General features: G+C 41.7%; 3 protein-coding genes across 3 annotated transcripts; all 3 read left to right on the top strand.

Moving 5' to 3' along the window:
- Positions 1–21,812: 21,812 nt before the first annotated feature.
- Positions 21,813–24,525, top strand: GALNT4 (polypeptide N-acetylgalactosaminyltransferase 4; the record flags this gene model as incomplete). Its single annotated transcript, XM_082489869.1, has 1 exon — positions 21,813–24,525. The coding sequence occupies one exon, from the start codon at positions 21,813–21,815 to the stop codon at positions 23,562–23,564; it is 1,752 nt and encodes a 583-aa protein (XP_082345995.1). The 3' UTR covers positions 23,565–24,525.
- A 4,522-nt stretch (positions 24,526–29,047) lies between these two features.
- On the top strand, positions 29,048–76,940 carry POC1B (POC1 centriolar protein B; the record flags this gene model as incomplete). Its single annotated transcript, XM_082490169.1, has 11 exons — positions 29,048–29,099; positions 30,176–30,347; positions 31,128–31,307; positions 32,584–32,691; positions 33,571–33,686; positions 34,065–34,198; positions 34,960–35,028; positions 39,465–39,617; positions 47,888–47,974; positions 74,473–74,655; positions 75,884–76,940. 11 exons carry the CDS (start codon positions 29,048–29,050, stop codon positions 75,986–75,988), a joined length of 1,359 nt encoding a protein of 452 aa, XP_082346295.1. The 3' UTR covers positions 75,989–76,940.
- A 39,377-nt stretch (positions 76,941–116,317) lies between these two features.
- Positions 116,318–120,948, top strand: DUSP6 (dual specificity phosphatase 6). The gene is made up of 3 exons (XM_082497265.1): positions 116,318–116,833; positions 117,517–117,954; positions 119,376–120,948. Exons 1-3 carry the CDS (start codon positions 116,431–116,433, stop codon positions 119,681–119,683), a joined length of 1,149 nt encoding a protein of 382 aa, XP_082353391.1. The 5' UTR covers positions 116,318–116,430; the 3' UTR covers positions 119,684–120,948.
- Positions 120,949–124,601: the final 3,653 nt, after the last annotated feature.

Raw genomic sequence — 124,601 nt, 5'->3', positions numbered from 1 at the left:
ATATCTTTCCCTTGTGGTGGGATACATGCATGCTTGGGCTTGTCCTTTAGTGGCTAATGTTCAACCTGTAGCACTGCATCCCACTGTCAACCACTCCTGAATTTACTCTTTTCCATTGTACTTAAATACACTGAAGTCTAGGCCAGAGGGTTCAAGGGGGGTTTGCACTTGACACTTTGTATAGTAATTTCTCCGACATGTTTCTAGCACTTCCCTTACATGGTAGCTCTTACCTAGAGGGATCAGCTCTTACCTAGAGGGATCAGTTTTTATGGAAGCCGTTTTCTTCCTACTACAAAAGTCAGATAAGCATTGGCTTAAAATGAGAAGAGTTTCTTTACCCATGAAGTACACTGCCATGTGAGAAAGTGTCTTCGTTTAACTTCATTAATGCCTCATAATTTGACTTCAGACTTGATTTTTCCCTTTCTTCTAGCTGTGATCATAACCGCATGTTATCTTTTTTGGAATAAAGTCTACACTTAAGCCTTTTGAGGGGGGTGGGAGGGTGAATGTAGGCTTTGTACATCAGTGGTCCCTTTTGATTTTGTTAACATCCATGCGCTGTTCGTACAGGAAATTTCCTTACAGAAATAAGGAAAAAGTTGTTTAAGAGGGGGGTATGCTTTCTTTGTGATCTCAAGAAATCATAATATGTTGCCTAGATTATGAAATGGTTATCACTAAGCTCATGAGGCCTTCATTGCCTTTCTGGTTGTAAGGTTTACTTGTCTTTCTTCTTGTAACTGAAATAAATAAAAGTGCTGTTCATCTCAGTCTGTATGGGGACTGATTTAAACCTGAAATGCATGCCAATTCTATAAAATAGCTCTTGCTGTGACTTTAAGCCCTTTCAAGAGGTCACGGTGTACATGGTGGTATGACCAAGCAATAGTAACCCAGAACTGCATTTCTGTTTGAAGTGGCTTAAAATTCAGTATCCTGGGAAGGATGTCCACTGCTTGTGTAGAAGACAAATGTCAGGAGACCTCATCTTGGCTTTGAGGGAGGGGTGAAAAATTCTCATGTGTAGGAGGACTCGGTTTTTCTCTATTGATCTTAACAGGAAGAGGAAAATGCTGCACTGCAGAGTAGTCTGGAGAGAATAATGGAAACAAATGCCAAACCAATGGGTAAATGCAGGGGTCTGCAGCAAGTGTAAGCAGCCAGAAAATAAGAACTAAAGCTGTCGGAGACTTTCTTAGAATAACAGGAAGTTTTCCAATGTGTTTCAAAGTAAGCAAGCAAATGTAATATTCATGAAAGGATAACTCGTGTATGGCTGACTGTATTGGGAAGTTATTCCAAAGGCCTGATAAGGTTTGTTTCTACTGCCAGCGGTGCCAGCCTCTGCAGAGCCCTAGGAGAATGCAGATCGTGTTCAGCCTTGCATAAATTAAAGTAGAATATCTTAATGTCCTTACTGCTTTTCTGATTCAAATCCTTGGTTCTAAGGAGCTCCTGCGTTTTTCCACCTCTACCCTCTCCCCAAGCAGTGCATATCTTCTGATCTTACAGATTTCAAGCCCTCACTGAAATACCTTAACTTTGTTGGATGAGCCTGGCCAGCATGGAGGGTCCAGCTCTGACTTACCTCCAGACTGAACTAGCCTGCTTATTCAGGGCCATGTCATGAGACATTCTGGGCCAGAATCAAGAGCTTTAGAGCTGTTCCTGCTTATCGTCTTCCCTGGACTGTGTACAGAACTACCTCACCACTTTCTTCAAGAGACTGCAGCATCCATCAAGGAGATATGGCTTACATGGGGTCTAAACCAAAAGCCTCCTACAGGTACCACTTGTCCTTTTTGTTCAAAGTGAGGTCTAGGACAAAGTTTTGCTTAGAAAACTATGGGATGGTCTTAAACACCTGAAAGAAGACAGCATGAAAAGGGTAGCTCACTAGAAAAGGGCAGCATTGTTCCAGTTGCAAAGCATAAAGCTAGAGTTGGGGCTTACACCACGAATCTGACAAAGGGAGTATTGCTCAGTAGAGGAAACAAATTGGACGTGGCTTTTATACTTTCATAATAAGTCAGCAGCATTAACAGGAGATTATACATTAGAAGAGTTTATACCCAAAACATGAACAGCTGTAAGGAAGCAAGCAGGTTTCTCCTGCCCTGTGTGGAGCAGACAGAGGACTTTGTTCTGTGTCCACATACAACTTTATGACCGCTTTGGGTCTTGTTGAGTGTTCCGGGTGTGTTCCTTTGAAAGGTAGATAAGGATGTCTAGCATTGCAGAAGATGGGCAGTAGCTACCTTCAGCCATATCTGATCTCCAAGGTATTGTGAATGTCTCCATAACTCTTCACTACTGTTATGTGCACCTGACATCTCCTGGCTTTCTAAAAATCTATTAAATTGTTAGGCCGAAAAAGGTTCCTTGGCTTGCCCCTACTGGAAGACAGTGGGAATTCAAGCTTGGAAAAGACGGCTAGCATGGGGATTTCTGGGAATTAACAGGTTTTGGTTGAGGGAAGTGTACATTCTGGAATACTGGAATATCACCTGGCATCTCAAATTCTGGCATAGTCACAAGTGTCAATCCAACTATGAAGCAGCCGTTGCTCACTGAAATGCAAGTATGCATTCCGTATCCCTTTGATTTATTGGAAAGAGTATTTAACAATACCCTGAACATATTCATCTGCTTTCCTAGGCTGCCTTTTTTACAGGGCACGAAGCTGAAGTATGCTGAAAGACCGTAAGTACCATCATACAGAAAACCTTCTATGGCTTCCTCCTTAGCAAAGGCACAATCTTGGCGTTGCTCTACGACAATTGCTAAGGTACAAAGTGAATACCAGCTTTTCCTGTTTAAAAGCTTTCAGAGTCTCCTGTAGGAGAATCATGCTTCAAAACTTTGTGTGAATAGCCCCCCAAAATTTCTGATTTAAGGTACTACACTAAAAAAACCCAAAACCACTCTACAGATAAACCCTAGAAGATACATCTGTTCTCTTTAAGAATTTCAGTTTTACAAATATAGGATTTAACTTGACATTTTCCCTCTCCCACAAGTTGGTTGTTCGGATGGCTGTAGGTACAAACCATCTTCAGTTGTGACCTAAGCTAGTCTCAAGATCTCCTCAAGGTAAGCCACTATTTGGCTGATGTTTGTGGGCAAATACAGAGCTTATTTTGAATACTGTGCTGGCAGCTACTGCATAGTGGTTTGTTCTGTGTGTTTTAGGAGAAGAACCTGCAAAACTATCAATTTAGAACATTTAGATCCTTGTCATAGAACCTGTCAAAGGATAAATGGCTCAGGCATAGATTACATGAAATAAGGAGCTCTTGGAATTGGTATTTTGGTAGGAAGCGATAGGTTTTGCTTTCTGACAGCACTGCTTTTAAAGACGGGAAGTTATGTCTTTACTCACTTGCCATGTATTTGTCATTAATATTCTGATCAGTGTAACAGTCTAATTCATTGAGAAGCATCCTTCAAAAAGCACTCTATTAATAAATTAGTGGTTTTATATAAAGAAATGCTCTGGAAAAGGTACTTTCTCTCATATTTTAATTTCCAAAAACATGAGTTATTGCTAGCTTTTTTCATTTTACCAAATCAGCTAGGTTCTGTACTAATAAATCTAGCAGAAGTATGGACTTGGCCTAAAACTTGGTATCTTCTCCCTTTCTCCTCTTCCCCTTTGCAGTCTGACAAGGACCACTGTAGGGAAACAGTGAAGGACAGATGGAGTACGCGGCGCAATTGTGGATTTGTCTCCTTTGTCATCCTTCTACCCTGTCTTATTCTTCTCTTCTGCCTTCTACGTCAAGATCTCACCCACTATGAGTAAACAGCCTGGAAAACTGCTGTGCACTGTGGCTGTTGGTGTTTCCAGTGACATGTCCTTAATGTGCTCTTTCTCCTTTTAATTGGTGTGAAGACCTGAAGAATTAGGTTGTAGACTAAGAATGAACAGTGAATGACCATAAGAATGAGAAGTAGAGAATGAACATTTAAGACCAAACGTATTTCCCAGGTCGTTCAACCCCTTACCTCACTGAACCCTTGATATTCTGTTGTACCTCTGCCTCTGCTTATATGAAAGCACCTTGGTATCTGGACAAGGTTCCAGCTCTACACATAGCGGGACTTTGGGGTCATGCTTGCAGATGTGCAGGTGCTGAGAATTAGGATAACACTTTTAAATCTAAGGCCTGGGCAGGAAACTTCAAAAACATTATGCCGTACAGTAGACTTCTGTCGGGTCCATCTTGACGACCCAATTCTACTAAAAAGTCCTAAGGGCAGGGCTTTGAAAATATGCATATGAGGACTTACTAGGGAATGTAGGATGGCAATGATATAAGGTACCTATATAATAAAACATCTGCTTACTTGAATGAGCGTAGTGATCCTGACCTGCAGACCCCTGTACGTGGAGGAGTGATAGATCCACAACACAGTCAACAGTAACAGGCTGTGCTGTGCTGCGAAGATCCCTTGGCGGCAGGTAGCAAACACCTGCTTAACAGCCCCTCTTCCTCCCCACCATCCAACCCCAATAACAAGCATTAAGCTTTTCAGATGTATAGGGGTCTAATTTGCCACAATTGTGCTTGTGTGATGGGTGGAATCAAAGGAGGGAGCCAGACTCTTCTCAGTGGTGCCCACTGACAGGACGAGGGGCAATGGGCACAAATCACAACATGTGAAATTCTGCCTCAACACAAGAAAACATTTTGTTTTACCGTGCTGGTGGTCAAATGGTGGACCAGGTTGTCCAGAGAGGTTATGAAGTCTCCAACCTTGGAGACAGTCAAAACCCAACTAGATGCAGCCCTGAACATCCTGTTGTAGCTGACCCTGCTCAAAGCAGGGGGTTGGAGTAGATGATCTGCAGACATCCCTGCCAACCTCGTCCATTCTGTAACCCTGAAATTCTTGAGCAGGTGTAATTCTGTAGGGTTTCCCCATTAGCCTCTTAAATATTATCTGTACGTGTAGATGAAATTCAACAAAGAAGTCAGTCACTGGAGTGATCAAACCTTGTCTTTCACTTATCTTAATCTGACATTTGCCTGCTCTAATGCTTACTGTAACAGCAGAACTTGGATCACTTCAGCTATAGTAAACCTTTTTGAATCGTGACTGACTGGGAAAGTCAAAAATTAATGTCTTAAATTGGCATCAACTTTAGCTATGTTCTGGAATCCTGATGTGCTAAGCAATTCTGGTGATAGCTGTTTTGGGCTTTGAAACGAAACTCATACTGTTGCTTTTCTAATGGGGGAAAAACGCTGTCCCTCTGTCTTAAAAAATAGGTGTTTTTCAAAGCGAGTTCTTTCTGTACATCTCGTCAAAAGAGCTCTCCTATGAGTTGCTCTAGACGACAGCACTGAAAGATGCTTAAAAAGTACTACCAAAAAAGTACCACTTAAAAAGTACTACTAAAATGATATGATTAAGCGTAAGCAACTCTACCTTGCTGGCTTTTTATCCAAAATGCTACAACTTTCAGGCTTTAAGTTACTGGATGCACGATGATATCCTATGCTTGCTGGCCTGTTAGGTATCCCAGAGGACTTCTTACAGGAGAGGGACTCCGGTTGTCTAAAATGTCACCAGTGGCTTTGATCTTTTTTGGAAAGATGGGGCCATTAGGTGCAGAAGAAAGGGGATAGCATATGTGCATTGAAGAAAACTTGCAGTTCCAGTTCCTCTGTAGAAATATCTTCTAGTAAATAGAAGCATGCATTTTTCTCTTCTTTATTCTAGCAGCTCTTTCTCATATCATCTTTTTACAAGTTGAAAATGGATTAAAATGAATTAAAAGTTTGGCCCATAGCTAATGTGAATAACACAAAGTTTGGCGCAAATAATGTTACTTACGTGTTTTTCCAGTTCTTAGAGTTGTTTCCAGTGAGCTGAACTTAAGCTAACATCTAATCTTGAAGTCTTCAGTGGTGATATTTTTAAATTGCAGAGATGGTCAGGAATGAAGTTAGTGGTTATGAATGAAAAGTTCCTTGTAGGAAGCTGCAGTTTAGCGCCTTTTTTTTTTTTTTTTTTAACTCCCAGTGAATCTCAGTAAAGGTCAGTGAAGCTTAAAGTGGACTTGAGCTTTTCTCATCTCCCATTAGGACAGAAACCTGCAGGAGAAATAACACAGAGCTTAGTTGTTACTTGTTCAATGCTGAACTGCACAGATTTTGTGTGGCTTCTAATCCCTGCCCCTTCCCCGCCTTCCTGAGTTTATCCCATTGCAGCACAACGCAGTTCTGCAGGCAGCTGTCTGGGAAGATATTCTGAGCTGTGAAAAGGGATACTGGGTTATATCAGTATTCAAATCCTCAAAATACCAGCTTATTCGATTATTCTTTTGTGGAGACGGGAGATTATTCAGCAGAAAATAACTCTGTAGCGAGGGAAGTTCACAGCCTTTTTGTCTTGGCGGGCATTAAAGAAATGATGCTTCATGAAATAATCTGAATTAAACTTCATGAAGTTCTACTGCTTTGAGCAGGAGTTTGCATTAGGTAACTTCCCGAGGCCCCTTCCAACCTGAGTTATCCTGTGATCCTATTTTTAATCTGTCTTCAATGGGTATCTGTTAAAATTTGCTTATGCCTTCTAATATTTGTCTTTTATACTGCAAGGCAGGCATGCTCAGCCACTTCAAAGGGAACAGTCTGTAACTCATAGGAAAGCCCACAGGTTTTAATGTGATCTCCAGAAAGCTCTGCTGCAGACCTGTGGAAAGCAGCTGCTCTGCAAGGAAGAAGATTTCTCACTCTGTTATTTGGCTCTTTCAAATCTTTCAAGTGTATAATGAACAAAAATTTTAGGGAAAATGAAAAGCTGAGTTATTTGCAGATTTGTGTGGTTTCACTGCCCTGCCCTCTATTTCCTGTGCATTTTTTTCTGGGTTTTTTTTGTGTTTAAGATCAGTTTCAGAACCAGAAAGTTGTCTTGCAGTCATATAAAGCTAGTTGTCATGGTTTAGGCCAAATCGGCTACTGGGGACCTGGGGGACCCCAGATGGGACCGACAGATGCTCCCCTCTACCCCTCTTCAAAGAGAGAGGCAGAGGAGGATAAAGAGACTTACGAGTTTAGAAGAAACTAAACTACTGTAATGAAATATTAACAATAAAATAAAAGGAAATAATGAAATATATACAAAACTGTATCAAGCTCCCGAGATGACAATCACAACACTGGCTGGCACTGGGGCAGTCCCAGGCTGGAATCAGTGACAGACGGGAACTGGATTCCAGATCTGCATTTAGGATGGGGATCACAGGCAGACAAACAAAGTCCTCCTCAGACGTCGGCCACTGAAGGAAGAGAGAGTGACCCTTTGATCCCTCAGCTTTTATACTGAGCATGAGGCAGATGGGATGGAATACCCCGTTGGTCAGTTTTGGGTCACCTGTCCTGTCCACTCCTCCCTGCAGGTGGGACCCCTCTATGCTTTTCCGCTTCCGACCCTCCATGGGGGCAAATAACCAAGTTAGCTGGCCTTAGCAATAAGTATAAGCAAGAGCCTCTCTGCATACCATGCCTGGGCATCAACTATAAACATAGGCCTTATCACTCTGAGGGCGAACAGTTTCTGTACAGTATGCAGTTAATTTCAGTAGTTAGACGAGGCCCAGCTAAGAAGCAAAGTTCCTGAACAAAATTGGTCCTGTTTTACCTCACACTAGGACATTCCACCCCTTATTCCATACCAGGACGTAATGAAAACTATATTATTGTTCTAACTGATCAGGAATAAAAAGGACCAAATAATATATTTTCAATCATAGAAGCCTATGATTTAAATGGAATTGAGAAGCTGCCTTTTCTCCTTACCTTAGTTCATAAAGTGGTAGTAATACAGGCTTTTATCTAATTGAGCAAAATACCTGTGAAATGAAATTAAACGCACTATCAGTTCTGCTGTTACATACAAATGCTCCCTCTTTTGCCTTGAGTTACAGAAAGACTTTGTTACACTTGGAGAACTTATTGTTATATCAGATTTGGAGTCTCTTTTTACTGGTTCTCAGGTAATTGCATATAAAACTTAAACTGCTAATGTAGGAAGCCTGACATTACAAAACTGCCATTCTAGTCTTAAAAAGTGCATAATAGGAAAAAGCTTCTGTCAAATATTCCACATATAAGCTGTATAGTGAAACTAGCTGGCTGACTGACCAAATGTTAAAGAAATGTGAGATGATTCAAATAGAAATTTGACATTCAAACTACTGAAAAAATAGCTGTTTCTGCAAAGCAGTTGTCATAGCCTTTTTTGTTGTTGTTGTTATAAATAACACATTGCTTCTGAAACTAAAACAGATTTTAAATAAGTATGTTTAGAAGATGTAGAGGAGTGCCTGCACCACTAAATCTTAATGTGGCTCTCTACCTTAAAGGTGCAGAAATAATTTGAATTTTCTTCTGTGGGGCCAATATATTGCAGCATGCTTCAATTCAAAGGTATTAATGTTTCAATAAAATATGAACTAAATTCTAAAGCAGATGGTTAAAAGTATTCTGAACTGACATTTTTAAAGAGCTTGGGATAGCAGGGGACCCCAGCCATTCTGCAGGCATGTCAATACTTGATTACAATTATTACAGCTTTACATACCACAGATTTCGCTCTTTTTTGAGAGGGCTGATATTCAGTACAAGCCTGAATATCAACTAAATGATCATGTGTCAGCTTGATACCAATCAACACGATCAGCGTTTTATATGTTTGAATGAAGAAGTGCTACAGGCTTTTTTATTTTATTTTTTTTGATCACTGGATGAGTAGCGTGAGCTGATAAAATACCACTTGAGAATACTACTTTATGTCAGCTTTCTTCGTTACTGTCCCCGAAGGCAATCAGCACCACCAACAGACCCCTCGGTGTTTGTTTTCCGGTCATGCTTCATCCCCTACAGCCTTTTTTTGCTGAAAGATACCCCTGTGTGCTATCATAAAGCCAGTTTGAAACGTTGCGCTTAGAATCAATCCAAGTTCAAGAGTTCAGCCGTAGATAGTTGTTATTTCCAAACAGACTATGTTCGGGATGTTGCCAAATCCAAGGGAAGCGCTCCTGTGGCTTTCTTGCCTTGTTTCAGTCTTGCAAGGCTTGATGGTTGTACTGTACCTTAGAGAGCAGGCCTTTGAGGAAACTTCATGGAGAAATACATTTAACCACTAACAACCCTGATAAAATTATACAGCTCAAGAGGTTTGCTTTTGGATGGCGGGGGGAGGGAGTGGGTAATATTATGATATAAAAGGGCTTAACCATTTCAAAGACTGGAATTTGAGGGGGAAGCGTTATTTTTCTGTTAATGCTTGTTGCTACTGATACTCTATCGTCTCCAAGCCTTTGAACAAGATTTGACGTGTGTCAAGGAGGACCTCCTGGTGCTGGGGATCTCTTGCTCTCCCAGTGGAAAGTGCGGACAAGCTGCAACCTGTTAAATATCTATACAGTCAGCCTCGTCCATTGTTATGCAAAACTCCCTGAGAATTGTACCTGGTCCTGAGCAAACTGCCCTGCCTGGTCTCAGGGGGATGCGATTGGGTTGCAACTGGGCCTTTCACGCTGCAGGATGGGAGCCCGTGGTGCTGGCTCAGGTTACCTCCTCCGCTCCTCTCCTCTCTCTTCCTGTGGTGTCCCCTCGGTTCTGCCATTTCACCAGCTTCCGCGACAGCATCGGTGAACCACACCGGAACCGCTTCTGGGTAAACTGCTCCTGCACGCTGGTGCTTGTTGGATGCTGGGGCTGTTCTCTGGAGGGCAAAACTCAAGCAGAAAGGTGCTCCTCTCTGCGGCTCCCACTGCCCCAGTAACCACAGGTGGAGGAAGCAACAGCTAAAATACCACGGATGAAGGAAGTTAGGTGGGAGTTGAAAGGGGAGAGAGCGGAAGTTGCTGAAAGCTTCAAGGGAAGCAAAGCAGGATAACGGGATAGGAGTGAGAGGAGCAAAATGAATGAATCTACAAGTTGAAAAGTGTTTATCTTAAAACAGGCTCCTCCAGCTCGAGGCATTAAATGTCAGGAGCGCTACAAACTATGCCCTCCATCAGTTCGTGCTTTTGCTTGAGTGCTTCGGTCATCTTTACTTCTTGTTTTGGTTTGGAGAAGAACGTGCTATGATCTGCGCTGTGAATCTGAATACCAAAATTTGACAACAACTATGGATCATTGTATGATTTGACATAAGTGATGATAGGTTGGAGGGAATGTAAAAAGACCAGAATACCAAATGCTTGAAGTAAACTGATGTAAGAAACTTAATCTAGTGCTTTTTATTTAAAAAGCCAAAATTAAATGTGGCTAACATAATTAAGTGATGCGTCACAGTAAAATGCGCCTATCTGCAAGTGTTCATATGCTTTTGGTGAAGACACAAGTTTCATGATCATATTCAATAATATGGCAGGAAAACTTCCCTGCAGCAAAAGTGATCTTGAAGGCAGCTCTTGTAGCAACCATGAAGGACTTTGTCCTGACAACAACTTGGAAATTCAAAGCATACCCTCTCTGTTCTATGGGTGCAAGAACAAGCTGTTGATACTAACAGCAGGTGTGTTCTTCAAAACAAAAAAAGCCTAGTTAAGGAGGAATTCTCTTAAAGTAGAGTCAAAGTAGCCAGCAAACAATTTCTAAGTAAGAATTAGTGCAAAAAAATGAAAGCAGTGCACAAAGGAAGTTAGGTGTTAGCATCTCTTGTGATCATTTTAGCATGGATTTAATATTTTTCTCCTTCAGAGAGACTGTGTGGTGTGAAAATATTTGTTAGGTTGCAGCCTCACAGCATACTGAAGGAAAACTGTGCCTGGGTTAGTTCCGAAGGGGCAGAAGCCACCAGAGCACGGTTCCTGTGCCATTCCTCCCACTGCATCTGCCAAAGCTGCATTGCCCAGATATCCCTTTGAAAGGGAAGGCACTTTCTGTTTTCTTTTCTGTAATGCTCAGGGATTACAGTGATACTGATGTGCTGCATATCTGATCTGCTGTGATGCACCATTGACCCTCCCCACAGCTGGGACCAGTCTCTGTAAAATCCCAGTAGACTGTGACTGAGATTCTGGGTATAGAGTGTCCATATGCAGCAGCCCTGCGATTAGAATTGTGCAAAATGACAAAAACAAGTGATATTTTGTGATCCAAGAGAAAGCCACAGGCAGCCTGAGCAGTGTTCTCGCAAACTTGTTTTAAGAAGAAAATTAGGGGCATTCTTCCCTGCTCCCTTTTGTGACGTCAAGCAGATCCCGCCACTTGCTTCTCTCCACTGTACAGTACATGGGTTGTTCAGCCATTCCAGAAGTCATCCCTCTCTGAAACAAAACCAGTCATTTTGCTGAGATCAGCATAAAAATTCATGGTATTAGAGAACCTGCAAGAAGTCTGAAAGCACGCTGACACGCACATCCAGCTACGCATGGATACAGCCTTCCTGCAGGAGAGGAAAGGGAGTTTAAAATAGAAGGTGTGGAGTGGGGAAAATATTTGCAGTTCAGACTTTCTACCCCCAAAATGACCCACTGTACACGCATGCCTCATCAGTGGAATAGGGCCCATTGGTTAGATTTTTATCATTTCATAAGCAGCGTTTGGCAAGATGTAACTACAGCACTTACTCTGAATTAGACCAGGGTCTAGCTGTCTCATTTATGGTGGCAGCTTTTATACTCGATGCAGGCATGCAAACAGGACAGTGTATTCTACAATAAAACTTCTGAGAGTCTGAAACTTCTAGTATCTCTGTCATCGTTCTGTGGGTGCATCAGCCACACAAGGAATGATCAAGACAAAACCTAAATGGTAGCAGCAGGAAGCATCTGTGGTACTGTGTCACATTGTGGGTTTGCCAACTCGTGCTGGAAAGCTCTTCCTGCCTAAGCAGACAGTGCTGCAACACCAAAAAACCAAAACTATACAAAACAACAACAATAACAAAAACCAAAACAAAATTAAAAAAAAACAACATACAGATGTAGGCTTTCCTTCTCCTGACAAAGAAGTCCCTGCCCTGCTCTGGTATAGCAATGATGAACACAGACCAATTAGCATTTAGAGTTGCCTATGAAGTGGCAAAAATGTAATCTGTAAGGTCTTTTGTCTCTCATGTGACACAGCCTTCTCTGTAACAATCCTGAATCTGAAGCAGCTGCCACTGCTGGTCAGAAACACCTTGCCTTACTCCTGTCCCTCTTGAAACTAACCTAAGGGAAGAGTGGAATTAAGTTCTCCTCGTTCTTTTATGTGTACTAACTTAAATCTAGTTCAGCCCTGGTAAAATAAACTGGTGGTTCAGTGCTTAGATACATGCCACAAAGGGGCAGCAGAGGAGAGAGCAATGACATTTCGAAGTCAGTGCCTGTCATCTCTGCACCAGTCATAAGATGCGGAGTCAAGGATCCTTTTTAGAGGATGCACGGGTGGTGTGGAGATGGGAGGCCAGCATCATCATGATATTGCTAAACAAATGCATATATCACAACCCTGTGCTAAGCACCTGAAGTCTCTGATGGGCCAGACCCTGGCCTTCAGCAAGCATTTAGAAGAAGAAACTAACGCCACAGACAAAATGTTGTATATGCACCAGGCTGTGCGGTTGAAGATATCCCTGCTCCACTGAGTGTGCTCTTCTGCTTCCTTCTCTATCTTGCTGGATGCCATGTTCCCCCTCCTTCGCCTCTATAAGCAGACTTGTTAAGCTGGACATCATAGTGGAGGACCCAGAAGATCAATCACTGACCTCTCCTTGTGATTTTTTAACAGCTACACGCTCCCTTCCTCCACTCGTGGCTGCATGTGTTCAGGCACCACTATGTTCCTTGTTTTCCAATAATAGTGGCATATTGTTTTTCCTCACTTGTTTCTGTAATAACACTTGTTATCATTTCTCATACTCTGTATCTGGCAGTTCTGGTCATTGGTTTCAAGCACTTGATTTAGTTTTTCTGTCGTACCTTGGCTCCTATTTGATACGTTCGTGTGTGTTTTCCCCTAGTCCTCCTTGGGCAAGTGCAGACAAGCAAGCTTATGAAAGACAGAAATACGGTATTTTCCATTTTCCCCTCCCATCAGCAGCAGAAAAAAAAATAGCATAGGAATCATGATGGTTGACCATGAGGTAGCAGCTGTATGCTGATGAAACTAGGAAAATTAATTGTCTAAGAGTGCAGTTTGACAACTTCTCTTACGCAACGTAGTGGCTAAATATTACTAAAACAGTACAGTCCCACACTCAGCAGCAAGCTCCAACCACTTAATATGTGCCACTTACCATTGATCTGATCCTGAGAAGAACCAATTCAATGCACTGAAGTGGCAGAACACTAAACCAACAATGAGTACCCACCACACTACTATTCACGATGGTTTAGCCTTCTAAACCACCTCATTCCTAGGTGAGATGACCACTCATGCCAACATGAAAAGAGGGAGTGATGATGCCCCCTTTGGCAGCAGCTAAACACTAGATTTATTTATGTCTGTTTTGGTACTGCAACTAAGTATAAATATGGTACAGGGATGCAAGAAAATTTGAAATTAACTCAGTAACTTGATTTTAGAAGCACCTGAAATAAGCTAGCCTTAAATTAGCATATTTAGATGTACTGTCAATGCACAAACCTTGACATACCTTACTGATACTGGACTGTCTGTTAAGCTTTGATCTGAGCTAGGAGACACAAGCCAAATTTAGAATTTATCAATATAAACAAGAGGTATTTAAAACGCCCCTGAGTTCTGACTCAGGCCTAAACCACACTGTGAATCCAGGTACTGCCTATCTACTTATATATACTATATACCATTATATACAAGGCAATGCAAGAAACACAGAAACAGCCATTCCCTTGTTCTTCCATATGACTCTGACCAGAAAAATCCCCAACAAACAGCTAGTGGAAAACAAAAGCTACAGATATACTCAAATACAATACTACTGGTGTGAATTCAACCAGCTAAGATAACAGAGGTGACTACTTCTGTCTTAAACTTAATGTAACATCAAGAAAAGTACAATAAGAAATGAGATCTGAACAAGGCATGACACAAACATTGGTCATATTTGAAATAATATCAGGATTATTGAACAGAAAATGTCATTAGCCAAGTGGGACTGTGTTATGCTCATTTATAGATAATTTTAGCAAGTGGCTTTACTTAAAAAACAACTCTTACAACTCTGAATTTTATTTCTACATAATTTGGGGGAGGGAGGGGGGAAGAGGGGGAAGTATTCCCTGGAGGCACACTAGTAATTTCTCAGAGCCCTGAAATCAGAATTGGGAGTCAGACATTAGTTCTGTTTCTAATTTTACTATAATCCCCCACAAAATTAGTTTCTTTTGAGTGCATATTTTCAGCAGCAGTCTTCCAATAGCCTTCACCACTGTATATGCTTCTATAGAAATGTGAAAGTGAGCAACTTCCTACCTGTAGAACAACTAACAGAACTAAAAAAAATACTTCACAATCTCTGAATAAAAAGCACCATATTAATGTATCTGATTATTTGTGCTATAGTATGCACATCTTGTAATTTTTCATTCAAACCCACTAGTTCCCCAAAGCCTCATAGTAACACCTATGCGTCCCTTTCTGCTTTGTTCCTTCAAATACAGGAAAAGCAACATCCTTGTCTTTGGTCTTCACTGGTGTACCATCATCTACTGGACCTCACTGATATACTCTGGATTATTACAGGGTCTTCAGTTCATGTTTCTGTCTCATACTCTGTTTGTCTATCTATGCACAAAGGAAAATTTGTATATTTTTCTGAGAGTTCCTAACATTTGAAATGTACTGATTGATTGTAATGGGAGGAGGTGAAAACAGGCGCTTCTCTACATTTTCTGTTCAAAGCTAATGCATACAGTAGTTTTCCTTTTGAAGAGCCAGAGTTAAGCATGATGTATTAAGATTTTGTCATGCCTTATATTCCCTGTTCAGTTTAATGGTTGAAAACCTCACCCATACAGTTTTAATGTAGTCTAATTTAAAACAAACCACATCAACTTATAAAATACCTGCTAATATGAATTATTCTATGTGCAAACACCAAGTTTCTCATTAACACCCAGCAAATAGATTTACTGCCACCTTTTATTCATAAATTTGTCAGCTAAGCCAGAATTCTGTTTCATGGAGTTGGGCTTCAATAAAAGCTAGGGTTTTTTCTAAAATGAAGTAAGCTGTGATATCAAGAGCTCATTTTTCTAGTTAAATTTCTTATTTTAATTTCTCTTGCTTCTGTTTATTCCATTCCCTAGTTCATTCTCTGTACGAGATTGTTTAGGTGAAGTGTTGCCTTCTGATACACACCTAAGCAGAGACTTCACCAAGCTAGGTATCTCCATACTACAGTTCACTGTTCACCAATTTTAATTGACTCACTCTTGCAGTTAATACCCGCATTATACTAAATGATGCTGTTGTTAAGCAGTACTAAATGGAAGATATTCTATAAACACCATTCTATATGGCATTAATAAATTTGTTCTAATCTTTGCTACATGGTACTAAATTCTTCCAAACTTGTTCTAACCCTCATGAACCCGGTAAGACACATGAATGGTTCTTGATTTTAAACACACGTTACCAAACAGTTTGCTAAAGTAACTTGATTCCAACGCACTGAATTTTGCAACATGACAGTGTCTCAGGTATTGTCTACAATGGCAAAGAGACATCACACCACATATCTATTTAGAAAACAACTGCTTTGCTTATTTTTAGAAAAGCTAGATGCAAGTGTATTGAACTAAAAATATATTTACCAACCTACCTATATTACTGGCAACACAGCAAACCTTACTGTTATTGATCATCCATTAAAACATTATTAAAAAAAAAAAAAAGACAAAGAGAAAGATGTTCTTTAAATTTGGAATTGCATGTGGTATCCAGCCAGGTAGTGGTGCCACTGCTATAAAACACCATAATGGGATTATCCCAGAAAATCCCATAGTCAAACCCATTCCATTATCAGAAAACAATCAGTGGCTGGAAACATTCTCAGATTCAAATAATGCACATAAATTATAGAGAGTATGAGTTATGATCTGACAAGAACAGTAAGAGAGGTTTCCATGCAGCTCAGTGCCTGCTTTAGCTGCATATTACTATGTCAGTATTTTAACTGTGTTGTTTGGGTACTTAGGGAGAAACATTAAGGAATTTAGTCCCTGCAGTCATTAGAAAGATATGTATCTTTTATACAAAAGCATCTAATTAAAAGGAACAAACAGAAAAACCCCTTTGGATAACACACCCACTTTTATACAAAGTCTAATGACTTTAAGACAAGTTATTTGGCAGAGTAATTGTCACTCTCAGCTTCTAATCCAGATGGTTATTTGGTTTAAAGTGCTGGTTTTAAATTATGCAGTTTTCCTTTACATGTTTCCCTCCAGGCACTTTAGGTTCTCTTATTTATCCTTCAGTACAAATACAATCTATACACTGAACAAGGGAAAATCTCCAATATCTATCAGAGCAGCAGCCCTCTGGTCATCTTTGTGGCCCTCCTCTGGACTCATTCCAACAGGTACATGTCCTTCTTATGCTGGGAGCTCCAGAGCTGGCAGTATTCCAGGTGGGGTCTCACGAGAGTGGAGTAGAGAGGCAGAACCACCTCTTTCAACCTCCTGGCCATGTTACTTTTGATGCAGCCCAGGGTATGGCTGGCTTTCTGAGCTGCGAGCACACATTGCCGGCTCATGTCCAGCTTTTCATCCACCATTATCCCCAGCTCCTTCTCAGCAGGGCTGCTCTCAATTAATTCATCCCCTGGCCTGTATTGACACTGGGGATTGCCCCAAGCCAGGTGCAGGACCTTGCACTTGGTCTTATTGAACTTCATGAGGTTTGCATGGGCCCACTCCTCAAGCCTGTCACCTGTCAAGGTTGCCAGGATGGCATCCCATCCTTGTATAACATCAATTGTACCACTCAGCTTGGTCTCATCCAAAAACTTGCTGAAGGTGCACTCAATCCCACCATGAAGATATTAAATAGTATTGGTCCCGAAACAGACCCTTGAGGGACACCACTCACTATTGGCTTCCATTTGGACACTGAGCCATTGACTGTAACTCTTTGGATGCAGCCATCCAGCAAATTCCTTATCTATCTAATAGTCCATCCATCAAATCCATATCACTCCAATTTAGAGGCAACAATGTTGTGGGGGACCGTATTAAAGGGTTTACAGAAGTTCAGGTAGATGACATCAGTTACCCTTCCACTGATGCAGTCACTCCATAATAGAAGGCCACTAGATTAGTCAGGCATGATTTGCCCTTGGTGAAGCCATGTTGGCTGTCTCTAATCACCTCCTCATCTTCCATATGTTTTGACATAACTTCCAGGAGGATCTGCTTCATGATCTTACACAGCATAGAGGTGAGGCTGACTGGTCAGTGGTTCCCTGGGTCTGGGTGTAATATTCCCTTTCCTCCAGTCACTGGGAACTTTGCCTGGCTGCCATGACTTTTCAAATATGATGGAGAATGGCTTAGCAACTACAGCTCCCAATTCCCTCACGACCCTGGGATGTTTCTTAGACTAAAAGTAAAATCATATATATTCCAAATCATCCTTGCATTTCAAATCTGTACATACTGACTTGATACCCTTTTCCATTTTCTTGCTGCTATTAGCAAACAGACTTTAACGGATTTTAATAAGAAAATTTCAATGAAACAAAAAAACCCCACACTACTCCACAAGTTACTTCACAGTCTTAATGTTTACTTTCATAACCATTTTGGTGTAGGAGGAAAAAAAAGGATGGATCAGAGGTCGGAAAGATGCTGGGGGCATAAGGTATAATGGTTCTACAACTGCAAGACAGCCTATAATTAAACGTTTGTGCCCCGAGACCACATTCTTCTCCTGCACGTAGGCGGATGAATAACCGACGCTACGCTGGCAAAGCATATCTCACACTCCCCTCTAGCGCCCACGGTGCACCGCTGCCTGCTTGTGTCCCCTGTCTCCCAACAGCCTGAGGGCCACAGGCCTCTCCGGGGGTCTGGACAGCTCTGCTGCTAACACAGCTGCTCCCAGTATGATTCCACGCAATTAAATTTGGGGTTCTTAGTTTTGTTTTAAAAGTAGGATGTGACATTGAAACTCTGTACTAACAGTAAGTTATAAAGTCCTCATTTTAGATACGATGGAACTTTAGGTGTGCTAGTATATTACATTTGCCTCGAGTGTATACATTGTATTACCTCAATTATTATGACATCATATGTGATCGGTGTAATTTATGTGTGCAATGCAACATACACGCATAGACCAAGTTTGTCTATGTGTCCTTGAGTTCTATGTGTACTTTTACTAAGTCCTTTCCTACAGTGACCATGCAGCCCGCTAAACCTTGAGTTACAATCTTAAAATGTTCTTCTGTACACATGACTTCTGTTTGGACATATACTACCTTAACTCAGTGCCTGAGGAAAAAAACTTGACAGCTGCTGAAACAACAGCCTACTGAGACATGACGCTTGGAAGACATTTTCTGACGCACCATTTATCATTGCCATCACAGTGCACAACAACTTAATGCAGTAGATTGCACTTGTATATCACAGACCAGTTATTCTCAACCTTAAAAAGACAATGCCGACTCGTAATTGTATTAAATTACTACAAGTTACAATAATCTCATTCTGAAAAGAAAATCTATGCATGCTAATGAGAAAAAATAATCAGCATAAAAACTATGACCTGCCAGCTTTATAACTACAGTCGCTATAGCTAATTATATGTCTGCAGCAAGGGAATACTTTGCTTCCTACAAGCATCTGGGAGTCTTCGAAACACTCTCAGGTGAGCAGGAGCGGCAAGGAACAGACTTTGTAAGCCCCACAATTTGAGAAAAGCTCTTCCAGCAACTTGTAGAAAGAGGGATGCCGCCCTCTTTCTCTCAGTAATCACAGTCCTTCCTTTGCTTTCTGCCTATCGCCTGGCAATTTATAATTCAGGAATTTTGTGGGCAGGTACAGATTCCAGTTTATTGCTAGCACCCCAAAAATGAGTAAAAGGTACCGAGCTGCTGGAAGTGTAGCAGCTGTGAAGAAGGCAAAAAGAAAATGATTCGGTATGACTGGGAACTGTCATTTAGCTCAGCTTGTAAATAAAATAACAGGTACTTCTGTCCACCGGGTTTTAAGGAGCTTCCATAACACATCTGAACCTGAGAACATAAGGTACCAGAAATACTGAGATACCGTAATGCACAATTACAGCAGCACAGAGCATAGTTTCTCTCATTCAAGAAGAAAAGGAAAGGAGAACACAGAATAACTTAAGGTAGTAAAATCTGCTTCCCAGAGGGATAGGATCTAAATGTAGCTTGGCTGTCTCCCTGCTGAGAGGTGTCATTCACAGCTGATAAACCCGAGAGAAAGAAGACAGTTGCAAAAACAGTTGAGAAATGGCTGGAAGAATTCAATAGTGGTGAAGAGACCAAGTGAATTTAATTTTAACTCATTAACTCCCTGTTCCTGCAACGTGGTAGAATGTGGGACATTTAAGTTTTACCACTACCAACTTTTTTAATGATACATTTTACTTTGTGATAACTAAATCATGGGAGCTAACATAAAGGGATGGGTCAGTGAGCTGTGTAGAAAAAAAAAAAACAGCACAACAAACCAATCCAAATCAAGAGCAAATAATGACATAAAACTGTAGCTTTAGGTTCAAGTAACAGTCAATGTGTCCTATCCCACCACTTTTTTTTTTTTTTTTTAAATTTTATGGTCTGAAGCTGTAGAGGCAATATATCAGCCTGCATAACATCAGTGTAAGGAGTGGCAAGCAGATTTTCATGGAAACTTTCTTATATACTTGTTGTGATAATCCTGCTTTTTTTCAGCCCTTTTAAAATTGTTACTTTAAATGTGCATTTCACGGTTAAACACAATTGATTTGGAACTGTCCTATAACTGACAAATCTTACACGTTGGCCTAATTACTGACCTGATTCTGCAGATCTAAGAGTTTAACGTCAGCTGAAACTCTGTAAAGTGCAGACCGGCTTTAAAAAAAAAAAAAAAAGGGGGGGGGGAGGGGGTGTAATTGCAGTATAAGTTACTTTTTCTCATCGCACGACAGCTCTATCACAGCCCTTTCGCTAATGGATGTCAACCCTCTTTTAACCGGCACAGCTATCGCAGCAGCTTTTTTTCAGTGAGATTGGTTCCCTCATGAAGCTGCATAAACATCCACAGCACTACTAACACCAGCATTTCTCTGTTGTGGCTTTGTTTGTTTGTTTGTTTGTTTTTTAGGAAAAAGAGGTAGTTGTACTTTAGAACATTAAGAAAGCCCAGGCGAAACACCCCGTTGCCACCCGCCTTGAGAACCAGCCCAGCGCTGGGGGTTTTCCCTCACAGGCTTGCGGGGAAAACTAGGTGTTGTTTTGTTTTGTTTTGTTTAAATAAAAATAATAACCCCCAGGCCAGGTTTCCCGCCTCCGGCCCCGCCCGCCGCAGCACCCACCGAACCGCCCCCCCCCCCCCCCCCCTCAGCGGCAGCTCAGCCCCTCCCCACCACCAGCCTTCCAACCGGCGGACACACCGGTAGACAGAGGAGACCGTAATTTGCCCTGTACCGAGCGGGGAAGCCGCTCCCCTCCGCCCCGCGGCCGCCGGGCCCAGCCGGCGACAACCCCCTCCCCGCGCACCGCTGAAGCGGCGGCGCCGCGGCCTTTGCGCCTTTAAAAGAGAGTCGAGCACCTACACAATCGATGAGGCGGCCCCGCCCCCCCCCCTCCTTCCAATGCCCGCGCGCGGCGGCCGGCGAATGGGCGGCGGGGAAAGACGCGCTGTTGGCGCCGCGGATGAATTCGGGGCTCGGCCGGCCGCGCCTGGAGCGCGGGGGGTTTGACGGGCCGCCGCGCCGTGCCGGCAGCTGCCGTTGCCGCGGCGCCCCGCTCCGCCCATGGCCTCCCCGCTGGTAAGGGCTTGGCGCCAGCCCCGGCGAGCTGCGGCCGGTGGCTGTCGCCCGGCGCCGAGGGCTGCGCGGCTACAGCCGCCGCCACCCGCCGGTGGGAGCGCTCAGGGTGCAGGGACCGTCCGCCGCCGTGTGCGGGACGTTAACGGCTCCTGAGGGGGGAATGGGGGGGGGGGAGGGGGGGTAGAGAGCCGCTCGCACCCGGCGGCTGACGGTGCGCACCCTCTCCCTCAGGAGGACCCCGTCCTGATCCGGCCTTTTCGAGGCCACAGAGCGGCCGTGACGGGCGTCGCCTTCAACGCGGACGGCGCGGGGCTGGGTGAGTGCGGAGGGCCGGCGGCGGGGCCGGGCGCCGTTTGCTTTGCGGGTGGGGCGGTTCGTCCCCTCCCTCCCTCTCTCCCTCCCTCCTTCCCCGGCAGCCGGCGGAGCCGCCGCGCTGTTCCGGGCGCAGGTCCGGGAGCGGAGGCGGGGCGGGCTCCCGCACCGGCCGGGCGGGCCGAGGAGTCTCTGCCCCTTCCTTAAGCGACAACTTTTTGAGCAAACCACAAGGCGGGAGGAGGGGTTTGTCCCGCGGCGAGACGCGGGGGGGGGGGAGGAGGAAGTAAGTAAGTGAGGGGAGCGCCGATGCCGGAGGGGCGGGGGGGACTGCTCCGTGCTCCGCTGCTGCCCCGCTCCCCCCCCCACGCCGTCCCCCGGGAAACCTCTGGGACCGCCACGGAGGGACTGGCCGCAAACTCGGCCGGCGGCCCGAGCCCGAAGCTGGGAGTGCCCGGAGCCCACTCCGTGCTGGGGGACGCGGGGGGCGGCGGCCAGCAGTAGTTCGGGGAGCTGCTCGCCGCTGGGCGCCGCTTTTAATCGGCTGCCATGAGGATCCGTCTGGCGAGAAGATGGACGTGGGTCCGCAAAAGCTGCGTGTTTCTCGGCTTCTTGATGATCGCTTACTTCGTGGTCGAGCTGTCGGTTTCGTCCTTCGGTGCCTCCCTCGCCGGGGAGAGCATCACCAAAGGGAAATGGGAGAGGCGCTTTTCTGACGGAGCAGAAGAGGCTGTGGATTTGGCTCGTCCAGTTTATGACAAATCCCCGCCTGATCCTTATGCCCCAGGAGAATGGGGTAAGCCCTCTCGTCTGCAGCTGAGTCCTGAGGAAAAGAAACAGGAAGAAGAGTTGATTGAAAAGTACGCAATAAATATCTATTTGAGTGATAAAATCTCTCTTCACCGGCACATTGAAGATAATCGACTGAATGGCTGTAAAACTAAATCTTACGACTACAGAAGACTGCCCACGACATCTGTTATAATTGCTTTTTACAATGAGGCCTGGTCAACGTTGCTGCGGACGATACATAGTGTTCTTGAAACATCACCTTCAGTGCTTCTAAAAGAAATTATACTGGTGGATGACTTGAGTGACAAAGTGTATTTGAAGGCTGAACTTGAAAAATATGTAAGCAGTCTGAAAAGAGTTCGTTTGATAAGAACTAACAAACGAGAAGGATTGGTTCGTGCACGCTTAATTGGCGCTACTTTTGCTACTGGTGATGTCCTCACATTTCTAGATTGTCACTGTGAATGTGTCTCTGGCTGGCTGGAACCACTGCTCGAGAGGATTGCTGAGAATGAGACTGTTATTGTTTGTCCTGTCATTGACACCATTGACTGGAAAACATTTGAATACTACATGCAAACAGCAGAACCCATGATCGGGGGGTTTGACTGGCGGCTGACATTCCAGTGGCACTCAGTACCTAAACATGAACGTCTCAGGCGCAAATCTGAAATCGACCCAATCAGATCCCCAACTATGGCTGGTGGCTTGTTCGCTGTCAGCAAGAAGTATTTTGAGTACCTGGGTACCTATGATACAGGGATGGATGTTTGGGGAGGGGAGAACTTAGAATTATCATTTAGGGTTTGGCAGTGTGGAGGCATGTTGGAAATTCATCCGTGCTCCCATGTAGGCCATGTGTTTCCAAAGCGTGCACCGTATGCTAGACCGAATTTCCTTCAGAACACAGCACGTGCTGCTGAGGTGTGGATGGATGAGTACAAAGAGCACTTTTACAACAGAAATCCTTCAGCAAGAAAAGAAAAGTATGGAGACATTTCTGAAAGAAAAACACTAAGAGAGCGTTTGAAATGCAAGAGTTTTAACTGGTATTTAAAAAACATATTTGCTGAGCTGCATGTACCAGAAGATCGTCCTGGCTGGCACGGTGCTATCCGCAGCACAGGAATAGCTTCAGAATGCCTTGACTACGTATTACCAGAACATAATCCTACTGGGGCTCACCTTTCTCTCTTTGGATGTCATGGTCAGGGAGGCAATCAATTTTTTGAATACACATCAAATAAGGAGATTAGGTTTAACTCTGTAACTGAGCTATGTGCTGAAGTCCCTGAGCATGAAGACTTCGTAGGTATGAGGAGCTGCCCAAAAGATGGATCTCCTATCCCAGAAATTATTATATGGCATTTCAAAGAAGATGGGACTATTTATCATCCTCATTCGGGAAAGTGCCTTACTGCTTATCGTACAACTGAGGGGCGTGCTGATGTGGAAATGAGAACTTGTAATGCTGCAGATAAAAATCAGATTTGGAAATTTGAGAAATAACTGCTGGTAGTACGAATCAAATGGACTGTGATCTCCAAGGTTTTTACATGCGTGAGCATCTAGCGACATGTGATTGTATACCTTGGGATGCCTCCAGATGTGTCTGTAGTGGTGTAGAAACTCTGTCTGTGTGGTGATCTGTATGGAAGGCAAAAGTAAATACTGGGGTTTAGTTTCTGAAACATTTCTAATACAGATCTAATGCCTTTTATTTTTGTAAAATTTTGATCTGTTATTTTCTTACTTTGGTCTGTCTTGATTATGGTAAAGCAAAGGCTTTTGAGTGGGTGGAGGAGATGGGATTTTTTTTTTTTTTTCTTAAAAAGATTAGACACATTAAACCTGCAAGATAATGTTACGTGAAAGTAAGGATACTTTACTTACAGAAAGATAGTTTACTTACAGAAGTAGAAGTTAAGGGTCTTGCAGTGGAATTAACTGACCTATGTTGCAGATACATTATAATATATGTATCTAACACCGTAAGTAATGCTGCAGTAGGATGTGATTGAGTTGATATTGATGTGGAAAGCTGACTCTTAAGCCTTGTAATCTTCTGCAGTTTTCTGGGAATTTGCATGCTCTTAAGGGTTTCAGGGTGACAACTAGCTATATTACATTGAAGAAAACCAAGGGTTTTTTTAGTAGATAGGCTTTGGCTCTGGTTTGCAGTCTTGTGCCTGTTATGGAAAACTTACCTCATGAGGGTTACTCAGGAGCTCTCAGGCATTTAGAGAAGATCATAGTCACAGTGGAACCAAGGACATGCTGGCGGTACCACGAATGGGAAGAAATAAGGATGGCTACAAGTAAGAACTCTATTTAAATGTAACTGAGAAGGAAAGAAAGTACAGAGTGGCATTAGCTACTGCTGTTTTGTAGCTATATATTTAATATTTCTGTTGCCTCTGTGTAAGCTTTTCCACATTAAGCCTGGCATCCTAGGGACACATAGCTTATATGACTATCCCATGCACCTTTTTTTTTTTTTTTTTTTTTTTTTTTTTTTTGTCTGTCAGTGGGATAGAGGAAAAATTGGGGCTGTTTTATTTAGCATCATGTATTTTGGCAACAGCTCGCATGCATAAGCCCTAGGTAGAATTTTGAAATAACGTACCATATGCTGCCGCTTCCTAGTCTCAATAGTAGCATGGGAGACCTCGGGTAAGGTTGGGAAACTGGAATTCCTGAAGTGAAGGGAATTGAAAAGGCAAAGGGCAGCTTGGAGGAAACCAAGATTTGTTGGTTAGGTGGTTGATAAAACAACTTATTTAGAAAGTTTTCTGTATCCTGTTATGCTGAGTTTTGAAGAATATTGGTTCTTGAATCGCGTCACTAATCTGTTTTGAGTGTGATTATAGACAGTAGATGTGACAGATGTATTGTGTACTTGAAAAAAATCTTGTGTTAAAATCTGTGCTTTTTAGCTTTATATGATTGAAGTTGAACACTTATCTTAATGTTTCAAGCATTCTGGCTTTTTTGATTACTTTCACCGAAGTAATAAATGTTCTTCAGTAGCCACAGCATAGTAATTCTTGACACGGGGCTGGTAGGTAGGAGCTTGAGCTATTGAGCAGTAAAAATCTGGATACTTGAGGAATGTAGTAGTTGTGTGTTTGCTGCAGGTGTTAGTAAGCAGAAGGGTTAAAAGGGAGCAAGTGACACCTGAAATAAGTGAAGACTTGCCAAAAATAAAGCAAGAGTAGATTAACATGTATTTTTGAATCATAGTCGTTTTAAGGAGTTGAGAGGCTTGGGTGGAAGCAGGCTAAGATAGAAGGGGAACAGAAGAAGAAAACTTGGAGCTGGGGATGTAGTGTTGAACTATGCTAAAAATGCTTGCCACTGTGTGGCATGGGTTGTTTTAAGTCTGTAACTTATTTTTAGGAGGTTACTTGCAATTGGATTTTTTTTTCCTTTTTTCCCCTAAGTTGATTTTTTTTTTTTTTTTTTTTAAAAGGGCACTTCTTTACTATATAAGGGAGACATTCCTGAAAAATTTCATTCTACTCTGCGGCAAGGAATTCTTTTGTGGACCTACAAGTTATGAACCATTTATCAAATTTTAAAAGGCAGCCAGACATTATGTACTGGGGCAATAAATTATATAAAGTATGTGCTTTTGTGGAAAGCTTGCTGTAGACTGTTACATCCACTAGAAATGACAGGAAAAAGGCCTGAGTTCTCCTACAGGGCAGAGCATAAGTTGTATGTGCAATGCATGTTTCCTCAGATGAAAGTAAATAAATGGTGTGAATATAGACTATGCAACTTTTATACAATTAACTTTTTTAGGACTTGGCGAAAATTAAATTTCATACAAAGAACTACCTTTGTGTTAAAACTGACATTCAAAGTGTTCCTTATCTTTGGAAGCAATAAGTCTAAGTGAATCTGCCTCTTAAAGTTTGAAAAGTTATTCTCTCTGTATGTACCTGAACCCTTTGTCCTTCTCCCCCCACTTCCCATCCTATTTTTGTGGTTATTTAAAAACTAAAAGAAAAAAGCAAAAGTAAATAACCTGGCCCTGAAACAAACAAACAAAATTCTTCCCAATGGGAATAAAAAAGTTGGGGGGGCATGGGCTAGAGAAGGAGGGAGAAAGAGAGAAGAAAAAAAAAAAAAATTGCCATTTCAAGTTCCACTAGTTTTGAACTGAGTTGCAGCAATTCTATGGAAATACTACAATCCAGTCGTTTTTCAGCGTGCACAGATTTCTGGAAAATCCAAAACTCCGAATGATTTTACATTCTGTTAGACTTTGAAAATTTGGGGAACGCTTGTATGTATTTTAAACTACTGATTTTAAGTGACTTAAAAGAAATTGAATGTAAACGTAACACTGAATAAATGTGGGAGGGCTTTGAGGTTTATTTTGAAAAAATAAAATCCAGAATGATAATTAAATGTTGGCTAGTGTGCTGACTCTTTTCAATTCTCTTCCACTTGTGTAAGTACCTACAATATACAGTAAAAACTGCCATGAACTTGAACTTCTGGGAGTTATGAAAAATTCCTTGTAACTTGTCCACTGTGCTTAGAATTCCAGATTGGTTCCCTTGACAAAAGTTCAATTAATAATTGTTTTCCTCCAAGTAGGAAATCTTGTGAATCACTATTAAGTGTGTTTGTATAGTGACGGTGCACCTTATCACACTGAGATTTGCAAGGTTCCTGTAAAGTGTGTGGATTTTGGGGTGGTGGTGTTTGAATATTTACACACACATCACATACACAGTCCTGTATTCCATCTGACCTACAATTCTTGCACTGAGTGAGTTAATTATATTGGAGATGCTTCAGCATTTGGGGGGGTGGGGTGGGGAAGGGTGAGCCAGTGGTGCATCTAGCTGTTAAAGCCTGGCTGAGTATGTCTCTTCTGATCTTTGCATGACTTTGTTATAGTCACTACTGTGGTATTCTGGGAAATAGTGCAATGGTAATTTCATATTGTCACAAATATGTGTATATACGAAAATGTATACCATCAATATTTACAACTTATAAGTTGAACTTGGTTTCATTGCAAATACCAAAAAAAATCTTTTTTGTGGCATATGTGAAGCCCGGATATCTGTTTAGAGAACTGCAACAAAGTAGTGTGTAAACTTGGTAGTTTACACACAAACAAAGTAGTGTGTAAAAGTCTTTATACTTTGGTGTTCAATTCTGTTATGATTCATCACCAGAAAAGCAAATTACCTAGAGATGCATCAGCTATACTTGGTCATGTACAGAAAGCACTGAAGGTTTAAGAAAAAAAAGGCATTGAGGGTATAAACTGGACTAAGTTGCATATTTGAGTCAGTTCAGTGTGAATTCTCAGCTTTCTTCTTTCTAATTATATTTTGCAGTTGATCAAATACTTCTGTTACTACAGCAAGGACAAATTTTTTCTTTCACCTCTAAACAAGGTTCTAGTTATGTGGTGTTTTCTCTGAGGATCATGCGCATGTTTGTGGTACAGCCCATCTTAAAAGAAAAATTGTTCTAGACCTTCTGTGTTTCTTTTGTTTCAGTTCCAGTACTTTAAATTAGCCTTGGAGATCTGTTGTGGACCATTTACTGGTCATCTGGTAATTGAAAGTCAGACTATAGGGTGCTGGTGTACTTAGCAAGTGCTGACAGAATGTAACACCTGGGTCTGGGGGCATCGCTGTAGGACCCCGTGTGTTATCTGTCCTGGAAGGTCCTTGCTCCCCTCCTTTTGAACACTTACGTGCATAGACAACGTGAACCTGAGGGGAGGATAAAGATAAAAGGATAAAGAAGCAATTCTTAAGATACTGTGCTTGAATAAATTGGAGAAGCATTGTTATAAACTAGGCAAAATCCCTTAAAATGGAATAAAAAGAAAAGCAGAGAAATGTATTTGATAATAGTAAACTATGCAGTAGAGTTTTCATGTATAAAACTGTTTTTAAGATTAGTATTGGTAATGGAAATTATTGCTGGTGTCACTGTTGCCCTATAGACTCTTGTATTTAGTGCCAGTGGTTAGCTAAGGTAGAACGTTTACCATAAAGCAAAATGCTTAGGTGTTGGCCGTAGGCACCAAAGTTGACTTCAGCCTGCTTGAAAAGGGAATAGCCTGGCTTGGCTGAGCCTTGGTACTGGTTTCCTTGGCAGGATGGGGGCTAAAGTTGAATGTAGATTCAGAGTTTTGTCTTAGAGTTTCCTTTTCTGGGTTTATGCCTCTCCTATACTGTTTGGATATAGACTCACATCAGCCTATGTGCCTTAAGAAAATGATTCTGCAACGAATCGCTTGGTTACTCCCCCTTTCCTGTGCAGGTCCTGAATCTCTGCCCTCTACCACCCCCGGGGTGGTGTCAGCTGGGCTGGAACTGCAGCATCAGAGGTAATAACAACCTTTGAGTGTCATGGTAATGAACAGATGGCTTCAAGAGAGAAACGTACTTCAGGATGGAGAGAGGATGCTGTGTGAGTGTAGGCAACAGGGAGTCTAGAGGGAGGGCAAGGAAGACACTTGTGGATGTCCTAGGGAAAGGAGAACTTCAGGTCACTGGTGTGTCTCATTAACCTTGGGATAATCCATCTGTGAGAGACCAAGCTACAAGAAACCAGGCTTTGAATTTATCGTATTGTTGTCTTTTAAAATATTACTTTCAGTTTTTAGAACTGAAAGCGAAGAGGACGGGTATTACATGACCTTCATGCAGTTCACAAGGTACCTCTTAGTGTTCCACAGGTAACTGGCAGTTTGTGCGTTATTTGTTTTAGAAACCATCAATTTTGTCTGTTCCATGTTTCCAACGTAGTGCCTTCAAATTCTGTTTTGGCTTACGTTTCACTTTTTCCTTTCTGTTTTATGCCACTCTAGGTCACCTTTTTCTGAATTAAAGGGAAAAAAGAAATAATTCAAGTACAATTAGAAAGAGCCTGCTGTAAAACAGAGTTTTGAAAAGTTGGGTGAGGGGAATATCCTGAACGACTTTGTCAAATTTAGGCCTGTTGATATGGGCATAGGGATAATCTGGTCCCACATCTTCTACCAGAAGCTAGTCTTTTGTGAGTAAAAACAATATCTCTGCTAAATTCCTAAGCAGAGTTTAGTATCTAATATTTTGTTTGAGGCTTGCCTTGATACACATGCCGATAAACAGACTTTTCTTTTGTGCTGTGTTGGTGCCTGGAAGAGGTTGGGAAGGGAAGAGCCGTCCTTTTCATGTCCTCTTCAACTTCCAGGAGGTCCCTGCTCTTCCTCTCCCTCCCTTTCTGTACAAGGGCTGGGAATCTTATAATTGAGGGGTGGCAGTGTGAATCCCTTGTTTTTATTTCTGACCTGCATGCTACCACTTAGCAGAGATGAAGATAATAGGGGTGTGGGAATATCACACTCTTCAGTTTAATTAAACTGCTTTTCAACTTTTGCTGCTTATAGCTTTTACCAGAGCGTGATCATTTTCAGGAAACTGTCTTCCTTCTCAAATATAGATAGTATGGTTCACCTATAAAGTGACTGCAAACAAAAAAATTGTTGGTCTGATAATAGAAAGAGACAACTTCACATTGTGTTTTGAACTAGACAAATGTTAGTATTAAAAAATAGGTACTTAAATAGGATTACAGAATTATCATATTTGGATAGTCACTTTAGTGTAGATATCTGAAATGTTAGAAATGATATCTTGAGTTTCAGTTGCCTGTCTTTTCAGAATTAAACGCTTGATGCTTGAAACAAATTGCATCTCGGAGATCAAAGTGAGATCACTGAAGAATGTCTCTTGCTCTTAGTATTTGATAATGCCAAATCTGGATTCATACTTAATGATGTGTGCATGACGTTCGGCTTTGGTTTTTTTGTTCTATATCTTTAAAGTACTTGTGAGCCAGTTTGCTTAATATCTGGGAGAGTTAAGAATTATCCTTTACTCCTCCCAGTCTTCTGGTGCCCTTCCAAAAGGTTGGTGTTGGCATTGCTGGCTGCCAGGCCTCTGCTCAGGCCAAGTATCCATTAAAACCCAATAACTGCTCCCTCCCCTTAATACCCACAAAGTTCACCGGTGAATCCAAATCCGTAGTCATTAGCTCTGATTTTTCTGACAACAGTGAGTGGGCTCATAATATCTTTTATTTCTTGCCAGCTACCTCCTCTTTGGATAGGTTTCTTATGGTGTGGAAGCTGAAGACACAATGCAGAGCTTACAAATTCGTAGGCCATGCGGAAGCGGTGACCAGCGTACAGTTCTCACCAGATGGGCAGCTCCTTGCTACAGCTTCTCATGATCGTACTGTCAGACTGTGGATTCCTTGCATGTCAGTATAACTGGGCGATGCTGCCTATGCGTTTCGTTAATGTGCAATGTGAATATTGAAGTCTTTACCCAAGAGAAGTTTCTCTTTCCTTCCCACATCCCTGACTGGGCTTTGACAGAAACAGAGATTGGGAGTGCAAGCAACACAGTTCTTTACTGTGTTGCTTTGTTCTTTACTGAATATTCTGTAGTTTCCAAAGAAAAATATAGCAATTCAGAAGTCATGATTTCATGTGTATAAGACTATGCTTGGTAGTATTTCTTTGGCTTAAAGGATATATTTCTTTTAATAAGGATTGCATGGATGCACTTCATTTTGGGAAGACAAGTGATGAAGGAAACAAAAGATAGCATTTGGCAGGGGGGACCAAACAACTTTGACTTGACTTGTCTTCTTAGACTGTTCTCAAGTAATAGTGATTACAGGCTATTCAGAATGATCTTAGACTGATGTTCCTTTAACTCTTAAGTGTTTTGTAGATTACTATAGCAAAAAAACATAATAAATGCTTTCAAATGTAGGTAGGCTAGTGCTGCTATTTAATTGCCCTGTTTTCTAAAATTGGTCATATTAAATACAATTACTTTAAAGTCTGTTATTCTAATATTTCGTATACAAATGAAGCAAAAAAATATTGGCAACACTAAGATTTAGCCTGTCTATGTTGCTTTTCCATTTGGATAAGATTCCAAACACATTCACTTGAGTTTTATGTGTTTTTAAACCATTTCAGTTTAATATAATTGTGGTTTGGTTTGGTTTGTTTTTTTTTTTTCCTAGTCATGGAGAATCGTCAGTACTGAAGGGTCATACAGCATCTGTTCGTAGCGTGAGCTTCTCACATGATGGCCACTTACTAGTTTCAGCATCCAATGATAAATCAATAAAAATATGGAGTGTTCACCGTCAGCGCCTTTTGTTTTCCCTATTCCAACACACTCATTGGGTTCGTTGTGCCAAGTAAGCATTCTTTTTATTCTCTTTGTAAAGAAGCAGAACTCCTAACAAATTGTTTTTATTTCTTAGGGCAGAACTAAGAAGAAAAATCTATGGATGACAAATGATGATCTATCACTAATAATAAAATTTTAATAAATCAGTCTTACACACACACATTTTATATATATCTTCTAGCCGAAATCTGAAAACTTGCTCTGTGTTAATATGTGTACATATTAAATCTGTTGCTGGATGTTAATTCTTTTGCTTTAAAGGAAAAATAAGGTCTTTGGTGTCTATTTTCAGTCAATATCCTGTCTGTTTCCCCTGTCCTGTATGGTTTTGTGCTGTATTAATGTATTTCACAGCATTCACTTGTTTCTAGATTTATTATGCACAGCAGGGGTTTTCTCAACTATTTTTGGAACAGTAGTGGCATATAAGAATGGTCATGAGTCAAAATGAGTTAAAACTTACGTAATTGGAAAAGGTAAAAGAAATGGTTGTTGTACCACAAGTTAAGATTTGCACTTTATTTAAAGGCAGGGCAGCTCTTCAAAGACAAGAAAAGATTGTTCTTTGCTCTCTCCGCCCCCCCCATATTAATGGAAAATCTGCAGCTGAAAGGCCTGATTTAAATCTCTTGAGAAAGAAATTTAACACTGAAGTGCAGAGCCCTACAAAGTCCCAAAGTATCTGATTTGTTGAGAAGAAAAATAAAAGCTCTAGGAAAACACATGTGGAAGTTCTTGTGTTCAAGAATGTCCTTGTGTTCTAATGTCCTTGTGCAGCTGCTCAATATGAGAAATAATAAGGGTTGGTGAAGTTACAGACAAATCGATTGTTCTGTTTAAAAACCCAGTCTGCTAGTCTAGGAATAATCATGAATGTTTTGCTGACAGTCTAGAGAGAACTCACGGGAGAATATATATGTAGGTTAAAATTGAACGCAAGGTTCTACTGTGTCCTCTGTGTCTTTTTGCCTATAGTTTTCTATAATAACCTCTTTGGCATGTGAAGTGACAACCTTAGGCTGCTGTTACCTCCCCTCCACCCCTTTCTCTTGTTTATGGATGTTTTTAGTTGTAACTGATACTGAAATGGGGGGAGGAATCAGGGGAGAAGCTTTTCGGTTTTATTACTCCATGAGAAATAAGAGAAATTCAAATGTTCTTTGAATGTTACACATTGCAATTCCAAACAGACTTTCTCAGTTCTGGTGTTTTGGTACTTATGTCTCTAATGTTAATCTATGTAGTGTCAGTTGTTTAGTAATGTATACACTTGCATGTTCCAGATTTTCACCTGATGGAAGACTAATAGCATCTTGCAGCGAGGATAAATCTGTTAAGATCTGGGATACAAGAAATAAAACTTGTGTTGATAGCTTCTTAGATTATGGAGGGTAAGTGTTACTACAAAAAAGGAGGAGAAATGTAAATGTGTAGTTTTAATGAGATTAAATTAATGTTTTGTGGTGTTAACCTATATATGTTGTATCTGAAAATAGATCAAACTTCTAACACCCGTGTGAACTAAAATAATTAATTTCACATTTTTCTAAAGAGGTTAACTGGCTGCAATTATCCTGCTGTTTTCCCATAGCCAAGAAATAAGCCCAAGAAAAATCACATTGTTCTTGGATTTTTGTATGTTTTCATCTTTTTCCTCCATTTTGATAATGCTATTTGATATTGGATGCTTGAACAAGAAGAGAAGTTTGAGAATTCTTCACTCATTGAAAACAGTATTCTGTTGGTCTCGGTGACCTGCCATATTTAGGTTTAGAAAATACTTGCTTTTACACATCTGCAGTTTTCTTAAACCTCTTGGAACCAAAGCTTTAATTAAAAAATGCAATGGAATATTAATCTTGTACATGTGCTTTGATAATTTCATAACTGTCCTCTCTGTCCTTTTTCCAAGCTAAAAGGTTACAGCTAGATGCTCTGCTCTTAGATAAAGTTATTTTACTTGTAGCCTACAAACTCTTTGCTGCACTGTCTTCTAGGAACTTTGTACTCCAACTGTGAAGGTTTGAGTCAGGATAATGATACTATCTTTTTAACAAAAGCCAGATTATACAGTCTGATCTGTCATCTTGTTTTCTCATGCTTATTTTAGTTGCTTGAAATATGTTATTTGAGTTTCCATACATGTGGATTCCATACAAGTTTGTGTCAACTCAGAGTTAACATTGTTTTTTACGTATATATAGATAGTTATATCTCCAAATATTTCTATGGAAACATGTCATCAATTTATTTTCATTAATTATATTTAGATTTGCAAATTTTGTGGATTTCAACCCAAGTGGTACATGTATAGCGTCTGCAGGTTCAAATCATACAGTGAAACTGTGGGATATTCGAATGAACAAGCTACTGCAGCATTACAAAGGTAAAAACAATGTAGTTTGTATTTTCTTGGAGCTCTTGGCAATGAAATGTGATTTATTTAGATTACATGATTTCATACCTTACTGTGGAAAGTGGACAAACAAGTCATACTGGCATTTTGTAAGTAATCTTTTTGTAGTCTAGCAACCCTAAAAACCCAGACTGAATCCTCATTATTCCTTTGCAATGCTTCTCTTAATTTTTTAGAACAGAACTAAGCAAATACTTTGGGGAGTCTGCTGTGCTCCAGCACTTTAGTTGTTTTTCCATTAAATGAAGTAGGTTGTTCTTTGGGAAGTAAAAAAGAGTGAAGAAATAATGTGTGCATTTCCTGTTAGTAGGTATCTATAGTCTTTGAATATTGTTTTCTGTAAATTAGTTCACAGAGCAGGAGTTAATTGTGTATCGTTCCATCCTTCTGGTAACTATCTCATCACTGCTTCTACTGATGGTACCCTTAAGATTTTGGATCTCTTAGAAGGAAGACTTATTTACACTCTTCATGGACACAAGGTATACACAATAATCCTATTTAAATGAAGATCTTAATAGGTTTCTCAGTATCTTTTCAAAGGGGAAGTAATATTTATGCCACTGTGTCTTGTATCTTGCAACTTGGAGATTAGTGGACAGCAAAGTGTTGTATTAATACATCTTGTCACAAGTGCATAAGGAAATACATCAGTTTTGCCTACGATCATGCAGTTAATCTGCCAATATTGTATGCATGCTTAATGTTAAGTAATAGATCATGTTCTGAATTAATTAATAACTCACTTTCTTGGCTGTCAAAATCAATTATTTGGCACGTTAGCCTTTTTGTCTTTTGAAAAACAGTGCTTTCTATGGAGGGGGAAGCTTATGGAAGCTAGCTTTCGTGAAGAATGGTAGACATTTTATCCCTTTCCTCTCAATATGAAACAGACCCTACTTTTGATAATGAATCACTCAAGTGCATTGTCTTGAGTAATGTAATATATATATATGATAATTTTTCATTGCAGAGTTAAAGCATAAAATCTAAGGAAAATGCCGCTATCTTCCTAGTATTGATTGCAGCAATTGTAATGTAGCATCTTAGAAAGATGTGCAATATTACCTCTTCAATCAAGTTGCTTTGCAAAAATTTCACTACAGTTACATTGTTCCTTTTCTATTAAAAATGAAAAATCTATTTATATTAAATAACGGCATAAGTGTTTCTGTCTTTGCTTTACAATACTATCATTACAATAATAGCATAGTTTCACTCTATGCTAATTTTTTTCTTTTAGGGACCTGTACTTTCTGTGGCTTTTTCAAAAGGTGGTGAAAAATTTGCATCAGGTGGAGCAGATGCTCAGGTTTGTGGCATTGTCTCATTAAGACATTTAATTTAAAGTTTGTTACAGTGTATGGGACTTAAATATAGTGTGTCACAGTAACATGCTAATTACAGTATACTGACATGTATTCTGTTTAGTAGTGTGTTATATAGACTTTGTTTTGCCCAAAGTTAAATTTGAGGAGAAAAACAATAAATGCATCATTTAAAAACTTTATCTTAACTACTTCTCACCTTAATATCCAATTGAAAGACGACAGTACTAGCCACTTCTGTTTCAAATATTAAAATAAAGGAATGCTTTTTAAATAGAAATATTTAAAGTGTTGCAATTCAGTGTGAACAAAATAGTTGTGTTGTAACTAGTATTAACGCCTACATGTTCTATTAGGTTTTCACTTCTTTTAAAGTCACTACCCTGTAAATGTAAGAATTAAGTTGTACTGCTGGGAAAACTTTGGCTAGAATTGGGGAAGAAAATCTTGAGTTAGCTTTGCTAATTTACATTGGTGAAACAGAAAAGTACTGGATTTTGTACAGGGAAGAGCTGTTTGAGCATTTTAAACACAAAAGTTATTTTAAATTAAACAGCAAATCATACAATTCACCTTCATCTGCTGTGATAAATCTCATAATTGCAACAATACTATTGAGCTTGGAATAGACTCTATCAGGTCTTTACATTCTCCAAAAATGAAAGAACTCTTGTAATCCAAGGCTTAGAGTTTCACAGTCTGAAATGTTTCTTAATATTAGTTGTCTCTTTCATTGTTTCCTGATTTAAAAAGCTAAAAGCTCAAGGTAGACACAGAAAGCCATGCAGTAGAAATTAAGATCTTCTGAATTTACCATAAGTCACGTTTATATTCTGTCTTGTGGAGATTGAAACATGTTTTGGCTAGTAACAGAGACAGTCTTGGAAAATGATAAATACTTTTCAATTAAAACCTGCAGTATTAGAAAAAATACAGTCTGCTTCTAGTTTTTCCTTGATGTTTCAGGTAATACACTTTCTAGAATAACTTGAAAGTACTCAAAGGAAAAAAAAAATTAAACTGCTTTCTATCACAAGGTATTTAGTAAGAAGCAGTGCCAAGACTTGCAGTTATTGGAAAAGTGAAAATGCTAGCAAACTTCCAATATTAATTTTACAAGCAGAAAAAAACCCCAAGAATGGAGAAAAGATATTTGTTCCTTGAGCCACTGGTGTAATCTTTTATTTTCTGTGCTGAAGGCTTTTTTACGAGACTTTTTCAGCTCCAAAATGAAACTTTTCATTTCTAGATAGTCCTGAATTGTTGACCTAACTTTTCATCAGTACTTTCCTTTGAGTTTTATGACAGTTGGTATATTATACTTAACTTGAGAGGAAGTGAAGTGCATGTATTACTCTAGGTCACATGACAGAAGATTCATCTAGGAAGCCGTGATGATGGAAAGGATCTACAGTATGAAGCCTAACTCAACCTCCCAAATAAATGCCAGCATACCCTGGGAATGTCTGTCCTATTGAAAGGTTCCTTTGAATTTGGGGCCTCCGAATGATATACAAGTTCAATGCAGTCATGCCATTGCCTTTTTCCTGCTCTGACTCCGTGGTTTAGAGCTGGTGGCACATGGGATCATGGAGTGAGTGGGTGTTATGGTGCAAAATCTGTAAGATGACTCATGCTCCTCAGCAGTTTGATATAGTGGTTTCATGCTGAATGCATGAGAGGAAAGATCCAGTTTCATCAGGAAGTGCTTTCTTATGTATGTTGAATAAAGAAAAGTAGTCATAGTAGTTTTAGTAATGAATCCTGGTTTTATTTACCTTACAGGAGGGCATGTTTTTATCTGTTGAAGGTTTTTTTCCCTCTTTCTTGTGAATGTTATGGTGGGAGGGGCCTACTTATTTTGCTGTAACTTTTACTTTTGTATTGTAAGCTTTAAAATGTGCAGTGCTAACCATTGTGTGGTAGCTGCCTATGCATATATCTTTATGTATAGTAAACATAAGAACTTTATTTCTCAATGTCCATTTTCTGTTTATGTATATACACACATACTCCACAAACATCCTCTTTTGCTGACCTGTCCACAGTCCTCGTCCAGGTCTACCAGGGCAATAGTTGTGGGACCTCTTCTCAACTCACTGTGCTAAAATTAAGCTGATTTCCTGTAAGTGTAGGGTGTATTTATTTGAAAAGGTCTGCTGGCAGATCGGCAATGTCAAGCGGATGAGCAGAGGCTGGTCATAAAAGTATCATCTTCTATCCCTCTTCCAGTATCCAAAAGATACTGTCTGTCCACAGCCTGAGTTGAAGGCAGCTGATTAATTAAGTTTACCACAGCTTACTTGCTCTATACACGTATTATTTCAAGACTATTACATTTTCAAACAGATAAAATCTGTTTTTCCTCCATCGAAGAAGGAAAACCAGTATCTCTGCTTCTAGTTTCAAGTTTCTCTCAGGTTTGTGCAGAGCCAGCTGAAAGCTTTGTTCAGAAGCACATTAAGTATTTGAAACACGCACTGGATACTTCTTTTGTTTCTTTTTGTTTGCTTCTTTCCTCAGTCAAAAAACCCAAACCTGTAGAGTACTGAAGTTGATGTTCTTCACACTTCTTGGCTATATGTGCACATGGCATTATTTCGTTTACCTGCTTCCATGGAAGACACAAGACATTTTACTCTTACTTTTAAGTGAAAGAGCAAAGTTATACCTATTCCTTTAGAAGGTAGTAGCCTGTGCTGTTAATTCAGTTCTTGCTGTATAGAAGAGACAACTCATTGTGTCCAGTTGACTGGCTTGACGTAAAGGGAAATACTTCCTTATGGAATAACTATTTTTCTAGGGTTGTGTGTAGTTGCTTTTACGTTGTTTGCATTACAGTTGAGATACTCGAGGCATATATAGATGTTTCCATGCTGGTTTTACTCCTACTAATTTTGTTATCTGTAACAAGCTGTAGTGGCATCGCCTTCCACTTTAGAAAAAAATGAAATATATTTAGAGCTCATGCAGCTCAAATGCTCACCACTGATTAAAGATCCTACTTCTGCTGCCTCCTGCCTATACCTTTGTTTACACTCAGTGCTGAGCCAGTTTAAATTGCTAAACCAGCGGAAAATTAGCCTGAAAAAATGGGGGGGGAGGATCACAAAAAATGTGAATAACTTTACGCTGGTTTGGGTGATGGAGGCGGTGGAACTACACAGCTGAGAAAAGGTGGGAGAGAAAGCACAGTGAGCTGTTGTGAATCAACTAATCTAACACCTAACTGTCCTGCAAGTGCCAGGTTCTGGGGTAGGTTATATAGTTCGTGCTGAGATCCATGCATCCCACTTTCACTGTTACTAATGTCTGCGTTAGTTTGTGTCCATCTTTATTGGGGCACTGTGTCTCCCAGTGCACGTTTAGGGTCTTCCACTCAACAGTCATGCAAGATGTTGAGCCTGAAATGAACTTGGAACAATGCAGCTACTTAGGAATATGTTAAAAATATGATTTAGTCTGCTTGGAATTCCTGTGAACAAATCTGTGATTTGTGCTGCTTATGTATAACTTATTGATTTCTGAAAAAATACTTTTAATGGTTGTCAAAAATGCTTTTGGCTGGACAGTCAAGTAATTTTAAGTCAGATCACAGTCCAATCTTTGTTTCATCTAATTTAGGAAGCAGCTGTAAAAATCAGCATTGGACTTCTGGAAACTGCCGTCTTCTAAGTGTTAGGGACTTCCTTTCTTATTTTCTTTTCCCTTAGCACTTAAAGTAACAAAGATAACACAAATCATGTAAACTTGTGGTAAACTTAATTTAATTGTGTACCTTTACAATTGGTTTGTGGCAGGAGAGAGCAACATTGTGTGTTATGATTTGGTTTCCTGGTCTATCCGTAAGGCTGGATAGACTACCTTCTGCGATCTTGCCCCTGCATTCTACTACTTTACTCCTGCATTTGGCCACGGTGTGGCTGTTGTATATTGTTTCTACCTTGAATGTAATTGGAGAAGGTCCAGAAAACAGATTCCTGTTGCTAAAACACACTGGAACCAGGTGCTTTAAAGTTCTGTGGAACGCTGTCATTTCTCTTATCCCCTTAAACTTTCTTGTTTGACCTGCAAGCCTTTATAAGGGAACAGAAATTTGATAGTATATGACCCCTTGACTTGGCAGAAAAATAACTTAGTACAGGCCAGTGGGACCAAAGTTTGCTTTGTTCTATGATTATTGAGACATCTTTTTTTTAGAGTTTTTCTTTTTTGTATTTAAGTAGACTGAACCACATCTATTAGACTTGAAGTACAAGATGCTCTGGGGAAGTGCCTGTGTTGTAGTAGAGACCAGACTAAGTGATAACAGCAGGCTCATTCTGATGTGATCCATTAGTAATAACAGACTTCACTGAATAGTTATGTTTTGGGTACTGAATAGGCTTCAAGGAGTTACTGATATGATGGCTTCTTACAGGTATTACTATGGAAAACCAACTTTGATTCATGTGATTATAAAGAAGTTCTTAAACACCATATTAGAAGAACACATATTGATGATCCTCCTCATCTTCTTGATATTTACCCAAGGTCACCTCATCCTCATGATGAAAAACTTCAGTCAGTTGAGGTGAGTGCAGTAACTACTCTAATATAGGAAACCAGACCTTTTGTCAACACTATCTGTCAAACATTTATGGTTAAATGTGTTCTATGTATACTGGAAAGCTTTTTGTTATGTATAATACTTGGGAAGTGATGATAGCTTATGAATACACATTAAGGTTACTAGGCTAGCTGATGCTGTCAAATTTATCCTGGTAAATTCCGTTCATGCTTCTTGTGTAGGTCTGTACTCTACACATTATTTAAACTAAACATAAGCAATATTATGATTTATGTTGAAGTAACATGTCAAACTTGCAGAAGATATCTGAATCTTCAGTGAGCTTTAGGATACTACTCAAAATATATCATTATAAGCAGGACAAGGTGGCGTTATTACTGAAAGTCAAATTCTTGATTGTAACAAGTTGTCCCTCTTTCCAAGACCTTTATATATTGTGAGAAGATCTTGATGTCTATCGAAGTTTAGGAAGCCTTTCTAAGCTAGTAGCATGTTTTATGTCACTACTAGAGTAGTAGGTCTGTATAATCTGATTTTTCTGATAATTTAATTCTGCAGCTACTTTATTGTCAAACCTTCTACCAGCAACCCTTGGCAGTATTGGGAATTAGGAAACCAAAGTGAGATGTCAAATATTCTATCAGTATTTGGAAAATCCTGTGTTTGTCAGGTTGTCTGAAAGCTATGCTAAATAAGTAAACAGTACTATGCCTTAGACAAGACCATTGTCTCTTCCAACAATTACGCTAAAAACTCAGGGATATGTTTATGACTGCCCTTGGTAGAGCTCGATACTTTCTTCATGGTGATTACCTGTACTTTTATTTCTTCTTTGATATTCTCTAGCTATCTCTAGTGTCTAAGAGCTGTATCTGATAAAAATCCAGGAAATTTTTGGTTGCTGTTATATGCTAATAGAGTCCTGTAGAAATTCATCACTACACTTTTTTGCTCAAATAAAACAAGTGTCATGACAGCAGTATTTGCATTTTTTCTCAGACTTTTAAACCACTGAGGTCTGTGGGTATTGAGGAGCCTGTGTGTCTGTATGCAATAAGAGTAGTATGAAGACTGAAAGTATTTTGGTGGATGTAAGAAACCCTGATATAATCCACCATTAAGTATTTTCATGTGTCTCGTTTTCTTGTCCGGTTGGATGTGAAGGTGATGCAAAATACTTAGCATTTTGGTCAGAACAGGAGCAGGGCATCTGCATGTATGACAAGCTTCATAAACTTCTCTGTTAGACTGCCATATTCATTGTAAGGTAAATGAAGGAAACTAAGTTTCCCGGTAGCAGCCTTCAGTATAGGTGGTCAGTGCTGGAACAAGCTTAGTCACAGCATTTGCCAGCAGATTTAAACCACTCTGGCTGCATCAACAGTTCGCTTCAAGACCCGTTCAAATTGTACCCAGTTGTGGTAGATGTGGTAAACACACAGTATCTTATAGCTGGAGGTTCAGCTGCTTTCTTTTCAGGCCAACTTTTCCAGACCTCTGCTGCTCAGCTGCTTGGCAAAGGTATGAGTATTCTCTAAAGCAATTTTCCAGATTTTTTTTTTTTTTTTTGTGTGTGTCCCTGGTTGTTGAGAAACTCTGAAAAAGTGTTAATGAATTCAGACTAAAGTTAAACTAAAGCTAGGAAGCACCTCGTTACCAATACTGAAAGAGCATATAAAGGAAATTTTGATAGTTGAATGTCAAGATATTATTTATCAGTTAACTTTGATATCTCTTAACCTAATGTCTGCATTTTCTCACAGCTGTAACATTTGTAGCAGCTTACAGGGTTCTGGCTTAGCTGCTCTGTAGTAGTGAAACGGCTCTGTCATTTGCATTAACAAAGTTTTGGACTCTTGTGGTATATTTTCTAGCCTGATTTCAGGATTTTAAGAATCAGGTTGCTGTGTTTAGTTTTCTATTAATATCACATTATCTGTAGAGTATCTTGCTCTCAAATAAACATGAAGTATATTATATTATTTGAGACAGAACAGTGTCTATAGTTTCAAGAAAACTGACTTTACTGTAATGTACTATGTTTTTATATTTGGAAACTTAATAATAATAATTATTAGTATCTCTTTTGCAGCTTATTTTCAGAATTAATGTAATAATGTAATAGATTAGACAGTGTTAAAGTCAAGTTATCAAGTTCTGTTGCTGCATATGTTTTTGTTTTTTTTTTTTTTTTCCTTTTTTACCACCCCTCCTGTCTGTCTCAACAACTATAGAGTTTTTTGTTGTGGTGAGGAAGAATAGACCTCACCATCTGGACAGAGGCATAATCTATCCAGGCAAAACTAGTGTCAGGTTGCTACCAGCAGTAATATGCTTTAGTGGCACTAACTGCGCTTGAAATTTTTCAGTGCTCCATCTTTTTAAATATTTCCTCCTGGAAAAAAGCAGCATTTCTAGCTCCACTGTGCTATGCTGTACTCTGGAGAAGAAAACAAGAAGCAAAATACTTTTGTTCCTCTCTTCACAAACATACTTTTTTTTTTTTTTTTTTTTTTTTTTTTTACCATCCCAACTTCTTTCTAAGCAACAGGCAATAGAGAGAATTTTAGCACTAAACAGTTCCACTGCAACACCACCCTTATCTTTCTATGGCTCATCATGTTTCTACTATACCCGGGAAAGGAAGAAGAAAGGAATCACAAACATGTCAGTTAGAGGGAGGTTTTGGAGATCATCTAGTCTTGTTGCCAATGGTACATCAAGTCAGCCGTGGCCATGTCTAGTTAGGCAACCTTGAAGAGGGATGGAGATTCCCCAATCTCTCTGGATGATCTGTTCCACTACAGTGCAGCAATTCTAATGACACATTTTTCATGTCATTTCATTTCATCTGCACCTCAGATAAAATGCAGAACTACTTACTTTCTGTTTATTTTCTTTGTCATGAGGAACCAGGGGAAGATGATTGATCTTAAACTGAAGTAACAGTATTTTAAGAGACTTGGTAACGTATGCAAGAGTTACAGGCAGGCAGAGCAGGCAGTTCAACTATGAGATATTTAAAAGTATAAATGACCTTTTAAGGTTTGCTACAAGCCACTACAATGTCATCTAGACACTTGAGGTGTTATAATACATTGCTCTGAGTTATGCTGAGCTGATTAAGTCTAGTCCCCTCTGGATTGCCTTAGGATAAAATTCGAAGTGGTAGAGCACAAAATGTTCAACAGATGTACAGGTAGAACTCAAGAGGGAAGTAATTCCATCCATGCTTTTTTAATTCCTAATGTTTTATGCCTCTCCAGGTTTCTTACTGCTTTTGGATATTTGTTGCTTCTCTTATCCCTGCTTGCCTCAATGCGGCAAAGTCTCTGTTATTCTAGAACTTGATTCTGGGAAAATAGTATACACAAAATGGAGCTAGCTTTGCTCAGAATTTATTCAGCTGGGCTCAGAGACAGTTGTAGTGTTTTCACCAGCTGGGAATGCTGTTTTGAACAAAACAGTTTGCATGAGGACATTAAGAACTGCAGGTATCACCTGGTGTTTTGCCTTCAGGATGGTGACTGAAATGTGGATCTTGAGTGTACTTTCACCTTTTCTCAGAACTTTTCCTTATTGACTCTTCAAAGCTATGCACAGAGCCAGTAATATTTAAGATACCTTCTCTAGTTTTTCTCTCTCCCTGCCTACTTTTTGAAGCATAATTAAGTTTTACAATAAATTCCTTACTTGTATCTCTTCCTCTGCAGACCAGCAGTGTTTAACACAGTGTTAAATTTCATGTTCTTGACTTATAAATCTTTACAACTGTTCTCCAACTGCACTGATCAATGTGATTCTTGAATATTCAAGTAAATAGAGATTTAAAGCTTATAGTCATTACAATTATTCAGACAATTTGGAAATCTAAGTAAATTATTTGTTCTCTGAAGGTGCCTCCTTTTTTCCATTGATCATAGAGGTAATCTTGGGTGACCAGCTCAAATACAGATGTTTAGCAGTATGTCTAAATTTAGCTGAGAGAAATCACATTGTTTCTCTTTGAAATAAGGAGCTTTCGGAGATATTTGAAAATAGTATGTTTAATGAGTAATACAAGTTTTATTAAAATATACTAAAAGGAATGCATTTCACTTGGTGACAGTTGTATATCTGAATTTCCTATGTTTGTACATAATTCATCTTTCATATACTAGAGACCTCTTTAAAGTGCATGGAAGATAGAAATAATAGTTTCCTTTAAAAACACAGCACTAAGGTTTGAACATATTATGATGTGTAGAGTTTGTATCTTGAGCATGAAAAGCTACTGTTGATTTAGTTTCATCTTACAAATTTCAGTGTAATTTCAGTTGTAAGCATTTTCTTAGATGAAGGAAATCCAAATATACGCTAGGTGGCAGTAGAAATAAGACCATGCAGCATACGTGCCATGAGGGCTCCAGTCTAGCACAGACCAGTGTTTAATTGAATTAAAAGCTAAATTTCTCTTGGTATATTGGGAGAGACTATTTCACAGCTGGCTACGTTACTTTCCTAGGAAATACTTTGTGTGAGTCATTTAAAACTCCCTCTTTTAATTGTATTAATTTTTTTTTTTGAGATAACAAATATCTTATGAAGTGCACTATGAAAATAAAGTGAAGGGTGGGCTTTGTTTGAGATTGGATATACTTTATTAAAATCAACAGAGGGATATCTGAAGGGGCATAATCATTTACTTAAAGCGTATGGCTGAGAATCACATACTTAGTTGGGACTACTGCTTTTGTTCCTCCTCTAGTTCTCTGTCCTAAGCAGGGATCCTAATTCCCACCTCTCACTGTCTTTGAATAATATATTTTGGTTTCACTCTGCTTCAGTTTTTAGAAATCTGTAATTCCTTACGTGAAAGGTTCTGTAGAAACCTTCTTTCAAATATATTTTCTTGTGCTATGGATGAAAATGCAATAATTGTATCATCGTATTGGAAAAAGGTAATGAAAATACTTATATTTCAGTTTACCAGGTAATGAAAGAAAGCTTTAGAAGAGTGTTTTTGAAAACCTTTAATACATGACAGTTTTCACTACCCTGCTTTTCAGCACTCTGGTTTTCTTTCTTGTGTTTTAAAGTTAAGTTTTTCCAAATATGTTTGTTGAGATTATTTTCAGCTAACTACTTCAGTTTGTCAGTAAATGGCAAACCATTTGAAACTTCTACACTTAGCTTCATTCCATTACCTAATTAATTTTTAGTGCAATATTAAACATGAATATTTGTAAGAAAGGTTTAGCTACAGCCTTCATGTTTTTGTGGTTTTTTTTTTTACTTTGCTATTTCTGACTTGTTGCTTAACAACTTTATATATATAGATATGTCTTTTAATATGGGCTGTGATTAGTTCCTGCAGCCCTAGTCGGTGTTTGCAATGTCCCTCATCCTCCCCTTATCTCTGATAAGGCAGTAAACAGAAATACATGCAGAAGAGACTTTCATTCCAGCTCCTGGATGTGACACTTCCACATAAGGAGCACGTATTCTTGACTTAATCGTACCATGTATTTATTTAGTGACTCCACATCAAGAAAAGCGTTTAGCTTATTCTAAAGATCTCTGTATATAACAAGGAAGTATTATCTCAAAGACGTTTCAAGAGCTATTAATAATACTACTACAGTAGCTCCTCTACATAAGAGTATTGATAGATGATAGGCACCTGCTGTCTCTCCTGCAGGTCCCAGTCCTGCAGGTGCACTGCCCTCTGTTCTTTTCAGTGCCCAAATGATGCCTGACAGAAAAAGCTGCCCATAGTTTGATTGCAACTCAGGTAAAGTGTTAATTATATTTATTACAAGACTGACTGAAGGTCAGAAGCAAATGGCCATGGTTATGCTGGGCACTAAATAAATGCAAGCTCTCTAGGACAGTTGTCCGTTTAATCTAAATAGACAGGGTATGTATAGAGGGGAAAAAAGTAAAGTTTGCAGTTCCCCTCTTCCTCACCTTAACTCCGATAAAATGGTAATCAATACTATATGTAGAGTACACTTTGATTAATCATGTTTCTGTAGAGTAGAAACTCTAGGAGAAGTCCAGTTAAAATGGTAGAACTTTCAGATACATGGAAGGTTATTACTTAGACCATGGTACCTGGCTTTGCTTCTCCTTTTTGTCTTTTTTTTCCTCCAAGTCCATTTGACAAAATTAGAAGAAATCAAGACTTGATCCTAATTTCTACAAATTGAGGGGAAAATTTAAGTTATCAGCTCTGGCCCTGTAGCAGGATGGGTTTTCCTGATTGTCTCTGGGTAGTTCATTCTCAATTGATGCAACTGTAATCTGAATTAAAAGACAGAATACCTACAAAAAAGAGCTCATGGATGAAGAGTGGCTTGTTGAAACAATCTAAGAAAGAGATAAGCACTGCTACTCAGAAGGGTGAACTAGCTTAAAAACAGAATTAAGATCTCCCCTTAAGGACAGCTTGTCATCTGTGATTTGTAAGTGCTGCAAAGTGTGAGAATCACTTTCAGCTTGAATAGTCAGGTAACATCTGTATCTAAATATCTTTTTACCTTCTATCTTGCTAGTAAATTCTGTTCATCATCTTTCTCCCCACCCCCCATCCACCCACATTTGCCGAGGAAGATCTTACTTCTATCACTTCTATCACTACTTCTAAATTTCTGCATGTAAGTTATGGAAATCCAAATGAACTGAATGAAAAGGCTTCAGGCAGTACAAGATGCTATTGCCTGCCTTTTCTGGCTACTAATTCTAGTTTTAAGATCTCATTCTAGCTACTTAACAGATGGATCTCTCACCTAAAAGTCTATATGCCAAAGTATGGATCTTAGCATCAGGGATTTTTGCGTGTGGAAATAGCACTGAAGCTGTTACTGAGTGAGCGGCTCTGGCTGAGACAGAGTTTTGACTGTCTTCAGGTGAAATGGCAAGTTCTTTCTCCTTGAAAAGGCAAAATAAAATGACCCTTGTATCTAGTAAAATTTTAGCAATTAAAATATAACCCTGTCACTAGGCAAGTGTGAGTTTTGGGGTTTTTCTTTATTTTTTTCCACTTTCAACTGAGATAGTTGGAATTAATGCAGTCTCTGATAAGGCCACTGTTGGATTACTGATAAAAGGTTGAAAAGAGGAAAGTTCATCTCTCTTTAGTACACCGATCTTCTTGGTGATTTGAAAGTCATCTAGTCTTTCTGTGAATTTTGTCAGTTCGTAAAATAATAAGAATTAGTACTTCCATACATCACACTGAGAGGACAAATCTATTAGGCTGTGATACACCTAGATAATACAATAGTACGGAAAAGGCGCACACAAATTTTTATAGGGAGACTATTCTGATCTTTAGGTGAAACCATAAGAGAGATAAAAGCAGCAGCCTTTTCAAACTTTGTATTCCTCTTATATTTTGTTAATGCTTCACTTTCAAAAAAGGACATTAGCAATATTTTGCTAAAGTTATAGATTAACTCCTGTAACCACAGTGAGTAGTCCAACTGTGATATTAAGATGTCAAAATTTCAGATGATGCGTTGACATGTCTGATCAATCAGCTTCTGAAATTATCCCAGTATAAAGCAGTTTTTCCTTGAGCATCATTGCTAGCAGGCAGTTCTGAAGTCCAGAGTTATCCAGGGCAGTACCCCACTTCTGCTGGGGACAGTCCTCCTCATGGAAGGAGGAATAGGAAAGATGGCCTGCAACTACATAAACAAGTGATTGATGCTGAAAAGTAAAACTCAAAGGTGACTTTCAGGAGCCCTTATAGTTGTTGTGCAGATGCAAAAAAAAATTCAAAAGCACCTGCAAGTGACAGTTACAGAGTAGGAAGTATTCAAACAACTTCCCTACTGTTCAGTATTTCAGCAGCATCATTGACCACTCTGTTAATTGCATGGCTTCAGCCTTGGACAGGTTTTGAGTTAGCTGTTCGAGTTCGTAAATCCATTTCAAACTAGTACTTGTAACTCCATTTTTATTGTTTTGTCATACAACTGAACTTTTTAATACTTGCACCTCTTGTGGTAGGAATTCTCAGTTAGTTTTGGGTGATGGATGGTTATGAAGTATAAATTACATTTCTGTAATAAATGCATATCTGGATTCTCTTTTTGTATTATATGATTGTATTTTACACGTCTGGAGGGTAACATCCTATCTGTATTTTTACAAATTTTAAAGCCTGTTTGCAGTCCTTGGTGAATAGCGGTGCCTTAATGTAGCAAGTGGTCCTTTTTATTTCAGTCTTATTTCCCTTTCTCTGCTGGTGCTGAAATAATAATATTATAATTTGTTTTCAACAGGTCAACCCTAGCTTTGATGTGACTAATACACAAACACTTGACCCACCTGTCATAGAGATTAGTTCCTCTTCATCTTTCAGTACTCGGGTAAGTTGCCTTCTGGCAGGAAAAAGGAGGAGGGGAGATAGAGTATAGCTTAAACTAACATGTTGTCAGAAATGCACTCTTTCTGTCTGTATGTATGAAATATACTTTTTTAACAATTGTCGATGGCTCAGAGTTCAATATCCTAACTACTCAAGTTAAGCTTTCTATCACAGTTCCCAAGGCTAACCAGAAGATGGTGTAATAGCAAAGCTTTCGCGTTACACTAGTAATTGTACCCATATACTAAGCACAACTTCTAATTATAAGCCCATGATAATTATATCTAAATAGTACTGTTAAAATTTGTGGCTTATTCTCAAACACTTTTTGCAATTCTGTCTTTATCTGCAAATAATGGGAAACCTAAAGAATGGTTGCCTCATTGATAAAATTCCAAAAGTGATGTTTTAATTTTTCTCCTTTTAAGGCATCTAGTAGTTCTCTAGGAAGGGGGGAAAAAAAAAAGTAACACATTTTAAGATAGAATCATAGGATTAGATACTTCTAGTGTTAGCTTTTCATATGACATTGGTATGGCATGTGGGAGGAAAGGAAGGCAATGTTTTAACGGTAGTTTCGTAGGAGGAGAAATATGCTCTCCTAGTATGAAATCTAAAAGACATGCTGTTCTAGAATTAGGTTAAAATGAGAATTTCTCTTTTAGCACTGAATCTGTTCCTGTGAAGGCATAAATTGTATCTTGAGCGATTTTAGTTACCATAACAAGTGTTTGTGTGGCTGAAGGGTTAATACGTGTGAATAGGCAGCAGGTGTGGTTTCTGCTGTTCTATTTTTGTCATGAATGCTTTATGAAAAGGTATGTCATGAAGGTACTTTATACAAATTCTTTAAGAGCATTTATTGAACATCATGATACAGAGGTTGATGTCTAAGAGAAATCTTTTCAAAGCAAATAATCATATAATAACTTTTATTTGAGAGATGATAATGTCATATATTTTAAGGTTTAGCAGTCGTGTTTTCACAATGGAAGTATGGCTCTTTAAGATAAATTATGTCAAAAGTAATTTGCAGATTTATAGAAATCTCTTTAGTAGGCTTGACAGATAGTGGATTGTGGTGGATATAATTTATTGTCTGCCTAGCACTTTAAAATACTCTCTGTTCATTACTTCCTGATCTTAATACTGATCACAGAATTCAAATGTATAGTTACACTGTAATTCTTTGTTATATAGCTATAAATCTGCCAGTCATTTCATCTCCTTTGTTAATTCTTTTGATACGAGAGCAGTTTATAAAACTTTATTCCCAGAACTCACAGTAGAAATAAGTGGACCCACTAGAGACAGCATCCTTTTGATTGCTGGCTGGCTGGCTGGCTTTACAGTCATCTTCATTACAAAAACATTGCTTCAAAATTCATGCCTTCTGACTGTGTCAGTAATAGCTGTGCTTATTTTCCATTATCTTGATCTCCTGTTCACCATTGACTCTACCTTTCTGCATCTCAACAGTCCCCATCTGCATCTTTTTTCCCGTCTAGCAACATTTCTATATCCTTGTTACTCAGGCTACAGCCTTAAGGACAACTGGTCTGTTCAACATACTACTGTTGACATAAATCCAGAAGCCATTTGCATGTTTTCTCTGCTACTAGCATCCTTCCTTCCCCATAGTAAGTAACACTTTCCCCAACTTCTTCAACTTATCTGATCTTCCCTACTTTCTGATGTCAACTCATCTTTTAGTGTCATCATCCTGTCCAGTGTCTGCTGCATTACCAGCTTCTGTTGCTTGTGGAATTATCACCCATTTCTTAATCAGGCCAGCCATCCAGTGTCTTTGTGTCTTGTTTCCAAAGGGTTCTGGATCTCAGTAACTTGGGCCTTTCCATCTGAAGCTGACTTAATTTCCCTAATGTGTAGAGACCCTGTCTGCAGAGGCTTCATGTATTCATAAAAAAAAAATATCAAAGGGAGAATGGATTTCTTCCCGTCCCACCTTCACTGCCAGATTTCCTCTTGATATTGTTTGTCACTTGAATGATACTGTGTTTGTGCATTATTTGTGTATGCATGTATGTATTTATTTCTTAATCTTCCCCTAACTTGAGGTTACACAATCTCTAGTCTAATTTGTCCTCCTTCCCCGTCCTTCCCCCTGATTCCAACCCCCCTAGGTTACCCTTTTTCAACTAGTTATCAAAGACAGTGTCACTGTACACTGTTTTTTTTGTTTTTTTTTTTTTTTTTCCTGCAAACTTGTGAAGACCCATCTTAAAGCTGCTTATGGCTTTTTGGTCCTACTTCTACTGGAAGAATGCTGTTCTAATGACTAAAAATCTTTGATCAGGTTGCTAGGTTAATTTACAAATGTCCTGTCTATACCTACTTACTCTTTTGGAAGTGTTTTGCTCTAGCTTAAGCAGTTCAACCCTTCTGATATGTGTAGAGAGAAAAATGCACTAAGCACTTAAATATCTTTTAAGGGTTTATGTTCAATGTCGTTACCTATGACACATGTAACAGCAGGGCATGAAGGGTTATTTACAAAACACCTTGGCAAGTCTCTGAACCACTGGAAGTAGCCAATCAACGTCATTACTTTAATTTTTCTAGTGAAGAAGAGAGGTACAGCCTTTCTCTGCTTCTCTGGGACAAGTAACAACAGTGAAGTTTTTGTAGGATCTGTGATGAGTTCCCTAAAGCTCCCTGAAATATCTTCAGGGAGATTGGAAGTCTATACAAAACCTTGTGGTGTTTTGTTGAATGGCTATCAGAATTCCCATAGATCTTGAGCTACTCCAGGAAATAAGAGAAAGTGTTCTCTCTATTGAGAACCTCTTCTTCAGAGGCAGTAAGATCTCCCTGTATCCTTCTGTTTTAGGGCTTAACAAACCTGGTTCTGTACCTTTTCTTGTGTATCATGTGTTTCAGCCCCCTCACTGTCTTGTTCGCCCTCTGCTGGACTTGCTCCAGGATGTCATTCTGTCTTGTGCGTCCTGTTTTGGGCTTCTCAATACAACTCCAGATAATTAAGGTGCAGCTAAATATCACTTTCATCTATTCTTGACAACAGTCTGCCTAGAGAAGACTTGAAAAACAAATATTTAAAAATTTAACACTCTTGATTCTTTATTGTGAATTTAAAATACATGTTTAGATATTTTCTTAGCAATTCATGTATATTTTGAGCTTTATCTGTATGAGGAAATACTGGTATTATCTCTTCCTCCCACTCCTCTTCCTTTCAAGGAATTTTAATTTGTTGCTTCATCAAAGCCAACAATCCGTAACAGCTTCCACACTTAACATGCCTACTTATGTAGATTTTTTTAAATTTACTTGTATTTTCTTCCAAGATATGCAAGTATGAATGTTCTTATGGGAATTTTGCTAGAAAACACTTAAATTATTAAACTTCCTGGACTCTAAACAACTTAAAACTGTAAGGCCCGTTCTTTTTGAACATGGTGAAAAACCTGTTTTCATCTCAGATTCACAGTGATGCAAATTCCTTGTTAACTTAGTGAAGGGAATGTGGTCATTGTGTTGGTGGAAAAACTTTAGTGTAGTCTTCAGTATGGAGCTGCTTTCTTTTGGACTATAATTACAAAAAAATTAAGAATTTCTGTCTGTGTATTATTATTGCTAGGGAAAATAGCTTCGAATTTGATTCATTTATTCATTTCTCCTATGTGTTACTGAAACCAATATAAAAACTACCTATATAAGCTTAACTAACTGGTATTTGCATAATGCCCTGACTTTTCCGATGGTAAGAGCCTGCATATGTTGCAGTTATTAAAAATGAGGTGTGTTCTTGCCTTTTACACTCTGAAAATGTTCACTGAATTGGGGTCAAGGTTTGGGGGTTGGGGGTGGTGTTTCTCTCTGCTTTCCACCTCATTGAAGATTCAGAAAGCATTACTGCCTCTCTCCTACCCCTTTTTCTCCATGTGCCAAGCAGCTTAATATTGCCTTTTTCTGAACTATTGAAATGGAAAAATTGGACGTTTTGTTTCCCTTTGGGACTGCTTCCTCCAGTTCCATCCTCTGATTTTACTTTTAGTTTTGAGGGAGGTTGGTTGTGGTGGTTTGGGGTGGGTTTTTTGTGTGTGGTTTTTTGTTTGTTTTTTTTTTTCTTTCCCTGAGTCTGTAAGGCACTACATTGGTAACCTCCGGTCCCTGATAAGCTGTTGGGAACAGGGAAAGTTGATGATGTCTTGGTAGTTTTTACTGACAGCAGCAGGAAGTCACTGTAGAGGCTCTCCAATGTTCCATCCCCTGACCTTGCTCATGTAAACAGGATTTGGAGGAAGCAAAGCAATGTACTGTAATCTGGAAGTCAGAATGTCTGTGCAGGTTGGGAGATGTTTGCTGTTCTTTCTCTTCCAGTGCTAGTTAACACTAAAAACAAGACAAGTTTATTGTTCATTTACAGTACAATTTCTACAAAGTTAAGCCTGGATTAATTATTGGAAGGGGGAAGATAAGGACTGTTCCTGTTTGTAGCAAAAGGAACATACTATGTTTCAAAATAGAAAGTGACCAAATAAATTCCCTCCCCTCCCCCCCAACTTGTAATATACGTGAAGGCAAATAAGAGCATGTGCAGCTTTTATTCCTCAAGGTAAGACATTGTTAGTTTGGCTGTACTGCATTTGTAGTAGGTGTCTTGATGCAAAAGTAGAAGTATCTGTACTGTCACTGCTTCCCCAGTACGTATTTCAGGGTTTAGGTATTTTTGACACATTTTTTTTCTGCCTTTATTTTGAGTACAACAAAAAAAAAAAAAAAAAAACACAACACCAAAACCGACCTAAAAAACACCTCATATATTTCACAGACACATCAATTATGAATGCAAAATTTGCATTTATTCTTCTATGTCTATATACTTGAAGGCTTACACAACTATTCTTCCTCGTGGGAACTTATTTTGAAAAGACCTTGGAGTAATGTCTCCTCCTTGGATGGCTTAACACAACTCCAGAGTCCTGTAGAAGATGAAAAAAGAAATTTTATCTTAAAAGCTAAAAACACTGCATCTTTTCCTTACCATACAACTTCAGATTTATTCTGATATACATCCTTTGTTGGCTCCAGCCTTATGTGAAAATAAACACCAGCTATCTTCAGTGAGGTTAAGGGGTGGGGAAAAGGAAGAAAGGAAAGAATAGGAATCTTATACATAGATCATCTCTGGGGCCCAAGTCCAATTCAGAAGAGAACAGCCAGTAGAGCGCAACTCGTATGGCACTTCACTGGGCACAGCATTTGCCCTTACTGCTTGTTATAGTTTCTCTGAAGACACAACAGCATTCTGTAGTTCATGAATATCAAGTTTTCTTGGGACCTTGGACATTTAGCCTTTCACTTAAACTCTGGTCATTTCATGATACTCATGATACTCATACATTTATTTTTTCTACCAAAGGAAAGTTCTAGCACTATCCCTTTGAAAGGAAGACTGGAATCATTGTCCTCTTAAAAAGGGAAGGGGGGAGAGAAAAATGTCCTGCTTGTGTTCCTTGTCCAACACTCAGTTGCCAATTAGACTGAGCTCTGCATTGAGGAGTGACCCCACCAGCAGAAGAGCTTCAAGGAAAAATTGGTGGTTCCCAGCTTCTCCCATCACCTTACCTTCCTTATTCCCAGACAGAGGAATAAGAAAGGCCACTGTCTGAATAGCTATGGATTTTTTTCATATACTGCCATTCTTCTGTTTACCAGGAAATGCGTATTTGAACAAACTGTCAACTCCATGACTTGAATTCCAAATCACAAACACAGAATGAAATTAGGGAATAATGTGAAGAAATCCTGTTTCTCCAAAGTTTTGAGGACAGACCTTTGCACTTTTTGCAAGTTATGCAGGTACAGTGTGTGGGTCTGAAGGAAGAGAATACGCTGCCTTCTCCTCACAGATTTGCAGCTAAACATGTTCAGCTGCTCTCAGGCAAGGGAAGTCTCCCATCCCTCCTAGAGGCTACACCTAAATCCATCTGGAACAACCATGAGGCAGTAGAGACAGCCTTTCTCTTGCTCAACTAAGGGCCTTCCTAAGAAGGTATGGTGTATATGAACAAAATGGGTCACCTTCCATCACAAGCGCCAAAAGGGAGAAGTGGTTGGCAGATTGAATAGTGAATTTCTAAACTTGCATTCTAAGCCTCTGTGGACACGCAGGCGTGTTTAAACAAATTTGTGTACTTAATCTTAAAAGCAATATGCTTTGATACCACTAACATCAAATAACACTTAAAGATCAGATGCATGAAGGTGAACTCAATATTTGTAGTAAAAGAAGAATATGATCTAAATGGCCCTTCCATTTGCAGTAATGCTATTCTAACACAGCGTGTAACTGCTGGTTTACGAGGAGAGAACAGGAAATGTGTTGTGCCGCTACATAATTAGGTAATAATACGTGTCTTGATGTTCCTTAATAGGCTTCATTATATTCTTTGAGTGAGCTGGAGCTTGAGAGAAAGTCAAGTTTTCATTGGAGACCGAATTCTGAATTTGGGTACAAGAGAGTGCAAGAATATAATATTTCCTATGCTATTTTTAGCCTGCTTTCCTGAGGAAATGTACCTTATGAGATTGTACTGTTTATTTGTCTGTCTCTGTCCTATCTCCATAATAATTTTTGAATCAAATAGTTGGTGGTTTGTTGTTTTTTGTTTGGTGTTTTTTTTTGTGTGTGGTTTTTTTTTTTTTTTTTTAACCAAGTTTGGAAATAAGCAGTTAGTACAATAATGAAACATTAGTGCTGCATCTAAGAAAAAAAAAAAAAAAGCCAGTGGGATGTGACACAGAATTTACTGATACTGGACTAGGCACGGACCAGCTACTGGTGACCTGCCCTGCAAGTGTCACAGCACGTACGGCGGAGGGAGCTTGAGTTACTGTAGAATAGGAAGCTCAGGACAGGGACCTAACAGGAAAAAAAAAATCTACACCACCCTACCCCCTGCCATATAAAAGACTAAGCTTCAATATTTAGTTTCATCACAAGGCAGTTTGTTAAATTATGTTGACTTTGCCCATAGTGACTTTATTAAGAGAAGCTGTTGCTGGGCTATTGGCACTGTTTTGTAAGATCCTTGGCTTGCTGTAGATGACTCTTAGAACTGGCAATATTTTACTTTGTATAGGGTCTTACTCATGGCAACAGTGCAGTGCTTCAGGAATGCTTTTCAGGTCGATCTGCGTCTGTATATTGTTCCTTTAGCAAATCAGCACGTTTCTGGGAACTAGAGGGATGGAAGTTCCAGGTATTATTTCTGTTTCAACTTCCTGAGATACTGTATGTGGACGCTCTGACCTTGTCTGCCCAAGCAGTGTTTTCCCCCACTCCGGCTGGGAATCGAAGCTGTATTCACAGTTCTCACAGCTGATTCTGCGGCATGCAGAAAATGCCCGACAGCTATCAGCCCACACGTCCAATAACAACTGGTTCCTTCCTCTTCCTGGGGAAGAGTAACATCCTCTGAGACGAAGCATCCCCTGAGGAATGCAGGAACAGCAGCAAGCCTTTCACACAGGAAATTACTACTGTAGCACTTGGAGAAAAGTGTTTCTGTCACTTGGATTGTCAGTCTGTAATGAGCTTCCTGCTGACCTAGATGATGATTTACTACTGATCTAAATGCCATTTGTGAGTCATTTAGCTTAATGGACGTTAATGAAGTTAGCATTCAGTAGCTCTGTTACTCTGTAAACACCTGTTTTAATTTTTTTTTTCATGCAGTAGCACAAGTTAAATTTTGAACTTCTTGAACGGGACTTTAATAATTCCGAGACTGCACATTTTGTGGGACTGAGAAACAAAGGAATGTTTAGAGATTAGTTCATAGTGTGTGACTCTTAGAGAAGGTTGCAAGGTTTTATTTTTGTTTATCTTAAGTTGGATAATAAAGCTGAGCTACGGGTCAAGCATTTCAGAAAGCAAGATGCTAAAGCTAAAATACTACCCTTGAATTACCCTTTGTTCTTACATACTACCGGAGTCTAAGGTTAGTGCAGCATGCTTGCAACTGTGCAGTAGAACCTTGAATATAAAATGAAATATACAGATATAGATAACCATTATGGTATTCAAAATGGTTAATGCAAGTCTGTTACAAAAGCAAACATTTTAATACTGTTTAAATCTTTTCCTACATTTCCTAAATTACAGTGCTTGAACAAGTGCTAGCAAATTCTATTTATCACTTAGATTACAGTGATATTGAAACGCAGAGGGTGCTTTCTGCCTAAAAGCTTGTTTGAGTGTTCTCCAAATATATCAATTGCTCTAATGCAACACATCTGTCCTTGCAATCCTTGCTGCATTACTATCTAGTTTGCTATATGAGGTGTAGTTACTTGCTTTGTGTGAGATAATGGAAACACTGAGTCAGATGTAAAAATTTCATAGGTAGCTTAAAACAAGACTGAGACTTCTCAAATAAAATTCAGCACCAAGGGCAAAAATGTTCCTTCGTCAGATAGATGTTTGATATAGAAAAAATTCTGAAAGTATCTTGGCTTGTATCTTCCACCAGGATAGTTTTGAGGTCAGAAATTAGGTAGCACAATGCTAAAGAATGATTTCACAGTCATTTTGACTTAGCGACTGTTTTTGTCTGGTTAATTCCATCTAAGTCAATTCTGTGATCTGCTCAGCTATCCAAACACTAATACTGGCACGAAGGAAATAATGAGGGAAAAATTATTTGGAGATTAAGCGGGAGATTAGTGCTGTAACCTACCTGAAGTTGACCGATGTCTATGAAGCCGTGTATCCAATGTGAATGTGCTATAACATATACAGGTGTTACATGTAGGACACATCCGAACATGATTTTTCTTAAGGTGCAATGGAAACGTACGAGCAAAGGAGGTGGTAGTAATGGATTCCTTTTGTTCAAGCTGTAGGTGTGTTGGATTCATTGATTTTTATTTTTTTTTTTCAGCCTAAGAGGATTCAGCTTGCTTTCTTCTGCCTGCATGGCTGTAGCTTAAACAGCAGGTCACTGAGACAGAGGCTGAATGGAGGCACTGCCATCCTTCGTGCTTGAATTTGAAGCACTGCAAAGTAAAAGCTGAAAGTGTATGGCATTAGAGGAAAACAAGTAAGAAGCAGTCCATGGTTAGTGATTAGGGTGTTCATCTGGAAGAGAAACACTGGATTCTATTGCCCTTATGCATTTTGTAATAAATGGTGGGGGGTGGGGAGTAGGAGCTGTGTGACTGCCACCATAAATGGGGATACATGGCATCACTGTTCTGAAGAGCTGTACTTTTTTTTTTTTTTTTTTTTTTTTAATTTCCTCACGGTATGGTACTCTGGTTGTAGCAGCTTGGGTTGGTGTGAGGGAGAGAGGGAGGGATAGATAAATGCTGTCCTCTGGCATGATCTTGGAGACTGTACTTCCTGAATACCAAGATATCAGTTCCGCTCTGCACATCAGATACCTGAAGCACAGGTATTGTGATGCAACTCTGATTTGACTATTGCAGTATTCTTATTGTAGAGGAAGACCCCTTTCTTGACACAGATTTAAGAGAATTAATTACTTTAACCTACTCTTACATAAACTAGTATCAAATGTTCCTCACTGAAAAGATTACTCTTCCAAGCCGTGATTCATTCTTATAGGTGTTTCCTCATTCCTTACACATCTCTTAGGACAGGAATTCTGTGTCCATACTTCTGATTTTTGCCAGTGTAGTGTAACAGTACCATACTACTTCTTGCTCAATACTTTCATCTAGTTATAACTACATGTAAGAAGTTACTGTAATTCTTCACTCAATAACCTTATCACATCAGAATTTTATCATTTCACTTAGTTATACATTATGTCATTGGAATTCTTTTCAACACCTCTGCTTTCTAGACTGTCTTTGTCTCTGAGATCTTTCATGTGTATATAAAGTTGCATTTGGACAGCTGAATGAAGTCATATTGCCAAGTAACCCTGACTATTTTAGTAGTTTCCAGTATGCCTTTTTGTGTCATCTGTAAACTTGATCTTCCACATCACTGGTATGTTTTGCATGGGACTGAAACAAGAACAGATTTCAGTGGAATCACTAAAACCAGCATAATTCTGTAGTAACCTTCTGATTTAACTGTTTTTGAATAAACGCTAGCTAGATAATTGACTTGATACTGCATTGCAACCTGAAATGTGTTAATTAAAGTTGTAGTGTGCATATTATGTTTTTTTTTGTAAAAGTACTTTTATCAGGAACAGTTTGACTAAATATTTCACTAGAGAGGTCTTCAGTTTGACAGACCATTTCTTTTCTTTCTCAAACTGTATTGATTTGCTTGATGTTATGCCTTAAATCTTTGCTATATATGTCCTAAATCAACTTTTCAGTGTTTTTCCCTGACACATTTCTCAAGCTGACTGTGACCCGTGACCACACAGTTATCCTGTTTATCCTTTCTAACTGCTGATGGAATGTCAGCTTCCCCACTCCCCTGATATTTCTCCATTATTCCAGGCTATATTAAAAATCGACGTCATTGCCTTACTTGTTAAGTTATTTCAAAACCATTGAGTTCAAACTATGTAACCCAGGAATTAAAAAATATTTACATACATTGTAAATTGTTTAACGGTCTTTTTTTGCTACAGTTTGAATAAAAGTATTTTGCCAGAAATGCAATTACAGCATTTATTATCTTCCGAAATGGAAGATAAAAAGACTTCATTAACCACTTTAAAAAATTTCTGCATCACTCTTTAACACCTCTAGCTCGTGTATAGCTCTAAGTATGCCATTGCTAGGACTACTTTTGTTCCTGATATTTGTAAAGTAACAAATAATCCTTGACTGACAGAAATAATGTAGCCTAGCTTCCTACAAATCTGTTTCACAGCTGACTGTAATGTTTTATTTGAAGCTTTTCCCTTGCTTTGAGGTAATTATAAGTTCTGTTTCTCTTGTATGCATTCTCTGGTCTCCAATAATGTGTAAACTTCTGCCAGAGCCTTTCTCCCAGTGGGAGTACTTACTGATTTCCCTCCTTTAGCTGGCAATCTAGCCTCAGGAAACTTGTATGAAGTGAGCTCTCTCTAGGATATCTATTCGTCCATCAGACCCTCTTAAATCTGCAACAAGTTCAAAACTTAAAAGTGAGGTGTGGGGACCAGCAGACGCAAATGATAGTTTCAGCATTGTTTCCTCAGGAAAGTGGGCTAAAATGTCCTTTTTGTTGTTCCTAATTCTAATGGCTATAGAGTTTTTGCTGAGGCTTTCAATTATCCTGATCAGCTGTGTTTCATCACCTCTCGTTTATGGTCACTTGTATTATTCTTCCTTCCACAGTGGTAAAAAGCAACAGTGTGTTTAATTTGTGAAGGCTCTAAATCCCTGACAGGAATTTGGCATTTAGGACTGGAATGGCAGCTGTCGATCTGGGATTATAGTGCCAACTGCTTTCATTTTTATTGTCGTTTTAACATCAAGGGTGGAGTGCGGCACACAGTAGGGATACACCTTCTTCCATATCCCATTGAGTGTGGCATCTCCACATCTTGACTAGACCACTGCCTGTCATAACTGACAATATACAATTGATTACATGTTGTTTAGCTTTTCTATGTAGTTGCAAGCACACAGTCAGCCTTAATCAAATGAAATTAATGAAGGGAACATAGCAGTATGATATACTGGTTTATATGTCTTTTAGCATAGCTGTGGGTTTATTTCTTATCTAGACCCCAGTGGATAGTATTTTAGGCAGTTTTTCATTAATGCTAATTTAGCAAGGTTTTAAAATATTATTAATATCTTTATATATTTTTCTTTCAATTCAGTTATATCCCTAATCCATCTCTAACCTGTACAACCAAACTTTTTAGAGAAATGTGCTTTACTTTCAAAGAGAATACCACATGGCCCTGAGCACAAGGGAGCGCAAGCACATTTCAGAATCTGAGCTACTGTTCTTAGCAGGAGTATCTTATATGTAAGTGTCATGCGCTTAACTTGATTGACCTCTAGAAAAGATTTGTGTTAACGTTGTCCATTATTATTATTATTAGAAATTATTTTCCTTAAGATGCAGGGACGTAGATGACAGGGAGTGCCAGTGATGCTGTGTTTTTATTAGAGTATGGGAAATGGTACATCCTCTTGTACCTTATATGGACACACAGATCGATAAATTCTTGCTCTCACAAGGCTGCTGCTGGTGATAATAAAATACCAAAGTAATCTTCCTTTTGGAAGTTTTAAAGATCATAGTATTGGTACAATAAGTGATTTTTTTTTTTTTTTTTTTTTTTCCTAAAAACAGAAAAGTTGTAGCTAGACTGCAACTTAGTCATTGTTACAAAGCAAGAGGGCTTCAATTTGAATCCACAGTGCTTCTTAACAACATCTCTGTTCTGTTGCTCGGTAAAGCATCTCAGACCTCAGGAATAAAAGTTTCCTGTTTCTCTTTGTCCTGGTCTAACCAGAGGACCAGATTTCCAGAACAGATGTGTGGTGGTTTATTGAGATATAGTGACATGATCAAGTTCTACCCTTGCGCTTCAGCTCCAAGTTGTATGTGTACTGTGGCTTTCAGTCCTACTTGTGGAACATACTGATGCTCATGTTTTGGCTGCCAGTGTGATTAATCACGTTAAAAGGATGTTCCTTTACACCAAAAAGAAACAGTTGAAGATGTAGATTATTTTTTTTTTTCCAGGACTTTGATACATCATTCATACAAGAGTATACTGAATTGTGTAGACCTACATGAAGATAATTGATACTGAATAGTGTTTTAGACTGTGATGGTTCTGATCTGGATGTCACTAATACAAATACAATTCCAAGACACTTTTTGTATGCTAGAGTAATAGAAAGGTGAGCAAGTTAAACAGTGACTAAGTATATACAATTGTGTTGTCATGTTTTTTTCCCATTTTGAACACATAAAGAATACTAATGTTGATCAGTGTTTTAAGTTTGGTTGTTCAAAATGCACAAAAACCCTAAACACACTACAAGCGCTAGCAAAGTAGCAGCAAACGTAATTAAATATGGAATGTGTGCAGAATTGCATGGATGTTTAATAAATTAATTTAAACTTGGGTAGGTGTATGAATAAAATAATACACTGTGACCAGTGGATTTAATATTTGTCTTCAAATGATAAACCCTTTATTTAATCCTTTTCCATTTATTTTCCTAATGTATATACACACAGTTTAGAAGCTGTGCATGTTTAGGGGACAGAGCTGGAGTTTATTTCTGTTCTAAGGTAATAAGTTTGTAAGATGTTTTATATAAGTGTGTGTGTACCTGTGTATATATATGGAATGTGTCTGTGTATATATTCTATGTGTCCGTATATATATTCTATGTGAATATACACACATAGAAAATGTTATATAGGTAAAATACATATATAAAAGTAGAATATAAGGATATATATAAAAAGGCTTTATATATAAGGGGATATTTCTTTGTGTGCCAAAGATGCTACGCTTTGCTGAATGAAGGAGTAAGCATTGGTCTTGTTTCTTGTGAGTTGTGTATCTGCTTGTGGGACCTCAGCTTTTCTGGTCACATAAGCATCACTACAGAGAATGGAAACTGTAAGTGGAGTTTTCTCTTAAACCAAGAAAGAGTCATAAGGTGTGACAGCGACTGGATCTGGAACACAAAGTTGTCAATTGTGGACGCTAGACTGGGTTGCTTCCCTTCTGCTGTGTTTGCCAGCTGCCTCTCTGCAGCTCACTGGCATAGGAATCCTATAAGAATCATGAGGCAGAGCTTCCTTAAGTTGTTGGCCTCGTAGCATTTTGCTGTTGAGAGAGGCAGGAGTTCGTACTAGATTGATTTATTTATATTTTTCCCCCTCTTCTTTTGGGTTGGCAGGGAGGAAAAGCTGACTGCAAAGTAGCCAGCTGTGTAATATCACTAATAATATGAATCAGGATCTTATGGATTAAGACATTCTCATGCAAAGAACAAAGGAAAAAAGGGTCTTTCTCCCAGCATCATTTGCAGAAGTGGAGCACAACCCCCTAAATTTTAGCTGAAGTGGGAAGGTTTTTATACTTTTGCTTGGCTAGAAGGTAATCTCTATAAACTAAGTCTCGTCCATATTTATGCTTTCTTTTAAATTTAAATAAATAAGTACTCATAAAAGAAATTCACAATTGGAGATGTTAGCTCCAAAATAAGAGATTGCTCAGTGAGAATGGTAGAGATACAAACTCCTTCTCATACCTGTGGACCGGATTCAGTGATTAAGACCTCTTCTAGTAGTATGTTCCTGTGAAATTTAAGAATAACAAATGTGCTTGGAGTTGTAACTCACTGAGTTGGTGACCATCCCTACCCTTTCCCCTCCCCCGACTACCCAAATTGTCAGAGTGGTGTTGCCATTTATCCCATGCTGACAGTTAGTCACCTCCAATGGATTGTTAATTTTTGCCACTTTAGGTAGGAAGAAATTGGCTAAAATACAAATACCAAGTGTCAAATAAGGAGAAGATAAAACTTTAGAGCCTGGTAGCTAACAAATTGCTTGAGCAATGAAACCCACTCTCTCAGCTTATCACAGAGAGATTTTTTTTTTTTTTTAATTGAATTCTGCAAATTTAATGAACTGGCAGAACTGCAGAACATATTCTTAAATCAGTAAGGTGTTTATTTTGGTTTCTTCAAAGTTCCAACTGTCACAGCCCAATAGTGGGAAAAAATTATGAAGCATTTCAAAATAAAGCTATTATTGGCAACCTTAATGCTTTAACTATAATTTTTATCGTTGTTGAATTCCTTTTTTAATATTGCCAAGCAGAACCTATCTACCTACCAATCTTATGTGCCAACACATTTAGCATTTTGATTGGTGCTGAACAATGTGTGTATTTTGACAGAAGTTTGTAATAGAACACTAATTAAAATAAATGATTTTTCAAGAGTATAACAGGCATGTCAGACCACTCCACAGTTAACATTTCTTGGATATTTGTATGCAATTCTCAAATTTCTCAGTTTCTGCAGTTCCTTAATTTGATTCCTATCACAGTAAATTGTAAAACTCAACTGACTTAAGTACAAAGCTATGCTAGTGCTGCTAAAACATTTTTTTAAAATCCCACCTCTGACCTAAGCTCAGCAGCTCTGAGTATTGTTTTTACCTGGATAAATTGGACAGCTTGTCCAAACCTTCAGCGTATTACTAATGCTGAGCACTGAAATAGCTCGGTGTAGATTTCTGCTTCTTTCTCCAGGAATTAAATGAAACCTAACAAAAGCAGATAAATTTGACTTCTCAAAGAGAATTTTGAAGCTTCATTTTATCCTTATGGGAGTTTTCTGTGACACTATTGTTAAAATATTTGGTGTCCTTGTCAAACCTGTCTTCATCATCCGTTATAGGTGTAACATTTCATTAACAAAAGCCTTGGTCAAATGTTCCTTTATTGCATAGTAAAATGTTAAACTGTTTTTTTTTTTACTTTTTTTTTTATCTATTACATAGTAAAATATTCTTTTCCTGGCTGTAGTCAGGGGATTTCAGCTCCAAGCTGTGAAATCTTGGACATCTTGTCCTTTTTTTTTTTTTTTTTTTTTAAACTAATAGTAGCATCTGGCTCTTTGGCAAAGTCTTCAAGCAATTGTGCTGGCCCTGTTGGATTTGACTTTGGACTCTACTATGCTGTACTGCTACCTTAGTTTCTAGTGCTTTTTACTCCTTGATGTTTTCTTGTAAATAATTTGAATTGGAGGAGACTGTTTTCTCCATAGAAGTAGGAGTCAAACGCCAATGGTATTGCCAGTAGCCACCAGGTCAAGTGGTATACTGTCTTGTTGTTACCCCTGCTCTGAAGGGAAGTCAAAGCTGCCAGATCTCAGCTAACAAGAGAATATTTCTCTGTGAAATCTTTGTGTGGACACCCTGCACCTCCTAGCATCCCCTAACGGGGAAGGCAAGCTGGGTTTGTCTATGCAACGAACTTTTGTTAGCACAAGTTATGTTGGTATGAAGTACCAAAATAAAAGAAAATTCATACCATAGCACTGATGCTGTTATCCTGACAAAAAACAATGGTACAGGTGCAGCTGTGCCAACAGAAAGGACCTTCTGTTGGTTTTGCCTACAACCTTGAACGAAGGTTGTGTGTAGATATGTATGAGTATATACTTACGTGCGGGCTGGCAAAAAGACCTTATGTGCTCCTTCTACAGCAGGGGGCTCTGCTAATGTAGTATGAGTATGTGCATGAAGGCTCTGCAGCATAGACAGCTCTATGCTGGTTCTCCTGTGCAACAGCCTCCCACCCTTGTGAAGCACCAGAGCCCTGGTCTGCGCAGACTGGGGTGCAGGGTCTGCAGCTCTTCTCAGCTCTCTGCAGGGTTTGGGAGAAGGTTACTCACGTCCTTCAATCCTTCTCCTTGCCCTGGCAGAGTCTCTTTTCAGGATTTTGTCTTCACTAATTTTTTGTTCATCCTTATTGAGAGGTGGGGTTTAAGACAGAAGTGTGTTCCCTTAGCTCATTTACAAACAGTGTAACTCGATCAAGGTTAGTTTTGCCCCAACAGGTTAAGTATGTGACGCTCATCTATGAGAAATCAATTAGTATTGTAAAGTATATGAATTAGTTTGAATAATTAAACTTAAACCAAACCAAAGCCATTTTTCTTTCCTAGAAGTAAACATGCCTTCAAGAATGAGAAATTCCTTTGGGTTTGTCCAACAATCTCTTTTCATTTTAAATTCATTTTGAACAGTACCAATGAATACACTAGGTGACTTTGCCAGCTATTTGAACGAGATAGATGAAGTGCTATCCCTTTATATATATTTTAAGACTCTGCACAATAAATCATACTGTTACCAGCTATTGTTGCTGTGTAAAGTTCAGTTAGACTTATTTAGCTAGCTGTTGGTCTGAAGCAGAGACTTTCAGTCGATTTCTCAAGTAGGGGGAAGAGGACAGAAAGAAGTCACGAGCAGGCAATCCAGTAGCACGGCCGTCATTTCTCTGAGTGGATGTGTTCCTGGTGAGGATGCTGTGCCCTCACTCACGATCTGAGGTAGCCCTGCCTCCTTCTCTCCATGTATTCGATGCCCTCTGTGAACCTCTACAATCTGCTACTTGGAGTATAGGGATTTTGCTCGCGTGCTAGGAAAGTCCTAGTTTTTTTCACTTCTATTTTTATTCATTAGCATTTCCAGTCTCAAATACAGCAGAATATTCTATTTATAGTATTAGAAAGGAGGCATTGTCCATATAGGGTTATTCATTTGCTGTCATTATTTCATTTCTAGTATCGATTTCATTATGTTTCCACTTTCTGTTAGAAGTATTCCTCCTGCCCTCCTTCAGCTTTTCCCTGCCCTAGTATGGATAAGAGGTTCAAGCAGAGTATATAATAAATTTTTTATTAGGACTCTATATGGGTAAAAAGAAGTCATCACTTGAAACTGTAGCATTGATTTTTAGGTATAAGATGTTCCCTTGGACATGCACACATGCAGTCCAAAGTAATTTGCCTAAATTAAAATCAGCTACTTTATTTTGTGGCTGTGAACAGTGGGAATATTTCTGTGGTTTTATGTTACGTGTCCTCACGTGTACAAAGCTTCTTGCTGAAGCTGAAGATCTGTTGAAGATTATTTATTACCTTCCTTTAGCTGTATTCCATAGGGTGCATATTGTTATTTTTAGTGCCTGTGGTGCAAGTATTTTTATAATTTATGAAAGTGTTTGAATATGGCCTTCCTGAACTGTTGTATTTAGAACCGATTTCCTGACAGGGAATTTCTTATCTTTGGAAATTGAAGCTTTAATGATTTCTGTCTAGTTTGTGTGGGATGTTCATGACATTTATTTATTTACTTACTTTTTGACAGTATTGCTTGCTTTATGGGGGAAATTCTCAGTTTTCTCTAAATGCTTAAAATGTAGCGGTTTGATTAGAACATGTTTGAGGGGGCTGTGTTTTTTTTCTTCTTTACAAGCTGTATAGCTACTGTATTTAGGTACTCTTATTTCATTTTAAGGGTTAGGTTTATCTAAATCCAGTGGAAATAGAGCATGGCTCTTCAGTTTTTGTGGATCCCTTTACTGAATCAGACTCTGACTATGCAGGGAACTATTGATGTTAGAAACCAACATCAATGAGCAAAAACTCAAAAAAATATTTTTTTCAGGTTTTAGGTAAAGCTCAAGCATTGGTGATGGTTGAAGAGTTTAGAAAAATATTTCAGAAATATTTGTTTCTATCTGGATATTTGTGGACTTCTATTAGTTTTTTATTGGGGAAATAATTTTTATAATTCTTGGAGAAAATGAGGCTTATTTTTGGTTCTTTTTCTGTGTTCTTTTGACGTGAATGGAATATGGAAGAAAATTTTCTGTTCTGTGCTAGATTGTGTACATGTGGTATTGCAAAATACTCAGTGCATTGGATGTGTGCTGTTTTACAGTGTTCTCAAACCTACAGCAGCAATGGCAAATAAAACTTCTGGGAAAAAGCTGATATAACAAAACCACATAGCCAGTTTCTCATTATGTGTGTCAAAGAACACTTCTGAAGTATGATATGATTTCTTAACATAAAACTATCTATTCAGGATATCTTGATATGTGCCTGTGAACAGAAGACTTTTTATTATTTCATGCCATCACAGCAATGCTAAATTTAACATAGCTGTAATCCTAATAGAAATAAATCTGATTAAGCAGACCATAAAGAAATCTGATTAATCAGACTATAGCTGTAAGTGCATCTTAATTTTATACTGATATTTTTTTAAAAAAAATAATTTGGCAACTAGTTTTCATTCTACTGTATTGGCCTCATGACCTCTAGAAACTCAGCTAGCTTAAGGATGAATTTGTTGTTTTCAAGACTAAGAAAGCGCTATTCCATTTTGGGTGAAAATGCCTTTTTTGCTAAGGAATTCAGTCTGATAGTCTGGCTTGGTTTGTTGGCTGTGAGTCTGTATCTTGATACCACCAGTCATGGTCAGGTTCTAGACTGAAGGATGGGCTACCTTCAGTGGTGATACCTGTGCCAGAGAGAAGAATTACTTCTTTGACATGTTGGATGAGGTACACTTATATTAAATGCTTTCAGGTTTTGGCTTTAGCTTGGTCATTCTTTTAAGAGCTAGAGAAGACTGAGATGTGTAAGAAGCCATGAGAGACTTTGAATCAAGTGTGAAATTCTGTGTTACGAGTCGTTCTGAAAGAGGTCTGCTCAAACTAGAAATGCTTGGCAAAGCTTTGGTTTAGATGCACTGCATAGTTTAGCTGTATTTTACTGCTTGAATGCAAAACTTCGATTAAAGTTTGCAATTAAATTATACCAGAACTACCTCATCAGATAGCAAGGGGCAGAAAGCTGCATTTTGGCACATGGCAGGTTTCTGCTGTGCTGATTCATGTACGTGCGAGGGGAGAGGAAATGAAGAGTGCTGTCATCAGCTGAAACTACAGGGAAGTTTTCTGCAGTAGAAACTGATAAAACAGATTGTGATTTAGCCTACTCAGTGTTAGCCTAATAGATCAAAGAGCTCTGTTTTATGTGGATCACTTATTGACTGGAAAAAAATAATTTCAAAGCAATAGAAGCGATCTGTGAATAATTATGGCCTATGAAAAAAATGGAGAAAAAGCCATCTCCTGAATGGTTCAATTTAGCATATCCACAGTGAACTATTTTAGTTCAAGGGTAGGTTCACAAGATGGACGAAAAAGCAGTGACAACAATAGTACTGTAACTTCTCCTGAGAAACTTCCCATGATTTCAAAAAAAAAAAACAAAAAAAAAAACCCACCAACCCACAGGAAATCAAGGTCTGGTAAGATTGGAGACTACTCCGTTATGCCTTTGCTCTTTGGTCTGTTTGAGCTTAATGCCCTGCTTATGACTAATTGTTTGTAGTTGTTTTAATCACAGTATCAGAAATGTTTTAGTATTAGTAGGCAAATGTACCATGTGTTCAAAATTTAAAGGATTATTTTTAAAAAGCAGACCATGCCAATTTTTGTGATTCATTAGGGAGCTTACCAATGTCACTGTTTCATATAAGCCCATCTTAATTATAACATCATTAAGATACTCATTTGGAAGCTGTTGTGTATATTTTCCAAATTCGAAGCTCTTAGAAGATTGAAGACTAATGATTTTCAGTCAAGTGACAGAGACTTGTATTTTTTTCATGATTTTTTCCTAGAGGGATTTTTTTTTTCTCTATAAATAAAACTGCTCAGGCATCTTTATATATGGATGCATTTTACTCAGATTCTATTCTTATACATCTTGAAGCGAAGGGAGACTGGGATGCAGTGTTTGTTTCTATCTGATCTGTGAATGTTTCATGGGAAAACATTTGGGAACAGGCAGGGGTGATAAGGTTATGTGTAAGGATTTTCCACAAATTAAGTACCACCCACAGAGTTTTGGCTATTTTGCTTGACAGAAAACAAAGATGAGCAATTATGGTTTGCTGTTTGTGACATCATTTATAAGCTAAATTTAATTTTCTACTGAACATCCGCTTGGTAATGTCATGGTAATAACTTCCTATTGATTAATTAAATCTGTTCCTTCTCCTCCTTGTTTGTAACTCACATGAAGTTGCCCAAATGTGAGTCCATTTTATTACTAACGGGCTGTGAATGGAAACTCTGTACATATTTTAGTTTTCTTTTTAGCTTTGCTCAGAAGTAACAATTTAAAATTGATTGCCTTATTCAAATTTATTCTCTCAAAATAAGTTATAGCTCTGAAGTCTTTCAGAATAGTTTGGTTTTTTGAATTATGAGGCATTTTTACTACATTGCTGGCAACATATAGAATTGTTGTTTATGAATTGGTAGTATTTAAAGTACTTTAGAAAGGGCTAATTTGAAGGAAGGGGAACATCAAGTTCTTGAAACACTGTATAAAATAGGCTTTTGGGTAGAAAGTGTTTCTTTAAAAAGAACTTTTTTTATAAAAGATTATACTGAATGAAAGTGGTGGACATGAACTGATCGGTATCCAAAACTAAAGAAAATCCACTGAGACTACTGTCACTCCTTTATAACAAGGTTTTGGCATTTGAGTGTTGCATTAGATTTCAGCAGTTTTGGACCCTTCACTGAGCTGGAGGAGACTGTAAATTTAGATTCTAAGAAAGGTTAAAATGTAAAGCAGGCACTTCAAGGATATAGCAGCACACTTGATGTCTGACAACATTTAAAAAATCTCTCCAAATTTCCAGAACATGATAAAAATAACAACCATTTTTGCACAACATAGATAAGTTGAAAATTTGAAACCGTCTCATTTCATTTCTCTCTTAGTAATTTTGAAAGTTTAATTATTTGCTTATACGTATTTGATCCTTTCTGATTTGACAAACATCAAGGCCTTTGCCTTATTTATATAAGCACTTTCATGCTGCGTTGTCCCTATACGTCTTTGAGTATATAACAGAAGAATTTCAATTTCCTGCTTAAACCACTAAATTACCAGAAGATTTTTCCCTTACTCTGACTTGGCAATGTTGGTGGCAGTTTACTGAGCTACAAAGCATTTTTCACAGCCTATTTCTCTGATACAGTAAAACTGATCCAAAATTCAATGTAAGAAAAAAACGGTAAAATTTTTAGTAGCTTAGTATTTGCTGTGTTTACCTGAATTGACAGCTTTCCTCCTTGGGTTCGAAGAACCTATTTAGCTTGGCTTTAATAGTTTAATCTCCCACAAAGTGATTACAGATTTTGCTGAAATCTCTATTTTCAGTCTGAAGTATAGCAGGTTTGTTTGAAAAGAAACTGAGAAACGCCAACCTCAGAGTAGAACTGTTTTTAGAAGAACTTGGCAATGTCTAATAACCTCGGATTGTTTTCCTCACCTGCTCCATTAATTTAAATTAATTTAAAATCCTAATACTTCAAATTACAAACAGCGAGTTTTTAATTTGAGTGCCACTGAATGTTAAATCTATTTTTTATTATTTTTAAATACTTGAAAATTAATAGATTACCCGTAGGACACTGAACTTGCAAAACAGTATGCCTTTAAGCAAAGTCTATCAGTTGAAGTTTACAGTTACAGCTGTTTTGGCTGTGTTATTTAATTACTTGTATCATTCAAATGGCAAGAAAATTAATGAACTTCTCAAAACATTAGTACAAGTAGCTTTGTTAACATTAGACAAACTACGCTAGGTTTATTTCCATTGAGCTTATTGATATTGGTGTCTGGGAAGACGTGGGTGGCAGCCTGGGTCTTTCTCGCACTTCTGGAACTCACATCCTTATTCCCCTTCTGCGCTAAGGAGCATGAACTTGCAGAGCTGCATTAACCTCAGGTGGGAAACTCTGGCAAATGGTTTCCTGAAGCTTTCAGGAACTTAATTACTTCTGAGACCCCTACCTCTTCATTAGGTTTGATTAAAATCAGCAAAAGGTGCCAAAACTTTCAGAGGACGCATACAGGTGTCTACAAAGAATAATTGCATAAGCTGTACAAATTGCTCCTGCACCAACTGGCTGTTTTTCACTGACACTTTTAACATCCTTCATCAACTGCCCGTGTTTCATACGGTGTGTGATAACTGGGCAGGTTTACCGCTGCTACGCGGAATATATAATGCTTCAGTTCTGCTTGTCTTGCCTGCAACGTGTCACATCTACCCTGCCTCCAATTTTCCTGAAATTTGTTGCAACTTAATCAGTGAGCCCTCTACCTCTTTCTCAAATTTAGCTAATCCTGGTTGAGGTTTGGAAGCTTCTGGGCAAGCAGTCGAAATTTACAGACAGAAATGAGGTTTCTGTAATCTCACTATCTTTCTATAGAAATCTCACTAAGAAGCCTACTCTAACAGACTTTCCCGTTGTAGTTGAATACAAGGATGTTCTCCGTAGTATGATTGGTTGTAAGCCAGGAATTCTTTAATGTATGGCAGCATTTTTTTTCTTTAACATTTGAATGCCAAATTGAGCTTAATCTTTTCTGTGTTAATCAGCATTTGAGACTATCTCCATCTTGTGATTTAGTAAGCATGCCAAAAAGCTTCCATTAATCCTGTTTCCCAAGGACCTCAGATATAACTTGGTAAGTCAGAAATAACACGGTGGATCCAAGCTCTTCTAGGATTGAATTAATGGTATCTCATATAACAAAATCTGCAAAGGGAAGATATGGACAGTCTTAAGACGCAATAGTCCTATATACTTCATGCTTATCCAAAAGTACATGGGATACATTGTGAGCCAGAATATTCTAAGATATTCAGAACACTTTCTTTTGAGGACTTCTAACACTTTAATGCAAGGAGCTAAAGCAAAGTAAAATTAAATGGGAAATTCATTTTCTGCCTACCTTGTCCAAAAATCAAACCATTTGTATTCTATTTCATTTTATGCTAACAAGCGACTCCTTCACAATGTACAATTCTTTGGAATAATTTGAAGTTGACATCGCAACATTTTTCACATTGAGGAGAAATTGAAATCCATGGTACTGGAGAGAAAGATGTAATTAAACGATCTAGTTAGGAGTGGGGAAGTTCTGGGTTCAAATCCCTTATCCTATGGGGGTTTTATTCATTTTATCCCCTTACGTATAAAATATAAAGCCTCTAATGGGAACGGGACTTACCTGCTCCCAACTGAGCATCCTAACCACTGAACTAAAGCTGCTTTCTGTTAAACAGTGGCAAAACTAGAACAGCACGGCTGGGAAGAATACCCTTTCTTCCACAGTTTCATACCTTTAAAAGGCAACAGCCTGGCTGACAAAGCATTGCACCATGAGACATTGGTTTAAATAGCCTTAGACTGAGAAGGCCAATTCTCTGTAGTCCGATGCAAATGTTGTAACCGTTAGGACATTTTGTAGAACAGCCTCAGATGTTTAATGTTTGAAATCTGCAGTTTGATTTTATTTTTTGACATAACCCAGTATTGATACAAATCACGGATGGATTTCACTATTAGTTGCATCAGACTTTATTACTAGTTCATTTGCATAAATCAGTCACCAAGCACAGAAAAGAGGGCTGAAAAGGAACTGGAGCTATCTTCTAGTTCATTTATCTGTTTCTTCCATCATAACGAAATCAATGAAAGTGACATATCACCAAAAACCATGGTACTATCAAACCTTGAGAAGGGTCCATGTGGTTTTGTAGCATTGTAAGTTAAGGTCTGAAGTCTATGCATGGGTATGTCCCCCTATCCCTATCAACCCCGTGCTCTGCACTTCATGGATTCTTGCTTGGGGGCTGAGTGAGACCTGTCCTTGCAGAACTTAACTGCACAATGGAGCTTTTAACCCAGAGAGCGTGGTGAGACTTTCTTCTTTGCCTTCCTCTTCCTAACATACGAAACCCTCTTACCCCACCACAATCTCTGCTTCCAGCTGTTTCCTTCCCTACATCCATGGTCTTTGAATGACTCTGTGTGTGGCATTTTTGGTTTGCTCTTGTGCTTTGGTAGTAAAAAGAAAAGCCCTTCCAGATAGATGGTGGACACAACTTGTCTCTTGCTTAGTTCTCTCATTGATGTAGATATCACAACCCCAGCACATCACGGAATCTTCAGAGTTGGAAGGGACCCTAGACATCATCTAGTCCAACTCCCCTGCTAAAGCAGGATTGCCTAGAGCACATTACTCAGGACTGCATCCAGGTGGGTCTTGAAAACCTCCAGAGAAGGGGACTCCACAACCTCCCTGGGCAGCCTGTGCCAGTGCTCTGTCACCCTCACCGTAAAGAAGTGTTTCCGTGTATTTGAACGGAACTTCCTATGTTCCAACTTGTGCCCATTGCCCCTCGTCCTGTCACTGGGAACCATTGAAAAGAGCCTGGCTCCATCCTCCTTCAACCCACCCTTTAGATACTTGTACACCATAATAAGGTCTCCCCTCAGCCTTCTCTTCTCCAGGCAAGAGAGTCCCAGCTCTCTCAGCCATTCCTCATAAGGGAGATGCTCCAATCCCTCCATCATCTTAGTTGCCCTACACTGGACTCTCTCCAGCAGTTCCCTGCCACTTATGGAAGAAAAGATTTTGGAGAATCAGCAACAATGAGTCCAGGGAAGAGAGCATGTTAGTTGGTCAGGACTGTGCAGGATGGCACTGAAGACACAAGAATAGCATTGTGGATCATGCAGCGGTATAAGTTCCTGATAATAATGATATAATTTAGTATTACTTATATTTAAATTCGTGACATTGTTGTAGTAGTAGTAGTATTTTATCCATCGTGCACTGATCCTACCTGATTCAAAGGCAGGGTCAACTATACATAAATCATTCTTGACAGAAACTCATCAACATGCCTAGGTAATCTTGTAAAGGTTTGCCACTAATTCTGCCTAGCAATTTACATTCTACAAGATTACTTTGTAGACTTAGGAGATTTTTTTTTTTTTAATGACTGACAATGATTTTAAGACTTTCTTTTGCAAATCTGCTCAGCTTTGCAACATAAATATATTTTGGGTACACTGTAAATATTGTGTATTTTAAATATATTAGGTAAGACTAAAATTTCCCCTTTGCATAGCTAATGGGTGTTTTCATCAGCTGTCAATAAATTTCAGAGATATGGTTAAATTGTAACCATTTAAAAGTTTTGTTTTGTAAATGTGGATATTGGAAATACAGTTAGAGATAATAAAACTTGACTACCTCAGTTAGTTTTATTATCAGTCTATTTTTACACTAAAATAATCTGAGGGTATAAGAAGTTTTTTAAAAAAAAATCTCAAAAAGTGATTAATAAATCAGGTAAAGTTATTATGAAGGACCTTGTAATGAATTAGTGATGATTTAACCTTTAGTGACTCAAAAGTGCCATTAAGAACTTCAGGGCACACACAAAAGCAGAAGTGATTGGGAAGATCATGCTCTCTCACTTACCCCAGAGCACTGTTTATATGTCAGTTATTTCTCTCTTAACTTTGCATTGTGAGGGTCTTTTCTGTTGTTTCCTCCTCCCACTTTATGAAGGAATCAGCTTCTCAGAAAGTAATGGCACTGAATAAACAACTGAAAGCTATTTTTTTTTTTTATTCTGAAAGAAGATGTTACACTAAACAAACGTTTCGTATTATGAAGTTGGAAGGAACCCTTGTGATCCTCTAGTCACATATGGATTTTTCCATCCATATGACTGCTATGAATTAATTCCTTTGTGAACTACAGCTATCTTTTTGAAGAAAACTCCAGTCAGCAATAGTATTTATTCAAGCTATAATTCAAGCTCTAGTAGCACATCATGTAGTTCCTCAATCATACGTGCCTGAAACATGTACCTAAAGACCGCTGAGATTTCTCTTATTGCCTCATCCATCACAGCTGAAAATTTTGTCTTAGGTCAGAATGAATTGGACCCGGTACAAGAATCAAATCTGAAGACCCTTGTGTGTGTGCATATATGTGTAAATAGATTTATTTTATTTTTTTTTAATTAAAAGCCAGACTTTTCTGCCTATCTTCTTTTACGGTTCCGATTACACGAAGACAAAGGCAACTGAATCTTCAAATGCTGTTTCTGTATTCAAGGATGATGTCAGCAGTGAAGATCTTCAGTATCCCCCTGCTTCAGTCTTGGCAACAAGTTCAAAAAGGGAGTCAGAGAATGAGAGCGAATCAGCTGTGCATAATGTGGACAAGCAAACAGGCATCTCCCTCTCCCTGGGTAATGCTTTGGAGCACATTGTGGAACAGCTGGATGTTTTAACTCTAGTAAGTATGCAATAACAGATAACACTTGCAGTGGAAAATGATAATGCTGTCAAACAGGCAAAAAAAACCCAGAAGCTACATTCATAAATCAGCATATTGGTGTCTATGGGGTTATTTTAAATAGTTGTATACTCAAGTGAATGTTTGTTTGTTTGGTTTTTTTTTTCCTTTCAGCAAATATTGATTGCATGTATTGTGTTTGCTAAAGTGAAAGCTTCCTGCTACGTAATCATAAAGATTATTGTATTTTTAACTCTGGAGGACAAGAGTCACTATTTTTCAGTAGTGACATCTAGTGTAGATTTGCCAGAAGCCAGTTGCTTAGCAGATATTGTCAGATTCCAACTTGAACAGTCATGCATTAGCAAGGGAAGAGCCAAGTAAATTGGCAGTGTACCATTAAATCCCTTTACAAACTTGGTGTTGGCTGAGGTAGGAATCTAAGCAGTGGAATAATTCCTAGTGTCAGTGAAACTGCACAAATACAAGTCTCAGTCAGGGACTCTGAGTCACTTGTTTGCAGATGCTCAATACTACTTTTTGGTAATCCAGATTTAGCCAACCTATGTTTTAAGATACTACTCTGTAATCTGTAATATATTTACATTAGACCAAATCAAAAAGGACATGCTAAGGTGTTTTTTTCTGCGTTCTTTTGCAATATATATGTTCACTCAAGAAATAAGTTTTGGTAAGTATGGAGTCAAGTCATCAGTTGAAAATTATTTGTCTAGTAAATTGGATTAAAAAGAAACTGCCAGCCTGTGTCCAGAAACCTACCTTTTCTGATGAAGGTAATCTTTTGGAGAATACCTTTTAATAGAATGTTTTTTTTCTCACTTCCTTTTTTGGGGGATGCTGTAGAAGCTTCTTTTAGGTTTTTGGAAGACTGGGGTCACCGGTGATGGCTAGTTTTCTATTGAAATATGGATGCAACATCCACATAGTATTTCAGAGTAATTTCTATATGCATGTATATATTTCTCTGTGTCTCTCAGAGAAAATATTTTGTGAAACAATTTTAAACCTTTAGACAATTTCCATAAATAGAAAGCTGTTATTTTAAAATAAGTAGTTTTAAGTAGTGGAATAGCTAAGGAAAGACCATCTTAAGATATTTTTTCCTGTTGAAATAAAATGATTTTTCTTATGTTACTATGTTGCACACTCTTAAAAGACTGTGTGAGTAATATAAAAACAAATTGAAATTACTGTCCTCTTCATGCAGACTATTTCAATCCTGGAACAACGTCTGACTATGACTGAAGATAAATTGAAAGAATGCTTAGAAAATCAGCAAAAAATGTTACTTGAGGCAAGACAGGAAGAATAAAAGATGAAAATGAACTATATTGATGAATATATTTCATATATTCACAAGGAAATAATAAATGCTACTTCATTGGATTTTGCTATAAGCCCAAAAAGAATCCTCCTTTTCTAACAAGTCAGCATAAGAAAAACTGAAGAAAAAATATAGAACACATTTTAAACATCGGTAGCAAGCAGATCTTCTGGTTATATATTTAATAAAGTGTAGCCCAGACAAAACTAATATTTTCTAAAATCATTCCCATTGAACATTACAGGACTCTTATTTCAACCTAATAAGGTCTTTGAATACAACTAAGGAACAAACTACGTATTTTTAAATGAATAGCAATTATTATGGAAGTGCACTATGCAGGTTTTTTAATTCAGGTAAGGATTGTGAAAATAATGCTCTTTGTGCTAAGGCAACATTACTCAAGCACATAAATTAAATAAGGCCTAATTAGCCCTAACTCCAAAAATGCCAGAGGTTTTCTTTGTCCCTTACATACTCTCAAATATTTTTACCAAAAAGTAGCGGCAGTTACTCTGTAGTTTCTAAACATTTTAGTGGATTGCAAAAAGATGTAATGTAACAACAAATATGAACATGAAGTCACTTAAACTTTGAAACTATAATTGCATCTGTGGAAATTCAGCTGCAAGACTGATGCAGTCGAACACTTCTGCTTATCTCATCCCTGTCAAAACTCATTTTTCATATATAGAAAAATAAAAATCAGCTTTGTACTCCTGAAGAATATATTTGAACCAAAGACAAAGTGATGTGAAATCTGTATCGTAAATACAAAAGATTCTCATCCTCCAAGGACTTCCACAGGTGCTCAAGCTTTGCATGCTATGAAAGTTCCCCATCAGTTAATGTGTTATGAAGGAAGCCGTAAATCAGGAAAGACTTTGCAATGTATGATGATTTTGGTTTTATTTTTAATAAAAATGCAATTTTTAGATGATTCTACGTCTTGGTTTTTTAATGGAAAACTTCTATGCTTCTTTATGTCTACCTATTATTTTTTTAAATGGCAATTGCAGAACACCTATTGTAAATCCACAATCCAAACTAGGTAGTCATCCATTTCTGCATCTTCACATTCTGTATGTTGAAAAATAGGACACTTGAAATGGGGGGAGCATTTTAATCCAATTCTTCAGCTGACTCTATATAGATAAAGCCCATTTCCCAGGCTGAACCTCATTAACATCAATAGAGTTCAGCTTAAGTACAGAAGCTCCCTGTGCAAATACTATTGCAGTTTAAGCCAAAGCAATGAGCAGTCAATTTTTCTTTTATAACTTTTCGGTTTTTCTCATGGTAATCACCTTCAGATAGCCAGACACCACCTCACTTCCTTGGTAAACTCTGAATTTTACCAACAAGTACTACATGTTTTCAGCTCTATCTTTAGTCCTGTTTATTGCAAAGGAGCAGTCTCTTCTTATAAAAATTTTAAATGTAACTATTTCTATGCAACATCCTAGCATAGATTTTTTGTGAAAGGATGGTCTTACATATTCCAATGTAAACAGCCTGACCTTTGATTATGCAATTGTTTTATAATGCTATATAATGCATAGTTATGTAAATACTGCCTTTTAGGTCAGATGTACTTTGCTTTACGCATTTGCAAATACTCTTGCGGTCTTTGCATTTTCTTGGCTCCATTAGAAGAAGCAAAACCGTGTGGCTATTAAAATCCTTTGCCTGTTTCTTGTTTTCTCTGAGTGGACCATATATATATGTTTTAAATCTCTGGGTTGGTTTTTTTTGTTAAGTTTTTCAGGATTATTTATCAACAAGACTTGAAAATTTCTTTTACTTCTGCATTTTTAATAAAGTCTCTGCTGAAATTTTCCTTTCTGCCTTACCTCCTATAACTAATCCTTCTTCCTTTTTAGTACCTATTATCTGGAGCATTTACTACTTAATCCAGTTTATTCCTCTGCTCTTCGTGAATCTGGTGAACTAACATAACATTTCCAAGTTAAGATATGTTCTTGTCATTCTATCAGGTGGTCTGTTGACATTGAAATTCAACATGCATGACGCTTGGGATGGCTGTATAACTAGAGATGGAGGTATTTTCCTCAAGCTGTGATGGCCCTCCTAAAACACAACCACAACCAGCTAACATGATGTTTCTTTTAAAGGAACATTGATGTGGGCTAGTTATCTCATTCTCTGGATCCATATAATTTCAAATAAAACTATGGAATAGAAAAACTTTCTTTAAAAGCACCCGAAGAGGCTGGTTAAACTCTCAGAAGCGTTTACTCTAGGGTTTGTGCTCTGGCAAATAACTGGTGACTTGACTAATTTGAATTACCTTATAGAGCTGGAGGAACATGACTGCTGGTTAGCCTTAGTTGTGCTTTTGCACCACGTGAAAAAATAATTGCACAGGTCTTGAAATGGTTATGAAAAGTTTATCTGTATTGTAGACTGCAGTGAAGTAGTGAAAATCCATACTCGTTCTAAACAAGCTGAACCACATACCTGATGCAGTCCTCAAGCAAAGTTTTCCCTCTGATAGCAAATGTAAACATGCCACCCTGTTGGAGAAAGACTTCTTCCAGCATCCAGGCCAGCTACTGCAGAAACGGCTCAATTATTTTTTTTTTTTTTTTTAATAAATAACACCAGTTTCTGAATGACATCCAGTACCTCCCCAAGGTTTGGGAGGGAGAGAGAGAAGGTGGCAGCAGGAATAACCTCTCCTGCCGGTGTTGTTGGGAGACTGTTTCTGGAGGAACCCCACTTCAAATTCCTGAAGCGTCAAAGTGTTACGCAGTAGCTCAGCAACTCGTGGTATGTGCTTCTGCAGCCATTTCGAAACAAAACCGCTCTTCTAAATTGAAAGAAATGCTGTCACTTACTACTGTCTTAAATTTTATTTGTAATTCACATTCAAGTTTAGTGGAATATTAATGTAATTTTTATTGTGGGCGTTGCATGAAGCATGATGTTGAGGCAATAAAGGTATTTTTCTCAGTTTTTCATTTTGGATGGCAATATGCGCTTTCTTTGGGAGCACGTTTAAAGGTTCCTAATTATCACCGTGGGGGTAGACACCAAATGTCTAAATGTTGCAACTTTGGACCTTAAGGCACTTCACGTTTTCTTTTCTGATCTGAACACAGAGGTTTTCAAATAGCAGGGCAAAATCAGACTGAGACATCAGTTTATTCCAGTAATCCATAATCTGTTGTGCTTTATGGACCAACCTGACAACTCAAACTGTATTCTGGGTTTTCTCTATTTTTTGGAGGTTGTTTTATTTTTGGTTTGGTGTGGGTTTTTTTTTGTTGTTGTTGTTGGTTTTTAGGCACACCACTACATTCTCCAAAAATCTTCAGTATTTACTTTTTACTACTGCTGACATTTTTTATAATCTTACAGTTTTGGAAAACCAGTTCCTGGAGGCGAATGTCTCTGAACAACTCCCTCGTCTTTGGGGGTTTGTTGTTTCTTGCTTTTACATGTGTAAGATAATAATTCATTGTTTCATTATCTTTATGGCAAGAAACTTAAACCGTAGTTTTAAATTTTGATTAAACTAATCTTCTGGCTGGAGAAGTTGTGGTAGAATAGGTTCTCTTTGCCATTTTTGGATGGCCTGAACAGATCCCTGTAGCATGAGGGATTTGAGAAATACAGCTTCCCACCTTTATTTATATTTATTTAAATAAGTAAATATGCTGTACTATTTTTAGGGTAGACAGTATTTTTTGTTTTCTTCCTAAAAGTTTTATTACAGTGTTGCTGAATTATTTTCATTGCCGTATCACAGCACAAGACCACTCGTGAGTGTTCTGCTGAGCGGCGGTAGCTGGGATGTGAATGTACTTCCAAGGACGTTGCTTTATGCAACCCGTTTACCTTGTAAGACTTTTACAAATCAGAAATTCTGTACTCTTTGCCCCAAACAATTAATGAATATGTATGTTCACATTGGATCCAGGAACAGTATGTTTTTGTCAGAGTGCCCCCTCGGGGACTTTTGCACGCTTCGGATGCATAATACAATTGAAGCCGTTTCTTTGTGAGAAAATAGGTTAATGACTTGCCAAAAGGCAGATGTTAATTGGAAAAAGTGCATACAAGTCCTTTTCTTTACAATGTATATGGGTTGCATTTGTTATGACTTGCATCCAAGAACAGGTGCAATTTCAATTGACTCAGCTAACAGGATGTGCTGAGTACACTCCTCGCCAATTTCACCAGAAATTTTAAATCCAGCAGAAAAAAAATGAGATTCTAAACTAGTCAGTGAGCGATAAGCAGCATTTATGACCTGTTACAGAACATGTTTAAGTACAATACTAAGTTATAAATATCTTAATAATATTAAAATAAGGCCTGTGAGTATTTATTGAAGACTTTTTCTGGTGAGCACTGAGGAATCCTATACAAGACAAAATGTGTCATCCCTTCCAAAACATTTTTCTTTTGTGAAAGAGTCAGCGGTTCTAGACAAGGTACCACGAGTGTATTTGTAAATGTGACTTAAAGCAGGAAAATCGCTTATTTTCCCTAACACGTTTCCTGCCATGAAGCTACACGATCAGATTAAGATCTTCACCTTGCCTCGCTTCATTTTCCCTGTCTTCAGAAGCAAAAATTAATAAAACAAGTGAAAAAAAAAAAAAAACAAACCAAAAACAGCTGGGTGTTTCAGGGTCAGAAGAGTTGCAGTTTGATAGTTTAGTAGTTTGATTCCAAGAGTCTCTGGGACTCATGAGAATCTTGGGTTTGGATCTGTGTCCCTAACCTAACCTTGGCCTTCAAAAGTCACTCTGTCTCACCTGAGGAGAGCTGAATGTAAAATTGGTCGGTGTGGGAAGCAGCGACGGTCTAGACCAGTGCAGGAACATCTAGTTCAGGAGTCTCCCAGGAGCTTTGGCATTAACGGGGGTACCGAGTCTGCTGGAGATGGGGGTCACACGATTTTCCCACGCCTCTAGCAGGGACCTGGGCGTCGGAGGCCTCGGTGCACTTGCGGAGGTGGGAGTGGGCTGAGAAGAAATGCTGCTGGTCTCAATGCCGTCTAAATACAGGATTCTGCAACTCATAGTAGTTAGGTTTGTAAGTCCCTTTATGGCCTGTGCCCTTACAGACCAGTATAAAACAGAGGGACCCAACTTCTCTTCAAAGCTGCTAAAAGAGGAAGCAATTGCCAGAAGAGAAGAAGAAAAGACAACCATTAGCTATCTTTTTCATCCTTTTGTGCTTTGTATTGTAATGAAATAGTACCTCTGTCTCAAGCTTTTTCCTCCTCCTAATCCCCAGAGGAAATCTCTGCGCCTTTTAGAAAGATAAAACCTTAGGACAAAGAGAAAGCCTCAGGAACTGTGAGTCTCGGTGCTACAGGGTGTCACTGAAGCCTTTTCTGGCCACGGTGATGGGAGCCAAAGACTTACCACACACCTGTATGGAATCCCGGTTCTCTCATAAGATTCAGAAGATTTATAAGATTCATAAGCAAAGCACGTTTGCAGCGATCTGCTGTTTATTCAGACTTTATGAACCAGTGTCATAGAGACAGAAGTCTGGGAAGGTCAAAGCAGTAAAATCCTTTCTCTGATTTCTTCTAAGAAAGATTCAGGTGAGCCATGTGCAATGGCTCCTGCTGTATGATGATATAACCCTTCATCTCTCTCGTCTCAAAAATAAACATTGAAGATGCACAGGCTTGGGTGGTGAGAAGGACAGAATGGTCCCAGCAGCAATTCTTCCTCATGAGAGCATTTGTTGAACTTGGTTTTTAATCATTCTTTTTATTAATATTTTCCCCCTGTGATACATGCTGGGAGCACAAGACCCAGAACGTTTCCTAGAGCCTAAAAAGAGCAACTTGAAAGACAAGAAAGTTGCTGATGGTTTCTGACAACGTCCAAGTTCGGCACTGATTAGCAGGTGTATTTTGTTAAAATTAAGTGATGCTACACCTGAAAATCGATGTTGTGGGCAAAAGCAGGTCTTAGCTCTTAATCTGTAAGATTTGAAAGTCCCTGTACTTCACAAGACCAGTTTTCATGTCTAAGAAAATTTTACAAATGTAATAAGATGCCATTAACTTTTCAGTTAAGCAGTGAGTGTAATCAAGCAAAGCATAGTAGATTATAATATTTAATTGCAGGTAACCGTACTGAGCGGTTGCAGTCTGTGCTGATGTCTCTCTGCAGCTCCATCGCTGAAACACTGTGAGCTTTTGTGCAGCTTCTGCAATCTATTGGGTATAGACCTAGCCTATAAATAGCCGCATTATTGAAAGACTGTGAGAGGCTCATTAGAGAAGTTGTGACAGCCTCATTCGAGCCAGGGCTGATATAGTACCATGCCGAGTTACCAAAGAGTTTCAGCACGTGGGTAACACCAAGCGTGAAGTTGGGCTTTTGGCCACACAGCGGAGGAGATGCCCCTCTGGTCATCCCCCTCAATCATCTGCGGACTCTGGCAAAGTACACCCCACTTCTTGCCGGCTCCGGGCACGGGGATTTCTTTCCAAAAGAAAGCACGGCACGCAGGAGCTCGTGGTCACGCCGGTCGCCTCCCAGCCCAGAGCCAGGATGCAGCCGGGGCGTATGCGGGGGCTGGGGCCGCAGGACATCCTGCCCGCGCTACCTACCCGCCAGCCCAGCCCCAGCCGAGGAGATTAGTCATCTTAAAATCACACGCAGGGCAGAAGTACTTTGCTGACTCAATAGGAAGTCGCCGGCTGAAATCAGTGGGACTTCTCACATGATTGAAGCTACATGCCGAAAATGTCTTAATCTTGTGCGCTGCATTCACATAACTGGGGGGGGCAAAGAGAGAAAATTTGAATAGCAGCTGGTGGCTGTTTTCTTTCAAAGGTACGTGGAAAGCAAATACAGCCATTATAATGTGAGCTTCTGCTTAGTTTAAAAGGGTACTTCGCTATTTATTTCACAGCTATCTGAATTACAGGCTCCCACTTCTGGCTCTGGCGCTCAGGTAAATGAAGAGTACGCGGGACCGAGTCCCCAGTTTGTATGCAGACCTTATCCGACAGCCTTTTGGGTGCTCCTTTGGAAGAGACGCTAGAATGAGAGAGGTTTCCAGGATCACTGAAAACCATAAAAGAGGAAATATCCCTCATTTTGTCTTTTTTTTTCCTTTTATAAAGAAAAATGCTCTCAGCTATTGAGCTGTTCCAAGTTGTGTATGTGTTTTCCACATTCCTCTCTTTTCTCTAAATGCTCGTTAGTCATTTGAAAGCGAGAGAGTTAGGCGCTCGTTACATAATCTGAGTATTGGGAGAGAATTACCCATATTTTTCTGTCTAATGGGTTTGGGAGGAACAGGGAGGAATACAAAACTAACGACCTGTAATATCTGAAAAATGTTATTCAGAATGAAAATATGATGGATACAATCAAATTGCTGTATCCTCACCCAGGATCTCGCCACTGCTTTTGCGTTTGTGTACATTATAGGGTAACAAAGCTGAGCCCTCAGCACTCGTTGTGAAAAAACAGACTGAAATGCCTGAGGTCTCATTTTTATGATTTGCCCCATGCAAGGAGTCACTTAGAAAACCATATATAATGTAGCCCATTAATTAATGTTAGCTATGAGACACCCTGTTTGTTTCTTCTTCTTTTTTTTTTTTTTTAAAGGAACGAGTATGCCATAAGAAACCCTGGCTGGGAGGTTTCCAACAGCACAGGTTTTTTTGTCAGAGAATGCCGATTTGTCGTAAGCAAAATGTTTCGCAGAAGCGTCTCTGTTTGGATGAACTTCCGATGGAACGCAGGCAGGTTTCCATCACAAGCCCGCCTGATTTCCTGCCAGCTTGCCTGGCACCTCTCCAGGCTCCGCGGCTCCGGGACGGCTCTGGACTCAACCTGTGATTCTTCCTGACTTCTTTTTTTTTATTTTTTTTTTATTTTTTTTTTTTTAATAGAGGGAAAAGGTCTTGGGAGAAATACGCATTGGCTCTGCCTGGCTTTTTCGGATTGTTCAGAGTTAGGTATTTTGATAATAAGGGCCTCGCCCAGCAGAGTCCCTTGGTTTGTTCCGTGGGACACCCAGAGCAGCCTTCCTCCCTTCCCAGAGAAGCTGCTCAGGTTAAACTGCCCTGGAAGTGAAATATTTTTTTGTACTGCATTGAGCTTCATTTCCGAGCATTTTCAGGAGAACTCCCGCTGCCAAGATTGTCTCCTCTCTACTTTGTAAAATGCCTAATTGCATTGTGGTTTCTCTGTACTAGCAGTGCCCTTCAGCACTGTCTCCTTCACTTGCTTCTCCCAGGCCAGTTTCTGGTACAGAGGCAGCATCAACTTCTCTAGTGTCTTCCAGGCACTCACAGTTGCTGGAATTGTGGACGTGAGGTGGTTTCTTGGGTCCTGAGGCACAGAGATTTACTCTAGGAAGCCGCCTCAGTGGCTGGCTGCTTGTGCTTTGGCTGCTGCTCCCCGGTTTATCTGCTCCATCTTCCCTCGGAGCCAGAGATATTTCTCTGCACTTCAGTCTGAATCACCTGGGGGGTGCCGGTTGTTTCATTTTATTTTTTTTTTTCTCTTTAATGTGGGGTTATCTGAGGGCAGGACCTTGTGCAGGCGTGTGCCCGGCATCCTGGGGGCTCAGTAGGTGAAGCAAGCTGGGGAAGGCAGATAACTTCTCTTTCACCTCAGGGCTCATGCTGTAGGCAGTCAACTTTATCTGCCTTTGTACTCCAGACTCTCAACCTCTAACAACCTCCTATGTGTTTTTTTTTCTTCAGCCCATGAGTTTCATCAGTATGTTAATTGTGTCTGTGTACTTGGGTTAACTTGGCTTTGAAAAGCATCTGACTGAGAAGGAGCGTTTGGCCAACATTGAGAAGATCTGGCGATTTAAACTCTTGGTGTACCAAACAACAGAATCCAGCTATAAGCATCATTTTAATACTCTCTTTAAGCATTACAGTATCTCGTTTATTTTTCCAGACCTCTCAGTTTTAATGATATTTTCTCAATCAGGAAACCCATTACATCCGAAAGTGGGTTGTCCGAGAGGCTGGTGCAGCCAAGGGGATCAGACCATATTGCTGTCACAGCACGCCAGGAGCTATACAAAGAATGCGGAAAGAAAGGGATGTGCCCCAGTGTAATTTTCTAGGTGGTGCTGTAAGCCCTGCCAGACCCTGAAGCTTCCAAGGAGAAGAAGGGGCTTTACGTTTTGGGGGTGCGAGTGGAACAGGCAACGCCAGCAGAAGCTGAATGCAGGCAGAGAGAGAGAGAGAGGGAGAGGACAAACACAAACCCCATTCTGCTTAAGTACAGCCTCTGATAATTAGGTTGAACGGTCTTCCCCAATGTACCCACAATCTCTGCCTCCTGCACTAGTACTTTGTCCTGCCTATATTGTCTGTCCTACTGTAGCCCATCAGTTCTTTCCTTATCTCTTCCTCTCTGTGTTTTCACCCTCTCTTCTCTCCCATCCTTTTCCTCTGAAAAAATATTTTGCCGTCTACAATTAGTGCACTTGGCTGAAGTCTTGTTGGGCATATCAGGAAGTTTTCTGGATCACTCATAGGTGGAGTTTCCCAAAAGCATCAATTCGGTATTAACGTTGTACAAACAATGGGCCTGCCAAACCCTGAACAGTGCGAGGCAACCTCAAAATGTTGCACCTCCTCACAGATTTTCTCTCGTTACCTCAGGCAATAGAGACACCGTGGCCTCTGCAGCCACACAGCGAAAGACGACCGTGGGCATAACCTCAGCATACACCGGGAGGAATCTGCCTTGTGTTCACTTGTTTCTTTTGTTCGGCTTGAAGCATCGGTACCGGTACTGTTCGGTAGATGCCTGTCCAAGTGGCCATTAAGAAGTCGTGACAGTTAGAAGTGCAGGCACATTTTCAAAGTTGCGTGCGAATTACCAAGCTCATTTCTGCCAGCTGTCGTGGGATAACGAGCTGTATAATAATGACATTGTTTGCAGCAGCTATGGGATCAAGTTTGAATCAGTACATTGTCTGCTAGAGGATTTTAAGTAAACATTACAGTTCATACAGAGCCAGTATGGCTTGACATACAGAATCACTTAGCTCACTTGGGAGCCCTTACTCCTCATTAGGAAAGCAGTGGGCAAGAGCTCCTAGAATTATTTCAACCATGGACCAGGAGTGCCACAAATAGCCCTCATTTCCTGCATTTCTTTTTGTAAGAGGCCATTCCCACAAATTTCCTAATGTTTGAATGAAATTTTCCATGCTAGGTATCCTTTTCAGGATGAAATTTTCTAGAAAGCTTCAGTCTTTTTGAAGAACGAGGTAATATATGAGCCTCCTCCTATGGACCTTTCCTGGAGACCACCTGGCATCAGAAAGCATATGGACAGCTGATGGGAGCAAACTGGTGTAGGAGGACACAGGCAGATCACTGAAACCTATCACAGAGAGTGACCCAGGCCAGATAAAACGGGGATACAGCGGGACCAAGACTATCTCAGCATGGAGATTGAGACTGGGGTAAGGAGACAGAAGAGAAGATCTGAGAACCGCTGGGGGACAGTATGAGACACCGAGGAGTTTGAAGCAGGACCGAGGAGACCTGTAGTGCTGGAAGAAATCAAGCTTGGGGCAACAGGAAGAAATGACCCTGGTCCATTAGACCCTGTTTCCTACCAGTTTGCAGAGCAGCCTCTTGCTCGACTAAACATCTGTTGAGCCACTTGCTTGATATCTTCCCCAACTGTGCACCTTCCCTGTGGCACAAGGGAGCACGCAGGGTAACACCCTGCTACTGCTCTTGATTGCTCCACCTGCTCAAGAGACAAAGGTCGATGAGGTGAACCTAAAAGCATAAAGAAAATACACACAGAGAAAACTATCTGGAACTGTATCTTAAAATCATTTTACTAAGGCAGCTCTTGAGAACTGAATTTTATCTCTGCTTCTGTATCATCTACCTGGCAGCTGTACTCTGTGTAGGAAGCAGTGGGATGGAGATATGAAAAGGCAGGCAAGGAGGGGGATGTAAAACCTAAAACCAGGAGACTGCGAAGTTAGAAGCAGTTGAATTCTTGGTTGAGATTTGAGAGACGCTACAAGGGAGAAAGCAACAGAGTTTGAAGCAAGAGATAGTGAAAAGCAACGCTGTGATTAGGTCCAGTCAATAGCTTTTATGTCAATAGGAAGATGAAGAGGAGAAGAAAGGGCCTTTAGAGGGAAATAATTAGTTCTGCATTAGAATTGTGAAAAGCAGAAATGTGAAAAGCTGCAGATGAGGTTGCCTGCTATCCTGTGTAAGAAAAGGGTTCTGCAATCTATCTAACCATGGTTATATGAACTGTAGACCATGTTTATTTGTTGCTCTTCCTGTTTGATTTTATAATGCTGAGTGCATCCTTCTGCATTTTTTAAAATCAATTTGATGCTTGCAGATTGATTTGCCACACTATCCTCCTCTCCCTCTCACGATCCAGTCAGCCTCTAATGAACAGTCCATGCTTCTTTCCTCTCGTGTTCATGACCCTGTTGACTCCAAGGCATTTTCCAGCCTCCTAAGTAGCCTGTGGCATTTTTGCCCTGCCCCCTTCTCGCCAGTGGCCCTGAGTAGGTATCACCTTGGCTGCCGTGCCTGCTGCTCCATGGCTGTCAAAGGTATGAGGTCCTGCTCGCCTGCTAGATGTTTCCCTGTGTGTAGGAATGCCATCCAGGGGGACCTGGAAAGGCTGGAGAGGTGGGCCCATGCCAAACTCATGAAGTTCAACAAGGCCAAGTGCAAGGTCCTGCATGTGAGTCGGGGCAATCCCAAGCACAAATACAGGCTGGGCAGAGAATGGATTGACAGCAGCCCTGAGGAGAAGGACTTGGGGGTGCTGGTTGATGAGAAGCTCAACATGAGCCAGCAATGTGCACTTGCAGCCCAGAAAGCCAACCACATCCTGGGCTGCATCAAAAGAAGCGTGGCCACGAGGTCAAGGGAAGTGATTCTGCCCCTTTACTCTGCTCTGGTGAGACCCCACCAGCTCTGCATCCAGCTCTGGAGTCCCCAACATAAGAAGGACATGGACCTGTTGGAGTGAGTGCAGAGGAGGGCCATGAAGGTGATCAGAGGGCTGGAGCACCTCTCCTATGAGGAGAGGCTGAGAGAGTTGGGGTTGTTCAGCCTGGAGAAGAGAAGGCTCCGGGGAGACCTTATTGCAGCTTTCCAGTGCTTAAAGGCGGCCTACAGGAAAGATGGGGAGGGACTGTTTCCCAGGGAATGTAGTGATAGGATGAGGGGTAATGGTTTTAGCCTGAAAGAGGGTAGATTTGGATTAGATGTTAGGAAGAAATTCTTTATTCTGAGGGTGCTGAGACACTGGAACAGGTTGTCCAGAGAAGTTGTGGATGCCCCATCCCTGGAAGTGTTCAAGGCCAGGTTGGATGGGGCTTTGAGCAACCTGGTCTAGTGGGAGGTGTCCCTGTCCATGGCAGGGGGGTTGGAACTAGATGATCTTCAAGGTCCCTTCCAACCCAAACCATTCTATGATTCTCTGATGATTCTCTGATCCTGTTCCTCAAGCATGGGCAGCTCCATGCCTGGGACAGGTGGCGAGCTAAGCACAGCATCAAGGGGGAGCCTAAAAGGTTTGATTTCCTACAAAGCCCAGCACTGCCACTGAGAATGCTTTACCTCAAGCCGTGTTTGTTGCTTCCCAGTTTGCTTTCTCCCGGAGTCCCTGGCGCGGTGCACACCGCCTGGCAGTACGGCAAGGGGAGACGGGGCTTGCTTCCGAGTGTACGGCGAGGGTTTGGAGCAGCAGCCTCAGGTAGTCGCAGGAGCAAAGGGAAAGGAAACCTGCTCAGTGAACTAGAAATTCCCACACTCTGTTGTCAAACACGCTTGTTCACTGGTGTGGAAAAGGGAAGCTGAGGAGAAGAGAAATGAATTTGAATGCGCTTTAATTGGGATTACGGGCATATGGTGTGGTGCCATTTGTTTTCCTCTTCCTGCTCTGCAGTGGGGCTCTAATACCTTCACACATTTGCCTTTATTTGTCATGTCAAAAGGGGAGACAGCAAGCGGCTTTTTTCTCCCCTCTCTTTGGGGCCACGCTCACAGCTCTCACTTCGCCCTTAACTTTGCCAAAGGAACAATCACGATTTTCAGAAAAAGTGCAGCCAGATTGCAAAAGCAGATTAGGCAGCTCCGATTTATTTTTATTAAACTTTTCAGCTGCTCCTGGGAGGACCTTTGCTATTTTCCAGCAGCAGAAAGGGATGGATTTGAGGGGCGAGAGGGGACGTGATGTCCACAGTACCACATGCCCATAATTCACCAGCAGCTGGATAGTTAGGTTTTATTGTTATGGTAGTGTATTTAGTGTTTTGTAAAAAGCTACTTAGGGACCTGTTTCCCTTGTTGTACAGCAGTTTGTTAGCTGTAAGATTCAGACATAAGCCTTTAATTATGCCTAGCATCTCCGCAAAAGCAATCTCAGTTCTCTCCCCTGCCTCATGCGGCATCTTGGGATGCTCTGCATCTGAATGTGAACAAGCTATTGTTTAACATGGCTTTAAATCATTACAGAAATGTTCTGTAGCATCCACTGGGAAAGCCTGCTCCCATCTGCCCTGTGCATTTCTCACAGGCGCTTTGGGAACCAGGGCCAGTAATCACAGAAATTTTGTTTAAAGGTTAAGCACAGAGTAACATTATCTTCATACACTGTGCAAGCTAATAACAGATGAAGGTGTGGCTCGGAATCATTTAAAGAGGAAAGTAAAGCTGAAGATTCATCATCTTTCCCAGCCTTTATGTAAGCGTCTTTCCATTCATTTTCCAAAACTGTATATGACACGGTATAGGACTTGCAGAGGACTTAGAAGCTAATGTCCACTTAAAATAAAATGGCTCCAGCGCAGTTGAAGCCAATCTGAATCTCCTCCTGCCTCCCCTGACACAAACCCTCTGTGGCAGGCGTCAGTCAGCTCCGCGCCATGGCATCCCAGCCTGACCCTAACTCTAAGTCTGTAGCTCCTGAATAAAAGTTGAGATTTTTATTTTTCTTCTGAAAAATATGTATTTTTTATTACAGCTTAGATATGCAGAAAAAGTATGAAACGTTGCCTAATGTTATTCAGTACACCCTACACTTGATGCTCCTCTTGTCCCAGAGTTTCTGTTTCAAATAATGATGAAAAAAAGTTGTATTAAATTTACATCAAAGGAAAGTTGGGGAAGCAGAAACATGAATAACAAACACATGCATAATGTGAATCTGAACAAAGAAACCTGTGCCGTCAGTGTGGGGATAGGCCGCGTGGGAACATATGTATGGCATTGCAGCATATTGCTAACACATGTGGAGGTCATCCAGATACATTCGGGGGCAGCTGAGATCCCTGTTTGAAGGCGGATTTGACAGCATCTGGTCTGTAGGTGCTGTGGCAATGGCTGCACTTTACATCTTTATAGAGTGGTTATCACAACCTTTTATGTGTTATCCTATACAGGCTTCCATACACAGGGTGTGCCAGAAAGAGAGTGTAAAGAATATGTAAATAGCCAGTGTAAAGACTCACGGGGACAAAAAATTACAGGTGATAATGACATTCTGAAAGGAGTTATACACATCTTTAAAATGAATGAAAAAGAAAAAAAAAAAAATCATTAAATTGTAATGAATTTCGCCCACCCGGACCTCAGAGCTCCAAAGCAGTTCAGCAGTTTTTCTTCTTCAGCGGCTTGCAATATTACCAGCTCTTCCAGTGGAACACAGAGCATGGCCAAGGGGCCGTGGCTCCGCATGGAAGTGAGGAGGCGTTTGCCGAAGCAACAGGAAGGCTCTGGATTCAGGATCTTAGTTCAGGGCTCTTCTGCAGGAGCCGAGGACATACTAGTCCTTCGCAAAGGTAATTCAGACTGTTTGTTCTGGAAGTAATTTAGCATTTTATACTTGTTAGACAGAAATAAGTATGCTTGACATTTGTTAGTAATACTCCTGTTTTGGTTTGGTTTCGCTAGGTATTTTGGAATCTTGAACAGACACTGTCTATTACTCTGAACGCATTTCTGCTTTCCTTTTATTAGCAGCCCCTGTTCTGCTGTCCTTCACGTCACCCTCGAACTGAAGCAGCACTCCGCTGACTGGCTGCTCTTTATCACCAGATTTTCCGAATGTTCAGCACCCGTAACATTGCAGCAGATTTTCATAAGTGGGCAGCCATGAGCTATGGTAATTACATTTAGGGCCAAATTCTCAAAAGAACTTGGCATACTGCCCCAAATCTGGTACCGGGCATGGATACATAGTGCTTCCCTGCAGGAGTCACAGCTCTGATTTTGGGAGTCACCTAATTCTGTGCCTCACAGAGGAGTCCTGGCTGGGAGGTGCACATTTTATGTTAATAAAACCAGGTGGCTGGCCCACTGCGTACAGGGATTGTTGTGAAAATAGCCACTTAAGTTTTGGCACATTATAGCTAAACATACTAGAGCAGGTCTTTAAACCTTGGCCCCTAAATTACTTTTAATGGATCTCCATAAGGTACCAAAGGAAACCGAGATTTATATTCATTACGCTAGGATCCTGAACTTCCATCGATGTCATCACCGAAAGATGCTTAGAACTGCACAAATTCGAAACAGTTGAAAAAAATCACTGGAATAGAATTATCATCTACTTTAAAATAGTAGTTTTCAAGGCAGCAACCGTTAAAGTCAGTTGTAGAAGTAGATTTCTTGAACTTCTGCGTCACCAAACGCAGAGCCATAGTTAAAATAAGTTGGATGGAATCACTGAACGTAGGATTAGGGTTATCCAAGGGCCTGTTGGCCCTTCTAGTTGACCCTTGAAAACTATCCTACCTGTTTTGGGAGCAGAGTAAACAGAGGCAGTTCACCAATTTTTAGACTAATCCAAACAAATGTTAAAAAGGCAAACAAACAAGGGAGCAAACAAGCAAAGAAAAAGTCTCCCAGCCAAAACCAAACAAGCAACCAAAAGACCTCCGCCGGGCCCCTGAGGTGGGCAAGGTCACTGCCTGGGAATGCTCCCGTGACCCGCAGGCAGACAAAGCTGCTCCAGCTCAGGCGCGGCGCAGAGAGACGTGACAGCGCGGCGAGGTGCTGCTGCCGGCGCATGGGGCTCAGCTTGAGGACGAGCCCCCGGCTCCCCAGCTGTATTTCGGCTGGTTGCCAGCACGGCTCGGGCTGCCGCCCCCCAGCCCCACCGCCAGTAAATGCGCTCGCAGTGTGCCTGAACGCTTGCACAGTGTCCCACCACAGGCAGAGGCGGTTGCTGAAGCCCTGCCCTGCCAAGGTCAGCGGGAATTTTTGTCGTTGACTTTGGTGCGGGCAGGATTTCCCGCCATGGACACACACCTCCTCCCGGATGCATGTGCATGCGAGTGTTTGTGTATATACGGAGGCTTTACAGTACAAAGCGCTTACAGGAAGGCATCACCTCTCTTTAAAATATTTTTCTGCAACTCCGTATTGCGTGAAGTCAGGCCCTCGCTGTCACAGCCGCAGTTTCTCACAGCTTAATGGTGTTAAAGAGCCCTTCTTGCTCCCGACTGCTGCAATAACAATCAGGCTGGGAGGAAGGGGAAATGAGCAGTGCAGCACACGCTGTACCTTCCAGCCACCAGCTATTGTTAAGAGCACGTTGCTCCAGACAGCGTGGCAGCAAGGCACGGGGTGGGAAGCAGGTGTAACCTGCCAGGAACACCAGTCTAGCAAAAGTTGATTTTTAATTCAGACAAGTACCCCTCCTTCTCAGCTGCCTCTTGCCACCAAACTGAAAGAGGTTTTACATTCCTGTTGCTCAACGCTCGAAAGCTTAACAAACGCCTTTATGGCAAACCAAGAGCTCATTTTCTCGTGTCGGCGCTTTGGTCATTTATCTGCAAAGTCACCGATCTTTTTTTCTTCAACTGCCTATCATAGCATAGCATTTCACGTGCAGCAGTGTGCTCTCAGGAAGCACGTTTCCAGATGCTTCGCCATAGTTCGGGTTCTTTACTCGTTCTTCTCTTCTTGCTTGCCCTGCTTGTCCAGCTTGTTTTTCTTCTACTGTCTTCAGAAAGTCCCACCAGCAAAAGCTGCCCAAGCTGTGATAGCCCCAGTGGAGTACTTTGCTCCAGCTAGGTCTACACAGGTGCGTAGCCCGGCACGACTGGCCAGGTTTGGGCTTCTGATGGGTGACCCAAGCCCAGCGCAGTTACCTCACTCCCTAAATTCAACTGCAGTGTGTTGCTGGAGAACTATTCTGCCCTCGCTGAGCCCCTGTGCCATCCCCAGGCACCCTCTAGGACGGTTTATAAACACCAGTGTGGTGATCCCTGCCGGAGTGCGTGAAGCAGCAGCCCACATGTTCAAACCCCTTCTTTGCTTTAGTGCGGGAGTTACTGTCCTGCGGCGCTATGTTAAAGCCTATTTGGGATCGGGTGTAGTTCACTGTGCCCTCGATCTGCAGCCTTTCTTAACACCTTGTTTTCGGATACCTGCCGCTGCTTGCTGAGCGCTCACGCACCGTGCAATTGCAATATAAACGAGCGTGTTCCGCCCAGCTGCCGCGCCATAAACAAGCCTGATGAAAGAACAGCACATCTATGCCTGCTACTACCCATCAGGACATTATCTCTGCTCCCTTTCTTCCACCGAGGCCTGGAGATGAAGTACCGCCTCGTATACGTGCCGCTCATGAAATGCCTTCCCTGGCTGGCTCTTCCCTGTCCAGGATTATCCATCAGCTGCAGGACACGGCTGCGTGGCAAGGGAGTCAGTGGACCATGAAAAGGCCTGCCATTTTCTGTCTCTTACTAAGTGTTTTCTCCACTTGTCCCTTGTATTTCTTTTGTCCTCATAGTTATTGGTCCTCTTTTACCACAGGACCATTTTGAGGGAAAGTGAATCCACCCCTGTCTCCTCATTCCTCTCATGCAGCAGCTCTCGTCTCCAGTTGGGCCTCTGCTTGGTTTTTGTCGGGAGTTAGCTCAACACCCTGCCAAAGCCCCAGGTATCTCCCCCAGCAACTCGTCCCTGAACATCTTCCTCCCCTTCCCCGGCTGCTCTTGCATCCCTCGCGGGTGACACTGCCCTGTTGCTGGTAGCTCGGCTTATTTGGCTGGGCTGGAATGATGCTGAAAAACAATGGAAGAAAAACCCCAACCCTCAGAAACAGTCTCTCCCCCAAGGAAAATTCTCCTCTTCAAATAGTCCCTTTGCATTTGGGAGGACAAATACAATTTTTATCTCATTAACATGTGATTCCCTAGTCATCGGCACTTCTGAGCTCTGTAGCTATTTTATGTTCGTTCCTAATACATATGGTTTAACCTGGAGCTATGATGTATAGATTTAGACTATGGGAAAAGAACTAGAGACTGTATTAGTAATCAGTTCCGCTTTATTTCACTCAGCGGTGGCACTGGACAATAACAGCTTACAAGCGATTTTGGACTGAACAAGGTACATCTGTCCCTGAGCTGCAGTGGAGATGCATCCGTCTGCGCCCCGAGAGCTGTCGTTGTCTTCTCATCTATCTTTTCCCACTTGTGGCATCACTTCATCTAGTCAACAGTAAGTTGCCGCCTGCAGTGCCAAGAAACTTTGAAAATGTTTGGAATTTCACACCAGGAAAGGCCGTACGGTGCACTTTGTCCATCAAATGCCTCAGAAACCGGTTCTGTGCTACTGCAAACTCTAATCCAAAATACACGTGGATACAGCTCCACGTTGTTTGTTTTTTTTCTTTTTGCTGTGTTGTTTTTGAGCACTGGTATAATGTACTGTAATAAATCATTTTACATTTTGCTTTGCACCTTTCAGCATTGCATTGCTTGCATCTGATTAAGAAATGAAGATGGGAAGGGGTAAGAAGGGGTTCCCCCCATGCGGGACTGGGCTGGCACAGTCCAGACCACAGCGTGTAAACTCAGTGATGCAAAGTCCAATCTCCCCTGTGCTGTAGATGCCCTTGTAAGAGCAACAAACTTTAACTCTCACAGAGGTATAATGATGCCAGCTGGTCTCCTTGAGCCTGTTTCTATCCCAGTATCTGTGCTGCTGAGCTGTCTGGGGGATGAACAGTGCCATCAGGATGATGGCTCAAACCAGCTGGGATTGGGGGAAGCACCACGCAGACATGCTTGCACTGCTTCCAGAGCCAGATGAGGCAAGAAGTAGGATGGCTGTGTCCCCGCAGGGCTGAGTGTCCACCCATCAGCTCTACACAGAGGCATGCAAAGTGGCTGGGCCGTGGGGCAGAGAGACCCAGGCTGTCTCCAGTGTGGTTCTGTCAGAGCATGAACCCTACACCCGGGGCCAGCTCTTCTTCAAGCCACCGAAGTGCCAGTGCACTGCACTGTGCTACCAGCCCAGATCCCAGAAGATTTATTAGCTGGAGCAGGGAGCCTGCCGGGGGAGCACTGGCTCGCTGCCACCACAGCCAATGTGTCTCTTGAGAAACCAGAGCGCTGGGAAGGTAACGCGGCAATACCTAAAGCCTCTGAGAATCAGGAGCAGCTGCACCTGTATTAGTATCATAGAATAGTTTGAGCTGGAAGGGACCTTTAAAGGTCACCTAGTCCAGCCCCTCTGCAAGGAGCAGGGACATCTTCCACTAGATCAGGTGCTCAGAGCCCCATCTGACCTGACCTTGAATGTTTCCAGGGATGGGGCACCTACCACCTCTCTGGGCGTCCTGTGCCAGTGTCTCACCACCCTCATTGGAAAAAATGTCTTCCTTATATCTAGTCTAAATCTTCCCTCTTTTAGTTTAAATCCATTACCCCTTGTCCTATCAAAAGAGGCCCTGCTAAAAAGTTTGTCCTCGTCTTTGTTATAAGCCCCTTTTAAGTGCTGAAAGGCCTTTAAGTGCAGTAACGTCTCCCGGGAGCCTTCTCTTCTCCAGGCTGAATAACTCCAACTCAGCCTGTCCTCATAGGAGAGGTGTTCCAGCCCTCGGATCATCTTCGTGGCCCTACTCTGGACCTGCTCCAACTGGTCCATGTCTTTCCTGTGCTGAGGGCTCCAGAGCTGCACGCAGTACTCCAGGTGGGGTCTCACCAGAGCAGAGTAGAGGGGTAGAATCACCTCCCTCGATCTGCTGGCCACGCTTCTTTTGAGGCAGCCCTTTCTGGGCTATGAGCACATATTGCCGGCTCATGTTGAGCTTTTGTTGTCTGTATTATTTCCACTACCAGGAGTAGCCCACCTCCTGTAAAGGAAATCCATATGTCATTTTATAACGTTAGGAAAACAGACGCTTACCATAGTAACCCCTGCACTGGCTGCTCCATCATCATGCCTCGCAACTCAGGTATAAGTGGTCATAGATGACATGTATCACTGGAGAGATGCTTATCCTCAGCTCCCATCTTCCCAGTATTTCTTTTTTAACTCCTTGTGCTAAATAGCATGCTTCAATGTTGGGCTTGCTAAAAGCGCTTGTGTTTTTGCATGTTCTGTTCCCAGAAGTCAATGATAACTTCAGAGGAAGCAGCGATGCTGGTGCTGACAATCTCTGAGAGTCCTTCCTCACAAAATGTTTTGAGAATCTAGATGGCTAAAAAGATCGAATTTGACTTTTAAAAATCAAATTATCTAAAATAATAAAAGGAAGTTATCAAAGAACATCTTGCTTTGAAGCACTGTTTCTGAAGATTAATAAAACATTTTACAAATCCATTTGTGACGGGATTTCTAATTTGTAGGAAAACTTGACACCACAGTAGTTTGTCTAGATTGAAAGGAAAACACACTTCAACATGTCAAAAGTCCCCCCAACATGGAAATTCCCAGTTCTAATCTACTCTGAAGATCACACAAACAACATTTCACATTTTTATGGCAGCAGATCAGAACAGCATCATTCCTTTCTTCCATATGGCAAGGACGATGCAAAATAATATGTGGAACGAGAAGAAAAAATAATCTGTGACTAGTTGGAATACAAAGAAAAAGAGCTTCATTGAAACGATCTTTTCAGAGCATCTTCCGTCGTTGCTCAGAACGTCTCAGCACGAGTTTGGCATAAGCTGTACTATGCCAAACTTCCGGCTTCAAGGCTTCAAACTCCAGGCTTGCTTCTGCACCGCTGACAGCTAGAGGTGGAGAACCTGGCCCTGGGCAACCTGCTCTGGCCGGCCCTGCTCTGAGCAGGGGGCCTTGGACTAGGTGGTCTCCAGAGGTCCCTGCCAGCCTTGGCCTGTTGCTTATATATCCACTTTCCCCAAACCTTAATCACAGCCTGCCTCCTCTTTGCTCTCTTCCCCTCTGTCTTCTCTCTAGGAGCCACCTCCCCACAGCCAGACTGGGGGCCAGTGGTGGCCATGACTGCCCTGCCAGGGACGCCATCAACGGGCGGCACCTCCCCGTGCCCAGCACCACCCTCCCACTGCCCGGCCTGCGCTTGCAAACAGCAGCATCCCCCTGGAGAGAGAGTGGTATTGTGAAGAGGCTGTGTTTTCACTGACCAAAACAGTGAGCTTTTTGCAGTAAAATGGCTGCTTTGAATGGCCTTTTTCTGTCAGTGAAGAAGGTCTCTGCTTCCAGGCATTTGCAGGGCACGGGCATGGCAGCTGCTGAGGGAGCAATACGGGGCCAAGCCGGAGACCCCGCCGGGCAGCACCAAAATAGCCAATTACTTCATAGCCCATTAAAGAGTGAATGGCCTAAAATTCATCCTGCACTAATGGTGTCAGTCCTCCATGACTCCTTTCCAAGAGGCTGAGGTGAACCATTCATTCACAAGAGTTAAAATGCCCTCAAATGCAAATGCAAAAAAACCCCAAAAACGGCTCATAGTATCCACTGTTCAGATAAAAAGTGACAAACGGAAGCCACTACCTCTTACTTAAGACAGACCTATGAGGAAAAAAAAAATATTTGCAGAAATCTAAGCAGCCATCCTGAATTCACCATTTTTTAACATAAAGGAAACACTTTTTGCCATGTTAGATCTCCAGTCATGCTGCTGCTGCTGCGCTCCTTTGGCAATTTGTGAGACGAATTTGGGACCTGGGACATCTCACCCAATTTGTATTCATTTTAGGGCAGAGTTTAAAGCATCTCTTGATTATGGAGAAGGAATTCACTTCCCCCCCCAATGATGTATTTAAGTATCTTGCACACTTACTTTACAATCTTTTTTAAATCAGGCTGTCACCAGCTTGACATGTCTACTTAGAATTAATTTTTCTTAGACCAATATAAATGATATCATGCCTTTGCTTGTCCGAGGAGGACAAGAACATCTTGCAAGAATAAAATTCTCAGGATCCTTTCACAGACATGCCTATTTACACCCTGCAAGGAGGTCCTGTGTTCCATGTCCATAGTGAGTTTGGAAGTTACAATGGCAAACCAAAGCGTGCTGCTATAGCTGCTCGTGTCCCTGTGAGAGTGCATGTGAGGATCAGATAATTTGGTAATCAGTGGACTAAGCAGCTGGTATTTCTATCCATCTTGATGATGAGATGATAAATAATTAATTCAGTTTTAATTTCATTTCTTGAAAATTGGAAATTTCTCTGATCATAGTGTCGACCATGTGTTTCTTAATCTCAAGTAGTGCAGTGCTGAAGGGTGCTGTAGGCCGTGGCTAAAAGTATTTGATCTATGGGCAGTCACATACGTTAATAGTAGCAAAGCACCTTTCATTTATGCTAGAGCAAAGAAAAAAAACCCATGTCCGTTACGTAATTAAAAAGTGAATGAATAAAAACTCGTGCCTGGAAAAGCAGGTGGAAACCCCAATGGAGCAGGTGAACCAATCGCAAATGGAAACCAAACAGCTCCTGAGTGGGAAGCGTTCTGCATCCGATGCGGAGGCCGAAAAGATGTGCAGGGGTGGCCATCACCCCTGTGACCGGCGGCAGAGCAGGGCCCCCAGTCTGAGATGCCCGGCAGCTTCAGGGCAGCCCCTGCTCCGAGCACTCCCAGCGCCCGTCCTCCGCCTGGGGCCAGGAGAAGCTGTTCTTTGTCAACCTTAAAGCAATACCCAGAAGAGGGTGGAGACTAATGTCTTTTCCATTATCTGTAGCACTCACAAACAAGTCTTCCTCCCCTGCTACCCCCACCCAAAAAGGCTGGAGCCTCTCTGGAAGACAGGCGGGTACGGCGGGACACGGAGGCACTCCCAGGCCAGGGCTGGTGAAGGAGTGCCGGACGTGAATCACGGGGGATTTAGGGCTGCATCCAGGGGAGGTGATCCAAAAGCCTCTCTGTAACTCCCATTGGTGCCTGTAAGGCCACAGGTGTTTGGGTGAACTGCAGCATCTTCCACCGGAGCCACCAAAACAGAAAAGCCGTGCTCTTTGGGTGAGGGCAGGAGCGTCACTGCCACCGGCCTGACTGCACAGAGCTGTCAGGTGCCCAGCAGGGAGCGACCTCCGGGCCAAAAGCCCCAACACGAAGCCAAACCACTGACACCAACCCAAACCACTCGTCTGCCTTTTGGTAGAGGCCAGCCCCTACATTTGGGAGGATGAATCTCTTACTGTCAGTGGATTTTATGGCCTGCTGAATCTGCTTCTGGCCACATGTGAACGCAGGCTGCAAGAAGTTGTTTTTTCAGCTCTGAGGAAGAGTTTGACTTTGGAGCAGTACCAAGGAGAAACCTGCTGTAAAGGATTTTGGTGGTCCTGGGCATGATGCTGCACACATATCCCATCATGTGTATCGGGTACGGGTACCTGACCGACAGTACACAGGTCGCAACGGGAAACCTGCTTAGCATCTGAGTCTGCAAATTCTGCCAACAAGCAGAAGTTGTCACCATGATCAAGCCTAAATATCAATATCCTAATTCCTCAAAATAGCGTTTGGTTTTAAAAGTCACCGTCAGAAAATAGCAATAATAGGACCTTCAATCTACACATTATGATAAGCTGCCTTTACGATTTCAAGATTTTCTTTCTTAGGCATGAGGGCTAGAAAGACTTGTTTCAGACGCATGAAAACCAAGATTGTCATGAAATTGCAAAACTTGAGAGGCTAGGGCTTAGCGGAAAACAACATATGTCACGAGATTCACACTAAAATTGGGAGAGTGAGCCGTACTGCAGTTACACTGCAGCACAGGTGTGCAGAACTGCAGTAACTTCATCCTCAGGAAATACACTTATGCAGTAGAAATGTCTCTTAAGCCTGTATTTCATGCAAGTCTGAAACGACACTTCTTCACAGCCATGGAAGCCAGCCAACAAAACCTGCGGAGCCCATGCTATCCTCCCAAACCCTCCCAAATTACCGGTACAAAGGCACCCGGGAACTGGTAGGCAACAGCCACTCAAAGCTGCATTGAGGCTGTGTTTTCACAGGGAGTTTGTCCTGGGGAATATTAAGAAATCTTTCCCTTCAGTTTCCATATCAGGTTTTCAGATCAGCGCTCTTCCCAGCCTCTCCTCCTCCGGGCTGCTCACAGTGTGGAGTGCTCTTTTCCTGTTTACCCTCACATCCCTTTTTATTACTAGGCAGGATTTTTTTTTTTTATTTTTTTTTTCAAGCACACTCAGGCGCCTGCTTGTTTTTTTCTAAAGCTCTACAGGGATTTGTTGGCGTCTTTTGCAGCAGGTCATCCTGTTTTCAGACAAAGTTCCTGTCTTGTTAAAAACAATCATTTCTGGATGTCTCTGTATGGCTCCTGCTTTTAATCATCCTGAGTCCTTGAGCCATGCAATCCGCACTCCAAATATTCAGGTTTTGTTTGTTTGTTTGTAGCTAAAAAAAAAAAAAAAGAAAGAAAAGAAAAGAAAAGAAAAGAAAAGGAAAAGAAAAGAAAGGCAAAGCCCACAGAACATTTTCAAACTGCCACCCTTCTGCAGGACAGGAGACTTGTGCGCACCGCAGCACCACAGGCGGTGGCACACTCAGGGCAAAGGCTATGACTTGCAGACAAAACGGCGGCAGCAGCGACAAGCCCCTTTACCACCACTCAAAATGCCCTGGCTGGGCATTTTTCTCCTCTGGGTAGAAGCAAGTTGGGCATTTTTTTTCCTCTGGGCGGGAGCAAGCTGGCCCTAGATGCCCATGTCCTGGGTAAGTGCCGGCCAGCACGGCACCCTGCAGCCACGCTCAGCCCCAGGAGCAGATTGCAGGGCACAGCTACAAAGATGGAACGGGCCAAAGTAGGGCTGACCCATGTTTTGGGCATAGTCTGCACCATCTCGTACAACGGCAATAATTTTCAGAGCAGCGCAAAGCTCTGCCTGGCTTTCAAACCCATAGGTGGAGAGCAATAGGGTTAGCATAATGCCATATAACTTGTTTTTTAATTCTCTGTTGTAAGAAAAACTCAGACGACCGTCTGTCATATTTAATCTATTTTAATTCCGTACATGCCCCCTACTACTGCAGCAAGGGCAACTGTCCAAAAAGTACATCCATGCTGACAACACCTCCTGTGATGAGGGGACCCGCTATCATTTTAATTCTGCTGAGGCTGGGACAGATGCTTTGCACGGCTTTGTTTGAGACAGCGGCAGGAGATTACTCTCTGTGGCTCCCTTTATAGCCAGCGGTAGAAGGTATTCTCTTCTGGGGGGCAGCTAGTGCCCCTAAACTAGGTTGCCCTAGTTTTGGTTGGACTAGATGATCTTAAAGGTCCCTTCCAACCTAGACGATTCTATGATTCTATAAACTAGGATTCTATAAACTGGTGAGCTCTGCTCTGTGGAGTCTCTCCTGATTACCCTAATGAAGGGGGCCAGGGTCCTACCTTTTAAAAGTTAAAGGATGTGAATAAACCCTCGATAATTGGTGATACAGGATGACAAAGTATTTAACAAGTGTATTTAGTACCCTTCACATATAAATAGATGGGGAAAGTAATTTCACAGAAAGTGGTATATCTCACCATAAGCTGGGACAAGAAGTCGTATCTTTCTTTTATCTAGCCTCGGAGGAAGGTCTTGCTCTGTCTCCCAGGCTGTGATGTTGCCTCCAGTGCTGCAAGGAGGACTCACTGGAGCAGAGGACTGAATCTCTGAGCTCCTAAGCTAGCACTTCCCAGCCTCTTACCTATTGGAGAATGCTGTTATTACAATGGCAAAAGAAAAAAAAAAACAAAACAAAACAAAAAACCACAAAAACAAAAACAACAAATAAGTTATTCTTCTTACTGGCTCCCAATTTGCACTACAGCAACCTGCACCTTTAAAGGGTCCTGGGTCACCTCCTTGGAGCCCAGGGAAAGGTCACTTCCAAGTGTACCTCCAGGGTTTTGTGTACTGTTATGTTCCAGGGGGTGACGAAACGTATTTCAAAATATGTACGTTTAAAAGTGCCACGGCCCGCAGCTCCGTTAAGAGAAAGGGTCTATTGTGTGCTTCCCAATGCTGAACACTCATGCAAAATGATCATCAATCAAAGTTTCAGGCTTTGGTAAATTTACCCCTGACAGTTCTTATAAGAAGATGTTACACAATCCCTAACCCAAATGCTTTGATCTCCTAAGTCAAAGTCAATATGTCCAGCTGGATAAATAGCATTAAGCCCAGCACTGCTTCCTGTGTAAGTGATAAAAAATTGATAAAATCCTGACTTTCAGAAGCACAGGTGCTTTAAATCAATGCAGTACAGTTCACCAAAGCTATTAATACCACCCCTGGAAGTCCTGACTGGAAGCAAAAAGCTTTGAAATTTTCATGCTCCTTAGTTCAGAAACAGAGTTTCAATTAGGTGGTTTTTAGGCAGCCACAAAGACTGAGCCATACTCTGGGCTAGTATCAATCAGAACTGTGCCATTTCCTTAACTGGACCAGAGTCCCAGAGCTGAGATTCAGGCTCCTGCCCTGCCAGCATCCCTGCAGCACAACGGGATTAGCTTTCGAGGATGTGCTCGCAGAAACAGATTTACAGCCTTGTCCCTTGTCCCTGCCCTAACCAGTCCTCTCTTCACATGCATTAGATGTGTCGTTGACATCCCCTCTTTCAGGGTCCTACCGTTTCTCAAACCCCACTTAAGTCTCATTGGACTCCTAATTGACCACTGTGAGAATGCTTCCTCCTCCTCCTGCTCGTATTATCGTATTATCACGGGCCCACAGCCCTTCTTCCCTGGCCATAGCAGGGCTGGTGGGGTTCGAACAGGTTTCCTTCCCTCCGGCTTACCCACTTCCCAGCATCAATAATGTGTTACAGATCCTGTCTTACTGTCCATTCCCCTCCTCCCCCAATAATAATAACATTCTTGAAAGCTTGAGATAAATATCCTGTTACAAAACAGATGATCAGGATGAATATTACTTTCATCCTCTAAGTCACCACTTGTGGGGGAGTGGAGATAGTCTGTTTAGCCATATGGATGGTTTTCCATCATTCACAAATGTCACTGACAACAGGGCAAAAAAAAAAAAAAAATTGATGTGAACTTTGGGTTGCTTCAGCTGAAGTTGATTCTTGGAAGGTAAAATTCACCCTGGTCCAAGAGCCACTCCATAGCAAATATAGCCCACATGTTCTTATGAAAGCCCCGAAAACATACAGGAAATTTCAGAAGAACATGGACCTTGTGCTAAGAAAACCCTTGGAGAAAATCTTTGACATACAGATCTCAGGAATTCATTTTGATTCCTTCGAAACAATACGCCCATCTTCTCTCTTCCAAGTACATTCTGACTGTAGGTTCCTAGAAGTGCTATGTCTTCTAAAAAAACCCCACAAATTGCTTCCTAGAAACCTTTCTTTGGACCTGAGGGAAGGAAAGGAGTCAGAGAACAAAGTCCTCCCTGCCCCTTCTCCAGAAGCATTTCGTACTTCCTCTGAAAGTGAACTAGACTATGCCCACGGAGAAGTGTGAGGTGCCCTCTCACCCAGCAGCAGGAACGAGAACAGACACCTTGAGCTTCAACAAATGCCCTTGATGGGCAGATTATGAAGAGCTAAAGAAAACAGTCTCTATCTAAGAATACATCAGCTAAGGCGTTTTCTTGTAAGAAGAGCTCAGACAGAGACCAGACTAGGTGGGCAGCTTGTTCTTAGAGAGAGAGAGACCACATTTCACGGAGGGCTCTTATCTCAGTTTCAGCAGCCCCATTTTGTCTAGACCTTGCTCCTTCCTCCCTAACCTCTTCTACACTTCATAACCCCACTCCGAGTGATCAAAAAGTCTCCTGCCTGCTCCCAGACATGCTCTTGCTCTAAGGGGTGGCTTTAGGCAAACAACCTCAGCAAATGCTCAGTTTCCTCCTCGCTGGCCCATGTAACCCCTTCATCAATGTGCCTCATGACAGTGCATGTAGGACACACGTCAGATTGTTTGCAGGCAAACACTTCAACCCATAGTGAATGTCAACCCATAGTGAATGTAGGCAGCTCACACGTTTTGGAGACCTGAGTATGACGGTCAGGTGGGCATTTGGGAGGAAAGGAGACAAGGGCACAGGGCTGGAGCTGCACAGATCCACAGGGTAGCTGTTGGCATAGGGGAGGTTTTGGGGTCACCTTCACCTTACTTGTAATCCCTGCTTGGAGCTCACCTTGCCACAGCTGGACCTGAGTCTTCTGGCATGTTTTTCTCATCTCTGCTGTCTCTATGGTGAGAAGATTGTTTTGCCCTTCTTTTCTAAAGGCAACGTGCTGAATCCAGCTTAATGGATGATCAGAGCGACTGGTCAATTCCAAGCCCTGAGAATAAAAAGCCCCTCGGTTAATTTCTCTGCAATTTTGGCCTCATTTGCCTTCTAAAGTAATATGCAATATATATATATATTTTGCATGGAATCAGCTGCAAAATCAATATGGTCTATGCTTAGAAGAGCAAAAAGACAATCAACATCACGGGTCCTATTCCAGGCACTGCTTTTGCCTTACTATGTCAACTAATCTAGCCTGAAAAACTGCCGCAACTCACAGGGAGGTGAGGCACTACACCTGTAATGGTTTTCACAGCACAGACTGTTGTTATTCTAATGGCTATGAATTTTTGTATTGTTTCTTGCTACTATTTTAATATTACAGCTTGTGGAACATATCGGTGAAGAGAATTGGGTTAATTTACAGTTGCCTCATCACTAAAACCAGAATACCTACTGCTCTATTTGTTTCCAGACCAGTCTCCGGCTCAAGAATGCTGATCATCTTACTCAGATGAGATAAATAGCATAAAAGTGATTGAATCAAGCAGTGCTTCCTCAGTAGAGACAGACAGGTGTGCATCTGACAATTAGCAGATTACAATCAGTATTTTCCTATAGCAATATATCTCAGCTTTACTAATTAATAACGCAGCATTCATACATTTACTTTTGTAGGTTCTCAAATAAAAGCCCAGCTAACAAAACCCCTCAAAGGAAATACCCTGTTGTAGGTTTCTGAGTTGCCCTGAAGCTGAATGATGCAGGTAGGTGGCCTTCCCCTACCTGTATGTAACAGTTCTTGTCCACCTGATGTAGCAGAGGCATCACGTGTGTTGTTAATGAGTCTCAAAGGAGTGGGAGCAATTGTTTTTAAATAATTAGTCTGTGTCTGAATCTACGAGAGAGATTAATTTTATCAGTGAGCATAGAGCTGTCGGTATGCAAGAACTCATACTTATTTGCCCCCAGTTTTCTCTGAGTGACTGCACGAATCGACACGGGTGGCTGTTGAAAGCACTGGGCTACAGTGAAGAGTGCTCTCATCCCAAGCACTCAATGCAGAAGACTCGGTTCCTTTATTTACTTTGCATAAATCCTGGGGAGGAAATATGAGGCACTGAGAGTCCCTTTGTTTTTGCTCATTGGATTTAAGCAATTCCTCCAGCACGCATCAGAACAATGAATCCCTTCAGTCCACCAGGCTGCGAGTGATATAAGGCCATGGATTCACCCTGCAGATCTCCAGAATTTTCTAAGTTTTGGAGAAGCAATCGGATGATTGCAGCAGCTTCAGAGTCAAACATTGAGTCTGCTATTTTCAGAGACAAGTGATAAAATGTATCCCCTAATGCTAAGAGTCTGAGCTGGCATAATGTACGTATCATTAAGCCAGAACATCCAGGCTGAAGTTGTCCCTGCTAATTAGGAAAATTCCTGGCCAAAAATATATTGTTTGGAGCCCATAGAACACAGGTTATCCCAGTGATTCCTCACCACATACTGTCACTGGTAGAGTCCTCATCTTACATACTTCTAGACTTGCTAACCCAGCCAACGTGGTGTGTGTGGACACGCAACCACACAGCTGGTAGGTTCAGTTCTCCCTCTGAACCCACAGAGCATATAACAGAGCTCCTCTCTCCAACTGGCTTCAGAAAATACACTTTTTTAGGTGAAAAACATCCTACGGCCATTTGTTGACTCTCCAAGAGCCACGGACAAATGCTGTTTTAGTAGATGATTACTGAGGCATGTCAGCTGGATGCCCAGCGCCATTCAGAGTTGTGACCTGGCTCATTAATTGTACTACGTAGAAAAAGAGACAGTATATCAAGGTCGTGATCATTTGAAAGACTTCATATTTATGCAGATCAAAAAAAAAAAATTCATTGGCTAGTTTGACTAGAGGGTTTTGGTACCAAAAGACAAAACTTGGATCAAATAAGAAAGAAAACAGTGATCGTTTTTTGCTTCTTTCATATTTAATGTTTCGAGAGAAATCTTCTCTGAAAATGCCGTTTAGACACTGACCTAGTCTGACTAATTTTGGTATCTTGCTCTTGGGAAACAAACCAGTTCTCCTTCTTTCCCTGTGTAATACATGTAGAAAAGCCAACTGCCTCGTAATTTAATCCACCACACTTCAGTGGGGTACCGAACCTACTCACCTTGAATATAGGCCATAAGGCATTTCAAGCAATAGTTTGGAGGTTGCATTATCATTCTTTAGCCCAAAAACTATATAAGCAAAAAAGTCAGGCAAACTAAAACTCAAAAAAAGAAAAAAAAAAAAAGAAAAAAGGTGTTGAGGGTGGGTGTGATGATGAAAATGCTGACGGGCCCTTGCATTCAATGGCAGTAATTAGCTTTACCATAGTAAATTCCAGGCATATGGCATAGCAACTTTCGCACCCTCTTATATGATTTAAAACGGTTCTCACAAATGTTCGTCTCACTGTAACTGTGAAAAATCTCCTGTCTTCTCAAGAATAAAACCGCTCCAATATCTTGCCCTGACAACTGATGCTTAAAAAAATGCCCCCGAATCCAGTTAAGGCAATGATGTGTGTTTAATGCAAGAGAACAACAATTAGTATATTTTTGACTGAAAAGAACTCAGTTAAGCTGCCAGAAATGTCAAAAGTTCCTCGCTACCCTGACACTTACGTAATTGTTCTGTGAACACCCACATGCCGGAATAGACCTACTCCACCAAAAATTGCAGGGCTGACTCACTCAGCGTTCCTCTACGTATCTGAAAACCTAACCATCCAGGATACATCATCTATAGTGTAATTCTAATGTGATTTCCCTGATTCAATAAAGTTACCCTTCACTCACGGGGAAAAAAAAAAAAAAAAGAAAAAGGATAATCTTTATCTTTGGGATCCTGCCCACCCATCACGGAGGAAGCAGCCAAGAACGGCAGCGCTGCAGAGGGTATCTGCTCTCCAAAAACCTGCCCGAGCCCCATATAAGGGCAGGGCTGGGATTAGATGTGGTTGGCTGTGGTCTTCTGGATTCTCCTTGCTGAAACAAGATACAGAAGCAATTGTTCCTACAATCTACTCAGTTTTGACCCCCGCGCTCTGTAATGTTCGCTTTTCCAAATCCAGTTGTTATAGCTGACCATGAACCTTCTTCTCTGCAGGATGGCACTCCCCTCCGCGCAGCTCCTCCTTAACCCTGTGCTGAGGCACTGACCTGGTGTGGACTGGAAAGGGAGCAGGGCACCGCTGGATCCTGGTCCTTGCTTCCTGCACGCTTCTGTCTTATTCCCATTTAAATTCTGATGTGATCCAAAAATGCGCAGCTTCTCTGATCTGATGAGACTGCCACATGAAATCAAGCAGATATTGGTGCAAAATGGGACTGGAAGCAAAACTAAAAAAACAAGCCAACATTTACAGCTTACTGGAGAAAACATCTAAGAAATAGCGGGGAGGCTCCAACGCATCACTGGAAAGCATAGGGGTGGTGGGCATCTCTACACCAACCCCTTGTGAACACTTGAGCAGAGATTTATGTGCACAGTTTAGCCAGAACGGAAAACTTTGTGAAAATGGTTTATATTTTACAGCTATACCACAAGACTGCACAGAGAAAGTAATAATTTAATATAATTTACCTTTGCGGTATGCTGCTGGCACCAATGTACCAAATGAGTAACATAAACTGTGACCACGAACAGTACTGCAATCATCACGCCATTGTGCTCCGACATACCAAGTGACGACCTGGTATTTGGATGGGACAGTTCTATCATTAAGTCCTCATCTAAGCATACTAAAGCCAGGATAAACTTAACAGCAGTAATTCTCTTGTCAACATTTGCAGAGATATTACACTTGTACACACCCAGTCTTCAAGGTACGTTGTATACTGCAAAGCTCTTAAATGCTGAATCGAAGACGGAAGAAACAACTACCATCCCTGCTTATGGCTATACCTTGAGATGTATGCCTTTCAAAAGGACTGTACACCTTATATATATACTTTCTTAGTAATGTGCATAGCCCAATACTGCCCCAGACGTTTTTAATACTGCTCCATGTTTAGGGCATTATCCTTTCCCCATTTGTTCTATTTACACCAAATTCTTTCTACTGGTTTCCCTTTCCCACTGACCAACCTCTCTTGAGGTTCCAGATGAAATCACTAGGTTGATCTGTGGGTCTTAGATGACTGAACCCCTTGAGACCACTGCAGTTAGGCAGTTTTCTTTTTATCTCCTGTTCTTTCTTTTTATTTATTTAATCTGTGTGTTTGTGTGTGTGTGCGTGCGCAAAATGCAGCAAACTAAACCAGAAAGTTAGGCCCTTGCATGGCAGGACAGGAAGACTTATGTCACAGGCAGTCCCTGGGAAGCCAGCAATGCCACCGGTGCTTCAAATTCAACGTGTGATTTGAGCTCTGTTTTTTAACAGCGTAGGACATTTTAGCACCTAGGTCGGGCCATCAATTTGGTGCTTCCCTCTCCATAAGCTTTTACCAAACTGCGTTTGACAGCAGCAGGTCACCAGGGAAACCCTCAGCCCTGGTAATAAGGAAACGGTAGCCTCTGTCAATGCATTTACCCCATTTGGTGCAGGTCCTGCCTGGCCCAGGAGAGGTCCCCATGCGGGTTACAGCTGTGAAAAGTAAAGCAGATGTGCTAAATGGGAGTCGCAGGTGCCAGGACATATATCTGTCCACGGCTCTCCCCCTGTGACATCCTGGAGCCAAACTGTGTGCTCGGCTCCCTCAGGTCCCCAGGACACATTCCAGAGGCCCTGTAAAAAACAGACAGCGGAAATTGAATTGTTCATGCCTGGGTTGGACTCCTAATTGCCTCTCTTTGGAACCAGAACATAAGATAGCTGCGCGGCATTTCTTTTTGGGAATATGCCTGTCCCAGGATGAAGATCTTTTTCTTACGTAATTTGCTGTCCCTGCTCTGCTCTCTGCACAGCTGATTTACCCCGCACTGTGCAAACGCGGTCCTTGTTTACTCTTTTCACGGTCTAGAACAAGCCTTCAGTCATGCCAGGGGCAGGCTTTATTCCCATGGTCAGAACAAGAGAGAGATTTGGGATCAGGGAACCTCATAAACGCAGGGGGAAATAAATCTCTAGCATTGGGAAGAGAGAGCTGCTTTCTGTAATTCCTCGATGCTGTCAGGTTTGCTTCCTCGTAGGATGAGTGACTGGGATGAAAATGGGACAGTGCTATTGAAGGAACATACTTCAGCGATAGCGCTAATGCCTCCCCAGGTAAGCCCACATGTTAGCGCCTAGTAAACCCTTCCAAGCACATCAAAATGGGCAGCACTAAAGAGATTATAGCATTTTCTCAGCAGCCTCATCTGGTGTGATGTACGTGCCCGGTATGGCGTGATACAGGCTGTCCCCGAATAGCAGGCAACAGCAGAGAGAAACACACCAGCATGCAAAATGTGAGAACACGCTTTGGGCGCTACCAAACTCTTTGGTATTGGCAAAGAAAGAGTATAAGCACATTGTTGTCTGTGTACAAATAGCATGATATTCCTGCACCATGGATCAGGACTTCTGAATAGGAGTTGCTATTTTCCTCAGCTGAGGTAACAGAACCATATGAATCTGGACTCCAACTAGTAAGCGAATTTATTAATTTAACCACTGCCACTAAATTTAAGGGTGTATCAGTATTTTTATCCAATCACAGTCCCAGCACCGCTTTAAAAATTAAGTCTGCTCCTCTTTTTTGCCCCTATTACACGGTCCATTTCTTATTTGAAAGATTTTAAATTAACATGCAATTAATTATAACAAAATTATGCACACACATAGCCTTCTGTTTCTCCATGAGGACTATTTTTAAGACGGAGCTGCCCATCTGTGCTATGTCTCTGTCGCCAGCAGAATGTAAACCGTTGTGAAAGGATACAGAGGTCAGTGCTATCAAAACTGTCACTACCAATGGCAGTACATGGGGAGGGGGAAGAAAAAGGAAAAATAAAAAAGACGAACAAAAAGATTAGAGTACTGGTCTGTGTGCGTGGCCAATACACTGTGAGCCTGGCTAAATGTGTGCCTTGCACTGCCTTCCTGCAAGCTGGATTTTACCCTCCCAGAAAGGAGAACCCTACAGCCATTAGCAATCTGCTGTCAAATGAAACTGCCCACCTTTGCGCACCCTGAGGAACCATTTGGAGAACTCGTGTACGAGCTACATTCAGAAGGGGACTCAGTTTATACCACAAGAAGTCAAAAGAAAACAAAACCTCCTGAATAAACACACGCCTGTAGTAGCCGTTAAGTATTTTAAAGCACCATTCCTAAGTAATTGCTAATTACATTACTTTATTACAAGGCACAATTAAATATATGCTTGAGGTCATCCAGCTATTTGCTGTTTCAAGGAAAGCACTTGAGTCAAAAGGATTTCCTAAATGGAGTCATTCAGTGTTTTATTTCTCCAACTTCAGGAATTATTTTGGATGTGAATAATTGGGTGCTTAATACTCAGTTAAATGCCATTTCCATAAATTGTTTATGCTTTACATAAAACAAGTAAAATGCCTTATAGGGCAGTTTTGTTCTCCCTTTGAGGCACCCGGCACTAACCAGTTCTGCACCAAAGGCACTGTACTTTATGGCCGGTTTGGTCTAGGACGATTTGTGTATTTCTGTTTTCATATAGATAATTCACACAAACCAACACAGACAGATCATTAATTCTCACTTTTACTGAAATTAAAAGGAACTGCGAGAGGAACTTACAGATAAACCTAGAGGTGAGAATCACAGACTGTAAGGTAAGCACCTAAAAGTAAGGGCTGGTTACTACGCACCATTTAGAGACAGTGAAGGGAAGTGAGCGGCTCCAGAGTGCAGGTTGTCCTCTCTGAAGACCCCCTGAAAGTGATTATAAATAGAAATAACTAGCTAAAGTGTGAACACCTAACTTCTGACATCTAAAGCTGAATGACTACCTAGCTGAATCACAGGCATCTGCGGGTTCAGTCAAAGCTGACAGTCAAGATCCTCAAAATTCATGCCTAAGTGTGCCCTGTCAGCGGCAAAACCTGTCTCCACTACATTTGCCAAGCACCTGCATTTCCAGAGTTGAGTTGAGCTGGCATCTCAGCCGGAATCCTGATGCCAGCATGTTTCATGCTCCTTGGCCTTCTCCAGCGGGCAATCCCAGAGTGTACTTCCATCACCCGACATCAAAGAGTGCCGAGGCAGAAGGTGTCTCTGCCACCTCGATTCAGGTCATCAGCGGGATGTGACAAACCAAGGCTGGAGTAAATATTGATTGATGCAACGTGGGAAAGGTCTGACCAAAGCAGCAGAAAAGCCTTTCCTATTTTGGGCCACATCTTCTCACAGAAAGACAGGGTCCTATCGAATTCTGCTCCAAATCAAGTAGACGAGAGGAGTGCACCTGTACCTTTAGAGGAAGAAAGCACTTCTATAAGGAAAAAACTTTCCCATCCCTGATGTCTAATGTCAGAAGAAACTTCATCAGTACTTAGCCTCCCAAGGAGGCCTCTGCATTGCTGTCTCAGTATCTCAGGCTGTGAAGTGTCTCACAGTGGCCCAGTTGGCCTGGTTTCAAAATGTCATAGATACCTGCCTTTTTGGTCCTTCTCTCTCCCATTACACTATGTAGATAGCCTGTCTGCCTAATCCAGGGCCAGGGCTTCTATTACAGGGAGAGACATGATGGAATTGGGCAAAGCAATACTGAACTCTAATCTCCATCCTCCATGCGAGACTCTTGTCCTCTGTGCCTGCATCTCTGGCGCCAGCTCAGGTTATAAACACTCATGGAGATCTAGTCAGGCCTCTACACATGATAAGAATGAGCGGAAGGTTTATGGTCCAACACCCAGTAAAACAGGTGTTTTGTGATGAATATGCTTCAAGCTGGACTGAAGAGGTTTCGTTTGCAGCCAGGGAGGTATAAAATGAAAAACAAATCACAAAAAAAAGACAAACCCCACCCAGAAATACCCATTTCAGGGTTCAAAATCTAACCCTGCCAGAGAGTGGATGAATGAGGGGATCACGGTTAACAGGAATACGCTCTTCTTACTGCCTGGGTACTAGAAAAACTTCCGGAGGTTGAAGGATAAGTGACCTCCTGGTGAGGCTTGGGCTGGAGATCGGATCTCTGACAAAGCATCAAATGGTGGCGTGGTTAACTGAGCCCACTCCTGCATCCCTCAGCGATGGACATGACAACGTGGTTCAGACAGAGAGAGGAGAAGTGAGCGCATACATGCATGTGAACACAAAGATAACAATGTCCCACGTAGTTCTCATTCTCCTTTAGAGTTCTTCAGCCGGTGTATGCTGAAGGAGGTACTACTACAAATTCAAAGGGTGTCATTTGTATTTTACTTGTTTAACTCTGCTGCAGTGCAACATCTCCTGCCTGGATCCCAACTCGCCAAATGCCACCATCAGATCGCGGCCACGTAAGGAGCTGGCTAGAGCCATCATCATTGCAAGTCTCTGGCCCAGCTCCACTTGGGAAATACAAGTCTCTTGAGCACGCTTCATCTAACATTTTATTGCCTTCATATACTTAACCTTAATGCTCATAGCATTTCAATCAGATCTGACATCACTAATGATAAAAATCTCTTTAAATGCTATCATTATTTATTGTTGCATTACTACTAGGCAAATATCTCACTGGGGTTGATAAACCGCTTGCATAATATGTAGCTTTCAGTTAAAATGTTGAATGACTAAGATTTTTATTTTAAATCACTGCCATAAAACGTCACTGAAAATGCCCTGAAGATGATAATCAGAACATATTTTCTTCCTAAAATATTTTAGTCATCAGAGAGGCAAGTTTACCTTATATGAATATGGAAGTAATTTGGGACTTGTTTTGTTTTCTTTGAATCCTAACTCTGCATGTGCTGATGTTTTTCTGTGCATCTTCATTTTTACAAATGTAATCAAAGTACAGTGTAACCATCTTAATTAATAATAACATAGATTACAAGGAACAAATTGTATTTATCATTGTGTCAAGCTTGCCGGGCATTGTCACAATGTTATACTGAAATTGTCCCTGTCTTTAAGTTTCAGGTCACATTCACTACAGTTTAATATGACTCCTTCTGCTTGTTTTCTAAGTTGACCCCTTAGGTGACAATTGATCATTTGAGGATTATTCTGGCAGTGGCTCCTGTTGGGATGAAGGTTAACAGAGAAAATACACCTTATTATTAGAATAAATGAGTACTAAGAAATGTTTGAGATGGTTGTTAAGACAATCATCGCATTATACCGCACCTTAAGAGATAACTACAGCTGAGGTTGTTTGAGAATTTCTATTTCAGGCGCTCATGCTTTGCAGAACTTCCACTTCCAGAACTTCCACTACTTAAGCCTGAAATCCATGATTAATAAGGCTGAGGTCTGGGATATATCAGTTCGTAAAATTTGAACAAAAGTTGATCTGATACACTTGAGAAGAAGGGTAAAGAATAAACCTGATGCCAATTCTAAGGAAAAAAAAAAAAAAGTAGGACTTAAATTATGACCCGATTATTCATTTTACCAGGACTGTGCTATTTGCAGTACTAATACAGAGTGACCAACACTGCCAGCCCCAAAGAATTTGCTGTCCTGCTTGAGCCTGACATGGGTGAAAACAGAAGACAAATATAGCAGGGAAGGGAGGTGGGGGTGGGTATCAACAAATAAATGAATAAAAATCAAAGGCTCCTGCTTTGATCTGTCACTGCTATGTACATTTAAACACCATACCCTGAACATACAGAGCTGAACAGCAAGCAAAGCACCCGGTAAGAACAGCTTGCAAACTCTTAAATGGTGGGCGAGGTGAGCTGGACAATTTGTCCCCACTGAGCAGTGGGACAAAGCATGTGTGGTGCGTGTCCTGCGAGTTGCACATCAGTCTGGCCAAATCCCCCTGTTTAGGGTCAGGGCAAGGTTTGTGTAACACTTCAGTCCCACAGCAAGCCTCTGAAACGGGTACCGAGCAGGGATCCTCTCAAAATCCCTGCTGGGGAGGACGTCGTTAACGCCATCTGGGTGTCCGCCTCACTCGAAACCGCAGCGACTGCCGTGCCAACTTTAATTAACATCACGGATGTTTTCTGTACGGAATACACAGGGCTGTCCGTGCCACTATCTCTTCCCAGGGTCAACGGTCTCCGGCCACTCGCTACCTACGGAACCTCCTTCAGCTGAGGTTTATAAAAATAATGAGCCCCGAGGCACAGCAGCAGCGCAAACGAGATTAGCCTCTCCAGGACAATTCTACTCCCAGGCAGATGTTGGCGACGGCAGTAGCATTTAGGCCAGGCTCCTCCCGATTATTTTCCCTCCCGGCTTTTCACTTATCCATTTACTAACCCCCGCATTGGAACACCCCCCCCCCCGCCTCAACCCCGGCCCCATCTACCCCGGCGCCGCTCCGCCGGGACCCTCCCGCCTCCGCCTGCCGGTGCGGCGGGGGCCGCGCTGCCCTTCCGCCCGTCCGGGGCCGGGGGGAAGCGGCGGCCGGCGGCGGCTGGGCCCCCACCCGGGGGTGGCTGCGGGCTCCGCGCTGGCGGCGGCCCCACGCCGCAGCCGGGCGAGGGCGGCTCGATGACCGGCTACCTGGAAGGGGCCGGCCGCGCCGAAGCGGGCTCGCTTTCCCCGGTCACGTTTGAAGGGTGGCCCGCACAGGCTTTAGCGGTTCCCGAAGCGGTTACCGGTTCTTCCCCCTCCCTCCCCGGCTGCGCTCCGTACAGCGAATAAAGCCGGGTCGCGTAGGAAGAGATTAGCTCGGGGTTTACCCTTCACCCGCCTAGAGATCAGCCGAGGACAGAGGCTGCCCGCCTCCCTAAAAATGGGATTCCCGGAATACCCTAATGAAAAGCCGGGTCGGGATCAGCACTGGGGAATTGGGGGGGGGACGGGACGGGGACACACACGGACGACACACGCCGCCCCCCCCGAGTGCGTCGGATTTCGGGAGAGAAAACATGGAGGGAGAGAAAAGGTGCCTTTTGTTCCGGCGGCGGCCCCGCGGAGCAGAGGGGGAGGGGAAAGGGGGGGTGGGGGGGGGGAGGGCCGGGGCGCGCCCCCTCACCTGCCCCCGCCGCCCCCGCCCGCCGCGCCGCGCCGCGGCTGCCGCTTGTTTGCGCTCGGCTTATCCGGAGCGGAAATTCCTTTCCGTTTTTGTGAATGACAAACTCATTAACGATTCATCAACACAACCTGTTCCAGCCGGCCCGTCGCCGCGGCAACAGCCCCTTCCGCGCGCCCCCATTGGCTGCGCCCGCAGAATGTATCCATTGAGACGTCCCGCGGTTGTACCCATTGAGGAGCCGCCGGGGGCTGCGCGGGGCCGCGGCCGAGGGGCGCTGCGGGCGGGGAACGGGCACCGCCGGTACCGGCGCGGTGTGTCCGCGCTGAGCCGGGGAGGGGGGAGGGGGGGGGGGGGAGAAGAGCCCCCGTTAATTGGTTTTCATTCACTCCGGGGCGGAGGGAAAAGCCCAAGGGCTCGGGCTGCAGCGGCGATTAGGCAGGTTCATTCAGGGATTCATTGACAAAAAAGAGGGGGAAAAAAAAAAAAAAAGAGAGAGAGAGAGAGGAGACCGGGCAGGCTGGCTGCGCGCAGACACACACACATACACACGCACTCACACACGCTCACGCTTACACACACACACGCCGCGGCCGGGGCTGCTTCTCCCTCCCCGTGACTCCACCGCCGCCCGGCGCGGGGGAGGCGGCGCGGGGGGGGGAAGGAGGAGGGGAGGGGGGGGCTGCGTGATTCATTTTCCTGGGGCGGAGGGAGATAAGTTGTGCGGAGTTGGAGGGGTGCAGCCCGCCCGCCGAGCCCGCCGCATGCCTCTGTGAGAGAGAGAGGGGCGCTTCCAGAGCACGCTCCGCTCCCCCCCGTCCTTCCTCATGCTAGATACGTTCAGACCCGTCCCTTTCGCGTCGGAAATGGCGATTAGTAAATCCGTGGCGTGGCTGAACGAGCAGCTGGAGATGGGCAACGACCGGCTGCTGCTGATGGACTGTCGGCCGCAGGAGTTGTACGAGTCGTCCCACATCGAGTCGGCCATCAACGTGGCCATCCCCGGCATCATGCTGCGGCGGCTGCAGAAGGGCAACCTGCCCCTCCGCTCCCTCGTCGCCAGCAGCGAGGAGGACCGGGAGCGCTTCGCCCGCCGGTGCGGCACCGACACGGTGGTGCTGTACGACGAGCACAGCCGCGACTGGAACGAGAACACGGGCGGCGAGTCCGTGCTGGGGCTGCTCCTCAAGCGCCTCAAAGACGAAGGCTGCAAAGCGTTTTATCTGGAAGGTGAGAAGGGCCGCCCGGGGTTGGGGGGTGAGGGGGGGGAAGATCGCTGCCCGGCCTGGGGGCCCGGGGCTGTGGGTGACGGGAGCGGCGAACCCCGCGGCTCGGCGGTGCGGTTCTGTGCCCGGGGAAGGGAAGGGAGAAAAGGGGGGGGGGGGGGGGGGAGCCCGCAGCGTCCCCCGGGCGCTGAGCTCTGACGCTCCGGGAGGACACCAAAGCCGGGCATGGGGCTTTTCTCCCTGCCCTCTCCCACCCCAGCATCCCTGTCCCCGCTTTGTCTGAAGAGACCTGGAGGACTGAAATCGCTGGAGCAGCGTGGGGCGGACAGGGCTAACGGGGGGAGATGCCGGCGTGAGCCCGGGAGGGCAGAAGGAATTGCCGCCGAGGCATCTTTCCAGAGGTCCCCGCAGGGCGAAGCGGTACAGGGCTTTGATCTTGAATGTGCCGAGCCCTTCGCCGCAGCGGGCGATTTTCTTAAACCTTCTTTTAGGCTAGCCCGGCTGCGTTGAGTGTGACATATTTTTTGCCTTTTTTTCTTTTTTCTTTTTTTTTTTTTTTCCCCTCTGGGGCTCGGGAGGGTGGGAAACAGATGCCCCTTTGCAGGCAGGGCTGTGGCAGGGAAGTCGGCTTGCCATCTTATATCAGGTTGCATTCCCCCCCCCCCCCCCCCTTGCTTTTTTTTCCAGGTGGTTTCAGCAAGTTCCAGGCCGAGTTCGCCCTGCACTGCGAAACTAACCTAGACAGTTCGTGTAGCAGCAGCTCTCCTCCTTTGCCGGTCCTGGGCTTGGGAGGCCTCCGAATCAGCTCCGATTCCTCATCAGACATTGAATCTGACATTGACAGAGACCCCAATAGTGCCACCGACTCCGATGGCAGCCCTCTCTCCAACAACCAGCCTTCCTTCCCGGTGGAGATTTTACCCTACCTCTACTTAGGCTGTGCCAAGGACTCCACTAACCTGGACGTTTTGGAAGAGTTTGGCATTAAATACATCTTGAATGTTACCCCCAACCTGCCTAATCTCTTTGAAAACGCCGGCGAATTCAAGTACAAACAGATCCCGATCTCTGACCACTGGAGCCAAAATCTGTCTCAGTTCTTTCCTGAGGCTATCTCCTTTATAGGTGAGACCCGGTTCTTTGCTAACAGCTATGTGTCAAGCGGCAGGATTCAATTTCTCGTGCAGAATTCAGGAGATTACGGGCGAGAAGCGGTAGCAGCGTTTCTGGCTGTCTCTGGGGAATGCCCCGCTTTCTGGTTTTAAAGCCGGCTTAAGTTGAGGGGCGGGTGGGGGACTGTTTGGAGGGGGAGGGAGGTTATTGAGGAGCCCCGGTGAATTGGAAGCGACGTTTGGTGGTTGCAGACGCATACCTGGTTTAGGTGGCTGTGGGATTCCTCCCTGAGCCGTTTGTGTCGGAGCTGGGGACTGAGCAATGCGCAGGACGGGGGGATCTTTTTAAATCTCTTCGGGGGGGGTGTGGGGGGGAGGGAAGCAAAAGAACCCGGGGTCGATGGCTTATTCGTCTTTTTTGTTGTTGTTGGGGATTTTTTTTCTTCTTGAGGTTACTGAAGAGCAGCATAATAAAAAGAAACGATCTGGGAAGCTAACTTTAGCTTTTAAATACAAGTTATTCATAAGCGCTGTTCCTGGCAAATGTATAGTCAGAGCTTTAATTAAATCTCGTGGTAATAATGATATACCTCTCGGGCTCGGTGCCTCGGTAAGCCAGCCCTTAGACATTATTCGTCAGCTTTGGAAACGCGTCCCCTCGGGCTTAAGGAGTTCTGGTTAAAATTTGCACTCTCCTTCGTTTCTGGGAGGACTAAAATCACCCCATCGGGGTGCGGTGGGGTGGGCATCGCATTATCTGTTGGGAAGCTGTGCTGTAATCCGGTTGAATGATACCGGTAATAGTGGAGAATGTAGGTAATCTGAGCCCAGCAGGAAGAAATGTGGGCTGGAAGCCACAAAGAAACTAATCTCCAGGCATTGTAATGCATTTCCTATTACAAAGGAACCCATTTTCAACCAATGTTGACATCCTGTTCCTCCTAATGGGCTGTCCCCTGTGACTTCCCTCATTCTTTTAAAATGCCTGAATACCTCCATTGTTAGCTACACAACAGTTGGAGAATAATTTAATAGACCTTCGCAGTCTGCTGGTCTGTATAAAAGGCATTCAGTGACATATTGCAGGATTTCCATGCTGGGGCAAGGGGACTGTAAGAATTTAAGGCAAATCTCCAGGCAAAAGCGTGTCTTTTAAAAGTGACTTTTTAAAACAGTGTCATGCAGCGTATCCTGCTCCCTTTGTCTCATTCTTAGTTTTCTCAGCTCTCGGGCTCGGGTACATATATGTAGGGGGGTGGATTCTCCTCTTGTCCTGGTTTTAAGCCGGTGAAGTTAACTCTTACGTGGCGCTGCCGGCCCCTGGGATCGTAATCGTCCTTTCTTCCTGCTTGATACTAATCTCACTTGTGATGACAGATCAGTTACCAATCCCCTGTCTTATGTGTCCTTCTCTGCCTCTTTGTCTTTGTACAGATGAAGCACGGGGGAAGAACTGCGGCGTCCTGGTGCATTGCTTAGCAGGGATCAGCCGCTCGGTCACGGTGACGGTGGCCTACCTCATGCAGAAGCTCAACTTGTCCATGAACGATGCCTACGATATCGTCAAGATGAAGAAGTCCAACATTTCGCCCAACTTCAACTTCATGGGGCAGCTGCTGGACTTTGAGCGGACTCTGGGGCTGAGCAGCCCCTGTGACAATCGCGTGCCGAACCAGCAGCTCTACTTCACCACCCCTTCCAACCAGAACGTCTTCCAGGTGGATTCCCTGCAGTCCACGTGAGCTCCCACCGCCTCCCTTCTCCTGTCCGTTTCTTGGGATCACTCCTCAGTGGTTTCTCTTTGGCAGTGATAAAGAAAACGCAGCTTTCTCTTTTTCTGGCCTCTGCTATCAAAAAGCAGCTGCCAGTGCAGGCTAGGAAAGGTTACACAGTATGGAATCGGCTATTGCGAAGGGAGGGAACGTGGTGAGCTCTCTGGGAAGGACCTGCGGTGACCAGGTGGCAGGTGGGCAGAGCGCTCATCCCCGCTTGCACGGTGGTTTGGGTCCGAGGACTTCCAGGGGGATAGGGAAAGGCTGGACATGCTGAGCACGTGTTCTCTAGAGACTGGAACTGTCCTGCTTCCCTCTCTGCTTTCGGATCTGTGACACACATCTTTGTCTTCAGTGAAGACTGGTTATTTTTGTTTGTTTGTTTGTTTTAATTTAGAGGAGCCAAAGAAAGATTTCCGCTTAGTGTGTTTGGAGTACTTGTTTGCGGGAGCTCAGTAGTATTCTACTTGATCAATGTAAATATTTAAGATTAAATCGATTTGCAATTTCTTTTTTTTTTTTTTTTTTTTTGAGTTCACATGTATTCAAAAAATCAATCCAAGGGACATCTGTGTTTTTGTTCTCTTCATAAATTCTGCTTTATTTGTTTGTTTTTTGTTTGTTTTTTTTTTAATTGCAAAGAATATATTTGCAGCATGCTTGATTTTATTGTTCAACTGAAGCAAGCTTTCCATGAGAGAGAATGGCAATGGTGAGAAGTTTGCAAATCATGTTTTGTGAGCAAGTACAGTCTCTTCTTTCATATATCTTTCTTTTCCTTGTGGTGATTTTTTTTTTTTTCTCCCCTCTCACTCCTGATGTAGTTTCCATATGATATATATATATTTTTTTTTTAAATTAAATTAATTTTTTGCCTTACCTTTTGTAAATAGATCATCTGGGAGGAGGTTTGTCTTTGAATGCGTAAGATTTTTGATCACTTTTTAAAACTTTCAGATGTGCTAAACAGTGCATTACCTCTGTACAAATTCTTCAGGGAGCTTCACCTCAAATGCAATATTTTGCATCTTTTCCTTTTTTTTTTTTTTTTTTTTGTATAAAACTGGAAGTATGTGCGAGCATTTTTACCTGTGTGTACGCACAGTGAACCTGCACATGGTTGCCAATAAGGGAGAGTCTAATTCATGGTGTAAAAGTTTTAAGATGGAATTTATTATAAGAATGTAAAACCTTAAATTATTAATAAATAAATAACTATTTTTGGCTATTGAGAACCTGGCTGGTTTATTCCCCCTTTCTCCTCTGTGTGTGTGGTTAATTGCACATCCACATATGGTTATGTTTAAAGGTAATGATTGCTTTCAATAGCTTTTGTACAGCTCCTGAGACAATAAAGCCTTGATTTCCCCTTTGGTCCACTGGTGCCTAAATGAATAAACAGTGCATGTGCTGGGTTCTTGTCTTGCTCTGGTGAAGGGAATGCTTTTGAAGGCCTTCTTGTTAATTGCAAAATATTCCAGCATCCCTTTGCTACCCCAGGGATGCACCTGACCCTAGACCATAAAGGATTGGTTGGTTGTTTGGTTGGTTGTTTTTTTTTTTTTTTTTTTTCCTCCCCAAGAGTAAGGAGCTGCTGTTTTCTGGGTTTGTTTACAAGTTTTGGCCACTCTTACAGATGCCAGAAGATGGGTTCGTGCTCTCCTTATCTGTCTGGCAGGAACTCATTTCACAGAGATCCATCAACAGTCTGCAGCCTGTAAATGATTTCTCTGTTCAGCCGCATTACAACTTAGCAGGTGAAGGCAAGGAGGAAAAGTCTCTATATACCCTTAGTCACCTCATTTCCTCTCTGGAGCCTTCAAGTAGTCCTGTCTCTGCAGAAGGGAAAAGGGGGGGGGGGGGGTTATAGCGATTGCAAAACACTTCCTGCTGCAACTTATTTTCATTAACGTCCTTCCTGATGAGAAGTGGCCCATGGCAGGGTGGTGCCAAAACCTGCCTGCGGTACCGGGGTGGTGGGCTGATGCTGCAGCTGGGGCTGTCGGCTGGGGGTTCTGCAGAACTCCTGGCAGCCGGAGCGCCTTTCAAGTAATTTTAGAAACTGCAAGTGTGTGAAATGAAAAGCAAACAAAACATGGGGGGGGAAAAAAGTGAGTCAGTGTCTCATGCAGTAGTGGCCTAGATTGAGTGCATAAACTGTGAAAGTAGAAGTGGGTTGCAGTTAAACTTGGCTTGTGCTAATCCAGTTTTGAACGGTTTCCGCTCTTGGCATTCCCTGTGCTGCTCTGTTCAAAGTGGAGATTTGCAAGCAGCTCTAGCAATTTCCTGTCCAGCTGCAGCTCAAGTGACTCCCTCTTTTTTTTTTTTTTTTCTTTCTTTTTTTTTTTTTTTTTTTTTTAATATGGTCTGCGGATAATTTTAGCCAGTTTCCTCTTTGTGGATTATTAATCTGCTTTTCCTTGTAGAACCTACATAGCTCCGCGTCCCTACTGTTCTGCTGAAGTCAACAGATGGCCTCCCCGCCACTTCCTCTCGTTTCGCTGTGGGTTTGTTGTCAGGCCACTTCTGAAATTAATAGTGTTTTCTGGCCGGCTGCCACAGGCCATTACCACAAAGGGGAAGTAACACATCTGAATAGCAGGAAGCCGGGCAGGGTCACAGCGCGAACTCAACCTGTTGAGCGCAATCCGGACCTCTCCCCTTCAGCAAGTGGAGGGCTCCTCTTCTTCTCCATCCCCCCCCTGCCCTGTCCCCCCATCTTTTTTTTTTTTTTTTTTTTTTCTTCATACTCCTTGCCCAGAGAAAGGGCTGACTCCGAATGCCTCAGCTGTTTGCACCGGGGCAAATATTTCCGGCTGAATGAGTTGCAAATGTTAATTGTGACTGGGTGCCCGTTAAGGTGAGGAGGTACAGAGCAGTGTGAGGGGAGGGGGGGTGGGGGGGGCTTGGCTTGCTTTGCGAGCGGCTTTGAAAAGTTAGTGCTCACAAGGGCTTCCTGCTTCCTTCCTGCTTCACCGGATGACTAACACCAAATGGGTACTTCTGCAATTCATCATTTTTCGGGACAAGCAAGCAAAGAAGACCAGCTTTGCTCACACACACACACATACATACAGCAGAGTCAGGCAGAAAACTTGTTCCAGATTTTTCCTGGAGTGAGGCCTGAACCAGGGCTGCTAGTCGGAAACCTTGGCTGAACCTGAACCAGGACTGGGCGAGAACGACTTTGATCACCGGCAAACCCAAACCAGAACTGGAGCCAAACCAAAACCCGGTTCAAGCTCTGATTTTTTTCGCACCCGCTCATGGGCCGGCTCTTAATTACAAATGGTTTGGAGGGAAAAGCGGTGAGGGCTGTCACCAGCGATGTTCACCTTCTCCACACAGGCTCCCGGGTAACTCTGCCCCAGCATGGCGAAGGGAATGGCTCACGCTACTCAAGCACTCACCAGCTTTTTGGAGCCGGGCTCTGCTTGCTCCTGCAGTGCTCCCCCTCAGCATTTGTTTCAAAATAGCTCCCTTCCTCTCTCCCCTCCCTCGTTTCAGTCCTTGCTGGGATGGGGCAGAGGTCTTGGGCTTCCGGGGGGTTTGGCAGTTATTGCAGTTCCTCAGCTGGTAAAGTAATTTGTAAAGGGAAGAATAAATCCTTTGTGCCTGTAGGGACAGGTCCAACGTGTATAGGGGGGAGGGGGGGAATATCCCCCCTTTGCAGCTAAAAAAATCCCAACCTGCTTCATATTATAATGTAGGAGTGTGAGGTACTGAATTCCTTCAGAAGCTATGGAGATATTAAGAAGGAGAACTGTACCCTCAGGAGTGAGCAGAGCTTTCTCACACGACCCATCTGTGCCTTTAACACAAAGAGTGAAATTGTATCCCGTGGCATCCGTGTCCCCTTTGCTCTGCTAGGGCCAAGGCTCCCCTCAGTGTTTGGGTGCACGTTAGCTCTTTGCTTTCTACTTTCTGTGCAATAACGCGGTGTAGCCCATTGTGCTGGTTCCCCTTCTTGCATTCCCTCTGTCCCGCTCACACCCTTTCAAACCACTCTATGGCCACCTTCAAAATGTCTTCCAACTCTTTCTGGGTTTCGTTGTTGTAGCCATAATTTTCTCTGTCTGCATTCTGTTTCTTCTCCTTTTTTTAGTGCTGCTCTTCCTCCTTATGCCTTCTGTTCTTCCACAGACCTTTTCCTAGGCTCCGTGGTCCTTTCTTACTTCTCTTTCCTTTTCTTACCCTCTCTCTTTCTCCTGTTACTCTCTTGCTGTTTGTTTCACGTTTCCTAAATCAACTCCACTTTCTCCCAGCTTTAAGCCTCCCTGTTCCTCTTTGTTTTCACAGGGAAAAACAGGACGAGTCTCATGGACTCGGTCAGTTGTAATGAGCTATAGGAAAGGGTTATATGAGAGGAAGAAGTAAGAAAATACCACTGCTGTCCTTTTGCCACTTCCCAGCAGATGACCCCAACTCCATTCCCTGTTGCCGTGTAGGCTTGGCTCCATGTGGCTTCCCTGGGTCCTCTCCATATAGCACCCAGCACCCTGCCGCTGCTAACAGGGAAGGCGGGGGTGAGGCAGCAGCCTGTCCTCAGGGCTGTCCAGTGTCACAGGGCGCTGACCCCCCTCCAGGGAGTGGGAAGTGCTGAGGAAAGTGGGGAGAGACTGGAAACGTGGCCTCCAAAGGCGGCTCTGCTAGCAAAACCGAAGCCGAGCTTAACAGTTGTGTTTCTGGAGAGTGTTTCTTCAGCTTCTCAGAAAAGCTTGTCCAAAATTTTTTTCCCCTGTTGAGAAGCGTGGTGACACTTTATTCAGAGCTCGAGGAAAAACAGTTGCATGTGAACACTTAAACGAGGCTACAGCTTAGGCCCTCTCTCCACACCGCCATAAATCACCGAAAGCTTTGCCTGAGTGAGGGTGGTGGAACAAATTGC

Source organism: Vanellus vanellus (genome assembly GCF_965231255.1).
Source record: "Vanellus vanellus genome assembly, chromosome: 1".
Taxonomy (NCBI): Eukaryota; Metazoa; Chordata; class Aves; order Charadriiformes; family Charadriidae; genus Vanellus; species Vanellus vanellus.
The sequence above is the reverse complement of the archived record's forward strand: the minus strand, read 5'-3'. Positions and strand labels throughout refer to the sequence as shown.

Excerpts from the sequence above, each read along its gene's own strand:
- DUSP6 (XM_082497265.1), top strand. The coding sequence starts at position 116,431 with ATGCTAGATACGTTCAGACCCGTCCCTTTCGCGTCGGAAATGGCGATT. Across the intron at positions 116,834-117,516 it reads CAAAGCGTTTTATCTGGAAG|GTGGTTTCAGCAAGTTCCAG; the intron begins GTGAGAAGGGCC and ends TTTTTTTTCCAG. Across the intron at positions 117,955-119,375 it reads TGAGGCTATCTCCTTTATAG|ATGAAGCACGGGGGAAGAAC; the intron begins GTGAGACCCGGT and ends GTCTTTGTACAG.